General features: G+C 37.8%; 2 protein-coding genes across 4 annotated transcripts; both read left to right on the plus strand.

The window, feature by feature from the left end:
• The first annotated feature begins 1,983 nt into the window (after nucleotides 1–1,983).
• On the plus strand, nucleotides 1,984–10,248 carry ZBTB14 (zinc finger and BTB domain containing 14). 2 transcript variants are annotated; one of them, XM_026671887.2, is made up of 3 exons: nucleotides 1,984–2,194; nucleotides 5,853–5,928; nucleotides 6,432–10,248. In XM_026671887.2, exons 2-3 carry the CDS (start codon nucleotides 5,926–5,928, stop codon nucleotides 7,773–7,775), a joined length of 1,347 nt encoding a protein of 448 aa, XP_026527672.1. In that variant the 5' UTR covers nucleotides 1,984–2,194; nucleotides 5,853–5,925; the 3' UTR covers nucleotides 7,776–10,248. The 2 variants fall into 2 exon arrangements, with proteins under 2 accessions (XP_026527672.1, XP_087817723.1); XM_087961597.1 differs by lacking the exon at nucleotides 1,984–2,194 and adding an exon at nucleotides 2,249–2,479.
• A 3,728-nt stretch (nucleotides 10,249–13,976) lies between these two features.
• Nucleotides 13,977–80,598, plus strand: AKAIN1 (A-kinase anchor inhibitor 1). 2 transcript variants are annotated; one of them, XR_015748867.1, is made up of 4 exons: nucleotides 13,977–14,746; nucleotides 23,262–23,896; nucleotides 71,202–71,294; nucleotides 79,371–80,598. XR_015748867.1 is itself a non-coding variant. In XM_026671858.2 (2 exons), exons 1-2 carry the CDS (start codon nucleotides 14,731–14,733, stop codon nucleotides 23,450–23,452), a joined length of 207 nt encoding a protein of 68 aa, XP_026527643.2. In that variant the 5' UTR covers nucleotides 13,977–14,730; the 3' UTR covers nucleotides 23,453–24,425. The 2 variants fall into 2 exon arrangements, 1 of the variants encoding a protein (XP_026527643.2); XM_026671858.2 differs by lacking the exons at nucleotides 71,202–71,294; nucleotides 79,371–80,598 and having other exon boundaries at nucleotides 23,262–24,425.
• The last annotated feature ends 63,581 nt before the right edge of the window (nucleotides 80,599–144,179 follow it).

Below are 144,179 nucleotides of genomic sequence, written 5' to 3' on the forward strand. Positions count from 1 at the left end.
CTTCACCTTGCAATGAAGGAGAACACACATTCAATTTTGCAGCTATTAAAATTGTTGGACGAGCAGGCACAAAAACAGCCAGAGAAATTACTAAAGTCTGGGAAACAAATGCTTCATCAGTCAACAGGAGTGCTGATTTACCATCAGCCTATCAAGTACTTAATAGGGGAGGGATGGGCAGCACAAGCAAACAACAGCTAACGACTTAAAAGCCAGCCATCAACACATCCCAATCAACATCTAAAAAGCCACTTACAATTGGCACTATAAATACCACATAGAAAACAGCACACACTCTGCTAGAGAGAAGTTCCCAGAAGATGGGCTCCAGCACGAGACCGGAAGCTTGGAAGACAAAACCTCTGGTTCCGGTGACCGACCCAGATTGGATCCTGCAACAATATCGTGGGACACTTATATTTCCCTTCATTTGTCAATTCATTATCTTTATTTATTTATAATCACCTGTAGGATGACAATTTTCCTGAAGTGGCTTAAAGTAAACTATGTGACTAACCATGGGTATAATCAATCAATATAAACAATTGTAAATAAAAAATACAGCAAATAGATGTTTAAAAAAATAATGTATAAAGACCTCAAACATCTGTGAGCCAGGGCAGAAGTGACAAAGGGTGTTTGAGAAGGGACCCAGTTCTTCGTTTTCTTTCCTTTAATCAGAAAAAAAACCATCTTTTCCCCAAAATCGGTTAATGATTCAGTGTGTCACGGGGAACTAGAACCCTGGATAGTACAGTTAGCAGTAAGCAAACCTGTTGTTCGCACATGGCGCTTTTCCCTAGAAAGCCTGTGTTCTAGCACTGTTTATTTTATTTATTTATTTGATTTGCCAATTGTTTACAAGATAATAAGTATAAATGTATACATAGTTGTGAATACATGAAATGGGTACATATAAGAAAAATAAAAGAATAAGAGAAACAATAGGACAGGGACGGTAGGCACGTTGGTGCGCTTATGTACGCCCCCTACAGACCTCTTAGGAAAGGGGTGAGGTCAATAGTAGACAGTCTAAGGTTAAAGTTTTTGGGGTTTGGGGAAGAAACTACAGAGTCGGGTAGAGTATTCCAGACATTGACCACTCTATTGCTGAAGTCGTATTTCCTGCAATCAAGTTTGGTGCGGTTTACTTTGAGTTTGTATCTATTGTGTGCTCTTGTGTTGTTATGGTTGAAGCTGAAGTATTCATTGACAGGTAGGACATTGCAATGTATGATTTTATATACCATGCTTAAGTCAGAAGACGGCGTAATTCAAGGTTTTCTAGTTCTAGAATTTCAAGTCTGGTGGCATAAGGTATTCTACAACGAGTAGTTGTCTCCTCAGCGCCGGCCCCATCTTCGCCGGAGAATCTCTTACCTCAGTCGGGACGGGGGCTCAGTTGCTGCGGGGCGGGGGGTGGGATATCATGGGCAGGACAATCACTATTTCAGTCTCAGAATTTACTATTATTATTATTATTTTCTCAGCGTGGAAACGGAATTTTCTGGTCCCTCAACCCTCAAATGAGCAATGGCATGAAACGCAGCTTGAAGGAAGGTTGAAAGTGTCGTTTATCATTGTTTTTATTATTGGTAAAATGAAACTGATATGTACTGGGACAGGCGTACGTCAGAGACAAATTACTGCTCGGCAAGTAACAATGTGTGGAAAGAGGAGCCAAGGAGATGCATGCATGCTTCCTTCCGCCGCAGAAGCAGAACCAAAGCGGCTAATCCGGGATCCATAGCCCCGCCAACCGGTTCCATCTCGCGCGGCCCCGACCACATCGACCAAGAGTCAGAAGCGGCTGAGGCGAGGGCGCGCGAGCCCGGGAAGAGCGGCACAGCAACGCAGGCGCGCCTTCCTCCTCCTCCTCCCCCTTCAAAACAGCCGCTAAGCTCCTTCGCCTCTTTAGACAGATCCCCGCAGTGCCCGCCCTTTCCCCGCGGGGGGCGCGCCCTGCTCGCAACGCGCATGCACGTTCCCGCCTCCGGCGCGCCTCGCGCGTGCGCGCGCGGGGCAGGGAATGCTCGTGCAGGAAGCGGCGGTAACGGCCAGAGACGCGCGCCATTCCCCCTACAATTCCCCCAAATCCCCAAATCTTTGCTTGGACCAAACACTCCCGCCACCGTAACCCAACCTTTCCCCCTCCCCCATTCCCGGAATCTCCGCGCGAAGCGCAGCACGGCAGGTAAGTTTGACGAGCATCTGCGCGCGCACTCGAGGCTCGGCGGCTCCTGCTGCTGCAGTAGCAGCAGAACCGGAGGGAGGCGGGGAAGGTGCGCTGGAGAGATTCCGTCGCGCGCCGCCCCCTTTGCTGCTCCTTCCTGCGCGCGCCGTTGGTCCCCTCGGCCTGGAAAAGCTGCCTCGCGCTAACTGGAGCCGCCGCCGCCGCCGCCTCCTTGACCGGAGCAGCAGGATGCCGGAGATGGCGCAGTCCCGTGCAACGCGGCGGCAGGCGAAGGCTCGCTCCGGGGTAAATGAATAGCTTGTACTAGAGTCCGGCAGCGCCGCCCATTCGTTAGTGCTGGGGAGCGCGAGCGAGGGAGCGAGCTCTGCCGCGAGATTTAGTGGCGGCGGGGGGAGGGGGGGAGGGGTTGGAACGGAAGGCTGTTTTCTACGCTCCCGCGCGCGCGGGCCTTTCCTGGGCTCCGCCTCCTTGGTGGAGGGAAGGGAAGGGATGAGGGGAAGTCGCGCGTGAGGGGATCTGTGCACTTCGTTTAGCTGCAGCCCCGTCTCAGCGGGGCACAGTCGTGAGGCCTGCACGGGCACTAGCACGCATGCACCGAGTATGCACCGTGCACGTTTCTTACATGGTTACTCGCACGGAGCCGGCATTGCATTTTTTTTTTGTTTTTGTTTGGCCTACAAAACGTGCACGTTAGAATCGCATGCTCTTTCCTACGTTTGGCGAAAGATCGCCATAAACTCAAGTGTGTGAAAAAAGAAAAAAAAACCGGCTTGGAAATTGGCGTCGTTCTCCTGGTAGTCATTTAGATCTCCCCGATAAGCATACTTAACGCTTCAGATCATTTCAATGTCAAGGGATTTTGTTTGTTCAGTTTATTGGTGCTTATACCGGTTGTTACAAGAAAAGCTTCTTAAAAACATATCACTGTTACTTAGATCGGGAGGGTTCGATGCCTACTTCCGAAAGCTCATTAGCAAATTTCAGGAGTCAGCCATAAAGTCAAATATTTAATGTGTCTGAAAAGGTAATTTTTGGGATTCGGTTTGGAACCATAATTCCAGTTTTACCTTACAGTAAGCTGCTCTTGAACCTTGCTTTTGATTTATATAAATATACATAGAATTATTCTCTTATTCTTGGTTTAGTTCCTTTGGCTTTACAATTTTTTTTAAAAAAAAATCTGGACTGTCTGTTACCTTGGTGAGTTTGTGATCAGGAAAGATAGTTTAGAAAATAATTGAGGTAATCACGATGTACCCGCTAGTTAGCTAAAAGGATGATGGAGTTCATATATCTCCTAAAATTGAAAGAGCACTTGAGAACATTTTATGCATGGCATTCTCTGTTTCCAGGCAATGTAATGGTAATATTCTGTCTAGGACTCTAGGCATTCAGAATGCATGAGAAAAGGATCTGCATATTGTACAGTATTCATGAATTCTTGAGAGACTAGAGCAGTGATGGCTAACCTTTTCGTCATCGCGTGCCGAAAGTGTGTGCATGGGTGCGCGTGTATGCGCATGCATGCCTGCACCCCATAATGCAACGCACACGCATGCTTCCCCCCGCCCACATGAACATGCTCTCCCGCCCCCCTGCATATGCACACGTGACCCCCATGCTTCCCCGCCCCCTGTGCATGCGCGGAAGATACCTGACAATCGGCTGGTGGGAGACACATGCGCAGTGGAACTGAACTGTGGTGACGGCTCACATGCCGGCAGAGATGGCTCTGCGTGCCACTTCTGTCATGCGTGCCATAGGTTCACCATCACGGGACTAGAGGCCCAATCAAGATTTTATCTTTCATGATCAATCTTTGTGAGCATAGAATCCTTTTTATATAAAGGCATGAGAAAATTATATGACTCACACTCCAGTAAAGAAAAACAGCATATTGTATGTTCTTCTATGTTCATCAGTTGTTTTGCATATTCTGGAGCTTTTTTACTGATCCAAGCAAAAGTGAAATCAGAGAACCCCACCCCCCAAAAAAGTACAGCAGTAGTTGGTTTCTAATCCACTATTATAGTCCAGATTTATTTATAGGGTAAACTGCATGATTGTACATGAATTCTAGTCACTTCTTATCTCATATACAACCATTATTTTGTACTAGATATATGAATAGGAAACTTGTATATGTGAACAAACCACAGGAGTGGTTCTTGATTTACAAATTCTAATTTAGAATAATGGTAATTGGATCATCAGATAAGCTAGAATCAACGGTTTTAAATGATAGAAACTCTGGACATGTGGGAAAGAGCAAAAATGTGAATATGAAAGGTGCCAACAAACAGCTTTCTGTCAATAACCAGGATCCTACTTTATGACTTGTGTAGGCCTGGCTATTGATTAACTACTGTGCTAATACGAATAGACCAATCCTAAACTTGTAAAGGAAAAAAAGCTTTGGAGGTAGTTAAATTCAGTGAAGACAAGTCTTTGGTAAAAAAAATGTTGAAAAACTGATGAATTTTCAGTCCCTTTGTGAGATCAGACTGTTAATCAGTTTCTTGCTTTAGACCAGCGGTGTCAAACTCGGGTGTCATGGCGGCGTCATGTGACGTATGGGGACTTTTTTCCCCTTTGCTGCAGCGGGTGGGGATGGGGCCAGCACATGATGCATCCAACCCGTGGGCCATGAGTTTGACACCCCTGCTTTGGACAAATGTGTGCATGATTGCAAGCAGCTGTATCTGTTAGTAAGCAAATTCTCATATTTTTTTTAATCCAAAGGGTATTCCCAATTGCTGACAGTTCTCTACATCAGATTAAAATGCTACTTTTGCTGTGGATAACATCACCTGGAGCAGTAAGGCAGCTGTTTATTTTGCATTTTGTTACGGAAAATACCTGCCCAGGATGACCCCTGTGCTAATGACATGAGTAGCAATAGCACAGAGAAATAAATTACTTGCTTTGAAATTATGAAACATAAATAGAATCTAAGATTTTAGCTTTAGCAAAAGTGTTGTAATTAATTTTTTATTTCCTAACTGCAAAAAATCAACTTTGTTAGGTGGCTATCAATTAAATTAGGATAAAAGTGTTATACATTAATAGAAGGAATATTGACTTAGCATAAGATAATTTCTGGTGCATTTTCTACCAGTTTGCCATATCCACTAAATAAATCACTACTGAATCACTAAAAGATGGTGTTAAATTTGAGGAAGCCAAAAGAAATTTGGAGTGGTTCCATTCATAAAACAATCATGAGCACCATAACCAGCAACAAAAGTTGCAAATCCTTCAAGTTCCCTTTCTTGCTACACCTTTGTTCTTTTCCTGGGTTGGTTATTGTGTTTCCAGACAATGTGTAGGACTGTAATTGCCCATTATTTTGTTTTTGTAAAAAAAATTCCAAAACAGGTCTCAGGCACATCCTTCTGAAGAATAAAACTTACTCTTTTTACAGTTAAAATGCTTTTTGAAAAATGTACAGTGTCAATGGTACAAAGAATTTGGTGTGAGCATTTCCACCATTTGGGATACCTTCAGTTTGGGAAATCGCCTCTGGAGTTTAACCCCTGCCCAGTCTTGCCAGTCATAAGCTTGTTATGTGACCCTGAGCTAGTGATCTAACATAACTCACAGGATTGTTATGGGGGATGATTTTTTTTCATAGATTTGTTATTGTTTTCTTTTTCAGGTGCAGGGAGCCCAGGATAAGAATCTGCTTCCAAAACATTGCTCAGATACTAAGAAAAGATCTTTCCTTGTTCATGGTATATTTCTTTGCTTACATTTCCTTTTTTGTCTCAGTAAACCATTTTATTATTTATTTATTATAAATAACTATGAGGAATAAAGGCAGAATCTTGATCTTGTTTATATGCTTTCCCCTTTACTTAATGTTTTCTGCTTTATCTCCTGGTTGAAATATAGCTTGTCTCTCTGTATTAGTTCTTTCTCAAATACATTTTGTTTTGGTTTGGTTTTTTTGCTTTAGTTCAGATAAAAGAAGGAATAATATATTCTGGCAGGTTGAATCTGGTAAAAGATATAACAAGCTGTTATATTTATATTATTTATAAGATCTGTAGCTCATTAGTGAACTTTTTCTCGTGAAATGTATAAAATAATAGGTAATCAACTTTGCGTCCATAGCTCATTTGAAGGTTACTCATTTACTTTAAAATGTACATCAGCTGAATAAACGTTCAAATGTGGAACTTTTAACAATATCTTGATTTTCTTAAAGTAACTTAAATAAATTTGTTTTTTCTAGGAGTTTTTCATCAGTATGTCTGAAACCATTAAATATAATGACGACGATCACAAAACTGTGTTTCTGAAAACATTAAATGAGCAACGATTGGAAGGAGAATTTTGTGATATAGCTATTGTTGTAGAAGATGTAAAATTCAGGGCACACAGGTGTGTTCTAGCTGCTTGTAGTACCTATTTTAAAAAACTTTTCAAAAAACTGGAAGTTGACAGCTCATCTGTAATTGAAATAGATTTCCTTCGATCTGATATATTTGAGGAAGTGCTCAATTACATGTACACAGCCAAGATTTCAGTTAAGAAAGAAGACGTCAATTTAATGATGTCATCTGGTCAGATTCTTGGTATTAGATTTTTGGATAAACTTTGTTCTCAAAAACGGGACGTATCAAGTCCAGAAGACAATTCACAGTCAAAGAATAAGTATTGTCTTAAAATTAATAGACCGATTGGGGAGTCTAATGATAATCAAGATGATGAGGTTGAAGAAATTGGCGATCACGATGATAGCCCTTCAGATATGACAATGGAAGGGACTCCTCCTAGTCAAGAAGATGGTAAATCGCCAACTGCTACTTTGAGAGTTCAGGAAGCAATTCTGAAGGAGCTGGGGAGTGAAGAGGTTCGAAAAGTGAACTGCTATGGTCAAGAAGTAGAATCTATAGAGTCTGCTGAAACTAAAGAATTGGGATCACAAACTCCTCAGGCTCTAGCATTTAATGATGGCATAAGTGAAGTAAAGGATGAACAGACACCAGCATGGACAACAGCAGCTGGAGACATGAAGTTTGAGTATTTGCTTTATGGTCACAGGGAACAAATCGCATGTCCAGCATGTGGCAAAACATTTTCTGATGAAGCACGGTTGAGAAAACATGAAAAACTCCATACTGCAGATAGGCCCTTTGTTTGTGAAATGTGCACTAAAGGCTTCACTACTCAAGCCCACTTGAAAGAGCATCTAAAGATCCACACAGGCTACAAGCCATATAGCTGTGAAGTATGTGGAAAGTCTTTTATTCGTGCACCAGACCTAAAAAAGCACGAGAGGGTTCACAGTAATGAAAGACCATTTGCATGTCACATGTGTGACAAAGCTTTTAAACATAAGTCCCACCTGAAAGATCATGAAAGAAGACATAGAGGGGAGAAACCTTTTGTCTGCAGCTCTTGTACTAAAGCATTTGCCAAAGCATCTGATTTAAAGAGACATGAGAACAATATGCACAGTGAAAGGAAGCAAGTAACCACAGCCAGTGCCCTCCAAAGTGAAACTGAACAATTACAGGCAGCGGCCATGGCCGCTGAGGCAGAACAACAACTTGAAACTATAGCTTGTAGCTAAAAAGAGGAGTGGCCATATGTTGGAAAATGTTCGGACTGAAAAACTCACTTCTGAGTATTTTAGTGTGATTTAAAAAGTAGAAATATAGTTGCACTTTGCAGCAAAAAAAAACCCCTCTCATATCAAGCATGGATAAGACGTTAATCAAGGCATCCGTCCAATTGGATATAATTTTTTTAGAAGTCGGACTCTAGCTGTGTTATATTCCTCTCTTTAAAGTACTGGGTTTCAATGCATGCCTTACCCCATTGGAATAAACTGCATGTGAAATGGAAGATGTTACACTCCGATCTCAGTGAAATTAAGTCTAAGTATTTGGATTTAAGCTACTTTTGTTTCATTGGATCCAGTTGCTTGGCACCTAAATATGTTTTTTTATGATTTAGGAAGAGCCTAAAATAGAGATTGTGAGCAATGGTGGGAAATTATAGGATGAGTTGCCAAGTCAAAAATAAATACTTGTTAGAGATTCATTGCACTGCAAGTGCTACGTAGCTGAGTCTCATGGATTTCAGTAGAAAGTACTACCATGTGAGTAAAGCAAGATTAGATTAATTCAAAATGTGTTGACTTATTGGCCTACAAATTGTGCTGTTAGCAAACAGTTTAATAAATTATGTCTACTATAACAGGTATTTTTTTAAAAAAATTATGGGAAATTATGAGTTTTACTGAGTGCAAGTATTAATTTGTAGGGGGTGAATGTATTAATTTCCAATGTTCTAATCAAAAGTAATGAAAATGTGTTTAGATTTCATATTTTATTTATTTTGCAGTTGTTTAGCTCCAGTTTCATCTACTGTAATTGTTGATACAAGGTGTATGAGCAGTAGAAACTATCGTGGGTTTCCCCCCCCACCCTAAATTGGGCGGCAATGAAGTTGCATGGAGCTCCTTGTTAAGTGACATTATGATTTCAGTTTTCAGAAGCAAAATGGCCAACATTTAAATAGTGTGAACTTTTTTCCTCTCCCCCTCTACCAGAGATATAGAAATAGGAGGTCTCGGGCCTGAAATTACACCATGAAATTTAGGCCAGTTTGTTATTATAAATTTTATTTTTAAAAACCACAAGAAATAATAATAAAAATGATCATGCCGCTTCCATGTCATTGCACCATCTGGTAGCCTCTGGAAGCCCTCCTTATGAAGGACATGAGTCTTAAACCATTGCCCGTCTCTAATTAGATAATGATTAAAAAAACATCCTGATGCTTCTCTCGTCTTTTCGGATCTTTATTAACACATATCTTACATTAAGCTTCATTATACCTATTGAACTTGCTCATTGCAAGCATACACAGCATTGTATATGATATGATGCCTTTTTACTTGAAGGCATGGAACCAAGTGTGTATTCATTACGAACCATGGACAAAAGTTTTCAGGAATGCTTTAATATTGTGCATGATCCACTGGGAGATGTTGGCTAAGTTAGAAAGAAGGATTTCCTCTAAGATTCATACACTGCAACCAAAACCATTCATTCCTACTCTCTTCCTTCTCAGCTTTTAAGTTTAGCAAATCTCTAAGCCCCATTTGATAACTGTCTGATAGTGGCTTTTTGCTTTCTCTGCTCTGACAAGGAAATATTGCTAGCTGAATCATCTGCAATTTCCCTTAATAATACTTAAGATTTTTCCCCTGTATCCTAAGAAATAAAAAAGGACAATTGGGAGTAATGTAGAATTCAAGTGCAAATCCTTGCTAATATAATATTCCAGGATTTGGTGATATTTAACAAGAATTACAATTGTCACTATCGAGGCAGCATAATTATCAAAGGTTCATATTCTAGTGCAGATAGCACAATGGAGTTCAGGCAGTAAGTGTAATGAGGAAAAAATACAGAGAAGAAGCAACCATTTGAAAATAGTTGAAAGAAAATCCATTTCAGTCGCTTCCAATTAATGAGTAAATTGTTAAGACTTATTTTTGCTGCTCCTGAACACTAGATAAAAAATAATTATGGTGCTCCTGATTGTTTCGGAGAGTCAAAAGAGTTGAACTTAAGTTTTAATTATGGCATTGTTCCAGGAGAAATCAAGTTTAAAGATTCCAGCTTTGATTGTATGACATTTTTCTCAGTATGGAGTAGAATTCCTGACCCCCAAATACAACTTGAAATAGCAAAGTGTCAAATGTAGGCATCTCAGACCATTAGTAACTTTTCCATGAAACTTGGAAAAATTGGAATAATGGGTTATAGTTTGGAAAAAAACAACCTAGAACAATATAGTTATCACATTTGAGTGGAAGAATTTAGAATTAGACAATTGAGTATACTTTGTATCCCATTAGTGAACATAGCTCAGTTCTGTATGTGTTTATTCAGATGTCCCACAAAATTCAACTTTATTACTCCCAACATAATGTTACAGAATTGCAACAAAGATGATTCCATTGAGTGGTTTTGGGATTTATATTTTAATTCAAAAGTATCTTATATGAAAGTAAATCTTACTGACCTAGACTATACTGCTTACTAATGAGTATGCTTGAGCTTGCAGCTTAATGCCTGTGCTTCATAAGTAATTATCCTGCTTATCTTCACAAAATTACACCCAGCTTTTGGGGACAGGTTTCGTATTCATCTTTGATTTTCTTTCAGTGAATGAAGTATTTGAAGTATTTATCCTAGGAATTAATAGAAGATGATGGGATCTTTTCCACAGAAGAAAATGGTTAGCTGTGAAGTTGGTTCAAATTTCACTTAGCCTACCAACTCAAATTAATTTACTAGTTAATTTAAAATAAAAGTAATTTTATTATTTCAGTTACAGGTTTCATTTGTAACAAACTAGAATGGGTTTTCTATGAAGTAAGAGGAAATGTGATCATTTATAAATCTTGAAAAACATTTCTCCACTTATTTATACATAATTGTTTTACATGTATTAATACAACTCATTTTAAATGAATATAGATATGTTCTGACAGGGGTCAGATAAGTATTTATAAATCAAACATCTCTTACATTTCTATATGAAGCTAATGTTTTAAATAACAATGTTGCATATAGCTATGGTCTTTGTTACAATGTCATTGTGAAATATTCATTGAATAGGCAACTTAAAGTTATATTTAAAATGCCAAAAGTTTGAAATGTATCTTGTAAATAAAACTTGAATATTTTAGAATATATAAAGATTGTGTGCCTATACATTTTCCAAGAACATCACATCATTTTCTGTTTTGTATGTATGTTTGAATATATTTTGTAATAATGCCTGTTAATTTTAGTAGATACAAATCCTTGCCTTACAATATTTTGATTTTTTTCTAAATTGCTAGTTCTGATCTAAAGATACATGAGAACAATGTGCACAGTGCACATTAGTAAAAAAAAATAACACTGACAATAATAATTTATATCTAATTATTTTTGAAATAGGTCTTGCAAAATAGAAGTATGTGGGCAAGTTGAAAGTTCACCATTTTAAGTAGATAATATGACTTGTGCAAAATGTTCTTTCATGGATCATTCTAGCTTTGGAACAGCCAATTTTGGAATTAGAACATTTTGTGCTGGAATGTTGGTATGCAACTTGCATAGATAAGCAAAAATGTTGAAACTTAATGGGTTGGATCTATAATAGCCATTTTGTAAGCAGATAGCACTGGGTGATGAAGAGATGCTCTACACTGGAGAAATGGAAAGAGGCAATCAGGTTTTTTTGCAGCTCTCCGTGGATCTCTTCTGCTACTTCAGAAACATACCCAACTTTCCATGATATTTTTCAAGAAGGAAAGGCAACTGCAGGAAAAGGAAGGACACAGGAAGAGCTCTGCCAATTCCTCTCCTTTCGTATGAATTGAACTCCACACAGAAGAATTGTTGAACTGACGTGATGATTAGTTCACAACAGGAAACTTTGATCCTCGGAATCGCCTATTCATATTTACTTTGAAGAAAAGCTCACTAAATTTAACTCTGCTTGTTTTTAAGTAACTTCAGATGTTATTCAGTTGAATTTCAGTTGTTGAGTGAAACTGTAATTAATTGAGACACACATGACTGCTTTGCTCAACGGCCACAATTCCAAGCATTTCCAGTTATGATCATTAGGCAATTCTCCTGTGTCGTTAAGCTTCTGGGGCAAGAGGTGCCTGCCAAGTTCAGTTCTCCTCCATGCACAGAACAAATTTCCAGCAGGTTGCAGGAATAAAACTGGTCAGGATCTGAGCTCTGTTTCTCCACTCCGCTGGATGAGTTCATCTCCTCTCTGTGCATAGAAGACAACTGCTCTGGTAGGCTGCAGGAGTGGAGCTCTTTTTACAGGCTTTGTCACTGTACTGTTATGGCTTTAATCAGTTGTAAGTTGAGGACTACTTGTGTAGCGTATTCTAATGGTTGAAAAAATAGTGTTAGCCTGTATCAGACTCTCTTACAAGAAAGCAATTAGAAATGCCCACACCCCACCTTTTCATGGACCATGAAAACCTGATTCATGGCTAATTTAGACGATGATTTTCAGTTGTTGCTCATCATTCAAAATTTCACTATGCAAATATTCAGTCGAAAACATGATCTTAGTATGAGTTTGATTTCTTTTATCAGAAAGTTTGTTTTCCTTAAAAGTAAGAAGAGGAAATTCAAATTTCCTGGCTCAGATCAAAATGCACTCCCTTCAGTAGTAGCTGCCTCTACTCCTGGGTAAGATACACAGAATGAAATCTGCCCCAAACAATTTATCTACGGTAATTAAGATGGGTTGAGGAGAAAATATGCTAATCCAGCCATTTTTATTTAAAATGAACCTTGTTAATCATTTTTTTAATCATTCAGAAATAATTTCCAATCAAGTGAAGTGTTTTTTGTGATAATGTGATAGAGCATTAAATCATAATAGTACTAGACAAGGAACAAGACAGCAGTGGTAATAGGCATAGAGTGACGGCAACTTTAGGGAGAAGCAGTATGAGAAGCTGGAAAATATCAAGGCCGGAAGGAAGAACTGGAGAGGCTGTGCGAAGTAAAGGCCAAAGTGGTACCGGTGATGGTAGCAGCATTTAGGGCTGTCACTCCTAAGCTCCAACAGATCCTTAGGCATAATATCAGAGCTCTCAGTACAGCTAATTTTTTGCACAGAAGGCATACTACCATAGAGGTGAAAAGGGAATATGAATACACACAAACATGCACACATATATGTACATACCACTACACTGTGTGTGTACATGCACTGTATGTATGTGTATGTGAGTGTGTAATCCATAAAATATCCTTGTTAATCTTGCAGCAAAAAACAAATGGTATTTCAGCCCACATATTTTCTATGTGAAGTTTTGCATAAAATGGACTGATAATACTTTTATTCATTTGTGAGATGCCATAGATTTGATTTCTCTACAAAAGGGGTTCATTTGAAATGTAATGACAATGTTTTTCTATGTTTATGATAATAATGTCCAAAGAAATAGTACAGAATTCAGTACAGTATACGTGCAAAATACATGGGCATATTTATTTTACTATTCTTTTCCTATATTACATCAAATATGCAGGAAGGTTTATTTGCACATTTCTTGTGCACTTAAGCAGTTCTCAAAATGGCTGAATTTGTCTTCAGATATATTAAAGTAAACTACTTCTATCTCTGGATACTGGCTGGAGTAGCTGCTGTTATTGTGTTATATCTTAATCTTCTAAATCCTAAACTTTTTATGATTTGGGCTTTTGAAGATATTTTAAATTTGGGGAATAGATGGCAAAACTATCAGAGACATAAACTGTAATACAACTTACATATTAAGCAACCAACCAAACATGCAACTCACTTTATGTATATTTTTATTCTGTGTTTCTACTCAGATACACAGTTGATTTTAGTGAGTGAATTAAGAACACTTTTAAGCCTTTGCATTTAGTTTCCTGAGCACAGTTCTGTCATTACTTTGACAGAAAGTAAAAATGGACTTGCAAAAGTAAATATGATCGGTTTAAAATAGCCACTTAAGGGCTGTTACTATTTAACAATAAGAATGACTTTTTAAAATTAGTATTTGTAGGGATGGTTTTGATTTTAAGGGGGCAGGTTTCTGTTTTCAGGGCAAACACTTGAAAATGGCATTTTTGGCTTATAACCCTAGCAATAACCTAGGATATTTTTTAAAACCCTCCTTCCACCCCAGCTATTAGTTTCTGAAAAATCAATGGAAGGATTCACAAAGATTGTTAATGATTATTGTTAATGAATCTTTCCATTGATTGTTAAATCAGTGGAAAGATTCACAAAGATTGTTACTAAAAGATATCAAGAGCCACACTTTTCATACTACCCTTTTTCTCCCCTGTAGCTGCAGTTAAAACAGTCCCAGGTAATAGACTGCAAACAAGAAAACAGCAAAGTATACAGAAATTTCAAGAGCCCCTGGCAAAACTTATAGGTTATGGATTGCTTTTGAGGAAAAAAAGATTAATTAATCTAAAGAAGCCCGAACAATAACACGTAGCAGTGCTTCAGAACAGCCAGTTTACAAGAGGCTTTTAACTTAGCCTTGAAGAACCACCTTGCTCATTTCACCTTGGCTGCATCTGGTGCAGAAGACGACGAGAGATAATTAGGAGCAATTACTTTATTCTCCTGCCGAGAGCGTTTGCTATTACCTTTCCTCTTTCCCCTTTCCTGCTGTTGCTGCGGAATTCAGCCTAGCTGTGTATGCAGTGAGCGAAGACATGGGATATGTGCTGATCAGTGAGCTCCTTCCTCCTTCTCTTCCCCCCCACACCGCCCCAGAGCGGTGCATTTTGGAGGTAACTGGCAAGGAAGCATTTCAGGACTGGCTGCTTTGTTCTGTGAGTGTAGCTGTCCAAGGTGCTACCACTCCTGGATGTCACTGCAAAACTCGCCCTTATAATTTGCTTGTTTGCTTTGCCCTTCCGCTCGCTTCCTGCTTCTGACACACGACTTTGTTGTGTTTTATTACACTGTTATCTTGGCAGGAAGGAACCATGGTGTTTGCTCCAGGTAAAGTATTCAATCTTTTTTTCCCCCCCTCTCAGATTGTTGTAGACGGGGCATATTTTATTCTCTGTAAGAAACAAAATGCTCACTGTAATCCTATTCTACAAAAATGCAGACTTGTTTTTCAGGAAAGAAACACTGCAAACTACATCTAGAACTGAATTTGCTTTGATTCAGATGAAATACAGAGCAATGTTTGGATTGATGGAGTGTAGAATGAGGAAAAGATTGAAAATGGGAAATACTATTTTATAGCAATTAATTTGCTCTCGGTCTCTCCCTCCCTCCCTCCCTCTCTCCCCCCCCCCTTGTATTTTGAGCAACAGTATCATTTTCATTTAATATGTGTGACTTATAAGGTCATATTTCTGCAGAAAAGGGTCATGCTGTCTAGACATAAGCCCCTTTTCTGTCTGAACATTCTCTAAATCATATTAGAAGATAAACCTTTATTTACAGCAACATCCTTAAGCAAATACTTTAGGCTGCAATCCTATACCTGCTCTTCCCTAGGACTACAATTAATTGGGTTTAATAATCACTTTTAAATGGAAACAAAAAAAACTTGTCTGCTCTTTCTTTCTTTGAATCATCATAGGAGGAGAGCTGTTTTAGTCTATGCTGCAAAAAAATAAATAAAAAAAAATCAATAATCTGGTAGCACCTTTTTCAATTAACAAACGGTTATTAAAAGATTAGTTTTTGTGAGCTGCAGCTTATACCTTTTAATAAAAGTCATTAGTTGGAAAAGGTGTTAACAGACTCCTTCTGAGCCTTGAACCGCTAATTCGGAAGTGAGTTCATTAGCCTCAGGAGTAGTAACAATAAGGTAAACTGCAAATAGGATAAGAAGAAAAAGGTTATTTTAAATTAAAAATCAGCTCCCATACATTTACCAAGCCATGAGCCTCTCTTAAATCAGCATACTTCAAATAAGTTTGCGTAGGATGATAAATCTGCAACACAATTCTCTACTTGGCTTGCTAGAAATATCTTCGGAGTTATCATAAGATTACAACCTTAGTTTTACTTTCTTGGATTGTCAGTTTTCTTACTATATTATTAGCATGTATGCCACTGTGAGGCATTTGATGAACAGCTGTATATAAATAATTATAAATAAGTAATATTATTGGGAATTGGCTCACGTTCATAGAGGATGGATAAGGCTCCCCTAATTTTTCAAATGTTGGCAAAAAAAAAATTATGTCTTCTAGCTGCAACAGCTCTTTGATAGCAGATAAGAAGTTTGTATCCAAAGATTGGTTTGGAATATCTATTGCAAGTGCAGTTTTAAATACTTTTTGAGTATCTGAGATGGTGATGGTTGTGCAAAACCTCAGAATATAATATTTGCATAAGAGCTCCTATGAATTATAACCCTTAGCTTGCTACGGTCTATTTCAATGAAATATCTTTCTTGTGTGTGCTGTTTGTGATCCTTTATGCAGAAATGCAATAAAAGTGGATTAAGTAATAGTTCCTCTTACACATGCTAACTATTTTAATGAGACAGAAATGTGTGTTTCGGTGGTGCAAGATATGGGATTCTGTCGGAAATTTAGTGTTCTGATTGAAAAAACTAACAATTAAAATCCAGACAAACGCTGATAATTCATCATTAAAGCACTGCACGATGCTGTATTATGATTCATTCCCTGAAATGCTATGATAGCATTTACAGGCCCGTTCTAATACTGTTTAAATGGGAGGAAGTTTGGATATAATAAATTTCAGCTCTCAACCATTTTTTCTCCCCCTGTTCCCAAAACTCTAATTCCACCACAGAATTTAGCCAGCTTTTTCCATTGCTACTGATCTTGTTCATTCCTTGCAGCAGTTCGTCCCTCTGTTAGGAGTTAGGGAAATTAGATATATGAATCTCTTGCTATCTTCCACTTATGTGTTCTCTGTATGTCCATTCTCGCTGGAAAATTAATCCCAGAGAGAAGGAATTCTCAACTAACATTGTCAACGATAAATAAAAAAATAAAGTCAAACAATTAGGGAAGATTTCATTGTAGTTTAGGTGATAACCATTATATTTTCAGAAAAATAAGGATGTGATTAAAGAATTCAAGTTGGAGAGGAATATTATAAAAGTCAATAGAATTTACTTTCAAGTGAGTTAATTCCAATCGAACCCGATCCAGTTTTTAAAGTGATAAATTCCAAAGTGGCACATAGTAGACCTGATCGTTATGGGAAAGTTTTATTTTATCAGAGGAATTGTTTATTTTCTATAGCAATCTAGAGTCATTCCATTTTTTTCTTACCTTCTATCTGGCAGAGCAGATGGTTCACATCATTGTTCACAACTGGCTTATTAAGGCAAACACATGAGATTAGAAAACTGCAGCAAGAGATTATAACCACTATAAAGGAACAAACAATGACCCCTTGATAATAAATGTGCCTTTTCCAACTGCCTTAGTAAACAGGGTTTTCACATTCATACTCTCAAGTTATTGTAAAATATTTGCTTAATGTAATCATTTTTGTTCAGGTTGTCTTTGCAGAAAGATCTTTAAACATGCATTCTTTTATTCCAACATCATTTCAGAATTACTTAATGAATTGAGATGATATCCCCTGAAATTAGACATCAGCTATGAATATTAGCTAGCATCGTATGGGCATCACACAGACAAGAATTATTTAAACAATGTTCAAGCTCATTTGAATTAATGGAATGTAAAACTGGATAAAATGAACAAAATCATACCATATTTTCCAATCACAATATTACCTGTGTTTGTAATATTAGCTGTGAGCTAAATTACAGGTTCTATTTTCCTTTTGTACTTCGTAACAAAATCAAACACAAATGTTTGTACAAAATGGGAAGGGGGGGGAAACGAACTCTTTTATGAGCACTAATTATGATTTAGCAAGCATGTTAATTTAAGTTTACACAGGAAACGGAGTGGTCTTGTGTGTATTCACTTCATTATCATGAATAGCCAAATCTAGATTTTTTTCCCATTAATTTTCTATTAGTTCAAAAATAATGTCAAAAAGGGAGAAACCACAAAGATGAAAAACACATACATTTGACCTTTTTTTTAAAAAAAAAATCACATATTTTTTGTTGATAGACAAACTAAGACATAAATTTGGCCAGAAAAATTTTTACGAACTCTAATGGGAATTCATAACAAGCAGATCAAGACATACAAATGTTTAGAGCAGGGGTCGCCAACCTTTTGGACCTCAAGGACCACCAAACTCATAATTTTAGATCCCAGGGACCACTAACCGGTTCTGTGGGTGTGGCCTAATTTGTGGGTGTGGCTTGGTGGTCATGTGACTGGCTGGGCATGACTTGTACGTAAATATTATAAATATTTATATAAATATTGATTTTTTTATAAAAAAGAGCAACTTTTACCCAAAACCAGGCAAAGCAGGCAGATTGAGTTGCTCACAGAATCACAGATTCATTCAGAGATCTATCTATCTGCCATCGGCTAGCTAGTCTGTCACATAAAATTCATAAAATTTGTTAGTAAGCAAACTCACAAAATTAACTCACAACCAGGCATGATATTTTTCCGATTAAAATCGAATTCGATTTTTCGAATCACCCGGCGGTGCGAGCGGAGCCCGGGCGAGGGCGGGCGGGCGGGCGGTGCGAGCGGCGGGCGGTGCGAGGCGGCGGCCGGCGGCGGCAGGCGTGCGCGGTGGTCGGTCTGCGAGCGGCGGTCGGGCGGGCGGTGCGAGCGGGCGGTGCAGGGGCGGGCGAGCAGCGGGCGCGTGTGGCGGGCAGTCGAGAGGCGGGCGGGCGTGTGCGGCGGTCGGCGAGCGGCGGCGGCGCGAGGGGCGGGTGGCCGAGCGCGGGCGTCGCGGCGGTCGGTGCGAGCAGCGGTGGGGCGGTCGGTGCGAGCGGCGGGCGGTGCGAGGGGCGGGCGAGCAGCGGGCACGTGGCGGGCAGTGCGAGGTGGGCGGGGCGCGCGGGCGGGCGGGCGATTTCTTGGTGCGCGGTGGGGGTCTCTTTTGGCCGGCCCGATTTTTTTTTTTCAGAGGGGAATATCATGCCTGCTCACAACACACCATGCATGTAAATATTGAATTTTTTTATTTTAAAAAAGAGCAACTTTTACCCAAAATCAGGCAAAGCAGGCAGATTGAGTTGCTCACAGAATCATTCAGTGATCTATCTATCTGCCATCAGCTAGCTCAGTCTCTCAAATTTGTTTGCCATGAGTCTGCACTGAATTTGCTTGCAAACAAACCTTCAGTCCTAAGGGAGGTTCGGCTGTGCTGAACCGAAGATCTAAAGACTAGCTAGAAAGCAAGAAATCCAACCATTTCCTGCTTCCTAGCTAATCTAAACTCCCAGCACAGCAGAACAGATGATGGTCGGAAAAAGGAAAAATAACAATTTAGCAGGCAAGTTTATCAGGTAAGGAGCGAGTGGGCGGGGAGGGTTCCCGCAGGTCATGTGGGCAGCGCAGCCTTGTGTTTCTGCGCAGCCTGGATTAATTGCTTTGTGGGGGTGTTCTGGGGGTGAGATTTCTCTGCAGCCCACCAAAATTTTCTCGCGGCCCACTGGTGGGCGACCGCTTGTTTAGAGCATTCAGCCATTTAGCAAAGTTCATAAGCATCTGTGCAGGAGCAGGCAAAGCATGTGGTGAAACATCATGACATCACAACACAAGCCTCTTAGCATACACACTTGGATCTGACATCAGGACATAAGAACAAACAACCAAGTCTTGTGTCATGCTGTTGCAATGATTTGTTTTTCCATCACCCTGATTTGTAAGTTGACACCTACGTGAAAATTATTAGAAGCATCTGCCCAATTCATTGTACAAGTTTATCTTTAGTCAAAGAATAACAATAGCAAGGAGTAAAACCTGTAGAAGCAATTAAATTCAATGAGTGCTCTAAATAGTATAAAATCCTTTGCAGGTCATAAGCAATCAATATTGCTAATAAAAGAATCCCATTTTTAGAAATTTAGATGAATCATCACAGACCTTTCTGCACACTTAATTGTTAATTGTACTAAAAATGCAATATAGCTTTCTTTGCAGGGCCTTTGCACACAACTTCAATATCTGTAACAATAAATATATTTCCCCAATTTTCCTTTTTTTAATGCATTCAGAAATAGAGACTCAAAACAGAAAAACAGTAAATACAGTAAATCTGCCAAAAACATTTTGGTTTATTTCTCAAGGGTCTACACTAAACTATTACTTTAGAAATGCATATACCTCCCTCCCCACTTCAAAATCAGATTTTCACAATATGACATATTTAAAATACTGGTTTTGAGTGGTAATTAGAATTGCTCTGAAAAAAAGATATCAAGATTAAAGTCCAGTCTTAAATATAAGTTCATTGAATACTCAAAGGCTACCACTGTTGCCAACTCTTTAAGCAGTGGAGCCTTCTAATCTAAATGGCTTCTGGAAACTCTCAACCGATGCTATGACACAACCAGATAGGCTGGGCTGTATTCTTTAAGCCTACTTTCCCCCCAAGTTGGGACTGTTAGGTTAGAAATGAAAGGCCATGAAAGACATTGCTCTCACTTCTACCCTAAAACAATTCAGTCCTCAGAATAATCCCTAAAGTCTTCCTACCAACATTTACCATTCTGTTAGTTACATTTTGACAGTGCAATCTGAAAATGAGGTGAAGTTGGGCTGCTGGATCTCCTAAAGCCGTGATGGTGAACCTATGGCACGCGTGCTGAAAGTTACACGCAGAGCCTTTACTGCTGGCACACAAGCCCTCGCCCAGAGCAGGTCTATTGCGCAAGTGCGTGCGCTGGCCACCCGACAGGTAATTGTCGGGTATCTGGCACACATGCATGGGGGGCAGGGACACGGGAGATGCGCACTCATGCGCAGAGATACATGGTGCACAGGTGTCATGCACATGTGGAGAGACATGCACATGCACACAAGTGCAGGGGGCGTGGGGGGCCCACGTGCATTGCCTTCTGGGTGCTGGCAGGGGAGTACATGTGCGTAAGCATGCACATAATTTTCGTCACAGGAGCCCAAAAAGGTTAGCCACCACTGTCCTAAAGGCAGTTTCCCCAAAGACAAAATATGCAAATGATTCTTGGGAAATTGCAAAATACAATTGAAATTGGGGTAATTAACAAATTCAAAATACAAAGTGCAGGCAGCAAGTCTTTTAGTTAGAATTTGACTGGCATATTTCAGTGCTGACTCAGGCTCTCAATTACTTTAGTCTCTCTGAGACAATAATGGAGAACCATATGAAAAAAGGTAGTCAAACAGGGGTGGGATTCTACAGGTTCGCACCTATTCACTGGAACCGGTTGTTAACATTCTAAGCACTTCGGAGAACCGGTTGTTAGAAGAAATTACTGGCCTAATCCTGTAAGGAAGGCAGGAAGGAAACATTCTGGTGTTGCTTACAGAAACTGCCTCTCCGCTAACCCTTATTACATTCTTGGCAGGACTAGACTTCCTATCTCAGGAACTTCTCTGGAGTTTTTCCCCCCTCCTTTGCTGGTACTTTGCTTGTGTGGAGTGACCATTCAAAGTTACAATGGCACTGAAAAAAGTGACTTATGACCATTTTTCGCACTTACGACTGTTGCAGCATCCCCACAGTCATGAGAGGCCAGGCAAGGAGATGCGTGCCTCAATGTGAGTGATGTTGAGTTGGCTACACCCAGCCAGTCACATGACCTGGTGGTCACACCCACCAACTAAGCCATGCCCACAGAACTTGAATTTGAATCGCAGCCCTGTAGTCAAACCTTTTTGGTAGTTAAAAGATATTGAAAAAAATGATTCAGCCCTCAAAGACTATAAGAAAGAAAGAGAGGCTTTGAAGAGTCTGAAAACTTACCTCTTTTCCTTAAGCAGGATTTCATGGAACAGTAGTAAGTTCAAAGAAATAGAAAGGTGGCAGTGATAGTTGGAAGAAAAAAAGAGTAACCATAGCTCAAGTAGATCTATTGCATAAAGCTTTTTTGAACATACTATACTGTCAAAAGTGTATTGAATTTGGGAGGAGAGTGATATGAAATACCCATGAAATAAGAGATGCCAAATAGTTGTGCTACTAAAACGTCAGAAGGTTACATTTTCTTAGCATTTAGTCCATAGGCTTATATACTGCTTCATAGGGCTTATACAGCCCTGTATAAGAAGTTTACGGAGTCAGCATATTACCCCCAACAATCTGGTTCCTCATTTTACCGACTCTGGAAGTATGGGAGGCTGAATCAACCTTGAGTCGATCAGGTTCAAATTCCAGGCAGTGGGAAGAGTTAGTCTGCAATACTACATTCCAACCACTGTGCACCCTGGCTCCTTTCTGTCTTGGTCTTCTCTGTATAAAAGAAAGGAGGAAAAAATGGAGACTCGCTTCCAGTTCAAGGAGACTAGAATGAAAAAGTGAGCAGCTCAAATCTGAAAACAGACTTCTCCTGAAAGACTGGAGAAGGTGAAGGGCATCTGTTTTAAAGTTGGACTGATGTAGAGGATGAATGGTGAGCTTAATGGTAAGACATGCTCTGAGCCACCAAACAATACAAAAAGAGTATTAAAAATGGAATAACTATGACACAAATCAAAGATTCTTTCTAGTCTGATACCTTAACTGCTAGACCAAACTGATTGAGAAACACTTGTTTAGGGTACTCTAATAAAAGTTCTATAGCCTGTCAGTGATGATGGACTAAGAAAATCCAGTGTCATGCTCTTGGTAGAGTCGGACTCTGAGAGAGAGGAGGAACAGCCAACAGGGAATGGAGGTGTGGATCCGGAGTTTGTGGAGGAGGCTGGGGAAGGGCAGAGGCCCATCCCAGAACTAGGCCCATCCCCTCTGCATCCTAGGACACGCAGGGAGGAACGGAGAAGGCAACAACTTTGCTTGCGAGAGAGGAAGCAGCAATGATCCTCCTAATTGGTTGCAGCTGGGGGCAGGGTGAGACGGTTAAAACCGTAAGATTGCCAGAAACAAAGCGTGTTTTATTTTGGTCTGAAGTTATCTTGGTTGGCGTCCTTCCAACAGACTGGGCCTTGTTATCTCCTTGAATTTGGTAAATACTTCTCCTGTTCCGTAGTGGAAATTTTGTCATTGTAGTTTGTTTGGTTTTTTTTATTTCACCTCTTTCTGCTCATTAAATGCTTTCTTTTGAAGGCTATTTTTGAGTACGTTGTATCTCCAACTGAGTATTATTGAACAATGGGGCCAAGTTGGAGGCATTAAAGGACATTTATTTACGTTTGTTACGTTTGTGTTACACTCTGGGTCATCACATCCAGTACTAGCCATAACCAAGACATGCAATTGCATTTCCAGATAAAAGATCACAAATAGCAGGCATGAGAAGGAAAGCATTAATTCTTGGTGAATGGTAAACAGCTGGACCAATAATCAATGACTATGTCTGTAAGTTTCCAGCCAATGAAAACTTTAGAGTGGCACTTATCCCTCATTGATAATTTAAAGTAATATATATTGATATATTTATATATAATTTCTAGTTAAAGTAATCTTTTTTTTCTGACAGGGGATAAATCTGGAACCGGACAGGAAGAAACAAAACTGCAGAATGCCAGCAAATTGATTGTGCATATGGCCATTCAGCAGGCAGTCCAGCAGTTCTCTCAGGAGAGCCACCCAAAGGAAAAAGGCACAGACAACCATGTGAGCCTGCAGTTTGAAAGAGGGCAATTAACCAAGAAGCACAAGAAGAAGTAAAAACCCATATTGTTGCTCTTGGATCATCCAAATGGCAGCCCTTCCAGCTTCTTAGAATCAGCTTGTGTTGTCACACTACAGACAAGCAATAAACAGTATAGTCAGCCACTAGTGATAGAAATAAGCAGTTGCAGTCCTTCCTCAGAAACAGGGGTTTAAGAGCACCAACTAACATAGTTAACATTGATGCTATGCCTCTAACAATCATTACTCAACAACACAATGACGGGTGTAGTAGTGTCAACCCAAAACCCTCCTAAATTAAAGTTCTGTGTTCAAGATGTCCTTAGACTGTATCTATATCTATATTATCAGTATACACTCAACTGGAAGACAGCTGTATGGTTCCATTTTCTCAAGAATCTACTCTATTGAAACATTGAAGAGTATGTTTGCAGTTGTGTCCCTGAAGTACCAACTCATACATAGGCTTAAGAAAGGAAGGTAAGATACAGAAGTGTTGCAATAAAAGGGGACAAATCTATAAGAGACCTTCTATAAATGAACAAAATAGGCTTAAATATGGTTCAGCCCACTGTTTTAGCTTTTTTTCTTAGTTATTTGTTTAAATTCTACATGACTAATGTGTATTTAAAAATGTCATTGACCATTGGACAAAATCTAGAGAAAGTTTAGTATTACTATATTATCTTATGTATGTCTCTTTAGAAATAAGCTTATTTTAATTCAATGTGATTTATTCCCACATAAGCATCCAACAAATAGGCTTATGCCTTATTATCAATTATAGTTGAAAGCTTTATCTCTGTTTACCTCTTATTGTTCTCCATTTGCATTATCTTCTATTTGTTCTTATTTACAAAGCTTATTACCATTAACTGCAATCAACTTGCCTTAAATCAATCTTCCTTCACGATCCCTGGAAAATACCAATGAGAAACTGGTGCATGGATGGACTTTTCAATTGTATTCAATTATATTCCTTGTGTACAAGAAAATAAAGAAAGGGAAAGGAATTTTTTTCCGGCTGGCCTTTACATACCTTTTACATACTGGCCTTTTAATCTAAAGAGTTTTCCAGGCTTTTACACTTGCCCTTAAACATGGCTTCTGTTGAAAATGTGGTCTCTTTGTTAGCAGTTCTAGCTTGCGTGGAATAGCACGAATTTATTGGGCATGCTTTGGGTAAAACTGGGTGTTAGTTGTCCGCTTGGCATGTTAGCCAGATAGTACTGTCTTACTTAGCACAGAACATTGCATACAACATAGCTGTGACTAAGGCTAATAACCAAGTTTATAACTTCTTCCTGAAAGCAACTGTTTTAAAGTCATATTAATAATCCTGAGAATTTCATAATGAGATATAAAACATCATTATCCAAACTTCCAAGCTACGCATACAACAATATAAATTAAGTGCTATCAAAAATATAAAATATTTTTTTTTAATTTGTTGGGCAGGTGTTCGATTAATGGTATATTCATTACTTACTGGCTACAAGAAGGGATACAGGGAAGGAGAAAGCAAGAGTGATTAAGAATAACAATGATGCAATCTGTAAAGCTCACAAATAACTTCTTTTCAATGCATATGTGGAGAAATGCAGACATTGTTTCAGCTGTCTAAATAATCCATTTTGAACAGGAATTTTTTGTATATAAAAAGGCTTAAAGGCTCACATCACTAACTCCTTGCTGATCTTCCACAGTTCTAGTTCAGAATATTAAATGATTGCGATAGGCATTTAACTATTTCACTTGACCTTATCTGTTTATTTGCATGACTTTTTCCTGTTAACATCCCTGATCTGAAAGGTCATGAAGATTTTTACTGTTACAATATTCTTCTGTCTTGGCAAGCAAGCAAGACCAGCACCATTTTGCAAAAGATAAAAGACAATTCTTTTCTCATTGCTATTTTGCCCTCTCTGAGCATTCTGTTTCTCTGTTTAGATAGGGAAATGGTAGCACAGGTTGTCTAATAAATACTAGACTCTTATACACACCTATTTGGAAATAAATCTCCTCAAATTGAACAGAGGACATAGTTCTCTAGATATAAGAAATTGTCAGCCTATTCACTGGGGCTTTGTTTCTAATAAATTGGGGTAGGATTGTTGTCTTTTAAGGAACATATGCTTTAAAAATACTGAGAAATATCCATACAAAGTTCCAATGGTTTGATTAAGGAAAAGAATTCATTTATTCATGGCTTGTTATGTATATGTATGTGCATGTATGCCATATGTCTGTGCTATCTTTCAGTGAGACAGAGAGGGAGGGAGGGAGGAAGGGAAGGAGGGAGGATAAACAGAACCACTATGCCCCCCCAGTGTTGAATTTGATATTGATGTTTTTATGGCCGGTATGTAGAATAATTTGAACCCTAACACTTTGAAATTTAAGTTTTCCCTAATTAGAAAATATATTGTTGAGTGAGAATTACCGAAGCACTTTTCATCTTTTGCTTTTAGTGAATGGTAAAGGTACTATTTTAAAAACAATATTTTATTTGTACCAAAGTGTATAGGACTGATGTGGTGTGGGAGCGTTTATTTTTGTGCATATAAAAATCTCACTGTAGTTATCACATACAAAAACAAAGCTCCATGAAAAAGATTTTTCTTCAACTATTTGTCTGTTTGTCCCAAAAGAACTGGTCTCAATTGCACATTAATTTTTAAAATCCTGTGAATTGGTGTATGTATTTAAAACCAACATTTTCTATCTTCCAAGCATGATTAAATTTCCATTCTTGTTGCTCATGTTTCCAACTGTATTTGAAGAACCTTTATGCACAAAATGATGTACTACATGTTACATCTCTAGTAACATGTATACATCATCTTGTAAAAAATTATCTTTAAGATTATAACAATGTAAATTTCAGTCCTTTCATCCACATATATTCCCATTGTTCCATCAGTATATTATAACCAACATTTTAGCTGACTTTCACATTTTTCTGTTTCAAATTTCAACAGAGGTTTATACATTTTAGCAGTTGCATATTCATCATTTGTACATAATTACATTTCAAATTCAGGTTTACAATATTCAACTCACAAAGAAGAGGCAAGCCATTATTTTGGATGAGATAAAGAGAAAAAGAATTTTAAAAATTTCAAGAGAAGTATTTCTCAAATTGTTTTTACAATGATAGTTCACTACAAATCAAAGAAATTGAAATAAAAATAAAAATGAACTACATAAGGAAAAAACTTTGAATCTGAAAAAAGATCAGGAAAATAGTTGGCATATAAATTATGAAAATAATAATAATATTGAAACTACAAGAGAGAGTATATTAATTGATAGTGTGACCATACAAAAAGCATTTCACCGATATTATTCCAACTTGTATAAAGTGAATTATTTCTACATGGAGAAAATAATTGGATACCTAAAGAACAAAATTTGCAGAGGATTACAGAGGAACACAAACATTATGAATGGACCGATAACAATAAGGGAAGTTTCTGAAGCAATAAAAAGATTAAATCAGAAAAATGTTTCTAGATCAGATGGATTAAAGGTTCTTATAAATATCTCAAAAATGAACCTTTACAATCTTTACAAAATACAATGCACTCTATCTGGGAGGTTGGGGGTTCTGCACAGTATCCTAGCTATTCCTAGCCCTGCACATTTCTAGACAGATAATTCATTTCTGGGATATGTTGGAGCCATTTTCCAGCTTAGGAGTCACAGCCCTAAGTGCTCCTATCACCAGTGTGCCTACTTTGGTCTTTACTTTCCATAACCTCTCTAGTTCCTCTTTCAGGCCCCGGTACTTTTCCGGCTTCTCATATTCCTTTTTCTTGATGTTGTTGTCACTTGGCACCATGACATCTAGTACCACGGCTGCTCCTTGTTTAATACCATGATGTCTGGTTGATTGGCCAATACCTGACTGCCTGTCTGGATTTGGAAGTCCCACGGGATCTTAGCTCTGTTATTGTTCACAACCTTCTATGAAATCTCCCATCTGGATTTGCGAGGATCTGGTCCATGCATTGTGCGAATATTTTGGTACACAATGCCAGCTACTTAATTGTGCTGCTCATTGTATTCTGTTCCTATCTGCATCTTACACACTGCCACTATCTCTGGACTATCTCTGAGGTCTCTCTACAAAGTGAGCACCTTGGGTCCGATCTATTCAGATAAAGTCTTGCGCCAATGAGATCTGGTGCTTAGTGCCTGTTTTTGTGCTACTATAATCAGTGCTTCGCTGCTCTCTTTTAGTCTAGCTCTAGCCTATGGGTGCCCAATGTTTTGGCTTGCCTGCATTGACCGAAGATGAATTGTTCTGGGACAACCATAAAATATATGATACAGTTAATGTATATGTAGTAAATCACATAATGTTAAAAGTTTATGATCTTGTGGGGTTACATTACTAGTCACATGTGGCCCATAGGCAGTAGGTTGGACACATCTGGTCTAGCCTTTTCCACTAGTAATTCCTAATAGAATTTCTCAGAGTCTGCCACTTCAGCTATCTGATGGTAGTACATTCCATGAGGATCATGTCTTGTCATGGAATTTCTTGTGTTTGATCTTCTTTTCATATTTGCTGCTGCCTAGGCATTCTTTCAGCAGCTCACTTTTGGAGGCCATCTTACTGATGTACTCTGAGTTTCTTACAGGACAATGACTTTGACACTCACTGGATGTTGTCCACCCTCTTTCTAGCTGGTCTACAGTCTCTGGATGTTGGACTTGAGTTGGAAATCTCAATACGTTGCAGCTTCCATTTCCTCCTTTGGCCAGCTCACTATATAAGCAAGATATCCAATAACTTGCAGGGCATATGTGCTAATGGCATATCTTATTCTTATTCTTTCCTTCAGGACCTGTTTTATCCTTTGGTAGTACTTAAATGTTGCTTTCTTCCTTGCCTCCTCTTCAGGGTTTCCATGTGACTGTGAGATACAAGATATTGTAATTTGTCATATGTCTGCTACATGTCCCACTAGTTGTTCTACCACATCAATCTTAACTATCTTCCCTCTCTTGACAACCTTCCAGCCTCATCTCTGCAGTCTGAATGATACCCCAATGTCCTCACTGGAGATCATTTCAGATGGATCAGCAAGTTGATATCTCATATAATCTTAGCGTATAGCTTGATGTCATCCATGTAGAGGAGGTGTTCGATGGTGATTCCATCTTGAACTTTTATCTATATACAGCATGACTTGTGACTATCTGACTGAGAGGGTTCAACCCTATGTAGAATAGTAGTGGGGACAGTGTTTCACTTTGGTATATGCTGCACATCATGGCCACATGTGAGCTACCTTAAGTTGACTTCCAGTGTTGTCTTCCACAGTTTATTCAACCAGTTCCTGCGTATTTGATCATCCAGCTTCTTAAAAGAGGCTTTACATCCTCATACTAAAATTATCATAGTCCTGCATGCTAACCTATTTAAGTTTTTTTTTAAAAAAAATGTATTTATTCATGCTGGCTGCTCTTCTAAAGACTGTTAAAATGGGATCTAAAACATATTCTGAGAATGAGGCTTCTACAGGCTTGGGAGTGTCACGATAGATGGCTTATTTCATATGCTAGATAATAAGCCTCAGGAAATGAGGGCATCTTCAAAAGAGATGTTCTTGCAGATCATAATTGCTGAATGGGTTTATAACAGGATGATGTTCCCTTGGGCTATAAAGCTGTTTAGGCTTTAAAATTCAATGCTAACCCCTTAAATTGTGTCTGCTAAACAACTGGCAGCTAGTGCAACTTTTTTTGGAATAGACATCATATGATTTCATGCCTCACAATAGTTAGCTGTTGCATTTCATACCAAAGGTAAATTCACTGCAGCATTTTTCAATAATCAAGATGGGATGTAACTAAGGTATGGTAATCAAATTATCCATAATTAAGATAAGATAATTCTGCTTATTCTGATCGGCTCGGGAAGCTAATACTATGAATTCAGTTACAGCTGAATATCAAGGAGAACTTCAGAGGATTTCTTCTTTCTGAGGTACTGTAACTCCATTTCAAACAAGTTGAACCCCAACTCTGCTCTACCATTGCCCATCAGCACTTCTATTCAATGTGGGTTTAATTTCAATATTAATAATTAAATAATATTTTCAAATGTATGTTTTGTTAAACAATTCTGATTGCTTCATTGGGGTTAGATGGCTGTTATAACCATACAAATGGAATGCCACTCCAAATCTTCAAAAGACCCAGTAGTTTGCTGTGGTTGTTGAATAGTACGAGAGGCAAGCTTCATTCCTTTGGGACATCATTGGGACATCAGACGCTGCTTCTCTATCTTTCAAAATTCCTCTTTTTAAATATAGAACAAACAAAGGCATCCAAAGCCCTGTTCTGTTCGAGTCCATAAGGGTGCCACGGTCAATGATATTTCCAACCCTGTCTTTCAGTCATCAGTAGAGAATTTCATCCTGCCAAAAGTTAAATCTTTTTTCAAAGAGAAAAAAATTGGTTGGTGCATATATTTTGAGAATTAAGAGATGGATGATATAAAGTTCCCCCCTCAAATTTCATGCAATTGCTATTCATAATAGCAACTCATTCACTATACAGTGCATTTCTTTGATCAAAAGCAAAATGAAGAAGACCATATATACTGTATATCCAAGTGGTGGGATGATTTTCTATATTAGACCACAGCTGAGCACAAAACATTCCAGGCTTCCAAGCTACCATGACCTCTACATGAAGAATTATCCTTGCTGATGCACACTCCAGGAAAATTTCAGGCTGCTTGCTTGGGCTTTCAATGTTTAGGACTGATATAAACAACTTTCGTCAATGCAAGACTTTTATTTTGTTTATATTAAATGTATATATGGTGCTGTCATCTTTTACGGCAACTCAGCTGCTCCTTTAGAATGTAATGTGATTAGTTTCAGGGATTCCTGGCTATCCATTCCTAGCCACCATCTCCTCCTTCATGACCACCAACTGCTGTCCTAAATCTATGGCAGGTTAGGCTTTAGCATTTGAACATTGTCATCCACAATTTTTTCAGATGGTGAAATGCTAGAATTAGGTCATTAATACTATTGCTGGTGATTTTCACAGTGCTCATTTACTGTAAAATGGAATCTGTCAATTTCTTGTCCTCTCTCTCTCCTTCATATATTTCTCCATCAAAACTGATTCCCTTTAAACATACACACACACACACACACACACACACACACACACACACACACACGCCCAGGCTCCTTTGTAAGTCATCAGTAGTTTGTTTATTCAGTGGATTTGGAATATTTCAGACATTCCAGTCCCTTTATACACCATCCTTATGATCTAGGCCAGGGGTCTGCAACCTGTGGCTCTGGAGCCACATGCAGCTCTTTCGGCCCTCTGCTGCAGCTCCCTGTTGGCTGATCCCACCACTGGCTGGCCCCTCTCCATCACTTCTCACCTGGCTTGAGAAGTTGATGGCGGGGGATGGAGACTCACTCCATATTCCAGAACAGGAAGTGACTCGGCGGGAGTTAGTGATGTTAAGTTGGCCCAGTCACACCAGTTGTTAAATTATAGGCTCCCAGTGTTTTCTTTTCTGTGGGAAATGGGTCCAAATAGCTCTTTGAGTGTTTAAGGTTGAAGACCCCTCATCTAGGCAGCAGCTGTAGCATTTTTTTTCAATGGGGATATGTCAGGATTGATAACTTGGTATGCATGTCTATTTCTGCCACTACCCCTGCCCTGGTGCTCTGCTGTTTCTGTTCTGAGGCCCTCTGGAGTTGCTATTTTTGTGTGCGTGAACCTGGACATTTGGCCTCTCAAATCTTTTAGCCAACGGATGAAAATCAGATCAGAATGCTTTGAAGTTCTAGCCAAAGTAGTACTGGCCTCTTGATATTCCTATGGGAAGAACAGTATTTTTTAAAAAAAAAATCATTTGATTTCTAGGTGTGGAAGAAATGCAGTGCCATAATAGAAATCAGCACTTGTGCATGGTAGGGAGAAAGGTAAAGGTAAAGGTTTTCCCTTGTTCAGTTGTGTTCAAGTCTAGGGGGTGGTGTCCATCTATGTTTCTTAACTGACGGAAACAGTGTTGTCTGAAGATATTTCTGTGCTGATGTTGCTGAAGTGCATGGGACGCTGTTACCTTTCCACCAAAGTGGTACTTATTTATCTATGCACATTTGCATGCTTTTGAACTGCTGAGTGGACAGCAGCTATGGCAAGTAACGAGCTCAGCCTGTTATGCAGTGCTCAAGTCTCAAACTCGGGCTGTCAGTTTTCCAGCTGACAAATTCAACATCTTTAACTGCTGAACCATCACTCTGCTTATGTGGTAGGGAAAGAGGCACCAAACAAATTATGTGAATACTCTTTTTCTTTTAAAGATCTGTAATTCCTTGCATAGAAGTGGGGTGAGGGTGACGGGAGCTTGAGTGTTTACTGGCCGGATGTCCTTCCTGATGCCTATACGAGTGTGGAGCAAACAATTGCACCCAGAGAGAGAAATATCTGCCGCTACCCAGGATTGAACTCATGGCCTCCTGATTGTGAGGCGAGAGCTCACCCTGTAGGCCACTGCACCACTCAAAGACTTTCTTTTTTGTATACTCATAGGAATATTGATCTCCTGGAAAAGTCACCTTCCATGATGTCATTATTGCAAGTCCATATCAGAATAAAATAGAAATGGGGTTAAGTCTTCTGCAGCAACAAAAGTCCTGTGGCTCCATGGTGGATTTCCAATGAAATAAAAGCTAAATTGTGAAGACATGAGTGAGCAAAATGTCTTGACCTGTTTATCTCTAACCACTTCAAAACCACTTCCATACACTAATTCAAGAGTATTAAATTTCCAGACAACTTCTCCAGAGATTAGAGGGTGGCACTGTAGATGTTTAGAAGTACTTTTCTGATGCTGTTGCCTCCTATGTCTTCTGCCTCACAGCAAAATAAACTATCTTCAGCCAGCTAAAGGCAGAGATCACAATGCTAATACTTCCAGCTCACAGGAAGACATGTTTCTCCACTAGCATTAGGGCAAAACTGTCAGTGAGAATTATCCTTTGCCATTGAATGTTGCTATCTTTCAGTCCTGATAACTCCTTTGAAATCTGTTCTGAAATCTTTCTAAAACATTTTCACCTTTATAATTTTTCCAAATAATTCAAGACGGCATATCCAGCACACCTACCTCTTCTTAGTTTCCCCGTAACAACCTTGTGAGGTGAGGTGAGGTGAGTTGAGCTGTAAGAGAATAACTGGTCCAAGGCCACACAGATAGTTTTGATGGGTTTCTGGCTGTGTTTTCCTGTACACTTACACAGCTACAAGTTCTCCCTGGTCAATTCTTAGCTACTTCTTCTTTTTTTTAAACAAGTTTTATTAATTTTTTAAAGACAAACAAAACATAGGACATAAAAGTATAAAACCTCCTTTCTAAAAATTACTTATAAGTTTTAACAAGGCAAATAAAACATTATTTTTTAAGGCATAGTTCCACATTATCACATTTCCATTTAAGCACATATATATCTTTTCCAAATTTCTCATTGTTTCTCCCTTCACTTTTATTCAATTATGTTTCTTTCTTTCAAGGTTTTATTGATTCTCAATCAAACATAAACACACAAAATACAAAACATAAAACAAGACATAAAAAGATAAAACCTCCTTAATTATCATTTATACATGTCTTTTCCAAATTTCTCTCCCTTTAGTTTTATTCCTCCAAGGTTTTATTAATTCACAATCAAACATAGCTAACCAAAACACAAAACATAAAACATAAAACTTCTTTTGAAAAGTGGCTTAGCCCCGGGTTACATCTTTTTTTACAGACCTAAATCAAATTCATGCTCACCTTATATACCATTCATATCTTATTAACCATTCTATATTTTCTATATAACTTCTCCCTTCTTTTCACTCTCTTAATTATATTTTGTTTATTTCATCTTATTTCAAAATCATTATGTTTGTATCTTTTGTCTGTTCTTTTCCAATCGTCTATTTATCTCTTCTCTTTAGCAAAGAATTTCCCCTGTAAGCACTTTTAAAGTATGACGCCTTTCTATCTTTCCCCTAAAGTAACACTTAAAATAATACATAATTTCCATCCTGATTCTGCTTAGTACATTCTACATGTTGCATTTTAAAATAAAATAAAAAATAAACTTATAATATAGTTAAGTATATAATTTCCATTCTAGTTCTAATTCTAATTAATACATTATTTTAGAATAAGAAAATGAAATAGTAAGTTTATAATAACATTAAGACAATAACGAATTAAACTATAACTAAGCATTAATCATTTTACACATTAATATTTTATTAAATATTGAGATCTATCATTATTAAACATTTTGATATTTTAATATTTTGTTAAATCTTATAATATTCCAATAGACTATTTCAAATACAAATACTACAATACTATCTTATGTACTCTTGCAGAATCTTTCTTTAATCCTTTATCTCTGAAAAAAATCTGCTTTTTGGCATCTTGTTTTAGACCTTTGTGGCTTTTTTTCCCTTTTCCCCTCCCTTTCTTCTCCAGTCTGGTCTTTTTGCCTCCCCCTTCTCCTAACCTCCACCTTTTTGACTTCCCCTCTCTGTTGTAATTCTCTTTTCAATTGCTTTCTAACATTGTACCTTTTCTTCACCTTATTTTTCTTTTTCTTGGTTGTTTTATTAAATCTTAAATTCTCATTTTCCCTTCCTCTCTTCCTATTTTCTTTCTTAACCGAGCTTTTTGGTCCATTAAAAATGGCTTCTTCCTTTTCTTCTTCTTTTTCTCCTTCTCCTTCCTCAAGTATTTGCTGGTACGTAGAAACCGCCATTTCTAAAAAGTGGAAGACAGCCCCCAAAGAATCCTTGCCATTTTGTTCTCTTTCTTTTAATTTTTCATATTCCATTTTTAATTCATCCACAGATGGTGCCATTGTAAATTTTAAAGAACAACCCAGATGTTTTTAATCTTAAAGTAATTTCCAAATGTCAAAGTTATCAAACAGTCCAAACAGACAGAAATTATTTCCTCTTCTTCTCTTTGCAATTTTTCCTCCTGGGGCAAAATCCCAAATATATTTTAAAGCCGTATTACAGTTAGTTGCTGGTCTTATAATCTTCAAGGCGTCTCCTCCAACAAATTTTTAAAGATTTTTTTTAGTCCTCTCCTTCCCACTTATAACAAAGAGCTTGTTTTTACCTTAAAGAAGCAGGTTTTTCTGTGCTCATTTGCTTTCTCCATAAGGAAGGGGAGTGAACTTTCCTTCAGCACTTTCGCCGCTGTAGCAAACTTCTTTTGGAAACAAATGTATCAATCCGAAAATCAGGTTTCCAGGGTGTTTTAAAAGTAACTTAATGTCCCGGTTCAGCCAAGAAAACTTCTCCTTCTGGTTCTTCCTCCTGCACAGTCTTATCCGGTTGAAGATTCCTTTATGGCTGCCATTTCTGACAGCCGCTCCACCGCCTCAGGAAAAAAGAGTCTAGCCAGCTGGGGAAAGGGGGTGCGATATCCCCAGACCCCTGCCCGGATCTCCTCTGTCTTCCGCTGCCCCTTTGGGGTAGCGACAACCCCCAAATCCAATTGGATCGGGGGTACCTCAGCAGCGAGCGCAGCAGGGACCCGCAGAGAAGTGGATTCCTGCCGCCGCCGAAGCCTTGCAACCGGAAGTTTTTCAATTCTTAGCTACTTCTATTATACACTGAATATCTCACCCAGAAGATATTTTATCATCATTCAGATTGGTACACCACCTATTACAAATATTATACTAGTCTTCTGCAAATTTGTATGTATTTCTGCTCAGATACTAAGGCAGAGTCAGTAATCCATGTATTTGTTTTTTGTTTTTTTTAAATAAAGTTTTATTTGGGTTTTCACACATACAAAATACAAGTAAAACATCTTTTTTGAAAATAGCATGGTCCCGGGTTGAACTTCTTTGTACAGAAACAAAACTCAATTTCATGCTCCTTTTTGTGTTCTATTCCATATCTTATACTATTCTACATTTTCTATATAGTTTTTCCCCTCTTTTAATTTTCTCAATTTTATTTTGATTATCTCATCTCAATTCAAATCATTATATTTATACTTTTGTCTGTTCTGTTTCAATTTCATGTTATCTTTTCTCATTAAACAAATTTTCTCCTGTAGTTACTAATTGGAGTATGACACCTTTATATCTTTTAATTACATCCATTCAACTCTTATTTAAACTTCAATATATACCTTAAGGTTATGACCTTCAATATAATACATAATACATAACTTCCAATCAAATTCTGCTTGGTACATTCTTATAATACACACTATATTCTTTAAAAGAAAAAAAAAGGTTATAAATATATATAATTATAAACCCTCATTCCATTCCAATTCAGTTCTATCATTAATAATCATTAAAATCTTAACATCTTTAACACTTCTTTTCAATTAAATATAATACTTCCTTAAAAACACATATAATCTCCATAATTAATTTTTCTCTTATTTTTCTTCACATATATGTTGTAAATCATTAAATATTCATTTTGTTACATTTATTTATTGACAAGCATTCCACTGAATTATGATAGCTATTTTATCAAACATTTTAATCATACATTGTTTCATATTTTCTAAAATTATTTCTGTTTCTAATATAACAATACTATCTTATGTACCTTTGCAGAATCTCCTTTTCCATTAAATTTTCACCCATTATCTCTAAATAGGACCTGTTTCTCTATATTTTGTTTCTGTCCTTTATAACTTCTTTTCCTTTTTTTCTTCCCTCTCATCTTCTCCCTCCCCTTTTTACCCCCTTGTCTCTCTATTTCTAATTCTCTCTTCTGCATTTCCCTCTTCTGTTGCTTTCTGATTTTATACTTATTTTTCACTCTATTTTTTTTGCAGTTGTTTATCCCAATCTTAAACTTTCCATTCTCTTTCCCCACTTTCCTTTTTTCCCCCCATCTAAGATTACTTGTTCATTAAAGATGGCTTCTTCTTTGTTGCAATCTTCTTGTTCTGCAGGCATTTCTTGTTGTTTCTCATAATTCCAAATCTCCATTTCTGAAAACTGAAATATGAAGCCAAAAGAACCTCTCCCTTCTTGTGCATCTTCTTTGTACTTTTTAAGTTCCATTTTCAGTTCTTCTAAAAGTGGAGCCATTTTAAACAGTTTTAAGCAACCACCCGATTGATTTTAGTCATTCAAATACAATAATCAAAAATCCAGAAATCTTCAAGTAATCCAAATAGTCCTGAGTTGTATCTTCTTATTTCTTTTTCCACTTTCCCTTCCTGGGGTTTTTGTTGCAATATTTCAGTTAGAATGTATCTTTTGGAAGTCTTGTTGAGATTTTGCTGTAAGTTCTTTTTAATTCCAGGCAGTCTCCTCCCTTTCAGATCCTGCCCTTTTATTCTTTTTCTCTCCTTTCCTGTTTTCAAAAGATTTTAATTATCCAGAAATCTTTATTATCCCTTTGACTTTTTATTTTCAGCATTTAATGCCTATTAATGTCAAAGTGGATTTTTTTCCAATTTCTTGTTTAAGTCTCTTAGCTGTCAGTATAGGAAAAGGAGGAAAAAAAACCCAAATCTTTTCCCTTTTCTCTCTCCTTCGCAGCTTAAAAATCTTCTTAGAGAACAATGTTATTGTTGTTTTTTTATAGTTTCAATTCCAGGGTACCTTATTTGTTGCTTTTGCTGTTTGACCCGGTCAACCAAAACTTTCTTTTCTTATCTTCCTCCTGCACATTCTTTTCTGGTCGAGTTCTTTGTGGTGGCCATTTCTGACCACCGCTACAACCGCCTTCGGGAAACGGAGTAATGGCCAGCTGGGGAGGAAAGATGCAGCTCTCTTCAACCCTGCAGGCAGTCTCCCCCCTCTTCACCACCTCTATGGGGTGGCTTAGCCCTGAAACCAGCCAGCTCTGCACGCTCCAGCGGCGAGCACGGATCGAAGTCTCACAGAAACGAGGATTCGGTCTGTCACTGAAGAAGCTCAAACCGGAAGTCCAGTAATCCATGTATTTGTTAAACTGGCCGTTGCACCACTTATGGTGTCTGACATTTATAAGCCCAATTATCAGAAATTTTAGGTATCTTTCTGAACTAAAAATTATCATCATAATTGTACAAACTACAAGACCTAACCTGGACAACCATTACAAAGATTGCAATGTTGCTTGCAATATGGCATGCAGAAGTCAACTGATATCCTCTTTTCATTATTAATGAATTTTTAAAATAATTTCCCCCTGTATTTTGTCCCCCCCACCCTGTATTTGTATTTGGTGTTTTATTTTTCTATGTATGCTTTATTGGTTTAGGACCATAAATAAATAAGTCAGGTTTGATAGCAACGTTAATCTGCAAGTCTTTCTTGAAGCCACTATAAATGGAATTTTCTCCATCATGCCTACTACCTCTGGTAAATATTTTAAAATATATAAAACACAACTATCCTTTTCTACAGTAAGCTAAAAGGCTTGGAGTGCATTTCCTGTTTGATTTATGGAAAAGGAAGCTTCTGTTTTCCATTGGTTCTGATCATTTCTTAATTTCAATGAATTGTATCTCCTGCAGCTTCTGTAAAAATCCAACAGAGGGTGCTCCTGTACTACACAATCCTTATTTTAAAATCTGGAAAACACCCCACCATACAGATAAGATATGCATAGTTATATCTATATTTCAAACATATTGGCACAAATTAATGATAAATCTGAAGTGATTAGTTGGCAGTTACATTTTTCCTAACTTCAATGAAAACCTATTTTATATTTCAAAACAAACCAACATACTGCAATAGTTCTCTACCATTCAGCCAGAACTGAAGAAGCTTCTTGGATGAGAAATGAAATGTTTTGAAGGAAAAGAAACCCAGTTGCCCTTTGGAAAAGCACTTTGGGACAACTATGACCTGGATGATTGAGAATCTCCATACACAAGAGGAGGAGCTTCTGCCAAGACAGCAGTCCACTAAAAGATATCTGAGTCCAGGGAAAAACTGGACTAGTTGGTCTACTTTCATAGGCTGACAATATGTTTTGAAAAATTGATATTGTATCACCTACTCAGTGAAGGAGGATCTCACTGATAAACAGATGAAATAGGGCACATATAAAATCTGAAGAAAAATGTGTATTACCAGCTCTTTCCTTCCATAACTATGTATACAGTTGTAGTTATATCTGAAGTTATAGCACTTAGATTTATATACCACTTCACAGTGCTTTATAGCCCTCTCTTTACAGAGTTTACAGAGTCAGTATATTGCCCCCAACAATCTGGGTCCTCATTATACTGATCTTAGAAGGGTGGAAGTCTGTGAGTCAACCTTGAGCCGGTGAGAACTTCCGAATGCTGGCAGCTGGAAATCAACAGAAGTAGCCTTCAGGACCGGATTCTAACCACTTTGCCACCACATTATGTTTCCAGATGACATTTTCTTGACTTAGATTGTGTCCTGCATCAGCCAAGTGATTAACCTTCAGAGCACACAGAAGTATGAAACAGTTGAGGAGAAATAATTGTATGATCCAGGTTACCTACACAAGGAAGTTACCACCTTAGTCTCAGCTATATTAGAGCTGGAGATAAAATCTGGACCGTCCCTGAATCCCTTAGAATAGGGTTTCAAACTTGCGGTGTCATGTTGTCATCACTTGACATATCCCCCTTTGCTAAAATGGGGGTGGGCATGGCCAGCGCATGACACATCTGGCCCACAGGGCACGAGTTTGACACCCCTGCGTTTGAATGTTGACATTTGAATTCGGAAGATCAGTGTCAGGTTTCCAAGTGATAAAATCCATTTAAAAAGAAAAGAACAAAGTCCATCTTTCAAGAAAAGATATTTTATTTAAGAAAGCATCAAATTGGCCATGTCCATGGTAATTCCAGATCTGACACAACCCGGAATTACCCCACAATATTACAAGTTAGAAACAACCCCCAAAAGTCACATTCTCCAATAGAAATAATTCAATGTTACTTGATGTCATAAATCTCCATCTCAAGGGGCCCAAGCACGAACAGCTAGCTCGTTTCTCACGGGAAGGAAGATCACCTAGCCAAAACACTCTCTTTATCTCCCCTCCTCCCCCCTTAGGAATGTGCCAAGCCCAAAACCCTTCCCCCATGACTGCCACAGAGAAAGTAAGGAAAAGAATATATATTAAGCCTAACTAAAATGGCTACACATATGTCAATTTCAGGCTTGACAATCAGCTTCACAACTCCTGCTATCAACAAAAGATTAAAAACAGTTATCTTAATATTTATCTTCTCCAAGAAACAACTGTAATAAAGGAGTGGCCAAATAAGAACTTATTATAAAAAAATTCTAAGACTGAACATTTCTGAAAAGATTGTTAGAATATCTTCCAGATTTTGTGTCTTATGTTTGGTTCTGAGAATTTCAGAATATACTTTTGTTTAAGCTCATGGGTTTTGAGTCTGAAATGGATAGAAAGAGAAAAGACCAGATAGGAGCCAGAAGAACTTCCAACAGTCATAAAGAGCAGGCTACCAACCATAGCCGCAGTTGCAATTGCGACAACTGTTCTGCAGTAATATTTTGAGCATCTCTATCATGTCAGGTAAAGATTCCCTATCAGATTCACCCTCACCTTCAATCAAATCCCAGAGGTTCAATAGGCTGAACAATGTCCAATTTCAATACTGTTGTACACTGTACAGTACTTGACCTAGAGTATTCAGTAAAAATTATATAAGCCATGATCCCTCACCTATTACAACTTCTTCCCAACTACATCAGAGAAATGATAAATTATATTATGCCACTGAACTGACATTAACAGAGCTATTTTTAAAATGTTTCATACTGAGTAAGAACTGAGTTAGAAAGAGGAGGAACTCTTATTCTTTCCATCACCTCCTCCTCCTTTTCATAGCATGAAGGATATAATCCCAATTATATTGCAATACTGGATTCATCATTCGAGTCTGTGGGCAGTTCTCATTTCAATATATCTACTTGTTTTGAATCAGGACATAATCTTTCTACATTTTTTTGTATAGATAGCTTTATGGGAATATATTCCATCTTATTTTTCCAGGTTCTTCTAATATAGCTCACCTCCTTTTAAAATCCCTTTTCTTTCAGCACTTCCTATTGTCATAATTCAATGATAAGTGGGAGTATTTCATTTTGAATGGCTAATTGTTTTGCCATTAACTTTGTTCTTAAGACAATGTTGTATAAATGTTGTAATCCCTCTAAATTGGCTAATATATCTTTTGAGGGGGGCACAAATAGTATCTTTATTTAGACAAAACCTGTGAGCAGTGTTAATATATAGAGAGGGCAATTTCGTTTGTGGTATTGTAAAGAGAGTTAGTGAACCAAAACAGGCTTCCCTAAAGAAATCTTAAGTTTTCCCTAACTAATAAGCACTTGAACTGCAAATATTTCTAGAATTCTAATCAGAAAATTCTAATTCAGTTCACTTTTCTTTCTGCTCCTTAGTACCAAAATTCACCAATCGTGTTCCCACCGTCCAGCTTCCTAAGAGACAGATAAAGAAGATTAGACAAGAAGAAGAAGAAAAAGACACATCCAATCAGGACTTGTTTCAACTTTGTTACTGAGATGTCAGAACTCCAAGAAGCACTAGGCAGCTAAATCCAGCCTCGTTTTTAAGTTTCAGCATGCTCTCATGATATTTGATGGATGCCCTATAGAAATTTAAAGTATGGGCAGATCCCACTGACTGATGCCACTCTGTTCATAGGCATGGGCTCTGCATTAGAACTCTGCAGTTGCTTTAGGACTGCAAGCATAAGAAATTCTTATGCTTCAAAAGCTTCCACTTGTACTTAACACAATAGATACATGCTTCAGCATAACTACCTGCATATGAATAAACAGGAAAAGGGATGTAAATTGGGCTATAGACTTGTAATTTGGAGTTGCTGCCTTTATTATTCACTGGAAAAAACACCCCAGGAACTCCAAAGTAAATATGGAATAAACGATAACTAAATTGGATTATTTTTCTTCCGAATAATGTGACCATATCTTGAAACCAATTAACTGTCAACCTGATTATTTTACAAAGGGGGTTCTTGCAAATGCTCCACTTATGCCTGTCATAAGAATGTGATTATTTTCCTGTGCTTTATTATTTTCAGAGCACAGGTTTTGTTTCAGGTATATGGTGTCTCATGTAAGGTGTTACTTTCTATTTTTAGATATTAGTACTGTACGTAGAACCAGGCATGTAAACCTTCAAAGATGTTCTTTGATTTCACTGAGCTTCATTGATTCATGAATTCACAAATTGAAGCAAAGATCCACTTTGAACCAGAGAAACCTACTTGATGGTTATGAGATGCACAGCAACTTTTTGAGGTGGTTTTTGTTCTTACAGTGGCCTTTCCATTATTTTCAGGATTGTTCCAGACAATACTCAGTGTTGAATATTTTCCTAATGCTGAGGAGGCAAGTTGAGTTTAGCTTCCCGATGCCAACAAGTAGCTGCCCAACATGCTTTACTGTATCATTAAACTCTTTTTTCAATCAACTCTTTTGAACTGCCAGGCTAAAATTATTTTAGGTTTTATTCATTTTCTCCACTCTCAATTCCTACATTTATTTTCATTCTTTCTTATGCTAATATTTTATTTCTTTATTGTCTTGCCAACACAATTGGCATTTCATGTCAGCCATCAATACAGGCTTAAGGCTGACCAATCTGGTGCTCATCCTTGTATCAAATTAGTACATGCTTGGGTTATTCTTTTCATTTTGCAGAATTGGAAAAGATGTACTGTTCTGAATAACAAAGGCTAACATTGCAGGGTACTGACATAAATGTTTACTGTTTTAAAAATGAGGTTAACCTCTTTCTCTGAAACCTGCCTACCTCTAAAATTCTATCTTGCTGTGTTAGCCTATATCATCTGCCTCTGCTAGCATAGAATATTGTCAGAAACCAGCAACCCTGACATATTAGCTCCTAAACTTTTAAAAGAAGAACTCCTTTCAAGAATAGAACAAGCATATCAACCAGTGGTGGGATTCAATTTTTTTTACTACCAGTTCTGTAGGCGTGGCTTGGTGGGCGTGGCAGGAGAAGGATACTGTAAAATCTCCAGTCAGAGGTGGTATTTTTTGGTTGTCCAAACTACTCAAAATTTCCGCTACCGGTTCTCCAGAACTGGTCAGAAGCTGCTGAATACTACCTCTGATATCAACCAGCTATAAACCCCAGTAATAAGAGGCAACAAAATCTACCACCCCATAAAAGCAAGTAAGTGGTCATTGTTTAGTGCCAAGCCCAGTTCATGCAGAATCTAAGGCAACCTTTATAATGTACAGGAAAACCAATTAAATAATCCCTGAGAACAGGAGTGGGCTTCAAAAATTTTAGCTGCCTGGTTGTTGGGTGGGTGTGGCCATGGTGGATGTGGCCTAGTCAGCCTCCTACACCATGATGCGTGGGTGTTTTTGTCCTCCCCAGGCTCCGGATGCTTTTCTTGAGCCTCCGGGAGGACGAAAATGGCCTCCCAGGGCTCTGGAGGCTCTCTGGAAGCCAGAAACAGGCCCATTTCCAGCCTTCCTGAACTTCTGGGAGGCCCATTTTTTACCCTTCCTGAGTCTCCACACATGCCCTGAACTTACCTGCATCCAAAACGGGCCGTGTGTGGACTCCGGGGAGGGGCAGAGTGCAGTGGGTGGGGCCATCCAGGAATGGGATTTGGACAGAATCTTAGATAGGGGTCTTCCAAACCCTTGTGAAACCCTGCAAACCCCTCCCCCCGCCTGAGAAGCTATCAAGCTTCTTCTTAAAAGTGGGGAAGCTTACAATCTCCATAGTTAGACTATTCTGCTATTGTCAGCAGGAAGTTTTTTTAATATTTCAATTAAATTTGGTAGCTGTAAATTCCTCCAGTTCCATCAGCCTTCCTTCACAGTCTTTAAACATCACTATTGTCCATTCTTCTGAACCCTCAAGTGGAAAAAATATTATATATCAGTTTTTGAATGATTCCATATTTACATTAAAGTAGAAGTCATTTTGAATTGGTTTGCCACAATTTGGGTCAGTATTAGATCTATAGATTGTGTGCTGTGTTTTCCTCATTGATATCTTCACTGTCTTAAAAAGGGGTATGGAAAAATATTTAAAAAATGGGTTTGTTGATTATGGGAACTTTATTTTCAGTGGTTTGCTAGGCTAGGCTGAAACTGGGTATTTTTAATTTTGAGTAGCCTGCTGAGTAGTTGGTGATTTGCATTTCTAAAACATGTGGCAGGGCTGTGGGATTCAGAGAAAAAGAAGGCTTGAAATGATTTTGTTGTTTTTTTTTTACTGGAGAGCCTAAGGGAAACAGATAGCTTTAGAAAAATTAAGAGTTAAGTTAAAGAATCCAGATCTAAAAATTCTTCTAAAATTCTAATTGACGTCATGCAATTTGGCTAAGCTTCTTAATTAATTGATTGATTGATTTATTATTGTTATGCCATCCATCTTAAACAATTCTGAGCAGCTTACAAGATATTAAAATCAGTAAGTATAAAACATAATCATAAAACAATAAAACAGTAAAATGATCATACAAATGCATAAAACCTGTACCGTGATTAATCAGGGAAAGGGAGGATGCACTGTAGCAAGCTCCAATCACCCTAATTCCATTCTCTCTATTCCATTCTACACTATCCCAGTCCCTTGATAAAAAAAAAACAGATATCATAGGACACTGTCATCATATAATTTATGATATTTTATGTATTAAACCAATTTTTGTATGTAGTTCAGAAATCAAATCTTTATTGTGGTCCAAGACCACTCTACATACAAAAAAAAGACTACATTTAAGATTATGATAGTGATCTGCTTGGGCCAGATTTAGTCTAACAGGGTCTGCCATGTTCAATATTGCTGTGCAGAATATTGTAATGCTGTATGTAATACCAGGGTTGTCATCTAAAAAACATTTAGAGAGAAAACCTTCCTCATTAATTCTCTTCAAAGACAGCATTCTCTATTTCCTGCTGGGATTATCTAAATATAGCTAATAATATTGAAATGCCTGTCAGGTATTCAATTCATAATTCACATAGAAAATTCATTCTTGTCTAGGCACAATACATGTAGTTGAACATGTCTTCTGCTAAAAAACATGGACATAAGTTTTTAGAAAAGGGAGTGGTAGAATGAATAATGAGCACTGGGCTACCCTATAAAAGAGGTAGGCTGCTTTCCATCCCCATGAATTAAATGATATGAAATGAAATGTTGTAATGGGAACTCAATTATTTCTGAAATATTTCTAGATTAGATATTGAACAATCAATGTTCACGTTTTGAGGTTCAGAAAGAGCAAGATTCAGTTAAGATAAATGGAGTTTATTGGTATATAATGTATACTGTAAAATTATATTGAAAAACTGTGAATATCTCCACGATGGGACTTTTTCACCATGCCTTTTCTTTTGCAATCCATTATACCTGTCAAAAAGTCACTCCAAAGGTTAAAAGGCTTCCAGTCTGGCATAGATTAACCATTAACCTAAAGACAGATTGGCAGAAATCATCAATCCAGAAATCATCAATCTTTTCTGCCCAAACCATAAATAATGCAAATTGTCCAGATTCATACACCATATTCAGAATATAATGTAATTTATTTCATTTTCATTAAACATTATTACTAATATTTAGAAATTATGGTTTATGATTTGCAATTTATACATCATCCAATCTAGTTTTGTTTATCCCTCCATAAATTAGAAGAATGCATTTTTACTGGTTTTATGAAACATCCACTTCTCCTTTCTCAAAGGAGCCAATTCACTGCCCTTTTTCTTTATTAAGGTCTCTTTGGATGGCCGTGGGCTGTGAGCTGATGAATAAGTAGGAGTAATAAAAGCCATTTCTCTGACTACCTGCTTAGATCTTGGGGGTAAAATGATATAAAGGCCAGGAACACAAACAACAAATGCAAAACCACTCCCACTTCAGTCTGCATCATTTGTGGCCATATGAAGCATTAATCTTGTACATGCATGCTTCTGTCAATCTAGTTGTATATCCTCTCTGTATCATGCAATATCTCAAAGTTGCTTACCTAGCAACCATCATTTTTAACAAAGCGATTAGCCCATATATTTGCACATTGTGCTATCACTTTGCGATCAAAATTAAATGCAATTTGGGAAAAAACATTTCAAACTCCTCAAAGAATCACTACCTAAATTAACACTCTATAAGTGTGACTGGGCAATTCCTATTCTAGTGTTCAAGATTCTGTATTTACCATAACAAGCATTAAAATTACTTTACTGAGATATCTATTCTTGCTTTTCTTATCTTGGTCAATTTGTACTATGGTTGACAGCAATCTTGGAAATTGTGATACAAATTTCCCAAATTCATTTGCAGTAGGCTAATTAAGATCCCAGCCACAAATTCACATATATGCAAGTCTTGGCTCTTCCCTTCAAGCTCTGCACTTTTTGCTGTCATACAGATTCATTGTAGCTTTTTCCTCTAAATGAGTGGGATTTTTTTTCTCCTACAAGATATAGTTCTTTAAAGTACCACCTGTAGGAGATGACTAAGCTAAACCCAGTCATCAGTCATAAGTCACTTTGCGCCCTCAAGATATCAAAGTCCAGTTCACCTTCAATTTTTTTCTATTCTTAACTCCCACTAATTTTCTTTGACTATTAATGATTCAGGTTCTTGTAGAGAGCTTAAGCTTACAATATTTTTTTATATACATTTGAACTGCCTGGATTTCCTGATTTCTCTGGTGCTCGACACCAGCCTCACCATGTCATTCTCAAATATTTCTCCCATCCCTCTGTCTGTTCTCTTTTCAACCATCATGTCTCACTCCCACTTTCCTCTGTGGTCTTTATTAGGAAAGTCATTTCTCCTGGTTCTTTCACTCCAGCAGACCCTCTATAATCATGTCACTCAGGGCAACAAACATTATAGAGGTCTGAATAACAATTCTCACCAAAACGATTAAGAAGTATGGTTGAAGTTCAAGTTTTCCATTCATCTAACCAGGCTCTTCAACAGTATCTATAATAGCCGTTGTTGACCAATGCAATGCACTCTATATGGGGCTGCTTTTGAAGACCATATGGAAGCTTTAATGAAGCAGTGCGGACAATGATGAGTATGCTACATAAGCTGCACTGATTGCCACTTTTGGTTCTGACTGTGATTCAAGATGTTGATTGTTACCTACAAAACCCTTCATGAAATCAGGCCATATTACTTGAGAAATTGCCTAATTCGCATAGTATCCGCCCAGCAAATTCAATATAGCAGGATTGGTGCCTCCTGGTTCCTTCAGTTAAACAATGCCATCTACAGTATTGGGGGAAACCGGAAGTGGGCCTTCTCTTTAGCAGAGCCTGCCTTTTTAAACAAGATTCCTCTGAGATGTGGATGGCCCTCCAACCGTACTACTGCCTTGAAAAGGCTCTTCTCTCAGCCTTTAACAAAAGTGAACACGTCCCCTTGAATTCTTTGAGTTTGTTTCTTTTATCAGTTTGGTTTCTATCAACTTGACTATCTTTTATTTTTAGTTCTTTTTATTTTTAAGCAGCCTGAGCTGTTGAAAGTTGAGTAGCATGCAGATTTCATAAAACTAAAAACAAAACTAAATGAAACAAAACAAAAAGAGAAGAAAAGAAAAGAAAAGAAAAGAAAAGAAAAGAAAAGAAAAGAAAAGAAAAGAAAAGAAAAGAAAAGAAAAGAAAAGAAAAGAAAAGAAAAGAGAACTTTCATTGTGGTATCCTCAGGCGCTTCTTATTGATTGCTGACAGCCCAGGTTCAGCAGCCACATTTCCTGCTTGTCTTAGTCAGGGATGGGATTAAAAAATCCCAGCAACTGGTTTGCTGCCCAGTTGCTGAGTGGCATAATCATGGTGGGTGTGGCCTACTGGAACATCTGGGAGGGCTGTTTTTCACCCTCCCAGGGGTCCGGAGGCTTCTCCCAGGCCTCCGGGAAGGTGAAAACGGCTTCCCCCAGGCTCTGGAGATCCACGGGAATCTGGAAACAGGCCCATTTCTGGACTTCTGGTAATTCTGGGAGGGCCTTTTTTCACCCTTCCAAGGGTCCGGAACCCTCCACTGGGCCTCTGGGACGGTGAAAAAGGCCTCCCTGATCTCTGGAGGCCTACCAGAAGCTGTTTTCCCCCTCTCAGAGCCTCTGCACAGACCCTGCATTTACCTGCATCATGTGGAGACGCCTGGGAGGGGCAGGTAGGGCCAGCTGGTCGGTTGAAATATCAGTTCGGCAAACCAGATGAAAACTTAACATCCAGTTTGCCCGAACCAGTCTGAACCGGTAGAATCCCATCCCTGGTCTTAGTCCTTCAAAGGAGGCCAGGTTAGGAAATAAGACTCCACAAGATTTACCTTTACTTTATTGATATAGGCTATAGTAACAAAATCTTGGAAGCCTGCAGCATTTCCTCTGCACAAAGAAGGAAAAGCTAGTTTCTTTCTAATGTTGCTTTCTATTCCAGGATTAATTCAGGTTTTGCTAACTACTCTCACAACTATTGACCTTCTTCAAGGTCATATCTATAATTCTCTATACCTTCCATTCCTTTGGTTTCCATGCAGCTTTCTTCCTCTGGAAACTATTCATGTGCACAAATACAGGAGGTATTTGCAACTGCTGCCTCCTCTATTGGCCATACTCCCTGGCCTTTGCTTATTGCCTTGTGCTAGCTAGCTCATCTACCTAGTATCGTATTTGAACTACATCAATGTCTCATCCAATTAATTATCTTCCACTCATACACCAGCTTCCTGCTGCCATCTCACTTCTTTTAAATCCTTCACTCCTCCTTCTTTCTTTTTTTAGCTTCAACAAACTTTGGAATTTAAGGAGTGTATGTGTGTGTGAGAGAGAGGGGGGAGGAAGGAGGGAGGGAGGGAGAGAGAGAGAACAAACAGGGTATGGGATTGCAAATAAAGCCCCATGTCTTTGTATATGTGTACATTGTTGACACACGTAGAAAAAGTGCTGAGGTTTGATTCTGAAGTTGCAACCTCCATCATACCTGTTTAGAACTTGTGGATGATGCTGTTCCTGTCCTATCTTCCTTTTCTTCTTTCCTTTTTCTTCTTCTACCAGTTGCAAGACCATCAGCTTCTGTTAAGCCTAAGGTGCTTTCTTCAACTGCTAAACAATTCCAGAACCTGCTTTACTGCTAGACTAATCCATATCTTCCTCAAGGGGCCCCAGATTCAAAATTCCCCCTTTCTAAAATCACTAGCTCTCTTTCTTCAAAATCTAGTTTGGGGGCAGGATATTATCCAGGTGCCTTTGGGGAAAAAGTTGTTGTTGTTTGCTTTTGCTTGCTATTCAACTAAAAATCAACATTTCAAAGTTTGTTGAATGTGCTTATTTATCCTCCTTAAGGAAGAGCTTTTCTAGCAAAGAGATTAATGGAGGTTGTCCCATTACCTAAAGTTATTTCATTCACTTTATTTGAGTGCACCTAATTAGAGAAGTGTAAAACAAGATTCCGTTTCAATTAAGCAACAAAGCTATTATATAACATCCAATTTCTTTCAATTCCTCATCTTATCTCTTCAATTTAAAATGAGATCTTGAAAAGGTCACTAGCCTCTCTTCTCATCATTCCAATGCAAACCTCTTCGAAAATATCACTGCATTTAAATTGACCATGTTCATTTCTATTTGCACCCCCCTTTCCCTTCCCTTTTCATTAGATAAACGTATAAACATTTGAGATATTTACAAAGACCACGAATGACATAAATTCCCAAGCTTTAAAACAATTTTAAATACCCTTGTGTCAAAGAGCATGAGTGAAAGAAGCAACTGCCTACTCCACATATGATACTCACTTCCTTGAGAGGAGTGGGGTGAGGTTTGCAAATAGGTCAGTCTTATGAAACAACCATTGTGCAATTTGGGCACAAACCTTGTCTCTTTATCTCTACATCATATATATGCCCACAGGAACAGAGCTTACAATGTGGCCGTATTTTCATAATTGCCTGCAGATGCCCATGGGCGCTGCTGTTTCATAGACATCACCGTTTATTGTTTATTACAAATAGCTGACTTGAAATCTTTAGATCTCCCTGGGCAAGTAGGTTGGACTTCTCCAATAGTACAGCTGAGGGATAGGGGAACATACAAAAATATTGTTTTTAGTTTCAGCATTCCAAGCCAGTGATATTCAAGTCAATGACCCATTATATTTTTTTCAATCAGCAATGTCTCTCGCCACTTCCGTATTGCATCAAGTTATCTACTCCTTTTTCATTAGCCTTCTGCCACTGAGTATCCCCACCTATATTAGCTAGTTGAGAATTATGAAAGAATTATCTACATGTCTTAGACTAATTAAGGACATTGTAGTCCTACATTTCTAAAAGTGTCCCTAAGATATATGTTACATTTGGTATTCTTTGTTGAGAGTGTGAATTTTCTATAGGACAACACAATTAATACTATAATACTGCTATGTGTTACATCAGTGTGAAAAGGTCCGTTGCATTTCCTTTAAAGGTATACAAAATGGTTGCTACCATGGTTACAGTTTATCTACACCTTGACAATTACCAAGGAAATGAGGAACATGAAGCTATAAGCATAAACACCATTATTCATTTAAAAAAATCTCCACTGGCAATTTAGTAAAATAATAAAGGGGTAGAGAAATATATTTTATGCCTGTCTGCCACAGGAATAACTAATTATGCACAACGTGTAGTGGTAATTATGGAACGATTATGACTCAATACAATAGAATAAAATCTCACAGCTAGCTAGATTAGAAGGAAAATATATTAGAAGGGAAATTATTCTCTAGGGATATTATTGGAAGTGCAACCTTGCTGGAGACTTTCAGCCCAGTGTTGATATATGCAACTATCAGCCTGTTGCCCAAAGTTATTGTTTTCCCTATGCAGACTTTTAAATACTCTTTTAAATATGTAGGAATTTATGGATTTGGATGTGCCAATTCAGCATGCCATCAAATCCTAATATATATTTCATATCCTAAAATATGAAAGTTACATTTGAGGAAACCAGATATACATTAGTTAATATACCTTAATTCACATATCATGCAAAGAATAACCAAGAATTGCTTAGCATTCATATAACCCAGATTCCAGTCTACCTTTTCAACCTCATTTAGATTCAGAAGAAGAACTAAGAATCTTACTTCAAAGTTCTCTTTCTTTCCTGGACCGACCAAAGAAGTAATATAGACTTCAATCCACCCTATCTCTTTTGCTGTGACTGGAAAAGGAGAATTGCCAGGGAATGGAAGAATTTCATATGTGTATATAAAATCAGATGCTCAAATCAAGTTATATCATCACACCAGTGGTGGGATTCAATTTTTTTTTACTACCGGTTCTGTGGGCGTGGCTTGGTGGGCGTGGCAGGGGAAGGACTGTAAAATATCAGTCAGAGGTGGTATTTGCCAGTTTTCCGAAGTACTCAAAATTTCCACTACCGGTTCTCCAGAACCTGCTGAATACCACCTCTGCATCAAATTTAATAATCATAAGAGTCATAATAGAGGGAGAGCAAGTGGATACCTGATAAATCCATATGTCATATAATATTCATAGGATTATACTGGGATCTTGTAGATTAATTCCTGAACATTTGTCTGAAAAATAGTTCTGTATGTTTTGATTTCTAATATATTTAGATCTTTGATGTTTCATTGCTTTAGTGGAGTTTTCCAATGATTATAGAGAAAAATATGATAGTATATTGATAGGTTTTTCAACACCCAAGACTATAGAATTTTCCTATCCCTAAATACTCATGTAAGGCTGCTAATTATTTCATAACTAATTACCATACCTTGAACCAGAGTCCTGACATCTCAACAGTAATACTTTTTTTTTGAGAGAGATAGAGACAGAAAGGGAGGGAAGCAGTTTGCATCTAATTTCCATTCTTGGATTAGACAGATCAAAAGCGAACTTGAATTATTCATTTTCTTTTTGTCACTGTTTAATATTCACCACACATATTAATAGTTATACTTTTTCCTTTCATTTATGGTATTCAACATTCCTTGAAAGGCTGTTTTTGTTGTTTCAGAATTTGACAGTTAGCTTTCACATCCATGCTTTTAATGTTTTCAGATACATTTATGCTAGTTTTTCCAATAAGAGGAAACTGAGAATTTAAACAGACACCTTCATAGGTTAATCGGTTGGATTGGGTAATTGTACCGATGAAGAGAGTTGGACACAATATGAAGAAGCATTGTTCTGACCCAGCTGTCCAAAGATAACACACTCTCTGTAGTTGAAGCAATGATTCCTTTATTAGGACCACCAGCAGTCCTGCAAAAAGTTTCTCTTTCACCTCAGTCTGTCCAGTAGGGGGTATGAATAGTTGTCTACCACATCTGTCCATCTCCACTCCCTCCTTCTTATCCTCAGAGCTAGGGTGGGGCTTTGCTAACAGCAGTGGCTCTTCCGTTTCAAGGATAGGCCCACAGATTTCCACTGCTCTCCTCTCCTCTCCTCTGCCTTTTGCACATCCGTGCATCAGGCCCTGGACTCAGCTGTTCCTCCTCTTCCTCATCAATCACCTCCAGACCTGGGGGCTGTTGACAGCCCAGGCTCCATCTCTCTCTCTTTCTCTCTCTGACAGCTCCATTCCCTCTTCTCCCCTGGAGCTTTCAGGTTGCCTTGATGCTGACCCTGACTCCCACGCCTCCTCTTCAGAGGTGGTATTCAGCAGATTCTAACCAGTTCTGGAGAACCGGTAGCAGAAATTTTGAGTTGTTTGGAGAACTGGTAAATACCGCCTCTGACTGGCCCCGTCCCCATCTATTCTCTGCCTCCCAAGTCCCAGCTGATTGGTCTTCTTTGGTTGCCCTGCACAGGGGAGTGGAGCTGGAAAGCAGGTTAGTGGGGTGGGGAAGGAATGGGGATTTTGCAGTATCCTTCCCCTGCCACACCCACCAAGCCACACCCACAGAACTGGTCGTAAAATTTTTTGAATCCCACCACTGCTCCTCTTCATCTGGTTCAGCTGCTGGAGGGGCCAGTGGCCGACAGGCCACAACAAGCATACTGAAGACCAAACAAGATAAAGAGCGCTGAGCGCCAATAGCAAATAAATGCAGAAAGCATAACACAGATGTCAAGAGATGGTAGAAAAGAAGACTAAAGTCTGCTCGATTAGCAACTAGTCTGCTCGACTAGTTGCCAGATTATCTGAGATAAGGACTGCCATTTACATCTATAAGCCCTTCTTTAACTCTTGAATAAGGATAGAGATGGGGTTACAATTGTGTAATGTAATTGTATGTGCGGGTGTGTTTAGATGCTGACATTTTAAACTCAAAAAAACCCAACCCACTCTTGAGGCAAGTCAGATAGTTTTCCTGTCTTATCAGCTAAATCCAGGAAGGAAAAAAATAAATTAAGCAACCATAGTATGCTCTGCAATTAGCTATGCTTCAGGCTGAGAAAATGAAAGTGTTTTGCTGTTCCCTTGATTCTGCTTTATTTGGGGGTGGGGGATGGAATGCTGTTTTGCATTGAATTTAACTTATATCCCCAGAACTCACATGCACACACTGAGGGACATGGTAGATGTTGAAAAGTAATAAAATAAAACCGGAGGATAAAATGCCTATGCTAAAAGAAGTGTAGTTTAAGTCAGGAGTCTCCAACCTTTGAAACTCAGGGACCACCAAACTCATAATTTTAAATCCCGTGGACCACTAATATGAATTTTGATTGACGGTAGCTTGCTGACTAATACTATGTTTTCCCAGAAAGCAGCAGAGACCCTGGAAAAATCCCCAAAAAAGTCTGCAGGAAAATTCCCCACCCCATTTTCCTATTGATCAATCATTTATTTATTTATTTGAGATTGCAGGATAACATCTCCAGCTCCATTCTCAGGGAGAGAGAGAGAGAGTAAGAGTAAGAGTGAGAGTGAGAGTGAGAGTGAGTGAGTGAGAGAGAGAGAGAGAGAGAGACTTTTGGCTTCATGCAAGGAAAGCAGCAGAAGCAGCAGAAGTCTTTCTTTCTCTCCCCCAAACTCCTCCAAAAATGAGCCTTTGTGAGACTGGTTGCACTGGTGCAACCTCTTGGAGCAGGATGCCTTGCAGGGTCCCAAAGACTCATTTCTGGTGGAGTTTGGGGGAGAAAAAGAAACTCTTGTGCTGCTTTCCTTGTGTGCAGCCAAAAGCATAAGAAGAAAGAAGTGGAAAGAAGCAGCCCAGTGGCCAGGCAAGGCGTATGGGGCAAATGGGGCAAGTTCCCCCCTCCACCCTTTCCCCCTCTCCTCACTACCTCATGCTGTTTGCAATGCAAGTGACCCATGTCTTGTGTTCCTGCAGGCCATGTGGGTGGCGCAGCCTTGTGTTCCTGCGCAGCCTGGATTAATTGCTTTGGGAGGTACTTTGGAGGTGACATTTCTTTGCGGACCATCAAAATTTTCTCGTAGACCAGACCACTAGTGGTTCCCGGGCCACTGGTTTAAGTTATACCAGGGCAGGGATGTTCAACAATCACAAATTATCCCTTTCCTATCGTGTTGCAAGCCATTGGACCAGGAAACGGGGCAGTCTAGAGGGCATGGAAGTTGTTTGAGATTAAAAGTATCACTTTTGGATATCAGAGCAATAAACAGTAAGAGCATTTCCACCTAGGATTTTAACATGGATTAGTCATTTTGAAATAGATGGCTTGATCAGATAAAGTGAGACAAACTTTTAAAAGTGGGATCAAACAATTAAAAATTTCAGAGATTACTTTCAGGTATCTCCACTGTGCAAGCAAGTGAGCTGCAATGATTCATTGATGTTTTACAGTACATGTCAAATACATAATTTGAAGTGTTTGAAGTAGATGCATAAGACAATTTTTTTGAGGTCCGACTACCAAAATTCTTCTTTCCTTAAATGACAGTAAAGGTCTTGAGTTAATTTTTAGAACCTCCTTCTCCCGATTCACCTTGGAAGATACCAACTTTTAGGCTGAAGTGTTTCTTAAGTATGGTTCAAATTATTCATTGAGCCAAGTATCTATATCATTTAATATCTGACCCTATTCCTTTAGCAGAATTACATTTGAGGTATTGTATTGGATATGATGGTGATCAAAGCTTCTATTTATGGAATCTTTCCATAAATAGGAAAAAGGACACTTGATTAAGAGTTGGCACTCCTAAATCCCTCATCTTGTGATTGTTCCCTGCCAAATGAAGAATTGTATGCAGTTTGTTTAAAGGGTTCATAGTGTATGCCAATTGTGATGCAAATCTAACACTGCAACATACCCCAAATCATTTTACATTTACAGATTCTAGGGAATTATTTATTTTATATTATTTATAATTATGTATTTATTTATTTTATGTATTACTTTGTTTATTAAATTTTTATGCTGCCCACCTCCCATATGAAATGATTCTGGGCAGTCAATTTAAGGAATTAATTTCTCATATTCTTTCTTTGAATCTTGGCTTACTCCATATTCACTGACATGATGTCCCAGATATTGTATAAATCATTGCTTTTGTCCAGCTTGAGCCCTTTATCTGAATGATTGCTAAAAGTTTAAAAAGTCTCTGGTTAAAATGTTGTCTATAAATAATGAAACACCTTCAGATTGGAATGGACAACTCACCATAGCCAATTTGCTGTGGCCAACTTACCACGGCCAGCTCAACGCAGCCAACTCACCACAGGACAATTTAACAGTATTTAAAATATATATTTTTAATTTTTGTCATTCACATATCATTCTGTCCAGAGGTGGTATTCAGCAGGTTCTGACCAGTTCTGGAGAACCAGTAGCGGAAATTTTGATTAGTTCGGAGAACCAACAAATACCACCTGTGACTGGCCTCATCCCATCTATTCTCTGCCTCTCGAGCTGGGTCTTCTTTTGTTGCCCTGCACAGGAGAACGAAGCTGGAAAGCAGGTTATGGGGTGGGGAGGGAATATGATTTTGCAGTATCCTTCCCCTGCCACGCCACCAACCCATGCCATGCCCACCAAGCCACACCCACAGAACCGGTAGTAAAAATGTTTGAATCCCACCACCGATTCTGTCCCTCCTATTGCATCCTTTTTAAATGATTCTATTCTACCGATTCTTTGATATTGGTGTAACTCTTGTCCCCCAGACAGTTGTTCCTCAGAGAGTTGGCCCTGGGCAAATTGGCTATGGCATGTTGGCCACGGTGAATTGGCCATGGCGAATTGGTATGAGCCAGCATTTAATACCAGTTGTCATTGCATGGCCTCGATATAAACATACTTTTCCTGTACATATGCATATGCTTTCTGCAGCACAATAGTCTCGCCCATACAGAAATCACATACATTCAAATATTACTAGAACTAGAAGCAAACTCTACCAACTTCAGAGGTTGTGTGCAACAATAGACTGTGGTTGCCATGTAAGAGAATGTAACACCCTCTTTTTAACACTCTGTTGGTGACAATTTGTGTTTATTTTTTAAGGAGCATGTTAATTGCTTCTATGCTTTTAATATTTAATTACTTCTCTAGTTCTTTGTAATGCTGAACCTGCGCACCTCCCGCATTTATCAGATTTTAATCTATTTTGTTAGATTGTTCCAATTTCTTACTTTAGCTGAATTGTATTCTTAATCCTGTTTACGGATATTGAATACAAATTGCTTGCAAATGGAAGATTGGGTGTGGCTGTAAAGACTAAAGGTATCATTTTGTAAAACAGGCCTTTGTACTATGAAAGGAGCAGAATGGCAAGAAGGACTCTATTGGGGTCTAGTTGCTATGGTTATATAATGGCTTCTATTTTGTTCAATCCAAGCCTCTCCATGCTTTAGTAACAATGCTGGATGCATTTTTTATTTGTTGAAACTCTCACAACTTCAGCAACGGAAGAAAAATGCAGATGAAAATTGTAACATTTCCTCCCTTTTCTGCAAATCAACAATACCGCCCTTCTTATTTGTACAAATCTCAGATATTTCCCCATTTTGAAAGGCAAAAGGTAACAAGAGAAACTAAAACTGCTTATGGAAAGCTGACAGCTGGTAGAAGAAGATAATGATGATGATTAGAAAGGCTACGGTAAAAGCTACAGGAGGAGAGCAGTCTTACTGGTTCCTTTGTAAATGGAGTCAGAGTCTTCCTGGTTAACAGTTCAAAATTCTTAAGCTATTATTAATTAAATTTCAACACACACACACACACATATACGCACACATTTTTTTAAATAGTTGAATCAGACTATTAAACCCACCAGAACTAAATGAGCAGCAAGGCTGGAGCCTAGGGTCAGTAGAGTTGAATGGGTTGAATACCACTTTATAATGCCTTGGTAAGGCCACACTTGGAATACTGCATTCCAGTGGTGGGATTCAATATTTTTTTTTACTACCGGTTCTGTGGGCGTGGCGTGGCGGGCCTGGCAGGGGAAGGATACTGTAAAATCTCCAGTCAGAGGTGGTATTTGCCAGTTCTCCGAACAATTCAAAATTTTCGCTACTGATTCTCCAGAACTGGTCAGAACCTGCTGAATACCACCTCTGCTGCATTCAGTTTTGGTTGCCACGATGTAAAAAAGATGTTGAGACTCTAGAAAGAGTGCAGAGAAGAGCAACAAAGATGATTAGGGGACTCGAAGCTAAAAGATATGAAGAACGGTTGCAGGAACCGAGTATGTCTAGTCTAATGAAAAGAAGGACTAGGAGAGACATGATAGCAGTGTTCCAATATCTCAGGGGCTGTCACAAAGAAGAGGGAGTCAAGCTATTCTTCAAAGCACCTGAGGGCAGGACAAGAAGCAAGTGGAAACTAATTAAGGAGATAAGCAACTTAGAACTAAGGAGACACTGCCTGACAGAACAATTAATCAGTGGAACAACTTGCCTCTAGAAGTTGTGAATGCTCCAATACCGGAAGTTTTTAAAAAGATGCTCGATAACCATTTGTCTAAAGTGGTGTAGGGTTTCCTGCCTAAGCAGGGGTTTGGACTAGAAGACCTCCAAGGTCCCTTCCAACTCTGTTATTCTATTCTAGAATAGCAAGTTTGATGGTTTGATGGGTATTAGATTGGGTTCCTGGCATTTCTTCATTTTTTATAATTGTTTTTAAATCTCGCATTTTTATCATTATAGTTATATGCCACAAGATGGGTGGCCATATAAATCTTTTATATAAATAAATAATGATAGTATGCCTCCTTTCATCACTTTATAATAGTTGAAAATCAGTTGTATTGTCTGCCTTTGAGCCAGAGTCTCTATGAAGCCATGATTAGACATCATTGACAGTAAACTATCTTCAATCAATCTTTCACAATATTGTTACTTTTTAATTATACTTTGAGTTGCATAAATTTAATTGCTCACTATGCAAAGCTTGTCTACACTAAGACATTTGTCATTCAACTGACTGGGGCTTTAGGCAGAGGGAAACTGTCCCAGTTCTGAGTGGGAAAACTGCTTTGAATTAAATAACATTTTGGATATGTTAAATTTTTGCCCTAACATTAACAGTACACAATATACTATGGCATCCAAATTAAAACTAAGGCAATACATGAATCATGCTTTTTTAAAAAAATGTACACAGAAAATCTAGGTGAATATAAGATTTCTAAATAGATACTTCTACATCTGGGAGCAAGTAGTATTTTGCAAATTCATTACAATTTCAGTATTATTAGTTGTGTTACAAAAATGTGTCCCTAACATCATTTGTCCCCAACATGTGTTTTAAGAACACAATACTGTCTGTAAAACGGAATATTATAATATTATAACAACAGCTATAGCTTCAAAAACAGTTCCATTTTGAGAAATTGTTAAATAATAAAGAAGTATAATTGTGAGCTTTGGAAGCCATATTGAGACAGATGCTCCCATGCTGCCACATTTTGAGCCTGTGAAAATGGGAGAGGGGAATATCTCGGAGTGTATGTAGTTAGACATAATAACATTCTTTTTCTAATTCAAGGTCATGTTATTTTGTGCATAAGTGAGGGGAAGTCTCAAGTTGGGATGGATGGTGATTGAGGCATGTGATGTGATGATGGGTGCAGGGGATGGATTTGTAGTTTTGACTTATTGCAAGGAAACCTGGAACTTTCGGATTTGGGATTCCCCAGTTTGTGCCAGTTTACTGTCCAAATAAAAAGAACTTTTCAGAAGATGTCTGTCTCAGAGTTATTGGATGGAGTGGAGGTTTTCTGGAATGCTGACAATAATATTACTAAATGCTTGAAATAACAATTCTGGGATAATGTGAATGATAAATGAGTAATCAGACAATGTAGGGAAATATGACAACTCTCTATCTATCAAAATATAGAAGCTGAAAATATTAGAATGCACCAAAATGGACAAGTTAACAATGGAAATGAAAGACAAGGGAGAAACAGAGTATTACCTAATATAGGACCTATGGTACAATTGGCTAGACAATAGATGCAAAGGTTAGAAAATGGATTACGGAAGAGGATCAACAAGTTAGAAACAAATACAAGTATAAAGCTAAATAGAAGGATACGTATTGTAAGCAATATTGGTATTAGATTGTGCATAATTGCAAATCAAAATATATAGAGTGATAAATGAATGGAAAACTACGTTATAACCATGGATACAATAGATATAAGTATGTTATATAGCATCAAGTTTTTATTCCTTTTTCTATGGACTATACTGTATGAAAAAGAGAAAAATGGTCATAACTAGGATGTATAACATCATATATATTTTTAAAAGGTGTTGATACAACCAGCATATTGTTGTTGCAAAATTGAAATTGCGATGTAAAATGAAGGAAAATGCACTATAAAACTATTTTTAAAAACGATAACAAAATATAGAAGCTGAAGAAGCAATTACACTAAGTTCTGTTTGGGAAATTTAAGAAATTCCAACCTTTGTTTCTGTTTATCCTGAAATATACATAACTTTGAAATATGCACTTAGGCAAAAAAATATTAAAAGAAAGTGAAGAGTTAACAAGTCATGTATCCCTAATCTTTAAATATATTTTTTCATATAAAATATTATAAATAAATATTTAGTGGTGTTAATAATTTCAACCTACTAAGTTTCAGCTATAGATGCAACAGTAAAATGAAGGAAGAATAAATCCTCTTATTAGATTGGATCCATATTAGTTAGTCATATGCAAGCAGAAACCTGAACAGGTATGCAGTCAAAAGTATGCACAGTTTTTTTTATTCTGTTCCTGATATTAAACACATAGGGAAATAAAAGAAGATAATGTATAAGGATAATTAATGGGATCAAAAAATTACCCAGTCACATGATGATTCAAGTTACCACCACAATATAGTTATGGTGGAAATTCTGGTCCCAATTGTGATTGTAAATTGAGGATTAACTCTAGTTCATCATACTAGAATAGTCTCTATTATGATAGATTCAGACTACCATATACTAATTTTTACAGTTTCCTAAAGCCATCTAATTATCCTACCTTTTAGATTTTTTTTAGACCAGGTGTGTCAAACGTCATGGCAGTGTCATGTGACATATTGCGACTTTTTCCCCCTTCACTAAACCAGGCATGGGTGTGGCTAGTGTGGGATGCATCCAGCCTGCAGGCTGTGAGTTGGACAGTCCTGTTTTAGACTTTAACTTTCTGTTTTGTATCCTTTAGTTTTTTATAATTATGATTATTTTTTAAATTCCAATGTAATTATAATTTATTGTATGCCACCTGATGATCTTTGACCATAATAAAGATTTGATTTATATCTATCTACCTATCATCTATCTGTCTGTCTGTCTGTCTGTCTGTCTGTCTACCCTGTTTCTCCAACAATATGGCCTCCCCCAATAGGAAGTCCCAGCATGTTTTATAGGCATGAAATGAAATTAAGCCCCTCCCCCAAATTAAGGCCTATATTAAAACATGCGAAATGGGGGGGAATGGTGGGAGGGCTTGCCGTTAGGAAGTACTTTTGTTGCACACCCGGATATGGTGCTGCCTGCGTTAACCCCGATACGAAGTGCCCCACCAACGCCGAGGTCAACATCCAAGCCATCGCCGCCCGCCCGCCCGAAGATGCAAAGGGGGGGGAATTAAGTCACCCCCAAAAAAGACGGCCAAGCCATTTTTTCAGGGCTCAAAAAAAAAACAACCCGGCCTTATTATATGAGAAACACGGTATCTATCTATCTATCTATCTATCTATCTATCTATCTATCTATCTATCTATCTATCTATCTATCTATCTAATGATATAAATTACACAGGTTTGCATTTAACAGTAATTCAGATTTAACAAAAACTTCTTCTCTATAGATATCCTGGTAAATCATTCTTGGACTGACCATGACTGCAAATAGTTGCATCGGATAAATCTAAATATATATTTTGAATGTCTTCTTTCACTTTCTTTACAGTTTTGCTCACAACAGATGTAGATTGTTCTTCTCTAAACAACAAACACACATTTACCTGAAGTTTTAGTAAACATCCAGCTAAATCTTGCATGCCAAGTTTCTATTGAAATCTTCAGATTTTATTAGCATTGCAATGTTTTCTTCCAGTTTCCTAAAAAGAACTATCTGTACTATGGATTAAAATATATTTTCCTTGACAACTCAGTGATCTAAATCTACAAAAGATTTAGAGTTGTTGGGTTGTTTTTTTTAATTTCATTTTTGAAAAAAGACTTTGACAAATCATTTTGGCATAGAACCAAGAAAACAGCAAGGGTGTGGTTATGTAGCCACCGGGAGTCAAGTTTAATTCAAGGACCTGTGTAGCCTTTATTAATTATATTTCTGTTACCTGGGTAGATGATTTAAAATGCTACTAAATACAGCTATATATCAGGAAAGTAATGTAAGAGGTATCATCCAATTATGGAACACTTAATTTTAAAAGTCCTAATAGAGGAAAGGGTCAAAAAAGTCAAGATAGTGGCTGAATGACCCTGGCTGCCACCTTTTTTTTAACCACCCCTAACCCCTTGCTGAAACAAGACCAAATTAGAAAGGCGTCAAAAAGAAAGATTTATCGGTTCCAGGTAGGGATCCAGGAGGACACCATTTTACAACTGGATACTGCAAAACCCCATTCCCTCCCCACCCCACTAACCTGCTTTCCAGCTCTGTTCTTCTGTTCAGGACAACAAAAGAAGACCCAGCCGATCAGCTGAGACTCGGGAGGCAGAGAATAGATGGGGGTGCAGACAGTCAGAAGTGGTATTTGCCAGTTCTCCAAACTCAGAGGTGGTATTCAGCAGGTTCTGACCAGTTCTGGAGAAGCGGTAGCAGAAATTTTGAGTAGTTCGGAAAACTGGCAAATATCACCTCTGACTGGAGATTTTACAGTATCCTTCCCCTGCCATGCCCACCAAGCCATGCCCACAGAACCGGTAGTAAAATAATTTGAATCCCACCATTGTCCGAACCACTCAAAATTTCTGCTACCGGTTCTCCAGAACTGGACAGAACCTGCTGAATACCTCCACTGTTATACAGCCATCTTGTTTATTTCTGTTGTGTATCTGAAATAGATCAGTTACTGTTCATTTTGCATTAAGATACCCGGATTTTATGAGACACTAATACTAAGGTTATTTCAATTTCTTGCAAAAACTTGTTTTTTTAAAAAAAGTTATCAGTTTTCTGAAGAACTTTTAAAAAAATTAATTAGCATTCATTCCCAAAATGAGCTTTAAAAATTGATAGCTGTTCTTCAAACAAGCGATCTGATCAAGCGCAGGAAGCAGGTGGCTGAGACTTAGCTATTTTTTAAAAAACTGTTCCATAAATGCATTCATTTCCCCGCTTCCTCTAACAAACTGTTTCAAATACATTTCATTTTATCACTTGCATTTCCTCTGAGTCATTGCACAATCAGAGAACTTTTTGTTTTGTTTTGCGGGGCTTGGGGTACACCTTTCCACTTTAGAAAAATGTCTGATGCAAAGAACAGGATTAACAGTATTGTACGGGAACAATTATTTGTCAGTTCTTTATTCAACTATAGTTGGCTGCCTGCTTTACAAGAAAGAAGGACCTCAAATAGTAGAAAGACAGAAATTATTATAAGTCTGGGGGTGGGAAATCTAAGCAATCTGATTCATGAACAACTTTTGGGGGAATGAGATAAGTGTTAAACAAAAGAAAAAAATATTGTATTGTAAAAACAAAAGGCATGCTTTTGCAACCTAAGGGCTCCCTTGTTAAGGAGGATGGAATGGTAAGATAACCATGTGTGGAAGCTTGATTAGAGTAGAATGCCTCCAGTTCCTCACCTTGCTAACAAAGCTACCTAACTGAGGTTGCCTCGTGGACAAATCTTTTGGCAGGACAGATGTTGGCTTCCTCATTGTTTTTGCTGTGTTCAGATTAAAAGGGCTCTCTTGGAAGCAGAGACATGATTGTTCTTGAGTCATGCAGCATCCCAGGGCTGCTCCAATTTATATATGCAAGAGGGGGAATTGGACATAGCAGAGGGGTGGAGGGTTGCATCAATGGAGGTGAAGGTTAACAGCAAGGGAGAGGGGGAAAGAATTTGCAGCTTTATTTCATTATTTTTCCATCACAGCTGATACTCTTTTCCTATAGCCATATGAGTTGGGGTTCAACTTCTTACAACTGTTGGGCATCTTTCAGCTGGCAAATCAAATACTGTGAGAATACATTTGTGGAGACATGAAGCCCAAGTTAATTAATTATAGCACAACTATAAAGACATAGGAAACAATTCCAGCAATTGCTGTTTATTAAATATGGTTCTTGTTTATTCTGTAATCAGCATTCAATTTCCTGTGATTCTTTCTTCCAAATACTTTACATAAACAACCTAAAGTAGCCTTTTTTGGGGGGGACAGGAGATACAGTTTCCATCTGTTTGTTGTTTTAATAATGCCTTAATTTATCTCAGGTTATCTATGCAGAAACCAACTTTTATATCAACACATCACATTTCCCAACCTAGCTTTTGGTATTGTTGATGACAATGGGAAGTGAAATCCTAAACATGTCGAGCTCAAACACCTTAAGAAAAGTCATTTATAAATGTTCTACATAAACTACATTTGTTTTAAAATAAAATAAAATATTCCTACAAATAACATTTTGATTTTAGATTCATATCAGGCTGAGATAATTTCTCATTAAAGAGAAAGAGAGGAATGGAGGGGATGAGGGCAAAGAGGAGGAAGAATAGCAGCATTTTAACATGTAATTTGTCTAGATTAAATAAAAAATAAGATATCTAAACTACAACTAATACTAACAAACAATTGGGTTTCTTTTAGCCAAAATAATATAGTAATGACCAATTTAATTTCTAGCTAATCGTCAATGGAAAAAAATAGTATCTTAAATTGTGAGTATAAATTTATAATGAATAGTGCTGTTGATTAATGGAAGCAAGAACGTCATGGAATTGGAGAATGCATGAACATATACTATAACTATTTCTCTTTCTAATCTCTATAACATATTGCACAGATGTTTCTGTCTTAAACATGCTATATCTGGATTGCAGAAATATAAAGACCATTATTGGAGAATAAAAAAATAGATTTTCTGCATTTCTTTGTTTATAGATGATGGTTGCCCAGGTATATTTTATGCCATATGTACTTTTCTTTCTTTTATTGCTATTTTCTACCTTTTTAGGTATATATATTTAAACATACAGTAAATATTATTTTAAAAGGAATAGCACATATAAGGGTTAACCAAAGCACAGCTATAACTATGGTGGGATGAGGGGAAGCTTATTGCTGGATTCTATCCTGAAATCATTCCAAAGACTGGTCTTTTTTATTTATTTATTTATTTATTGTGGTTAGTATTTTAATCTTTACTACCACTTGCTTTGGAAGAAACTGTTGGTCTGTATTACTCCTATTTGAATCATCACCGGAACTTAAGAAAAGAAAAGGAGGAAGTGGATGCAGGATCTTAAGACTCAGAATGCACAGATTGTCTTCCTTAGTCTCATCTCAAAATATTTTATATGGAGGAGAGAGAAAAAGATTTAAATGTGCTGATCATTCAGAAAGCATGAAATGTCCTTGTGTGTGTGGAATGAATTGGAAATGCCTTTCTGATTTGATGTTAAAATGCAACACTATCCTTGATTTGACATTTACAAATGTAAGCAAGAGAAGAAAAGGCATTTCCTCCTTTATGGGTCACTTACAGGTCAGTTGTCATGATGGTCAGATGGTCATGAATACGATCAACCCTTAAATTTGCTAGTCCTTACCAGGATGCCATTATATTTTTCTTTGTAAAAAAAAAAACCTTCTGAAAAGTAATAATGTCTTCTACTATGAATGAACTAATCGGAAATCTCTTAATTAGAAGTGGAGAAATATTAACTAGAAATATAATTAAAGAAGTAATTACTGCTCGTATTACTCTGGTTCATGAAAATCTACTACGAAGTAATGGGCTAATTGGCTAGGGAATCTTAAAATTGCTAAGGTTGAGGGAAATGCCATATTTGGTAGTGGTAGAATACTATTCCATATCCAAATTTATGTCAGCATGCTGTTCTGTTTGACTCAGGAGCAAAAGATTCCACTAAGCCATCTGGATACAGCAAATCATTGTGTATGGTACTTTATTTTGTTAAGTTGTATTTGGTAAATTGGCACCCTATTGGAAAGTTCAAATAAATACTGTGGCAGCGGCAATAGTAATAGCAGAAAATTTTATTGCTGTAAGCAAAGGCTGTACCAAAGTTCAAATATATAAAACCAAAACCATAGCAGTTGAAATGCGTTGATGATCCAAGAACATGAAACAAACCAATAACTCGAGGGGGAAATAACAGAATGTTTCAAGCAGATCTACAATATTCACTATTCCTTTATTGTAATTAACCCCCAAATTAGCAAAGCCTGACATGGGCATAAAAATTGTCTGATTCTTAGATCTGAGCAGGAAGAACTGTAGTTTATGTTACATATGTCTATCCGTATTTACACTCTTATCTGTTCCCAGACAATTATTACTTGGTAGACATCTCTACCTGATTCCCAACTTAAACAATCTAAGACAGAAATTTGATTTGAAAGTGTCTGATAAAATAACATTAAATAATGTTACACAGGTACATGTAGTTACCCTTTGACCTAAAGCTGTAATGACTGAATTTCCATAGCAATAATTACCAAGGGCCAATAACTATACAAACTAATTTTGGTGATGAATTATGACAATTGTATCATCAGCATATAGTAATAAATATATTCTTTCACATTTTGTAACTAGCAAGAAGGACTATATTTTCTTTTCCGAAGCAATATCATTTACAAATGTAGCTGGCTAATTTATTTCTATCAACAGATTATATGTAGCATAAAAGTCAATGGTTTATTATTAAACAACTGAACCAATCAGAAATAATGAGCTAATGTTATAATACAATACTGAAATCAGCTTAAATTCTGAATCATATTTAAAAGTGTAACCCACTTTTTGCTTACCCTGAAAGATAAATACTCCAATTCATATTGGCACCATATCATAGCTAAATTTTGTATTGTACTGAATATTACTGAATTTTTATCTAAGGAGAAAGAGGAAATAGTTGGTCTCTTTTACATAATGGTATAAGCAGTTCAAGGAAGATACTAGTTTAGAAGTTATTCTGATTTATGATTTTATGGCATAACCACTGAATAAAAAATTAGAAATATTTCAGAAATATCTCACTCTAATATTCTGGATCCCTCATCAGAAAGTGAAAGCTACTGCCTTCAGACCATTCTAGGGATGCTATGTTGAAGTAGAAACATTACTGTCCACATCTGACTGATCATTTATTTCATTTGTAGTTCTGCATGTTTAATTATTGCCTTCTCTTCCTTTCATATTTGACCTTCAACAAAGAAAAGGAAATTTATCATTAATTTTTTTCCAAATATGCAGCATCCATTGTAATTAAGCAGTTCCCTATATTGTTAAGATGTTTCACAAGCTCTTATTTTCCATGTTTCTCAGCTGTAGGGCAGGAAAATATAAAGTGGTTTCCGTTTTGTAGAACTGAAAACAAGGCCCTTGTTTTTCTCAGCCTATAATCCTCTGGATATATTTTTCTAGGATCCTTATGGTCTCTAAATGAACAATTGTCCTGCTAAGCGGGGAATGATGAGAATTATTATCTACCAGTTCTGGAGGGCATTAGGTTCATCTGTCAATCATTACTTTTATTTGGGGTGAGGGAGAATCCTGGTAAACGAAAAGGCCACTTTAAACCTTCCCAGTCCCTCTAGAAAAACATGAACGTTGATAATTAATTTTATTTGGAAGAATTTTGTTTCTCTTCAAGCAGTCATTAACTCTTTCTCATAAAAGGTTAATTTACAAATAAGCAAACACAAAAATAATATTGAGTTGGCAGATGAAATATCCAGCCAACTATACAATCACTATAGCAACCATGCACTCTATTGACACTAGAAATATTTGACATCTTTGAGATATGGTATTTTTTTAAAATACATATGCACACAAATACAAATAGGGTTCTGTATTGTAAAAAAGGAGCCATTATAGAGGAGGCTCTATAAAAATAAGGCTTAGTTTTAAATGATCAAACCTGATTTTTCAAAACTGTTTTTCACAGCTCTGAACTATTCCATATGATTCAATCATCGAGAGAAAAAAGCCTTCAGGATGCTTATATCATCTTAATATCAGTTAAGACTTATATCCTAGTAATATCAGAGTTGTAGCTACATCTCACTGACTGGTGTGGAGAATAATGATTTTCCAAAGCCTGAACTTCAAAAGAAGTATGTAATCCACATTGTCCATTTTGAATGCAATGTCTAGTACAATATTGTGTCCGGTTGAATTATAAAGAGCAAATTACCCAATTATTATATATAAAATGAGCTGTTGATGTGAATGAAATTACCCTGTTTTCTATATTGCAAACAATATTATTGATTTTGGAGGTACATCTGTATTATTGTCGGAAGGAATTGCAGAAAGTCATCAGTCCTATACTATAGATAGTATTGTTTTTCTAACACCCAGTAAATTCTATGTATCTAGGGATTTGGGCTATAACAGCTGTAACTTATATTTCAACAGTGGGGCATTTAAAATATATTCTTTTTTCATTCATTTGTAAGAGTCTTTATTACAATATTTTCTTTTGTATTCTCTTCAGTCATGTTTGCTTCTTGGAGCCGACAAGGACAAGTTGCTGTAGTTTTCTTGGCAAGGTTTTTCAGAAGTGGTTTGTCGTTGCCTCCTTCCAAGGGCTGAGAGAAAGTGATTGGCCCAAAGTCACCAACCTGGCTTTGTGCCTAAGGTGGCACTAGAACTCATGGTCTTCTGGTTTCAGCTTAATGCTTTTAACTACCACGTCAAACTGGCTCCCAATTACAATATAACATTACCATATCGATCGATCTATCATCTATCTATCTATCTATCTATCTATCTATCTATCTATCTATCTATCTATCTATCCACACGTGTGTGTGTGTGTGTGTGTGTGTGTGTGTGTGTGTGTGCATGTTTGAGCATTCCCTTTAATACTATTCAATAGTGTCATTTGGTTAGACACGATTCCAAGATTGGCCACTTTTTCTTGCCTTATCTCTTCTAATCAGCTTGATTGAAGAAGAGCTTTAAATCATGCCAGCCTGCTTCATTGTAGGATTTTTGTTTTCCAGCATCTTTTAACGAACTGATTCAAATTTCTAAGATGTGTACCACGGAAAATGTTATCTCTTGTTTCACTGCATCTTTCTCCACAGGTCTTATTTCAAAAGAAGGTACAAAAATGAATAGAAAATTATATTTTAGTAAAAAATATATAAAACTTATGAAAAAGGTTAAAATATAATGTATTTTTTTTAAATTAAAAAATGTTGTGAAGTGGTATAGAAATAATATAGACAGAAGCATATTTAAGCTGATAAAGACAAGAAATAGACAGGCTCATTCAAACAACTTGGGCTCGATTAGTGATTGTGTAAAGAATTGTGACTCCAGAGAAAGGTTCTGATTTTACGCTGTCTCTACTGAGAAGAAAAAGCTATCTTTTTCTCTGTGCTTTGTCATCTAATTTAAAATGCCCAGTATCAAAACTGGCTGCCATTTGCCAACCTTGAAGAATTAATCAACTCTCTGTCTTTAAGTCCTTTTTTAAAATGCTCCCCTTTTAAAAATGAATACTGGAGATTAACAATGAGTTAATTTAAAACAATGTTCTCTTGTACAGAAGAGCTAAAACATTCTTGCGTGCAGTGTATGTCTGGGACTCTCCAAAGCATTGTTAGTGGAATTTGGAAGGATGCAGAGAAAACAATCCTGTCAGATGTAATCCCTCGAGCAGTGGCATTAAAGGCTTCCTTAGTACCAATGAGACTCTCTTAAAATACACAGGTTTGTGCACCCAGAAATCACACTGTGTTCAAAGCAACAAGAGAAATTCTGGGAAGCCTGATGATGGCAGATGAGATTCTGCCGAAACGTTGCTACAACTTTAAAAGCACAACTATAATGACGTGGGAAAATACCCAAACAAAGCTGAATACCATGTGTGTGTGTGTGTGTGTGTGTGTGTGTGTATGTATATGTACATGTACATGTACATGTATATGTGTATGTATGTATGTATGTATGTATGTATGTATGTATGTATGTATATATATAAAATATAAAAACCAGTTTTTTCAACTGAGGCCTTTTCCATACTAGTGATTTATACTGTCTCAAGCATCACCAGCTACTGCTGTGGCAATATATCAATCAAGAAGGAAATCTTAGGTTCCTACACAGGAGGCCTGGTGGAGCTACAAGACACTATAAATCACTAGTAGGAAAAAGGACAAAGAGTCATGTTTTAACAATGGGGTTCCAACTTAATCCTACCAATACAGGCCAGTAGCACTATCATGTCCCAAAGCTTGAAAATTTAAATCTGTACAGGTCATACACAAATATATTAATGTATCTAAAATATTAGGAATTGTAAGCAGAATTGATTTCATGAGTATCTTGAAATCAAAGACTTGTGTTTTACTTAAAGGTTTAGAAGCACATTGTATAACTAATAAAAAAATAGAATGTATATAGAACATATAGAAAAAGAGAAAAGGGTGAGTTTAGGAATAGATGTTAGTGTAGGCAGGCAATATTTTTTTTTCCTGTGCAAGACTGTAGTGGAGCTGGATGTGAAACTTTCTAGCACACAAGTGACTGGAAAAAGTGAATCAGGAACCATGATGATACAAGCATAGGACAGGAGCATTTTAAACAGTGATTTTGCCCTAAGACCTCTCAGAACAAAGTAGCATGAAAATTAGAATCAAATTATAACAAGGTTGAGATTCTCAGATCCTTTCTGAATGCAGTCCAGTTACTAACATATGGTAACTGCTGGCCTTTTGAAAACAGCAACCTTTGTTTGGTTTATTTTGGCCAATGTTTTAAGAACTATATTTGTATTGCTAGAGGAAAATTGGAGCAAGAAACAGTGTGAATCCAATATAAAATGCATAAGGACACTGGGGCACTAATTATAATTTTGCTAAAAGCAATTGTCAAAATTGTAAAACTCCCTGTCAGCCTGATAGTGGGCAGCATTCTGTCAGGCAGGCAGCTGGCAAAATCAGCAGATGATTGTTGCCCTGTAATATTTCTGTGTGCGAGAACTAAATAAAATGAGCTTAAGTAAATAAGAGTTCAGATCTCAGAGTTATAATGATGTGTCTAAAAACTGCCAAAAGAGATATCAGTTGGTCATAAACAAATCTGTGATTACTTTGGGAAATTATCTTTTCCTCCCTGATTTAGAAATCTGTGTCAGTTAAATTAGAGCCAACATATACATTCATAATATGCTGTTGCACAAGTTATATCTTCATTTCAGTCCTTATATATTAAGCACAATATATATGGTGGGCATTATGTTGATTATGTTAATGGAGGATGTATCAGGTTTTAATGATGCTTACAGAACAATAGAAGATATACTATGGTATTCAACTTTACTTTTGTGATAGCCTATTAACTAAGTAGGCTGAGAAACATGATTTGAACATAATTCAGGATGAAGTGATAGACTTGGAAATAATGATAGTATAGCAGGAGTAGAAAAAAAAATAAACAGTCTATTGATTTGATCCTACTAATCATTTTTGCCATATGTTTGTAGGATACTTGGTATTTTCTTCCAAAAAGGTGCATTAAAGCATGAAGATAATACCTGTCTATCACTCTTTAAAGTGACTTTTTCTAGGATTGCAGGGTTCCTAGAATGAAAAAAAAAAAAGATGCGACTGCTTGAAAGACAGGTTTTATTTTCACAACACTGTGTCCACTGAAGCCTGTTTTAAAAAATATAGCCAAAGCATTGCACATCCCTTGTAGTTTTGCTTTAAACTTTATGTTTGGAATGATGTTGTTTGTGATTTATAGAACAGTTCAGGAGAGGTTGTATTACAAATAATGTTGATCAATGGGGCAACAGCTATCAAATTGAGATATGCATGGAGAATCTCATAATGTATAATTCTCTGTACTTCTTCTGGGATCTTGAACGTATATCCATAAAGTCTGTTTATATGGGCAGATGGAGAGAGTAAATATGTCTGTATCCTGCTAACACAGCACTCATTTGCTTAAAAGTAAATAAAATTGAGTATGATTATAATAGAGTAAAAGATTGATTTGCAAATTTGCTGGGCAGTTCTCTTTTGAAACGTATTTATCATATGAATCCCAGATATTTGGATCCTCTGTAAATTAATAACATCTTGCATTTTTTTATTTTGTCCTATCAGAATTCAAGAGAGTTTGACAGCAAACACTGAATTTTGCAAATACCCAAAATGACTATGATCTTTATGCCTGCATAAAGAACAAGGCACTTCCTGGTAAGGAAAAAAGAAATTAAATCTCTTTATTTAGTGGAAAATGAAATGCATGAACAGTAGGACTTTTTTTTCCTCAAAAAGAGATGTTTTGTAGGTTGTATTCCTATAACATATTGTGTCTATAGTGAGATGGCTGAAGCTTCTGTCTGAAAATGTTGACTAAAAAGAAGTATACAGTAGGATATTATGACTAAGGGATTAAATGTGATGGTACAATTAAGTATCATTAAGCTTAACTTATGAAAACTAAGTAGCCATTTTACCAAGCTGGCGGAAAGTTGCCTTGCTTTTTTTTTTTTTTTAATTCTACCTTTCTAATCACATCCCATTTTTATTGATTACTTCTGGGAAGCCTACATCAGAGTTATTCTATTTAACATAATAAATGTGAATCTGAGATGAATAGGTGACCAACAACAGTCATGTCTCACAAATGAATGCAAATATACATGTCCCAAGATGATGTTGCAGGATTCAATCTGAGTCAGTCACTGGGACCAGAGGTTAATCTTATTAGAACTCCTGCTGGAGTCCATCCTGGGGGGACTTCTCTCTCACCAGAATGTGGTCCCAGTGATCCCAGTGACCAACTCAGATTGGGTCTGCAGTCCCAAGTCTGTTATTTTGTGGTTCCAAATCTAACTCAAGGCACATTCTCCTGAAGAGATATAGGCCATTTTAAAAATTGAAATTTTAAAAAAATGAAATTGAGCTAAAATTGTAGATAAAACACAATGTAAGACTTTACTGGCCTACGTTACAATTTTTTATTTTATTTTAGACATGCTGATCTCCAAATTAATTCTTGCTCTTTTTTTCTGTATTGTGAAAAGTTCATTTTAACCATTATAAAATAAAGTTGTCGTTCCTGTCTTTGGCTACAAGAGATATGGAGCATTAGGGGAGAAATTCAGTCTAAATTGCTTATCTTTTGATAAATTTTGCCTTAAAGTGGAAAAAAATTATGGCCTCTTAGCAATGTTATCAACCACCCAATAAATAAAGGGAAAATATATTATTTTACATCTTCTCAGATCTATCAGTGATCTACACTTTTACAACAGAACTTCCGATATAATTGCTTTTTTATTTATCTCACCTTTATTACTTTAAAACAACTCATCTAATACTCATTCTTCCTACAATAACCAGCTTATGAGGTGAGTTGGGCTCAGGCAGATTGCCTATCTAGCCCAAAGTCACCCAGTCAGCTTGCATGCCTAAGTGGGTGTAGAACTCGTGGCCTCCTGATTTCTAGGTCAGGACCTTAACCACTGCACCAAACTGGCTATTAAAGTCCTTTGCAATAGGAGGCACAGCATCAAATTTATGCTTCAAACAAGTAGTCCTTCCAAGCATGGTACTTCGCATTTGTGTAGGATTACAACTCCCAGTTTCCTTGCTAACATGACTAAGCCCTCCCTGCATCTTGTCCTCCCTCTTAGCTGGCTGGCCAGAGAGCTTCAGCAATACAATTAATTTTTATCCCTATCTTTATGCATATCTTCATTTCTAACAGGATTTTTTTCCATTTAAGAGAATTACAGAACTATGTATTTACATATGAACTTGCATATTTTTTTTCTATTTCTGCTAATATATAGGATATATGCTAATGTATGGGATGAATTTTATGAATTTAATAAGCAATAAATATATTTCTCCACCTGTTACTTGTAAACTTCTTTTCTAATAGGCTTTGACATTTTTCTTTTCAAACAACCGGCCTTTCAGTCATTTTGTACCTGAGTTATTATATAATGAATGGCTCCTGAAGAATGATGGCTAATTCTTGCAGTTTTTTTTCCACCTGAAGTCAATATATTTTCCCCCTACAGCCAATATATTGTACCTGCCAGTTAAAATGAAAAATTAACAATCTAGGCAGATTATTAAGTATCTTTGTAATTTTGTTACAGCTTTAACTTCGTTTGTAACATAAAGATAGTGCTCAGCATCAGAACTAATTGCTTCACTAAGGAGGAAGAAGAAAAGAATAGAAGCTTTCGATAAAAGATAGCGAGTTTTTTTTTTCCTCCCCACTTATTTTCGCTTCTCCCTGGGGTTGACCTACAAAGCACAGGATGTGATAGCATTTCAGAATGGCTGATAGCTGTGCATTTTAAAGTGATCACATCTTAGGCAGAGTGTTAAAAATTGCTGACAACATTAGAAGCTCGAGGTTTTTTTTCTCTTTGCCCTTTTCTCTTTCTCAAATTATTCATGTAAGGATTATAGCAAAAGAAATGTATCTTTCAGTGTTTTGTTTTGTTTTTTGCTGAAACACATGGAGGAAATGCATAGGGCTGTTTGGCAGGCAATCTTGTATGCAATCTTTAAAAATCCATGTCAGCTGTCTCTTCTTTTATTGCTGCTAGAATAGTCAAAATTTCTCAAAGCAAACTTTACATTCCTTCTCTCTAAGATATCAAAAATATCATGTTTTATTTCACTGATGCTGTATTGCCAACCCTTTTGTGCACAGCGATTAAGAGAATCAAATGATGTCATGACAGATAAAGAAGAAACAGGACTGAACAAGGTTAATTCTGAAAAGCTGGGAAGGAAATAGGCAGTAAAGGAATGGAAGCTGCACTAGAGATGAATGGGCTATGTAATCAGGGTTTTTAATGTTTCAATAGTGGATCAAGAGCTTAGAAATAATTATCTCTGCCTATGATGACATCCTTGAAATTTTGCACATGGTGATGACTGCTCAAATATTATTTGAAGAAATAAAGACCCACAGCTGTAAAATTACATTGGCCCTTTGGTTTAACACTGAGGCAGATTCAGGATAGTCACTGCAAAACCAGATGTTAGGCATAGATGCCATACCGTTAGTACCTTATTTTAAATCATATATAAATAAACTCAAAGATTGGCATGGCGAGAGTGGAGCAGCACCAGTCTCCCATGCCAGCTTAGGACATGTAAAGCATTTTTACAAAATTTCAGTAGTTGTCGTCTAGAATGGTGCATTAATGGTGGTAGTGGCACAATGGTTAGAATGCAGTATTGCAGGCTGATTCTTCCAACTGCCAACAGTTCAATTCTCACCAGCTCAAGGTTGATTCATCCTTCCATCCTTCTGAGGACATTATCATAAAATGGGGACAATATGCTAAGTCTGTAAACTGCTTAGAGAGAGCTGTAAAGCACTGTGAAGCAGTATATAAGTTTAAGTAGTTATTGCTATTAAGCAGTATATAAATTTAAATAGCTATTGTTATTACGTATGCCCATCAAAAAAGACCAAAGCAATCTGGGACATAGTGAAGAGTGTTCTCAGAGCTGGAACTCATGCAGGGAGAATCCTGAGAGTCTAATGGAAGTTGTAGAAACAATGGATGAAGTTTTTTCTGTAGAGCCACGTATTTTGAGTAGTTTTGTATCCATGTAACATTTTTGTTTAATTTTTTTTTAAAGAGAGATGAGGGAGGGATTATTTTACCATCATTGGCTGCTAGATTCCAAATACATTTATTTGAAACTGGTTGTCTTTCATTTCAATCAAATATATTTTCAAATTAATAGCTAGCATGAATTTATCCATCTGGAAAGGAATACCTGAAGTTTGATGGACCGAAACATGGACAAATTTGTGTTATTATAGTAAGGAAAAGAAGAAAGAAGAAAAGGAAATTAAAGCCCTTTGAGTAAAGACTCTCTTTCACCAGTTTGGAATAACTAAATATTGCTGTCTTCTACACAGATTTTCACTTGATTGCTCTCAATATATTATCAGTGCATTTTCAGCTCCAAAAGAAATGGACAATATCTCTTGAAAAAAAAATTAAAAGGATATCTTTATCTTCACCAAATTATTCAGAGGATTATCCATTTCATGTCTATGAAATTGAATAATGTTACTATGATTTCCATTTGGGGAAAAAATAAATTCATGTTACCTCCTGTACTGTTAAATCAATAAATTCTTGTACATTTCAGTCAAATTGAAAATTACAATTTGTTGGGAAATCTTAGAGGAGTTTGGGGACTGAGCCATAGTTTCAAATTCCAGAAGGAGTTTGCCTGTATCCAACTCCAATAAATCCCAAGATCAAGCTATTTTACAAGATTATTGTGGAACTTAAAATTCTAAGTTCTTGGATAATGAAAAAGTGTCAACAATTATAAATAAATAAACACTCTTTCTGGTAAAATGAAATTAAAGAGAATTTAGAGCAGTTGAGCAGAAAAAATGAAAAAAAAATATTAAAAAAGCAAGAGTCAAAGAAAACAAAATTATTAATAAATGCTCTGCATCTCTGGTTAAAATAGGATGAAGGATTGTATATACCAAACTGATATGTTTCCCATTAAAGTTTTTCATTCAATATATGTGTTCTCTCTTTTAAAACAAATGAGAATCTGTTAAAATTCCCTCTCTTTTGTTCCCAATTGGTAAGCTTTTAGACACTGGGGTTATTCATTCCTTAAACATCTCCAGCCTGACAAAGAAAATTCATAACCAAGATACCTTCCAAATTTATTCTATGAATAGAAAAATACAATACAATAATCTCTTGTATATGTCTATTATTTCCTACTCCAGACTGGGGCACAATTATTTAAGATTTCATAACAAAGCATTCTCATATGTACCTATGCCACTTTTGGGTTAACATTTTTTTTTTTTTTTTTTTTTTTTTTTTTTTTTTTTTTTCAAAAATTAAAAAAAAAAAAAAAAAAAAAAAAAAAAAATAAAAAAAAGAAAAAAAAAAAAAAAAAAAAAAAAAAAAAGAAAAAAAAAAAGAAAAGGCCACCCCCAGCCCCCCCCCCCCCCCCCCTCATTTTTCTAGTAATGATCACAGCCTATGCCACATCTGTGTTAAACAGATATGTATCTGTGTTAAGCAGGAATATATTTAAAATTTAAAAATTACATCTGTCTTCAGAGCAAAAGCTTCCAAGGCAACTAACAATAAAAGTCAAATTTCAATTAACATGAAATTTAGCAATAAACTTCATGAAACCAGAGGTATAATTATATACTACATTTTTTTATTTGACAAAAAATAAATAAAACAGAAATAAAACAGGTATGTAAGCCTTCATTTAGGCAAAACAGACATGGACAATGCAAACCAACCAGAAATTTAAGTCCTATCTACTTTGATGACTGTATTGCATCATAATCCTGCTTTTCACTACATCCTTGAGTACCCAAGTTTTTTTAATTATTTTTTTAAAAAGACAAAACATTCATCTACTGGCTACCAAAAGGATGATCTTGAGGAGTTGGCAGGTTGACAGCTAGTTCCACATGATATAATCAAATGGGAATATCATTTCTTCAATATTGACAAGTTGTGCTCCTGGACATCAGTAATGATCTTAAACATGGCAGCCATACTTTGCTGCCCTAAGATTTTTCTGTTTCCAACATCTATTTCACATGTTACTACAATGTGCTTAGCTATGACAAGCTATCTCTATAGGCAAGAAGAAAAACAGCTAGTGAATTAACTTAAATTGATAACCAGTTGTAAAGGAATTCTTTTGGTATTTGAGATCTTTTGCTACTTTATGTACATGATCCAAACTGTTTTGATCAACACGCTGTATAAAATCTAGGTAACCTTGTGGTTTTTGCTATTTGCTGGGATGCAAGAGATCAGTGATCCCTTGTATCTAACAGCTTGGATTAATTAAATTATAATTTGGACTCTCTTCACTTGTTGGCAATATGTTATTTTCCCCACAACACTCAAAATACCACTTAGGTAGCCAGTGTAATGGCTAAATCTAATAGCATTCCCTAAATTAATCCTTAATGTCTAACACTGTCCTAACACAATCCCACTTTGAACAATGTATAACTCCAATTGTTACATCTTGTGATGACTCTACTAGTATGGAGAATTTATTTAATTGGCATTTTAATGCCTTTTCCCAATCTAAAACTGAGAGAAAATTTGGGTTTGGGACCAAAGATATTTTTAAAAATAGTCTTACAATAAACTGTCAATGGTTCTAGAGCTGCAGGCTGTAAATTGGCAGACTGCTTTTCATAGCATGTAGCATTTCATACCCATGCATAAAACCTGAAAATGATTCATCGGATGAATTCATCATTCATATAAAGTGTTTGCCACTTTATAGAATTAATATAAACTGAAAATCTGTATGAAATCTTTAGAAGGGAAAACATAACTTTTCAGGAAAGAACATTAACTATTTCAAAAAAGAAGCAAATAAATGGTATGCTATTGTAATTCCAAAGGTAAATATGTAAAAAGGAGTAGTAGTAGAACAATTATAGCAGGAATTTTGGAAAAAAAATAAACCCCAAAGTTTAATTCTTTATAATAAGCATACCAAATTGTATAGGATTCTAGGAATCTTTTACTGACCTTAGACATAAGATCTTATCAAATACTTTCCTTCCTTTGACCATTTTGAATTTTGATGTTGGAGACAACTCCCAAAAATATCAGAAGAAGAAAGCAAACAAATGGCCATACAACAAATCAATCAGAAGTTTTCACTCAAAGCACAAAAGACAAAATATGTCTATCCAGTTGTTAGAGTCAATGCCAACTTGATGGTATATTATAAGTCAATCAATGAATCAAATTTATTTCTGAGAAATCCAGAAGCACCATTATTTTGCAATTTTCCAAACAACATTTTTTTAATAAATGGATAAGTGAAACATAGAAAATGTCATTATTTTGGTAAAACATGGAGATGTTTACTATCTTCCATACTATCAAGTAGAACAATGTCATCAATATCTGGTGTACATAAGAGGTGAAGAGAAAAATATTGTTATAGTATGACCAAAAACCTAATGGTTTAGGCCAAGTTTTTGCAAGAAGGTATGCACAAATATAACTGGATACCATTTATTTAGAAAAAAGAAATCTTTGCTTTTATCCTTAAATGTTCATTAGAACTGTTTGTCTAGTAATATTAAGTATGGGACCAGTTCTCCATGTGTATACTATAATTCTCTAAATAGAGATCTCTTGTTGTGGCCCGCCAGTGGGCAGCAGAACTGGCGCCAGATTCGGATAGTGAGGAGGTTGGGGAAGAACATGGGCCAGTCCTGGAATCCAGGGAAGGGTCTGATGAGTGCTTTGCATCAAAGGCAGAGATGGGGCCAGGGCCATCTGACAGTTATCAGCTGCCTTCAGAGTCGGAGATCAGTGGGACAGAAGAACAGCTGGCGCCTGTTCCCAATGTGCACATTTTCAGAGCTGCCAGGAGAAGAGAACAGTTGAGGAACAAGAGTCAACTCAGGAATAAAGGCATGTGTGGACGGTGAATGGCCCATCCCATAGGGAATAAAGAGGAGCGAAAGGGGAGTGGTATTTGCAGGAGACAATTAGTTCAATTAATTAGTGTGAAGATTTGTTCATGATTCTCAGAGACTTCTTGCCAAGTATTTTCTTGTATAGCGTTGTGCTTGGAAGCTATCAGCCTGGCAACTCTTCGAGCCTGATAGGTCTGTGGTTGTAATTCACTCTTGAAAGACTGTTTACTGGGACTTTGCTGGATGTGAATGATAGGAATTCACATTAGCCTAATAAAAAGAGGTTTTGTCAGGATAAGGAGTCTGTTTCGTGATTTTTATGAAGCCTAGGTCAGAACATCTCTAAATAGGTAGATTCTTATGGTGCAGATAACAAATTTGGAGATTGAGGTTCGGTGATACCTAAACAACCTTGGTTCCCCACATTTGCAAACAAAAGCAGAATATTACCCAGAATTGATACATCTATTAAGTTATTTAGGAACAACAAAGGCACTTTGATCAAAATTCCTAGTAGTCTTACTTGTGCAGTTAGCAAACCAGATCTTTTAAGTATGAGTTTCCTGGAACACATTTATTGCATCCACAGATTCTTAGAAGAATCAGAGGAAATAAACTATGTATATTATTGATATAGTGTAAATGTTTTAAATCTCCTTTTTGCCTTTTTTAAAACTAATTAACACTAAGAACCAATCTGTTTAGAAAAGGAAGGGAAAAGAAAAGCCATTGCTGATAGAATTGCAGAAAAATTTAGCTTATCCATAATTATATGTAAACTATATTTCATATTTTGTATTTTATACATACAGGTGGAAATGAACACATTACGTCTTGGACGCTTCTGGATTGAAAAGATTAGCCAGCTATAAACTGTTGCCCAGGAGACATTCAAATATGATAACAACACACATTCTTTGGGGAGGCTGGTTTCATGTCCCTCATATTCATTAATTCAATTCACCACATTATAAAAAGATGTTGAGACTCTAGAAAAAGTGCAGAGAAGAGCAACCAGGATGATTAGGGGACCGGAAACTAAAACATATGAAGAACGGTTACAGGAAGTGGGCAAAGCTAGTCTAGTGAAGAGAAGGACCAGGGGAGACATGATAGCAGTCTTCCAATATTTGAGGGGCTGCCACAGAGAGGAAGGGGTCAAACTATTTTTTAAAGCATCTGTAGGCCAGACAAGGAATAATGGATGGAAACTGAACAAAGAGAGATTTCATCTGGAAATAAGGAGAAACTTTCTGACAGAACAACCAACCAATGGAATAGCTTGCCCTCGGAAGTTGTGGGAGTGCCATCACTTGAGACTTTCAAGAAGAGATTGCACTGCCATTTGTCAGAAATGGTGTAGGGTCTCCCGCTTGGGCAGGGGGTTGGACTGGATGACCTATAAGATTCCTTCCAACCAGGGGTGGGATTCAAATTTTTAACAACTGGTTCTGTGGGTGTAGCTTAGGTAGTGGGCGTGGCTTAGTGATCATGTGACTAGGTGGACATGGCTTGGTGGTCATGTTATTGGCTGGGCGTGGCCAACTCAATATCACTCACATCGAGGCATGCATCTTCTCGCCTGGCTTCTCATGACTGTGGGGATGCTGCAACAGTTGTAAGTGTGAAAAATGGTCATAAGTCACTTTTTTCAGTGCCACTGTAACTTTGAATGGTCATTCCACACAAGCAAAGTACCAGCAAAGGAGGGGAAAAAACTCCAGAGACGTTCCTGAGACAGGAAATCTAGTCCTGCCAAGAACATAATAAGGGTTAACGGAGAGGCAGTTTCTGTAAGCAACACCAGAATGTTTCCTTCCTGCCTTCCTTACAGGATTAGGCCAGTAATTCCTTCTAACAACCGGTTCTCCGAACTGCTTAGAATGTTAACAACCGGTTCTAGCGAATAGGTGCAAACCTGTAGAATCCCACCCCTGCTTCCAACTCTGATTATCTGTTATTATGTACATATTTTAATCTTATACTTTATATTTTAAACTTTATGTTGTATAATATGCCTTATTTTAGTAGGGATGCTTTGACAGGAATAAACATTATATACATACTATGTTTTGTTGTATTATATCTATTTTTAAATTTAATCTTTTTAAATTTAACTTTTTCAAAAATTAGAAAATAATGAAATCAATGATTGAACCTAGTTAGATTTAAAATTGCCAGTCATTTAAATACTGTATATAGCATGATCATTCATTTTTCTTTCTTTATAGAATAGACCTAACACAGAAAAACACACTGTCAGTTGTTAAGTAATCTTTCCAACTAAAACAATTTGATGTATTTGATGTAAATTGGAAGATTACATGAATGTTAATAAATCCATTTGAAGTATTGGTCTAAATTATTAGCATATTTGCTTACTAATTTCCAAGAAAACTTGTGCAAAATGTCAACAAATATAACTACAACTACTGTATCTGTCATCTGTGCATACCATTTAGAAAAATACCATTGTGATTTGTGATTCATTCTGAGAAATTGTGATAAATCTGTATTTATACAAAATAGACTTTCTTTATAAGTGCCTAAGAATGTTACTTTTTTATTGACAAGCAAACTATCTCTTATAATTTCAGATTTCCTATAAAAAGAAATTGCATCCTTTGTCTTGCAGCCATTCAATAATTTCAGTGTAATTATTAGCAGACTGTTTTATACTAAGATAAATTCACCAGTTCTTTTCATTTTTGAAACTTGTACATAGAGAACTTACTGTTCAATAGTATGTCTATTATCCTCACCATTTAAGCTTTATGCACTAATTACAATGATATTCCTAACACTTTAAAAAAGTTCATGTAATCTTGTCTGACATAAATTATATTCTTTTTCCAACAAGATTAGCAATGTGTCAGTGAATATTCTTTGAAAAATAACATTTTTTGAAAAGAAATATTGGATGGAGAGAATTTTGATAATAAGAGGTTTTTTTTTTACTTTTAATGAAATTGGTCATGCCTTTATTGCAGTTTCAAGATATTTTGTATGGCTGAGATTATTTTCTAATCACTGTGCCTGCTAAATTATGTTTGAATGACAAAAACAAAGGCAAATGCTATTTTTAAAGATAAGCAGAATCCATTAGTGTGTGATCAGATCATAGACATCTCAGAGGTGTAGATTAATTACACTACTATGCAGTTCAAAGGAAATGCCCTTCACTTCAGTTTAATTAAATAGAGCATGGTTTAATACTTGCAAAAGCTAGACCATTGTACCTCATTGAATCATATTTACCTCTTTAAAAAGTGATATCTGAACTAATAAAATAATAATTATAATTTCTACCAGATTCTAACTGAGGTAGGTAAATTGTATGGCTGGAAGCTAAATGGTAATTAAAATGACTACCTTCAATAAATCTGCCTAAGCAACTGTGTTTGGAGAAGCAAGTTACCTAAAAGCTCATTTTAAAAACTTTTTCAGTATTTAATTCAAATATATGTATCTGTACACCACCTACCTCTATAATAGTTGTCATTCCAGATTTAATTTTTTATTGCCAACATTTTTTTCCATAGAACTGTACTCCATATTTGAATATTCTAGAAGCTGCATGGCCCCAGCTTAACTAATGCACTGAGAAAATGTGGTTAACTTTATTATTTTACAGCAGTGGTCCCTAACCTTTGCAGCTTGGCAGCTTGGCAGCTGGGCTGGGGTGGAGAAAGAGGAACTGGGCTGCATGAGCAGCAAGCATTATGCAAGTTGAGCTGCATACAGTTGTGTGTGTGTGTGCTGGTCCAACCCTCCTGCGAATCGAGTTGTGTGTGCACGCAGGCATACAGCCCCCATTCATGCGGCCCAGTTGCAAATAGGTCACAGCCTGGTAGTGGGCCAAGTCCTAAAAATTGGGGATCCCTCCTCTACAGTACCTGAAATTAGTATTCTGATTAATCACCTCAAACATAATGAATTTATAAACTATTATAATAATTCCATTTTGAAAAATTGATAGTACAATCTTATTTCCTGTATTTGATGTATTTGTACTATATTCAGTGATGTTTAGTTTCTAGAAAGTGATTTTAAGTTTGTGGTAAAAATGTCCTGCTAGTCTGAGTGATCTTACCATATAGAACAAGAGATTCTTGAAGTGAATAGCTGGTGGGGCTTAGCTGTCAGATATAAGATAGCTTTCTTCTATAAGCAGGAAGGGAGAGAAAAAGAATAAGGGCAGGATCTGGAAGAGGGAGAAGAGAGCCTGGACTTTAAAAGAATCTAAAGTAAAACTTCAATAAGACTTCTAAAAGATACATTTTAACTGAAACTTTGCAACTAAATAGTAACCCCAGGAAGAGAAAGTGAAAAAAAAAGAAAGAGCAAAAAAGAAACAGCTTGCGTGTATTTGGATTATTTGGTGACTTTTGGATTTTTGGTTATTATATTTGAATGACTAAAATCAATTGGGTGGTTGTTTAAAAATTTATACAATGGCATCACTTCTGGATGAATTGAAAATGGAACTTAAAAAGTACAAAGAAGATGCACAAGAAGGGAAGGGTTCTTTTGGCTTCGTTTTTCAATTCTTAGAAATGGAGATCTGGAACTATGAGAAACAACAAGAAAAGCCTGTAAAACAAGAAGACTGGGACAAAGAAGAAGCCATCTTTAATGAACAAGTAACTCTATGTGGGGAAGAAAAAGGAAAGGGGGGAAAGAGAATGGAGAATTTAAGACTTAAAAAAACAACCAAAGAAAAGAAAAATAATTCGAAAAATAAGTATAATACTGGAAAGCAACAGAAAAGGGGAATACAGAAGAGGGAAATAGAGCTAGAGAGACAAAGGGGTAAAAAGGGGAGAGAGAAGAAGAGAGGGAAGAAGGAAAGGAAAAGAAGTTACAAAGGTCCGGAGCAAGATATAAAGAAACAGGACCTATTTAGAGATAATGGGTGAAAATCTAACTGAAAAGGGGATTCTGTAAAGGTACATAAGATTGTATTGTTAGTGAAATGTTTGTGAATAAAATAAATGAAATAAAATACATGAGAAAATTGAATTAGGAAGGAACGGGAACATTTTAATTAGTCAATGTTTTATAAAATATAAGTGAAGAGGGGGGGAATTAACTATGGAAAGTTTATAATTGTTCCCATAGAAGTATGATATTTAATTGAAAAGTAAGTGAAAAATGTTAAGACTTTAATGAATATTAATATTAATGATAGAATTGAATTGGAATGGAATGTTGTTTTAATTATACACATTTATAAATTTTTTCTTTTTTTTTCAAGAATACAGTGTGTATTTTAAGAATGTACCAAGCAGAATCCGAATGGAAGTTATGTATTATATTGAGTGTTACAACTTTAGGAGAAAGATATAAAGGCGTCATACTCCAATCAGTAACTACAGGAGAAATTTTGTTTAATGAGAAAAGATAATAGACAATTGAAACAGGACAGACAAAAAAATATAAATATAATGATTTGAATTGAGATGAAATAAATAAAATAAAATTGAGAAAATTAAAAGAGGGGAGAAGCTATGTAGAAAATGTAAAATAGTAATAAGATATGGAATAGAATATAAAAATGAGCATGAACCTGAATTTGCGTCTGTACGAAGAAATGTAACCCGGGATTATGCTGCTTTCAAAAAAGATGTTTTATTTGTATTTCTTTTCTTTTTGTGAAAACTCAAATAAAATTTACAAAAAAAAAAAAAAAAAAGATAGCTTTCTACAGAGAAAGAATACACACAAAGACTAAAGTTAACAATATCATCATTATAAGATCGTATTCCTGAGGCTGGTGCTTTCATGAAAGAAAAATAAAGATACATTTTACAAGAAATAAAATGGAGATAGGCAAGCCTGTGCTATTGAAATCTGTCTGCAACTAAGAACATATTTTGTGGACTTCTTAATTATAAATAAATGTCTGAGCTGCACTGTCAAATCAGAAGAAAAGTATGATTGAAATGAGAAAGAAGGAAGTGATAAAACCCCTGACAATATTAGTATCAAATATAGAAACGTGCAAAGTCTCAGACAAAAAAGAAGATCAATGATCAACAGATTTATAGGTGCAAAAAGTTGGTGGAATTCCAACTTTACCAAGAGGTATTGATATTATTTCCCTGTCTTAACAAATTATTTCCTACTCTATCTATCCTTTGTAGCATTCTTGTAATATCTTATGATTTCACATGAAGCCTTTCGTTGCCACTCAGCTGGTAAGTAGTTCCTGGTGTTCCATTATTGCCTTCAACTTGGACATCTATGATTTCACCTAGTTTCACCTAGCATTTTGATGTTGTAGTATGATTGAAAAATCTTGTATACAATACTGTTACACCCGGCTTTAAAAGGATTTAGCATATTTGACAAAGATTACTGAAGAATAGTTGAGAGACTGCATTTAAGAATTATATTATAAAGATCAATTCACTGAATAGAAGGAAAATTCACATTTTTTTCCCTCACCCTGTTTTCCATCATATCTGCTCTTGCTTTTTGAAAGTAAGTGAAGGCTAGATTTTCTAACAGTGACATATTTTCTTCCAGTATGAATGGCTCATCAGAGATGATTATAGCATAAACAGGTGTAATGTCTAGATAAATTTCACTTTGTGAATTTTTGTGAAACAGTACTTGCACTGATGCAAAATATCTAGATTTAGGCCTTTGGTATCTCCAAAGATAACTAGGAAAATCTATTGTCTGAAATCCTACACAGCCACTGCTAATGTTACTGAATATCAATATTATTTAAAAACATATAAAGGCAATTTAATTTGCTTATTTATTTGTATACTTATTATCTAGATTTATATAGCCAGCCGGCCCACAATTTAACTCCAAGCAGTGAACATGATATTAAAACCAACAAAATAAAAAAGACTGTTAGTAATTAATAATAACATAATCATAAGAACATTAGGACACATTAGGACAACACAATTCGCACCATAGAAGCTTATAGCCCTGACAACCCTGTCTGCTTCTCGAAGGACTAACCAAATCAAATTCATGCCCAGCATAATTGGATGGGAATTGAAGTACTATTTTTACTGCATTTTATCCAACTCGGCAGAAACTATGCTACATTATCTGAAATACATTTAAACTCCTCTAATTTCTAAATTGCTTTGTTCGCTTGCTTTCATATTTTTTGGTTTTGTACAATGGTTCTTCTTGTGCAGCCACCGTTACAATTTCTTCCAGTAATCTTTTCAGTTAATAGCCCATAGCTTTCAGAATGTCTTCCTATAATGCTTATTGTATTATTCTTTTATAGCATTCCAAAGATGTTTCAATATTTACATTTTTCTTCCCAGTGCTGTCTTAGATTATTATTTATTCATTATTGCATTCTTTTTCTATCATAATCTCTATCCCTGGAAGCTGTGAGAAGCTGAAAAGAGATCTTGATGAAGGTCTTCAGGAAGAAGTCAGTCAATCCAGAAAGAATATAGATCTTATTTAGCTGTATAACAATACAATACAGATCGTCCTTGACTTATGACCATAACTGAGAAATGAATTTTGGTCATAAGTCATTCTGGACATTAGCTGAAGCACCCATAGTACCAAACCTGATTTTTAAACCATTTTTACAGTGACAGCTGAATCAAACACATCATCATTAAGTGAATCCCTGCTCTTGAATACCAAAACTGGCAAAAACATAGCAAATCATGGTCATGTGACTATGGGATGCTAAAATCAGTTTGTCAGGTTCCAAGTAATGCAACCATCCCTTGTGTCAAACTGAATTCATATGAATAACCCAGATATAAACCAATCCACCATCTAACCAAATACAGGCTTGAGACAGTTGTAATTCTGAGCTGGTTGCCAAGCTCTCAAAATGCAGTCATGCAAGCATAGTGTGTATGTGTGTCTGTGGGAGTGTGTGTATGTGTGTGCACATGCATGTGGTAGTATGGCATTTTATAACAGCCAGAAGTGTTTTCTGAAGCTGTTGTGACTCTCAACAGTTGTTCAATGATTGGTTGTAAGTCAAGGGCTACCTGTGCAGATAATGCTCACATATATAGAATTACAGTTAGTTTTAAAATTGTGTATATAGAATTTATTATCATTATCATTCAGCAAAGTGGCCAAAATAATTTAATAGAAGCTTTTCAAGGTCCATTTATGCTGTTTTTCTTGTACAACCATTTCTCACAGTGTCTAGGAATAAATGGATTGTAATTCTTAGTAATTTGAAGGCAATAAAAGATTGGAATATTGGCTTTAGCTTTTTGTCATATAGATTTCTGATTTCTTTTTCCTTGTCTCATTGTAGTTAGCCATACTCAGTAAGTTCAGCTTATTATAGGTTATATCTGAACATTCAACATTACTTTTAAATAAAAGTTTGTTAATGTAATTATTAATATAATTCAAAACTGTTCAAACTGTACTACCAAGAGGCACAAAGAAAGGTCCTAATCCTAGGAATTGCTAACAACATAGAACTAAATGTCTGAACTGATTGCAGAGGAGTTTTGAGATGAGGTTGGGGCCTATGTGATTTATTGAAGCTTTCCTACCATGTCCTATATCCCTAAAAAAAATCTTATAAGACCTTAGAAGATATGTAACCGACCCACAATCTTCCAATGATCAACTAAGATTTAAGAGACGACTACATGCTTTATTGATTGATTGATTGATTGATAGCAATAACAATAGCACTTAGACTTATATATTGCTTTATAGTGCTTTACAAATCTCTCAAAGTGGTTTACAGAATCAGCATATTGCCCCCAACAATCTGGGTCCTCATTTTACCCATCTCGGAAGGATGGAAGGCTGAGTCAACCTTGAGCGTGGTAGGATTCAATCTGCCAAATTGCAGTAGGAGTAGCTTGCAGTACTGCACTCTAACCACTGCACCACTGAGGCTACTTACATTCTCAATGCCTATCATCAAAAAACATTGTTTTGATAAAATTGCACAAATCTCACATGTTTCATTTCTATATTTTGAAATTCTTGTAATTTGGGTCACCTATGTGATGAGTGGTGTTTAGCTACAAGAAGAATTCAAACTCAATCTTATTACTTTGAGAATGGCAGATGAAGCACAGAAGACCCCGGAGAGAAACTTGGAAAAACATTTCTACATATTGTTCCTTAGGGTGCCCTTGTCAGTTCAGAAAATGCATTAATGGCCTCTAAAAACATTATTCTGCTTGAACACTCTTGCACTAATTTAAGATTATGTTCGGGCAGGCCTGAAATATACCTCCAATTTTCTCCATCTTCTGTGATTTAGCATTCAGTTGTAGACTTTCCAAATGCACTTGCAAAACTCTTACAGTGCTTTTTTTTTTTTTTTTGCACTGGATGATTCTGCTGAGTTGCTTGGGTCCATCAAGGCTGTTTCAAATTCCAACATTGGCCTTTGGTGTTTAAATTATGTATTGAAAACATGAAATCCACTGAAACATGAAAAACACTGGATTTAACATAGGTGGTCTGCACATGAAAATATTACTTTACATCAGGGGTCCCCAACCACCGGTCCGCGGACCGGGACCGGTCCGCGGAACAACTCCTACCGGGCCGCGGCTTGCTGGCGCCGCCATCTTTTTCATGAAAAAGTGCTTCCGGTGAGCTTTTCCGGGTAGAAAGCTCACCGGAAGCACGCTTTCATCAAAAAGATGGTGGCGCTAGCGCTCGTGAGCTTTTCCGGGTAGAAAGCCATTTCTACCCAGAAAAGCTCACCGAGGCGTGCCGCCATCTTTTTGATGAAACGTGCTTCCGTGAGGTCACCGGAAGCACTTTTTCATCAAAAAGATGGCGGCGCCAGCTGATGCCGGTACCGGGCCGCGGCGTCAAAAAGGTTGGGGATCACTGCTTTACATATCACCTGATTAATAATTATGTACAATCAAATTGTTGATTGTTAATCACAATAATCTATCCTTAACTTGGTTTTCCAATTTTGTCACTGTATTCATCACCAGTGCAACTGAATCTATCCGTTCTGCTGGTGGGTGTCTTCTTTTCTTCTCTTTTATTTTCCTCATCATTATAACCTTGTCTCACATGTTATGTGTTAGATCTTCATATAATGTGTCCAAAATAGGATAATTTGAGCCTTGTCATTCATACCTTGAGTTTGTTTGTTCTCTTGGCTGTCCACAATATTCTCAGGAACCTTCTCCAATACCAAAATTCAAAACTAACAATATTATTACTATACTGCTTCTTCAAAGTCCAACTTTCACATCTATAAAATATTATAGGGAGTACCATAGCTTGCCCTATTCTGATCATGTAGACCACAGCATTTGAATATCTTTTGCAAGGTCTTCCTGGCTGCCCTATTAAATGCTAGTTGCTGTGTACTTCTTGACTGATTGTTCCTTTATTGTTGATGGTTGATTTTAAAAGACAGCAGCTATCCACTACTTTGAAATCTTTATTGTAGGTGCTAAGGCTGGTTTTTTGGTCTTTATATTTAATTTTAGTTCCATTTTTTCCTCTATGCTCCTTGACATATGTTATTAGAATTTGTATATCTTTTTTGCATTTTCTGCTATTAGATATTGTAATTAGAATAAAGCAGATTATTGATTTTCTTCTTCCAGTTTTAAAACCATGCTCTTCTTTTTCCAGTCCAACTTTCCCTAATACATATTCATATATCACTTGAATATTCATGTATCACTTGGCTTATTAACCATGCTTTGAAAAAATACAATCATGTAGTCAAAGTTTATTGTACTATTTAAATACTAGGACGGGCCTTTTTGTGTTTCATCTTCAACTATTCTACACTTCTACAAAAAATACACTTAGGTATTTTTTGAGTCCATTTTAACTTTTATTCTTAATTTTTCAATAAAAGTGATCATAAATTGCATCAGTGTGCAAAAATATGACTTCCATGGAGGTTTATAATATTGATATAAAACATGTTTATGGACTGATTAATATAGCTAAGCATTCCCCTTGGTTCTTTGGCCATTCTGCTCATCCATCATTCACCATCTTTCCAGTCAGCCTATGCAGTTCAAAATACAAGTTGGAACACAGAAAAGAAGCAAGACAAAGGTAATCGTGTACACCAAGCTCCAGATCTGAATCCAAATTTGTTTACTGTTACCAGTTCAATCAGAAAACACCTCAAAGTAATTTGGACAGCTGGAAAGAGAGTCAGGCTGAGTCTTACACACAACATTTAAGCTGAAGCCAGGATGCCAGCGGCTGCCAGAGGCAGAGTTTCAGTCAGAAGCCTGCTTTGGTATATAAAATATTTTCCATCAGTAATCCACCCATGACTTCTGATATACAAAACAACTCTCACCACTGTAACAGCTGGCAAATTTATCTTCCCAAATGGACAGTGATTGAAAAATGCTGTCAACAGCTATAGAAGCTGCATCTCTTTTTAAGCTGGGCTCTTTCATTGGGCAAGATGTTGAATATCTGGTCCAGCTTTTATGTCACTCTGCAATACTTTTGAGCAGGTCTGCACTTTGTACAGTTTGTAGCACAGAATTAATAAAAGATGAAGTTCAGTCAAAAGCCAAGAGAATATGTGCAGTTTACTTGCTAGATTATGATATTTTAAAAAGATAAAATGCAATCATTGAGAATTTAAAACTCTATTTCCCTTTGTATGTTTAACTGAAAACATCTGTTTTAGATTTACTTTTATCAAAACTCAACAATATGAAAAAAGCAGTTGCCTCTTGTTGCTTTAAATATCTAAAAGAGTTGTATATGTTTAGAAATCCCTGCCCTCCACATTTGTTACAATAATTTTGGTTCCATAAATTGAACAGATTTAAGTGCAGTTATTTTCCAGTTTCAGTTATTACACACAGACACGCATCATTTATTAGCAAATGGCTTATGATATTAAATTATGTCTTCATCATGATGTAGTGCCTGCCTCCTTACATCCAAGGTTGCAGGGATAACCCGAGAATCAGACATACAGTGTACTAATTCTAGCATTGCACGGAATTACAAAAAACAATGTGGAAATTAGATGTGTGCTTTGATTTCAGTGTGAAGTTATGAGCCAGATTTAGTACTTAATAAAATCACCTACTTTAATTCAAAACCCAATCTGAGATAAGATTCATGATGCCATTAACTAGCACATTAAGTTGCTTTTTTCTGGTTCCTTATCTGGATGGGATGGCATTTGTATAAACACTTCTGTGGGAATAGATGCTTAATTTTAGAATAATAGGTGTGGTGCTTAGAACAAACTATTTAAAATTCTCATGGCTTTTTCTGTATTTTGACAGAAGTAGATTAAATTTATAGCGTAGAGGGTGTCAGCTCTACCACGTCATAGAAATCAGAAAGCCAGAGGATTTTCCAAAGACGTGTATTTTCCGACCAAATATTAAGATGCAAAATTATAGTAGAAAACCTCATAATTCTGTTCAGGTATTTTAGAAACTGACTGCAAGTTAATGAAAATAAATGTTTCATTTAGACCAACTTTCTGAAAATAACATATACATTCATTTTTTACATTTACTGCAGGAACAAACCTTCTTACCAAATTCCAGGTAACATTGATATGTAGCAACTACATCAAATCAACAGTACTTTGTTATAACATTTCTTGTAACAATCAACAATCAACCATAATAAGTATCAACAATCATTATAAAAGATCAGGCCATTGATATATACTTTTCTTCCTTTCCATAGTTGTAAAAGATATATACCCTGAAAAAAAAAGCAATGAACAGTTAAGTTGTTTGGCAAAGAGAAGACTAATATGCGCGTCCCACTGATTTGCCCTAGCTGTTTCTGCAAAGTGCCACTTTAATGTTTCACAATTTTCTTCCACTTTAATGCAAACTCTCATTATTCTGTAAGCCTATTTTATAAACATTCATTTGGGTATTTTTGTGCTTAAGATACAAGCATAATCAGATAAACCCATAAAGAACTAAATATTATTCATACCTGCTCTTATTGCATGGCAACAATAATTTCATATCTCCCTACTAGTTCTACTATGGTGTCTCATCACAGTGGACAATCTTCCTGAGACCAATGTATACAAATGCCAGTGGGATATTTGAAGACTTGAAGATAATGAAGCATAAAAAGTGAAGCAAAACAATAATTTATCAATTTCTGCCAATCTAATGATTTTTCTATTGCAAACAACAAAAACAAAGTGTATACAGCAGTGGTGGGATTCAATTTTTTTTACTACCAGTTCTGTGGGTGTGGCTTGGTGGGCGTGTCAGGGGAAGGATACTGTAAAATCTCCAATCAGAGGTGGTATTTGCCGGTTCTCCAAACCACTTAAAATTTGCACTACCAGTTCTCCAGAACTGCTGAATACCACCTCTGGTATTCATGGGGACATCATCAGATAGAATGCCTTGAAATCAAGATAAATATATCATTGGCACATGGAGGTAGAAGAGCTCAGTTATACAGCAATGATATGGCTAGGGACTGACTGTGAAACAGATGGTAAACTACTCAGAAGCAAGTTGCAAGTTAAACTAGAAAGAAGAAGAAAAATAACTGCTTTCCATATTATGGTTTTGAGTGTATCCTAATATTTTCAAGGAGAACATCAAGAATTAACTTTGAAGTCCTGAATCTCTTTGAAAGAATCAGAAGAACTGTTCAATGAAATCAAAGAAATTTTTGACTGTTAAAGAAAACCCTGCTAGACCAAGAACAGGAGAAAACAAGCTGGATATTAGAACAGATGGTAGAAATCAATCCAAAATCATATTAACCATCCTATTGATTTCAAGTCCAAATGTGACAAAAATAGAGCAAGTCCAAGACATTGATTTAATATCCCATTCCTGATTTTATTTCCAACAATAAAGCAATTGGAATCAAGCTTACTAAACTTTGTCTGAAGGAACCTATTGTCTGCTTCATCAAACTTGATAGGGACACTTGCTAAACCTCAGTTTTACTATACTTTATCCTGGATTTGAGCTATGCTGTATTTCAGACAGGATGATTTAGCAGCAAGCATTCAAGAGACAGTAACTTAAGTTTGTACTATTAATGCATGCCACAGAAAACAGGTAGCTTTCTATATATCTTCTTATTCTACCCTATTAACTGATCAATGAGATGTCTCTAAGAACATGCATGAAAATTAGTTCTGATTAATGTTTATTGTGCATCTTAATTTTGTACTCTAATTGCTTTTGTTGTGATAGGGTTTTTCTCCCCCCAAATAGCTCACTCTGCAACTGAGCAACAAAAAAAACCTGTAGTTCTATTATTTACAATCCCTCTTGTTTATGATTGGGAATTCTTTAACCATTTTTGTTTAGATCCATTCCTACTTAAAATTCAATTGAAGATATTATGAAATACAGTTTAAAAATAGACAGAAAATTAGAAAACATGCATTTTAATGTAGCAAATATTCTTCTGTACTAATATTCATGCATTTTTAATTTATAAATTTGTCAACCTAGACTCTGGAAACAAAGAAATGCAAGATTTTTTATTTTTTATTTTATTAACTTTATATGACCATCCATCTCATATATATGACTCTTGGGTGCCTGTTAGAAACAAAATAAAAACAGTAAAAAAATCTATAAATAAAATAAAAATTCAGAAAAGCAACCACACATAACAAACATCCCCAATCAATATAGCTAAGAAATGGACTCAATCCCATTGCCAGGGCCCTAGACTACATGGCAAAATGAGTCTTCAGGGCTTCACAAAAAGCCAGCAGTGTAGGAGTGAGTCTGATTTCTGGGAGAATGATGCATCAAAATCAAAGATCATATGTGGGTGCTATGACAGAGAAGTCTGTCTTCTTGGATCCTGCCAGATGGCACTCCCGTGAGAAGCAACCTGAGCATGCCTCTTAACCTTAATCTAACAGCATGGTTAAAAAAACACTGAAAAATAGATAGCAACGCTAGGAAAGGAATCAGGTACTCTCCGTACCTTTTGGTCTTCATAAACCATTTCTGCTTGCACCATGTCTACTATTACATACATTGTTATTTGTTGTTTAATTTTCCCACCTCTTTCTTTGAGAACCTCATCAATATAATCCAACTATGACTTTCTTGACCAACTTTTTCTTCTTGAACCTATTCTGATGTTGAATCATTTTTCTTTCATGTATTTACAGTGCAACTCAATTATCATTCATTTTTATGCCCAAACAGTCTCAATATCCTTCTTTCACAAAGATGAGTTACTTCATATTCAATATCTATTCATTATTGACTCTATATCTCCACATCCTCTTTCCTTATGACTATTGCCTATTCATTTTGTAGGAAGAATAATCTATTTTTTATGTAATACTCATACTATCAATTCATGGACTTTTATTCTTGTTTCTTTTACTTCTTCCTGTTCCATTTCTTTCTCCAAGACTCAGTTTTGAACAGCAACAAAATTCATATGTCCCTCATTCAGAACTTTTTGGTACTCTTGTATTCTTCCTTAATTGTTGTTTCAGACTGATATTCTTCCTTTGTCATGTTCATATATGACTTATGCTTAAACTACATATTTGAAAGAAGCATTTTTCTAAGGTAATGTTTGTTGATCATGATTCTCATTCATTTTCTATTCTTCAGAAGATCCAATAACTTTTTCATACTCTGCGTCTTATTTCATCATCTATTACTCCTCTTACTTTCCAAATTGCAATCTTGAATATGCCATGGTTGTCACCAGATTGCTCTGTAACTATTATTGATCACTAACCATTATGTCTTTAAACAATGGAAAATTTCATATATTGCTTTTTAGAAAAATGGATAAAGTATGAACTAGATTATCAGATTTAGGTTTACCAATGACACATGAAGCATTATCTGCTACAATTAGGTACAAATGCAGTCAAAGCCAGCTTTATTCTGAAGTACATTAAAAGTAGTCTATACAAGTTAGAATTTCTAATCTAGAAACTACAGATAATCCTCAAGTTCTGGAGGCAAGCCTTTATACTGCAGTATAGTGCAGTATAAAGCAGCACTATCAGTTCACGTGATCTTGATACTATGCCTCTGTTGATGCAATCTACTACTGCATTAGCGTTTTTTTTTTGTTTTTTTTTTTCCCCAATTGGAAGAAAATAGAAGAAAGGAAGAAACATTTTGTAGAATAAATAAGAATCTAATGAGACTTAGGGTACAAAAAATGATAAAGAAAATAGTATGTAAATAAATGTATGAGAAAATCTAAATTAACCACATGTATGTATATCTTTTAAAAAATATTCTTATCCTTCCCACTTTATACAAACTAGGGAAGACTTATGTTAAATAAGATCTAAAACCATATAAATACAGCTTAAATAGTGCTTCAAAAAGGAGATAAAAGTTCACCATATGTTACAATTATTCACGCTCCAGAAATTAGCTGAAAAAGCTTGGTTTGTATAACTCTCCTATCATTATCAGTGTTTGAACCCCAAAGTGTATTGAAAATATTGAAATAACCTCATTTTGGGAAGTAACAGGAAACACTAGAAAGATGTATGAGCACTAGAATGAGAAAGCTTTTAGGATTAACTGGGAATTATCTGGTGATGGATCCATCTTTCAACTTCTTAATTTCTTCCAAAATTACAAGTGATTATGGGATGGAGTTTAAGAATTGAAAACATTGGATTACAAGTGATTATTTATTTATTTATTGATTGATTGATTTGATTTGTCTATCGCTTACAAGATAATAGATACAAGTATAAACATAAGTAAGAATACAGGAAATAGGTATGAATAAATGGGGACAATAGGACAGGGATGGTAGGCACGATGGTGCACTTATGCACGCCCCTTACAGACCTCTTCGGAATGGGGTGAAGTCAATAGTGGTTAGTTTGAGGTTAAAGGAGTGGGGGTTAGAGGATGTAACAACAGAGTCAGGATTATAGGATGGAGTTTAATAATTGGGGGAGCTCTTACAATCTGCTGTACCTTGCATGAAGTGGTCATCAAGCATATTGTCTGTCCAATAGGAGAAGACATAAAGCAGACAATAAAACACAGGGACAATAACAATAATCTTTTTGGAAAGGAAAGGGGACTTTGGCTGGGCTCCATAGGGCAGAATTTCTTCATCTCTGATCTAGAGGCTACATCTATATTTATATCAATATTCATCTAGGAATTTAGCAGAATTCCCCTGACTGATAAAAATTATGGCTATATATTAATGAGATAATCCAATGCCTAAAATGCTATTGAAATGGTTTTATTTTCAATTTCAATTTTGTATGGTTGATTTATATGACGGTTGCTATTAGGGGAAATACATAAAGAAAGATATATGTTTTGTAATTGAAAAACAAAGAAATGGGAAATAGTAGATTACAAAGCTTGTTATTTTCACAGATAATGATCTTTACCTTATTTTACTGCTAAATTTACTGCCTTCTCATCTAAAAAGGATACTCATTTTGGCTACCAGATAAAATGTTGAACAGCAATCATCAATAATAATCAAGAACACAATTAAAGACATAATGAAAATGTAAATTTAAGACAATAAAACCCATATTTTTTTTAAAAAAATAACAAAAGCAATGAGATACATATTTTCATTCTTTTGCAAATGATAAAACACATTCCCTGTGCTTTTAATGTCTATCAACTGTGCCACAAACTGTCCTTCATAACATTTTTAATGCCATGTCCTCATCTCTTTCAACCTATAGTCCTGGATGGAATATGCCCAACTCATATTGGCTACTCTGGATTGCTGTAGATATGTTTCTGCCTTCTTGTTTCTGGAATTCCAGTTTAATAATGATGATATTTATCTCTTGCAGAAGGTGTGCCTATGACATGGTGCCCAGTATTTTCCAAAGCATTTGTCAAGTTTTATATGAGCATCTTATAAAGTTCTATTTAATACTATGATAAAAGAACAATATGCACCATTAATTATAGTCATTGTGAAACGTTGTAGAACATGTTTTCTTGAACATGCACACTTAAATACAGTAATATGCCAAAATTACCTGAGACTTTCAAATGAAGAAACAAAAGAGACATGCTAATCCATAATGTGACTAGGGTTTTTATTTTCAAGCCAAGATTTATAGCTTCACACAGTGAATTATTCCTTATTTAACCAATCACAATTAAACAAACTATTTTAATATAATATGTGAGCACCACACTCCAGTGGCCTTAATACTATTTTAGAAATAGCCAATGGAAGAGCTATTGTTTAGTCACTGTAATCTTTATAATATGGAGCATGAGAGGTTCATTTCTGTAATATGGGTTAGGTAGCAAATCTCACAGCTGAAATAGTGCTGAGGACATAATTTAACAAGAACTATGAAGACAGTTACACTTGAAAAAGAGATGATAATTAACTTACACCACTAAGAGTGTCAGTCAAGGATGTGAAAAATGTTATCTGAAGGCAGACCTACTTCTTTTTAAAAAAAAAAGTCAGCAAGGGGGCTTACATGATATTTAGGCATTTCCAAGAAAAATTGGATGGATTAATTCACAAATGTTTTGAAGATGTTCCCTGTCACAGAGCCTTCTTGAAACTGAAGTTCCAATGAGCAATGGGGCTTCCATTGATACTTGAGCAAATACAACCAGGAACAAGAAAGAATTTATACATAGTGGATAATTATCACACTTCTAAAAGAAAGTAGAGAATTGCCCTGAATGTTAGAATATTGAGAATGTGATGACCCGGGGCATGGCACAAAGGCAACACAATCAGATAATCAATAAGAGCCCCTTTATTATCTCCAACTTTGCTCCCAATGTCCAGGTTACCTTCTGGCTGGAGAAAAACTCTCCCAGGAATAGCCTTTGACTGCAGAAAATTAAGTCTAAAACATGATCAACACAAACTGTAACTTAAAGTCCAAACAAGCCTAACTGAAGTAATTAGTTTGGCAGGGCAGGAGCAAGAATTTCAGACTTGAAGGCATGGCAAAACTCACACAGTTGAGAAGACGCCAGGAACACAGATAAGCCACGACAACACAGGATAAAGTCATGTGTTACGTTTGAGGCATGGGTTAATGAACGGAGACCAGACTGTAAACCTTGAACTTCAGCTCTTTATTCTCAAGCATAACAGAGACAAAAACCCCTGGCTAGCAGTCACTCTTTTATAGAGTAAGCTGCTATCCGGATAACCAATGGATAGTGTTGTAGCGTTTGAATCTTGGCGCGGCCCGCCAACAGCCAGTCAGATTTCTCGGAATGAACCAATCATAACTTGCCATTATATGGGACAATCGGAAGTGCAGGATTACGATCCTGCTAGGCAAATGAATCTTTATTAATTACATTTCTATAGTTCACAATACCCCTCCCCCCTGGGTTCCGTTTGACGGCCGTGGTGACATAATCACGCAGGTATGCAGGTCGTTTTACCTGCCTATTTGATTTTTGCTGTTCCACCGGCTTTTGTTTAAAGTTCGGTTCCGGTGGAACGCAAGGCTCGTCTTCGCACGGGGTTGATTCCGTGGTGCTGTTTTCGGCACTATCAGGGTCCCTTAAGTCCATTCCTGGATCGGGCGGGCATGTTTCCACTACGGTGTTCCTCTGCGGGGACAATGCCCCCGAACCCGGACCTTCTTCAGGTGGCGCGAGTACTCGGTTTAGCGGCTGTCTGTCCTCGATCACGTCGTTGTCTATACGACCTTTGTCCCCCTCGGTATTCCCTCCCCCTTGAGTTTGGAAATCCGGGGGGTTGCGGGTATTGGGTTGTAAACAAGAGCGAAGTTGATCAATATGGCGTTTCCAGATCTTGCCGTCTGTCATCTTAAGGCGGTAAGATCTAGGGCCAGTGAGGTAGACTACGGTGGCTGGGACCCACAGCGGTTCGCCGGAAAGGTTTTTGGCATAGACCAAGTCGCCTACCTTGAATTGGCGATACGTTCCGCTGGATCCACAAGGTTTCTCTGGCGAATAAGACGGGTGTAATCGGTCGAGGTGGGAGTGAAGCTTCCGTCCCATTAAAAGTTCGGCTGGAGTCTTGTTGGTGACACTGTGGGGGGTAATGTGTTGTAGTAAGAGTATTTTGTTCAATCTAGCGTCGATGTCCCCCGGATCCATTTTTTGTAATGTCTTTTTAAGGAATTGGACCATCCGTTCTGCCCTACAGTTTGCCGCAGGGTGAGCCGGCGAAGTTAAGGCATGGCGGATGCCCCGGTCTGCCAAGTATTGTTTGAAGGTGAGAGCAGTAAACTGGGGTCCGTTGTCGGAAACCAGAACGTCCGGGAAACCGTGTGTTGCAAATACTCTATCTAGTTTTTTAATAACGGAGTCAGTAGTCGTGCTTTTCATCTTGTGGATTTCGAACCAGTTGGAGTAAGCATCCATGGTTAGGAGAAAGGTGTGTCCTTTAGTGGGTCCCGCGAAATCAATGTGGATGCGGGACCACGGGCCTCAAGGGGTCTCCCATTCGGTGGGGGTTGCTCTCGGTGGGGCGTTGCTGACTTCTTGGCAGTTTCTACACGTGGTTACCCAGGCTTCAATTTGTTTATCGATGCCTGGCCACCATGCGTAGCTTCGAGCGAGAGCCTTCATGCGGACGATGCCCGGATGTCCTTCGTGCAGGGTTTGCAACATGAGTTGCTGTAGTCTCTCTGGCACGACGACTCTATCTCCCCATAGGATGCAGCCCTTCTGGGAGAATAGTTCCGTTTGCCGGTGCTTGAATGGCGCAAAAATGGCGGGGGTTTCTTCGACTGGCCACCTGCGTTCGACCCAACTGAGAACTCTTGCGAGGGTAGCGTCCCGTTTTGTGTCGGCGGCGATATCCCTTGCCGTTAGTGGTGGCGAGTTGAGGGTTTCAATTTGCAGCGTAGTGAGGGTCGGAGCTGGGTCGCTGACGGTTTCCGGAAGTGGGGAACGGCTCAAAGCGTCAGCGTGGGGAATGGCTTTCCCCGGGCGATGCTGCAGTACGTAGTTGTAGGCTGCTAGGAATTCTGACCAGCGAGTCATTCTAGGCGATAATATATGTGGGGTTGGTTTATCACCTGCTAAAATGCCAAGTAAAGGCTTGTGGTCTGTAATTAGACTAAAGGGCCGCCCGTAAACATATTCGTGGAATCTCTTCACGGCCGATACAATAGCAAGAGCCTCTTTGTCAAGTTGGCTATAGTTCCATTCAGCCTTCGATAAAATCCGCGAAAAGTACGCAATGGGGGCTTCATGCCCGTTTGGTAACACGTGACTCAAAATGGCTCCAACCCCAAATGGTGATGCGTCGCACGTAATATTTATTGGCAAAGTCTCGTTGTACTGCATTAGAACAGCATCGGATGTTAATAAGTCTTTCACTTTTTGAAAAGAGCGTTCTTCTCGATGTCCCCAGACCCAGGTGGCTTTCTTGTCGAGAAGTCTATGTAGGGGCTCAGCTACGGTCGCCTTCTGGGACACGAAGATGTTGTAAAAGTTAATAAGTCCCAGGAAAGCCTGGAGATCAGTCTTATTTTTAGGTCTTGGGGTGTTCTTGATTGCCCTGAGTTTGTTTTCAGTAGGGTGAATACCGTGTTTATCGAGGAGGTATCCGAGAAACTCTACCCTTTCAGTGCATAGTTGACATTTATTTCTTTTAACCTTGAGACCGGCGTCCATAAATCTATGTAAAACCAATCTGAGGTGCCTTTCAAGCTCTTCTCTATTTGGGGCAGCAATTAATACGTCATCGAAGTACGGTACAACCCCTTTTATTCCCTGTAAAAGTCTCTCCATTAGACTCTGAAATATACCGGGGGCTACACTCACTCCGAACTGGAGTCTGTTGCATTTAAAGGCACCTCGGTGTGTAACGATAGTCTGTGCCTCTGCGGTTTCCGCATCAACGGGTAGTTGTTGATACGCTTGCACTAAGTCTAACTTTGCGAAGATCTTCCCGCCGCCCAGGGAGTGGAGGAGATATTGAACCACCGGCACCGGATAAGCGCTCTGTTGGAGTGCGTGGTTCAGAGTGGCGCGGTAGTCTCCACAAATTCTGATTGACCCATCCTGTTTGATGGGGGTTACGATTGGGGTTTCCCAACGGGCATGGTCAATAGGCTCCAACACCCCTTGGGCTATTAACTTATCAAGTTGCTCGTCAATCTTGGGTTTAAGGGCGAACGGCACCCGACGAGGCTTAAGGCGGATAGGGGCTACTTCTGGATTGAGGCTAAATGATATAGGGGTCCCCTTGTACTTGCCTAAGTTGTCCGAAAACACGATGTGGAATTCCTGGACGATGCTCTCTTCCCAGTCGTTGCTTCTGGTCCGGTGAATGCCGGCCACCTCGATCCCGAGTGGGGCGAACCATTGTAGGCCTAGTAAGCTGGGCCGGTCACCATCGACGATAGTTAATGGGAGTGACACGGCACGATTTTTAAAAGATTCTTGGACTTGACTCACTCCGACGACTGGGATCGTGTTCCCTTGGTAATCCCTGAGGATGATTTTCTGTGTCCTGAGGTCTTGACGACATATGGCAGGGATCAGCTGTTTAAGGGTCTTCCAGGAAACCATCGAGAGGGACGATCCAGAGTCGACTTCCATCAGGCAAGGTCGGTTTTCGATGGCCACTTTCACTCGGATCTTTTGTTTGTCTAATGACAAAGCGTGGCCGATAATAATAGTCTGGTGTGTCTCTTCTCGTCTTGCTGGAAGAGCAGATGTTTTGCTGCTGTAGGCATGGTTGTTCCATTGGTTATTCAAACGATCCCGATTTGCAGGGAGGTTCCCTGTGGTTTGGCGGAGGTTGTTTTCCTTTCTGTTTGTGTTGGATTCCCTCTTACTTCTGCAGACCCCTGCGATGTGGCCTCTCTTCCCACAGGAACGGCAGATTGCGTCGAGGAATTTGCAACCGGATCGTGGGTGGTTTCCCCCACAGCCCGCACATGGGTGCTGAAATTTTAGAGTTTGTTGATCTCATTCGGCCCGAAGTCTGTTAACCTCTTCTTCATCACTCTCAGACTGGGACTCGAGGTCCTCATGGTGCGCTGTTGCTGAGTGTCTTTCTAGTTGAAACGAGGCTTCACGGGCGAATTGACGGAGCGGTGCGTTGGTGCGGCGCATTCGAGCGGCCGACTTCTTGGTTGCCTCCGCTGCAGTAGCGTCTGCAATGGCACCTGCAAGATCGATGTCCCCTTTTGCCATGATCTTGCTCTGTACTGTGTGGTTATCTAATCCCAGAACTATGCGGTCTCGCATAGCTTCTTCTAGGTCTGAAAAACCACAGAGGCCTCCCAGGTTTCTAAGGTCAGCGATGAAGTCTGCAATACTTTCACCCTTCCGCTGATCCCGTTGATAAAATTCGTGTCTCCGGACCAACGTTGGTATGGCAGGGGCATAGTGAGCCCGTAGGATAGGTTCGAGGTTGTCTCAATCCATTGATTTCAACTCAGCCGGTTTCGCGAGCGCTTTCGCCATCCTAAACACGGCCGGTCCACAATGGGTCAAGAACACTGCCCGCTTCTTTCCGGGCGTGGCGTCTTTCAAATTGTTGGTTTCTAGAAACATTTGAAACCGATCCATATACGACTCCCAGTCTTCCTTTTCTGGGTCAAAAGGAGCGGGTGGTATAGCGCCACCTGACATCCTGTCGATGTAGATGCGCTCTTAGCCACGTGCTTCGGTTGGTGCTCTGTAGGATTTAGTCAGCTCTTTTGTCTCCGTATCCCATCCTCGTCGCCAGTGTTACGTTTGAGGCATGGGTTAATGAATGGAGACCAGACTGTAAACCTTGAACTTCAGCTCTTTATTCTCAAGCATAACAGAGACAAAAAACCCCGGCTAGCAGTCACTCTTTTATAGAGTAAGCTGCTATCCGGATAACCAATGGATAGTGTTGTAGCGTTTGAATCTTGGCACGGCCCGCCAACAGCCAGTCAGATTGCTCGGAATGAACCAATCATAACTTGCCATTATATGGGCCAATCGGAAGTGCAGGATTACGATCCTGCTAGGCAAATGAATCTTTATTAATTACATTTCTTTAGTTCACAACATCATGTTTGCTCCCAACAGCCTGCCGCACGCTACCTGCCTTTCTTATGAACTGTCTTCCCAGCTGTGGCTAATGAAGGGAATCAGGGACCTTCCTTACCCCGTAAGTCATGCAACCCATGTTGCTCTCTTCTGCATTCCTCCCTGCATGCCTCCCTACATGAAGAGGGAGTGGGCCTGGTTCTTCTTCTGAACCCCCTCTCCCTTGTTCTATTTCTCCCCTGCTCTGCCCAGCCGGACTTTGCCCCTCCCCAGGCTCTTCCACAGCCAATGGAGCCACACTCCCATTCCCTGTCAGCTGTCAGGCTTCCTCCTCGGATTCAGACTCTGACAGGAGCATGACAGAGAATGAAAAGAAGAAACTCATAAAACAAGCACAAAACAGCTGGTTCTATAATATTTTCAAGTTCATTATTTGGAAAATTGAATTCTAAAATTTACAAGATAACAAAGACACATCAGTTTTATGCTGCAGGGTATCTCAATGACTACCTAGGCATATCTCCATTTGTGTATGCATGTGCATATATGAGTGTTTGTGCAAAACATATATACACAAAGAGAAAATGAAAACCCTCCTTTTTTTCTTTTTACTCCAATGCATTCAAACTCAGTTTTAGTAAAAATCATTTAGTCTATCATGAACAGTTGAATTTTAATACCAGCTTATAACCTGCCTCTATATTTACATTTTGTGAACTTAATGAGATAAGTGTTTAATTAATCTTGTTCTAACTCTGCAAAAATTGATTTAATAACAAATTTACAAGCTCTGAAATCATTTATAATGGTGCGTGTGTGTGTGTGTGTCTTTGTATCCATCCAAACAGGCATGTTATGCAGAATAGGACGGTGAAAAGTATTTTAAGTAACACAACAAAAGTTAATGAAAGTTAGTAGACAAAGTGAAATTGTACTAATTTACAATGGAAATGTTAGCTATTGAATTCAGAAAGCTATTTAAATCGATGTGTATCAGTAATAAGAAGGTGGAGAGTGGGGAAGTTAAGAATACAGTTTGTTGAGAACCCCTGCACTGAGAATCATGTTCATGCAAGGCATGAAGCTATGATGGCTGGAGTTGTGTTGTTCTCCAAAGACTGGAGGGACTGTATTAGGCTTTGTCATTGTGAGAGCTGTTAAACCTGCAAAGTGGTAGGTGGCTGTGGTCAATATGTGAATTTGCTTGCTTAAAAGAAGATTGAGTCAAGTCAGAGTAGGAAAGTGAATGGGCTTCAGCTGGAGAATGGGGCCTACTGCAGCTGGCCAGGTTAAGCTGCTTTGCTTGTGGTTTCAGTTTAGGCAATAAAGGAAGGTTATGTTGTGCCTTCCATTTTTTTCACAAGCCCTGCAGCTCCCGTGACAAAATACACATAAAACACAAATACGAACTGCCAGCATTTTTTTGGGACACTCTGCTTTTATGTAAATCACTGCTGCATGAACTGCTTTCTTATAACATCAAGCAGGACTCTGCTTAGAAAAATCTGTAAAACCTAGATAGCCTACTCCAGATAGCCTACTCTAGCCTACTCTGGTATTCAGCAGGTTCTGGTAGTGGAAATTTTGAGTAGTTCAGAGAACCATCCAATACCAACTCTGACTAGAGATTTTATAGCCTCCTTCCCCTGCCATGCCCACCAAGCCACGCCCACAGAACCAGTAGTAAAAAAAATTGAATCCCACCACTGACCTACTCTTGTAAAATTTGATCTTTGCAAGAAATGTTGTGAATTAGTGACAGAGAAGACAGAAGTATTCTTGTTACTGTGGGTTCAGAAAAAAACTTTAAGAGTCCACACCACTAGGACAATGATGAGCTTTCCCCAAACCATCAAAGTCCATTCTCAAGAGGATATTTCAACACTGTCTCAAATGCAATATGATTTGAGAATGGAGCACATTAACCTGTTCTTTGTCCTAATCAGATCGCATTCTATACAGCTTACCAGCGCTAACAATCCTGCAGGGCTCATGGACCTATTCATTTGTTCTTAATATATCCTCTTGGTTTCCTGAATTTACTGGCCGATAGCTAGGGTACAAGCATGATTACAACTTCTGGAAAGTGAAACCGGCCTTTAGCAATCAGCAAAATGATTTTTCAAAACAAAAAAAAAACCCTTCTGATTGTGCTGAAAATTAGCTTACTTGTTCCTCATTTGGTTATAATGACTGCACAATATTGTCAAACATTGCTCATACCTGCAGATCTCTTTCTGATAGATATAAAGATAGATGTAAAGATAGATCCAAGGGCCATATACATTTTTCTACTGGAGACTGATAGGACAATTGCAAGATATATGAACATTGTTGACACTGCTGGTACACCTTCTCCCAAATATTCCACAATAAAATAGCAGTTCAGTGGGCACTTCTGGCCACAGTTGTCTCATCCTCACCTAGTTGTCCAACTCCCTTGCTTGAGGCCCATAGCTATAGCAATGCCTCATTTCCTTATGCATTTTCTCTGATAGGAAGTCATACCAAGTCATACCAATTTCAGTTCAAAATAAAAGAACAAAGCACATGTTGTGCATATATTCCCATGGAATATGTTTAGCCACCATTCTCTAGATCACGGGTGTCAAACTGGCTGCTTCATGTTGCCATCATGTGACGTATCACATTTTTTCCTTTCACGAAGCTGGGGTGGGCGTGGCCTGCATGTGACACATCTGGCCCGCGGACTGCCAGTTTGACACCCCTGCGTCTAGATGAATGATGTTTGTGGCCTGAGTTTTAAATTGGGTTGTTACCCATTTTTAAGGAAATAATAAATGCATGAGGTACAACAGTAAGAGAAAGCCGCAGTTCTTAGACAACAGAACAGCTGTGGGAAATAACTAGCCAGCTTTTATGAATGGAAATAAAAAAGACTGTAAAATTGTATCATGATTGTGTGGAGCTGTCGTGTACTTCACCAGTCAATTCAACAGGTCAAAGAAAAGGGATGAAAAAAAAAAAGATTTTGAAGAACTGATTCCCTCCCACAAGCAAATCCTGAGCAAGTAAATAAGTTAGTACTAGGTTGCTGGGCTAGAGAGTCAGATTCTGCAGAGATTTTCAGTCATCCAGGATATGGTTGACCCAAAGGAGGCAACTGAACTTTCTTGTTTTTTCTTTGAAGACATTTTGCTTCTCATCCAAGAAGCACTGACTGGATGGTGGGGAATGGAAGGATTTATATTCCTTACAGACAGCTGAAAAAACAAGAAAGCCCAGTTGCCTCCTGAAAAAAGTACCTCTGAGACAACCATGACCTGAATGACTGAGAATCTCTACAGACTTTTAGCTATACAATTTGGGATGAACACCTTTTGAATAATATGGCAGTAGGAATGGATCTCCCAAAATTGCAGATTACAGGAACCATTAGCACTACTCAGGTGACTCTGATGACATAGATAAACCTTCAAGTGCTTCAACGACCCTCTAAAAGGATGCAAGTGACCAGCTGTCTGCAAGAAATATAAATCCTTCCATTCCCCACCACCCAGTCAGAGATGAAGAAGCTTCTTGGATGAGAAGTGAAATATCTTCAAAGAAAAAAACAAGGAAGTCCAGTTGCCTCCTGAAAAAAGCACCTTTGGGACAAGGGAGTCAGGTGCAAAGCCCAGTTTTCTAGTCAGTCAGAGGTACCATCCCCATCCCATCACACAGAACAGTTGCCCAATGCAACCCAACTACTTGACCACAAGTTCTGGCATAAGGTACAGAAGATCCATCAGAAAACTCTGACAGCTTTCCTACAGTACCCCCAGGATGGTAAAATACGGGTGGGGGCTTGTGGCTACATCGTTTGGGACTAGTCGTCGGTATGTCCTTGCTCTGGTGAGTAAAGACAACCATCCTTTTGGAAAGGCAACGTCTAAACATCCATAAAGGCCACCACGGTGGCTGCGTTATTTGAAGGGGCTCCTGTATTTGCTCCAAGCGGCTGGGCTCCAAAAAGAAACGGCAGAACTCCGCCTCTCTTCCTTCGGTATTAACGCGGCACGCAGAGGGTTAGGAGGGTTGGCTGACAGCCTTTCTCTCTGCGCTTGCACACACGTGCCTACAAAGGCACGCACGTTAGAGCGCCTCAAACAGAGAAAGGCTCCGCTGGTACTCCGGGGTACGCATAACAGACCGCACGCTGCCGCTGTGGCGATTGAAGCGGTTTCCTCGCGGATGCGGATTAAACAGCATCCTCTGCCGACGCCGCCTCTTCTGCTGCTTCTCTCTCGCATCTCTTCCCCTCACCCCACCCCAGCCCCCCACCCCGCCTTTGGGCTTCTGCCTTGCGTGCTCCGCTTGACCGATCGCCCCGGGTGCATATCTCCCAGGGTAAGCGGGTGGGGAGAATCCGGGGGGACGGACGGACATGGGCTGCTCGGCTGACTACACTCCGAGGAGGAGAAGGCGAAGCTGCCAAGTGGCACGTCGCGCGCAGCCCCCCTCGGTACAAAGGGCCGCTGCCTGCTTTCCCTCGGCTTTCTGAGGCGGAGGCGGCCGCTGTTATCACCGCACCGCTGCGGTATTTGGCCGGTTCTAGATTTGCTGAGGGCGAGAAGAGAAGCTTGTTCCCCCACCCCTTCTCTCCGGTTCTTCAGCCCTTCGGTTCCTTTCCATATTCCTGATGGTATCCGGTTGGCGCTGGGTGGGGGAAAAAAGCCCAAGTCGCCGGGAAGGTGAATATCTTTTTCTTTCTCTTTTCTTTCTTTCTTTTTAAATAAATGAGACTGGGGAGGGGGTTCGGGGGGGGGTGAGGGGTGGGTGTGTACGGAAAGACCGAACGAGGGAGAGAGACCGGCGCGCGCTCTCTCGCTCTCTCTGGGCAGGGAAAGAGGCGCGCGCAAAGCTTTTTTTTTGGCGAGCCTTTCTTCTGCACTAATTTCCGCGGCGTCCTTTCGAAAGGTGGATGCTCCGTTGCCTCTCGCGGGCCTCGTTGAGAGTATAGCAATGGAGTTCTCACAAGTGTCCGTGCTGAGAAATATTGCACGGCCGAAAGCGGAGCAGCAGCAGCAGCAGCAGTAGCAACCAGCGTTTCCCATTCCCCTCGCTGGCTCTGCTCCCTGTGGTTGGCTAAGGGGCTCACATTTCTCCCAGAAACGTAACGGGCATCTAGGGCTAAGCGGCGTCCCTCTCTAGTCGTTGGGTGGCTGGCTGACTCTGCGCGCGCTTGCGCCAGGCTTTCCGAGCGGATTCAAACGCAGGGAGCCTCCCGGGAGCCTCGAACCTCGGTTAAGCGAGGGGGAGTCGGTAAACTCGGGCGCCTGTTCCGACGGTGGGGACATTGGCCTGTCATGCGGACGCTCCGTTTGTATCCGGGTAGCGGTTCCCCCTTTGTGGTGCGTGCGTCCCTTACCGCCTCTCCACCCCCAACCCCCGCATTGGATATGTCAAAGCCTGACAGGATTCATCCTGTGTTAAACGAATAGCGTTAAATAAGTAGCTTGAATGCGAGCAATGACCCCTGCGCAGGACTTGTGGGGGCGAGGACAATTGTACTTTCATCTAGCACAAATGCAGCCGCTGGAGAACCTTTTAGGAGACAGAAATGAGAGGCAAAGCTACTGGCCCCGGGGCAGCTGCATTGCTCTTTTTGACGACGACGCTGATAATGATGGGGCTCTGTTTTTGAACAAAGATGCTCAAGAGAACTGGGCAGGATGCTTCCCTATTTCTTTCTTTTCTCCTCCTTTTGCTTCTCACTCTATTCGCCCTGTTTAAGAACAGTATTAATGTTTAACCAACTATTTAAGTTTCTTAAAGTTATATTTAAAATGTAAAGTTATATGAAACAGGATAGGATTGAGTGTGCATATCAATGCCTTGTGTGATGTCTTCATCATCACTATCACCAATGGTCAACAGTATGCAATAGGGAGATCTTTCGTGGGGTGAAGTCAGATATTAAGTTGGCCAAGAGGTTCACTCTTGGAAATAAAGTACAATGCTGTCAAGATGCACAAAGGAAGGAAGAAGATTATGAATATGGCTTGGTGCTCTCTATGAGTACAATTATTGTCAGGTTCCAAGTTATTTCAAACAATAATACTTGTAATAACGAGGATCTGATGGTATGCTGGAACAACATACATGTTTGCTAATAGAACAAATTCAATTTTTGCTAATAGGTAATAAATGTTACTTATTTAATATTTTTAATCAGAAACAATATGCAGGTATATTTTTATATGAAAAATACCAATATACCACTTGTAGTTGATCTATTTATAGAACTGAATAGAATTAGAATGATGAATAGAATTAGAATGTTAGACGTGCATATTTTAATATTAGAATGAGACATAAGCAATCATTCTCATGTCTAAGTAAAATAAGTAAATAACTTTCTGGCCTGAAAAAATATAAAAATTCCATATGGTGATATATGCCATTATGACTGAGGACTTCAACCAAGGAGAGACAACAACAATATTTTATCACATTTTTCAGATAAGGATGATGTATACTATTGATGAACAGTAAACAATATTATCTTAATTCAAATATTATTTCCTTGGAATTGTTATCTTTATTAAACCTTATCACAAGATTATATAAATATTTGTTCTCTATGCCTGTAATAGATAGATCTAATAACAGAGGCTGGCCACAGTGTTATTTTAAACATTGCATAGGTATCATAAAATATTTAGGTATTCTTTATGATATTGAAATATGGCCAAATTGAGCAATCTTTATCATTATTATTATAGTATCATCATTTGGTAGAAAAAAATCAAATACTTTAAATACTTTCAAAAAGTACTATGTTTGATAAAAAAAAGTTGAATTTTAAAATATTGAAGATTATCTTTGCAACTAAAAGGCAAAATAAGATATATTAGATTTACCTGAAAGAGCATACCACTCTACCTATGAAATTCTCTTCATGTTCATTAACTAAGGCAAACATTGCTAAAATTAACAAAAACCTTATCCATAATTCTGCTTTCTCTAAAAAAGAAAGCAGAATCTGTTCATCTTGGTAATAAGTTCAGGTATCATTGAGATTATTTAAAAATTCTCTCAGAAGATCCTATTCCATAGAACAGATAATGAAGACAATCTTGATTGCACATTGCACTAATTCTTTTTAATAACAGTGCCCTGGAGAAAACATTTTCTCCATCATAGCTTTAACTATGGAAACTATACTATACTATAAAACAGTAAACTCATGTTATTGTTTGGAGCTATTTGGATATCTTTCAACAGAATGACTTATAAAAGGGAGCATTCGTCTAGTAATAAATAGGCAATTATCTCTTGATTATTGACTGGGTTCAAAGATAGTGTTGAGATATGAATTGGGTTGTTCTGTCATTTGCTGAATGGATCACAATGACCTGGATAACTATGATACTATAGTACATGATTTATAACCCATTTTGACATGTGATATTAAATAAATAAACTATTGTTTTATAGAATCTGGAAGAAGAAACTTGAAAGTTGTCTAGTACAAATCAGCCACTTCACAAATCGCTCTTCCTTTCTTTAGTGACTGGTTCAGAATAGCAGGATGTATGACAGAATGTGGTGGTTACAGTCAGGGGTGGGATTCAAATTTTTAACAACCAGTATTATGGGCATGGCTTAATTGGTGGGCGTGGCTTGGTGGTCATGTGACTGGATGGACATGACTTGGGGTTCATGTTATTGGCTGGGTATTGCCAACTCAATATCACTCACATTGAGGCACGCATTTCCTTGCCTGGCCTCCCATGACTGTGGGGATGCTGCAACAGTCATGAGTGTGAAAAATGGTCATAAGTCACTTTCTTCAGTGCCATTGTAACCTTGAATGGTCACTCCACACAAGCAAAGTACCAGCAAAGGAGGGGACAAAAACTCCAGAGACGTTCCTGAGACAGGAAGTCTAGTCCTGCCAAGATTGTAATAAGGGTTAACAGAGAGGCAGTTTCTGTAAGCAACACCAGAATGTTTCCTTCCTGCCTTCCTTACAGGATTAGGCCAGTAATTTCTTCTAACAACCGGTTCTCTGAACTGCTTAGAACGTTAACAACCAGTTCTAGCGAATAGGTGCGAACTGGTAGAATCCCACCCCGGTTACAATAGATCGCAGTAGCTCAAGAGGAAGATGATAAATATTGTGTGAGTTGTACTTTCAGTGTACAATTCTTAAGAATTCAAGAGATTTCTGGGTTATTCTGAGCATCATAAAATACTATTCTTATATTTTAACTAGCTATGTTTAACTGTCCTTCCAGCTGGAATTTCAAACAAAATTCTCCACACTGTAGAAGTGGGTTGAGTGGGAAGGAGTAAATTGTACATGTAGTGAAATACTTTATGTGTGAGACTTTGGGGTTATAATTCATATATATCCTAGTGAAACAACCCGTTGGCAAGGATTAAGCAGATTTAGTATTTTTCCTTTTTTATAATGATCAGGTAATGTATTTCTGTATATTCTTGTTACAGAGTTGTGGTTATGGCTCTGTAATGTGATTGGTAAAGGGGAATGTCAACAATGAACTTTCAAATTTTTGTTTCCCATTGCAGTTAGTCATTTTGTTATGCATGTGTAACAATACACACACACTTCTATTGTAGTTTTGGCTGATGATGAAGGAAATTGAATTAAAGTCTAATACATATGGAGGAACTTTCCTCCCATGTTTATAAACTATAAGCAGAATCACATTTAAACCAATGATATACAGGGAATCCTCAATGACAATAATTGGGATCAATATTTATCTTGCTAAGCAATGCAGTTGTAAAACCCAGTCGCATTGCTTAGAGGTGACAGTCTCTGCAGTTCCAGGTTGCTGTTGTTAAGTCATTAAGCAAGGTAAGTTCTTGCTAACTTTCCACAACTAAAGTCAGTGGGGAACCTAGCAGGAAGTTGCAAGTCACAGCCTGGCAGGCAGGTAAATGACTGCTCCTGGGTTAGGGAAAGAGAGTGGCTGCATGGGAATGCAGGGGAAGGTGTGCAAGGGTGTGGGAATGTGTGGGAGAGAGGGCTATAAGCTCGGGAGATGTGCAGTGGTATAGTGAATGTTGGGAAAGGTGTGGGGGGTACAGTGTTGGTGTGGAAGGAATGTGAGTATGTAGAAGGTGCTGTGTGTATTGGGAACAGTGCAAGGTGTGTACAAGTGTCAGGTGCAACTTGCTTGTACAATGTAGAATGGGAGTGTGATTGGATGAAGGAGACTTATCTAGCAACTTGCAGTCTTCCCTGCCAGCTTTTCCGTTGTCATTTGAAGAAACTGTCAGGAAAGGGTGAAAATGGCAATCACATGATTGCAAGGTGCTTGGAAATCAGTTGTAAATGCAAATAAGTTGCCAAGCACCCAGATCATGATCATGTGACCATAGGTTCTGAAATGGGGATCGTTCATAAAAGTCCTTTGACACTTGTGTAACTTTGAACAATCACTGAACAGATAGTTGTAAGTTGAGGACTACCTGTAAAAGTCTTCGAAGAGACAATAAACTCAGAAACTTTTTTTAGACCAGTGGTTGCCAACCAGTGAGCCGCGGCCAACTGGTGGTCCACGAGAAAGTTTTGGTGATCCACAGAGAAATGGCACCCCCAGAGCACCCCCCAAAGCAATTAATCCAGGCTGCGCGGGAACACAAGGCTACGCCACCCACATGGCCATGGGAATCCTCCCCACCCACTCACTCCTTACCTGCCAAACTTGCCTGCTAAGTTGCTATTTTTCCTTTTTCTGACCATCAGCTGTTCTGCTGTGCTGGGAGATTTAGATTAGCTAGAAAGCAGGAAACCGTTGAATTTCTTGCTTCCTAGCTAATTTTTAGATCTTCAGCTCTGCTTTTAAGCAATGCTGAACCTTCCTTAGGACTGAAGCTTCTATTTGTCACGGCAGACTGAGGTAGCCAAAGGCAGATAGATAGATCTCTGAATGAATCTGTGATTCTGTGAGCAACTCAATCTGCCTGCCTGCTTTGCTCCTTTTTAAATTAAAAAAACAATATTTACATAAATATTTATATATAAGCCATGCCCAGTCAGTCACATGACCACCAAACCGCACCCACAAATTAGGCCATGCCCACAGAACCTGTTGTTAAGAAATTTGAATCCCACTCCTGCCTCTGTGTGTGTGTGTGTGTGTGTGTGAGAGAGAGAGAGAGAGAGAGAGAGAGAGGTTAGATCACATCAGCAAGCCACCGTCAGTCAAAATTCATATTAGTGGTCCCTGGGATTTAAAATTATGAGTTTGGTGGTCCCTGAGGTCCAAAAGGTTGACGACCCCTGTTTTAGACCCTGCGCTATATACAAAATTGTGCTTCTCAGTAACAGACTCATATTACCCACATAATACTCTGAGACCAAAAGCACTACAAAGGTCTGTTCCTATATTTAAAAAAGAGCGAATGATATGTCCTTTTGTCAAGTGCAAGCTTCCCAAGACTTATGGATTTTCTATGTCTGTGAGCAATATTAGAAAATATGATGAATATTTAAATATAAAAAGTTCATTATTAGAAATTTTTAAAATGATACAATGAGGTAATTGGGAAATTTGGAAAACATTGATAAATTGGCCAAATAAAATTAATGGAAATTAATTAGTATTAATGTAAAGAGGCTATGAGAATCCAAGAAGCAACATTTATTTTTTAGCATATCTCAAATTGTTAAGGGTAGATATTTCTGATCTGCAGGAAGCCCATGTGATAAAACAGAGTAAATCTCTATTAATGAAGGATTAGGTGGCAGGTTTAGCTGACAACAACTACTCAACAACAACTAATTTGTCACTATTTTGGTTTAAAAAATATTTCCAATTGATGAACAGCAGGTTATTACTGATGGAAATGGGTGTTATTTAATTTGTGTGATAAAATAGTTGGAACTATAATAGCTATGGCTAATGTTTATGGATCGAAATTAAAATTTCTTTTTAAATTTTAGCAATGTTTTTGACACTTGAATGAATGCATTTATAATAAAGTAGTAATAATGAAATATTAGATCCTGAGCTTAATAGAAATACACCGATATTAAAAAAATAATGAGGGAAATAAAAGTCTGTTGTGTTGGAGTTTGTTACTTGGAATGCTGACACCTATATGAAAGAATTGGATTTATTAGATCCTTGGTTTTTGATGTAACCAACTAAAATAGAATTCATATTTTATTCAAATGTGCATCAGAATTTTTTTAGGCTAGCTTATTTTTTACTACCATTGACTTTATATCATTAAATTGAAGAGTGTAAAATTAATGTTTGTTTTATATTACAAAATAGTGAAATTATTTTGAATGGTTTGTTTCAGAAACCACTCAAGATATTGAAAAATTGCTATTTCAGTGTTTTCGTCTGGAATAATAAATAATTTGTCCAACAGATGTGGGTAAAGACTTTGCAATACTTTGATTTCAATTTAAAAACATTGTTCCCGCCTTTTTGAATGGGAAATATATAAATCTTATATCCAAGGATGAATTTGTTGCTTATGTATCATACAAAAATAAGATTAAAAAAAATCTTAAGAGCAGTGCTAGAAAATAGATTATAGCAAGTGATATAATTTGTTACTAAGAATAGTCAAATGGGGTTTATAAAAATTAGGCAAATAGCAGGCAACATAGATTTAATAGACTTGAATAAAATGAATAAAAATGAAGACCAGTTTGTAATCTTATGAAATGCTGAAAAAGCTTTTGACACAATATGCAGGCAGTACATATGTGTTATATTAAATAGGTTTGGATTTCTTTGAAATTCATAAAATGGATTAAGATACTATATGAGTTTCCCACTTCTAAAGTAAAGGTTAATGGTATGTATTCTGCTACTTTTCCACTACAGTATTTAGAGGAACTAGACAAAGATGTCCACTTTCACCTGACTTTTGATATTTGTTTGGAACACTTGGCTTGTGCTATTAGAGAATATAGGGAGATTTACAGAGTACTATGATATTCAGTTTATTAACATAAACTGGTTTTATTTGCAAATGATGTTTATTTCTAAAGCTAACATTACTACTCTAACATTAATACAAATGAAATATGCCTTTAGTAGAATAGTACAATACTTTATTAAGTGGTTCAGATTGGAGTTGATGCCAATAAGTGAAATTTTGGTTAGCCATACATTTAAGGAATATCTATTCTGTATATGTACTGAATCCATTAAATATTTAGGTATGTGTGTACAAAAAGAGATACTGTAACTCAGTGACCCATAATATAAATTATAGCCGAACCTCTAAGCATAATCTTTGAAAAATCTTTCAGGACCAGCTCCTTGCCAAACCAATAGTCAGAAGCCACAGTCATCCCCATCTTCAAAAAGGAAGACCCTAGCCTAGTTGAAAATTACAGACCAATCTCTTTATGCTGCATCACCTGTAAAGTCATGGAATCAATTATTAACCAATTCATTATCCTCCACTTAGAGACAAACAACCTGCTCTCTAAAAAACAATTTGGTTTCAGAAAAAAACTATCCTGTAATCTGCAACTCTTACTCGGCAAAAACATATGGACTACACAACTCGATCAGGGCAAAGCAATAGATGCAATTTACATAGACTTCTGTAAAGCCTTTGATTCAGTGGTACATGACAAACTACTCCTAAAACTAAAATTTTGTGGTATCTCTGGACACCTGCATAACTGGATAGAAACATTCCTGTCAAACAGACAACAAATGGTCAAAATTGGGAGCATCCTATCAAATTCTGTACCTGTCAACAGTGGTGTCCCCCAAAGCAGTGTTCTAGGACCAACTCTCTCCATACTCTACATAAATGACCTCTGTGATCACATTAAGAGCAACTGTGTTCTCTTCGCTGATGATGTAAAGCTATTCAACACCACTGACAATACCCTTCAAAAAAGACCTCGACTATGTATCAGAATGGTCAAACAAATGGCAACTTCAAATCTCAACAAATAAATGCTCTGTCTTACATATTTGCAAAAAAAATCAAAAAATAAAATACAAGCTGAATTTTAGACCTAGACAACCTAGAACTACGCCGCCTTTGGTCTGATCTAAGTATAGTACATAAAATTATATATTGCAATGTCCTACCTGTCAATGAATGCTTCAGCTTCAACCATAACAATACAAGAGCACACAATAGATACAAACTCAAGGTAAACCACACCAAACTTGATTGCATGAAATATGACTTCAGCAACAGAGTGGTCAATGTCTGGAATACTCTACCTGACTGTGGTTTCTTCCCCAAATCCAAAAACTCCAACTTTAGACTGTCTACTATCGACCTCACCCCTTTCCTAAGAGGTCTTTAGGGGGCGTGCATAAGTGCACCAATGTGCCTACCGTCCCTGTCCTATTGTTTCTTTTTATTTTTCTTATATGTATCAATTTCATGTATTCATAACTATGTTTACACTTACACCTGTTATGTTATAATTGCTTGACAAAATAAAATAAATAAATAAATAAAATATATGAGAAAATTTCTGGAGAAAAGTGAATACTCCCAAAAAGAATATTCTGTATTTTTCAAGTTTTGGGAGAAAGTTGCAGATTTTATAAGTGTGACTATGCCACAAAAGCTAACATTTTCAGAAGTTACTATTTTCTTGAATTACACACCTAGTACATGGAATTTTACTATTGGGCAATATAAATGGATTCTCTGTGCCTTTATTGTAGCTAAAAGTCTGGAATTGTAAGCTGGCTGAGTGTCTTTGTTCCAGTCACTCTCTCTTAGTCCAACACACCTCACAGGGTTGTTATAGGGAAAATAAGAGGAGGAAGGAGTATTAGGTATGCTTACCATGTTATTTATAAAAATAATAAAAGAGGAATAAAAATAAATAAATAAAAATATTGCAACCTTGGAAAGAGAAAAATATGGCCACATTCCAAATACTCTGAAGACTTGATTATACTACTTTCTTGCTACTTATGAACCGATTGCCCAAAGAAATAAACTTTGTATGATAAGTATAATGAAATGAGGGACTCATACAGTAGGTTAAATATGTTATTTTTTCTGTTGTATTTTTCTTTGCTTATTTTTTAATCACTTGTTTTATATTTTTTGATATTTTTTTCTGTTTTTTTCATTATAAAGATAATGATGTCTAGCTTGACTCTTATTCCATGGATGTGTCCATTAGCTTCCTTGGAAATAATAATGGAAGTGATTTGCTGCTGTACATGTTTGGGATGCTACTTCCGTTTTACAGTTTGACATTTTCTGCTTAACTTCTGAAATTAAATTGATGTGAAATTTTGTACTATAGAATGTTTATACTTTTAGATTATTAATATATGTATTAAATGTATTAATGTATTAAATTCCCATGTATTACAGCAGGGATCTTCAAATTTGACAGCTTTAAGACTTGTGGACTTCAACTCCCAGAATTCTTCCTCCAGTCATGTTAGCTCAGGAATTCTGGGAGTTGAAGTCCACAAGCTGTCGAGTTTGAAGACCCTTGATTTACAGGGAGGCATTGTCAGATTTAACTCACAATCTGTTAAAGAAATCTTGGGTACAGGGCAGTATTAATGATGATAATTGAATCCAGACAATTAATTTACAAGATTAAACTATAGAAGTGTGAATGTATCTGTTGGGCTTTCAGTATGTTAAAAAGTAAAGCTATAAAATAGAAACAAAAATATAAAACCACAATTTGTTTTTATTTGTTATATGATCTGAAAAGGACAGTTAGTTCAGTATCTCACTTGCTCATCTCTGAGCTATTTAAATCTTAAGCCAATAAATCCATTGATCAGAAATGCCTACGAGCATGATATATAGTCCCAGAAGTATGCATTAAAAACTTTTATAATGCTTTTGAGTAGTAGCATTTGTCTTTGAAACTTCAGCTGATGTACTACTATCTATAGAGATATGATATAAAAAGAATTACATGTGATTTACTAACTTTAGAGAACATTTTCCCTAATCAGAGGTAAATTAATCAAATTGAATGCCTGCTTCTCTAGAAAAGAAAAACTGCTGAAGCATAATAGACACCATACAATGGAGTCGGGCAAATGTAAATGAAGACATGTATAGAACATATACCTACAATTATAATAAAAGAGAATTAATTCATAGTGATCTGCTTAAACAGAAGAATAATAGAAGAGATTGGAGTGATTTATTATGACGAACTTGGGTGGCAAAGAAACAAATCAAATAAATTGGGGAAAATCTTGATTACATCTATTATTTTGGTAAAATTAATACGAAGAACTCTAGGTTCATAGAGTAGAATGATGTGCTGTCTTTGTTGCTTTTTAGTTTCTTTAGAAAAGGAATAACTGTTCGACAAAGCTAGGATTTTTAATATAACTAGAGCTGTTGTCAAGTGTTGAACAATATTGATTTGAAAAAAAATGTATAGACACCTTTTTCATACCTGTAAATAATATTTTATTATTTTTCAGGATATACTATTAGCAGCTTTAACAAGATTTTTTACTATAAATTAATTGAAGATAAATAAAATAAATCCTACTCCACTATCAAGAGAGCCTAATAATTTAAAAATAAAATTCAGAACGAATGTGGATGGGATTCATTGTTTCTTTCAAGATGCAGATTGGCTTCTATTTGTAGGAAAAATTACTATGCAGTAACATGCTTGAATGTATAATTTCCTTTAATACCAACACACTTATTGAATAGACAGAGGAAATGTATTTTTAGGTAGTAAGATAATATAGATCAGGGGTGTCAAATTCAAAGCCCGTGGGTGATCTGGCTTTCCCCTCTTGTGGTGGATGCCTTTTACCTGCTGGACCTGGGTGTGCTGTACCACCTCTTCTAGGTATTCTAGCTGGCTGCTTCACCTCCTTCATCCTGGGTGGGTCTGGTGCTCTGGGTAGTGACAGCAATGGCCTAAAGCAGGGGTCGCCAACCTTTTGGACCTCAGGGACCACCAAACATATAATTTTAAATCTCGCGGACCACCAATATGAATTTTGACTGACGGTGGCTTGCTGATGTTGGTGGGAAAGTCAGTCCCATATTCCAGAGGTGCAATAGTCACAGGACTGGCCCTTTGGTCATCCCGGAGCAGCTGCTCTTTTATCCGGGTGCACCAGCCTGCCATGGACTGGAGGAGCTGCTCCAGGATGACCAAAGGGCCAGTCTTGTGACTATTGCAGCTCTGGAATATGGGACCGACTTTCCCACCAATGCCAGCAAGCCACCCTGGGGCGATTTCCCTCCCCCACCATTGGTCTTACCTTCCAGTTTCAGCTCATGAGGCTCTACTCAAGGTAATGTTTGCGCTCGGCCGAAGGGTGGGGGCCAGTGGGTGGGTGGGCCATGTGGGCAACACAGCCTTGTGTTCCTGTGCAGCCTGGATTAATTGCTTTGGGGGGAGTGCTTTGGGGGGGATATTTCTCTGCGGACCACCAAAAAATTTTTGCGGACCACCAGTGGTCCCCGGCCCACTGGTTGGTGACCACTGGCCTAAAGGACCTGCACAAGCAGCTGGAAGCCTCAGTGGTGACAGCGGCCCACGGCAGTGCTGAGGTGCATCAGGTGCATGAAGGGAACACGTTCCATGTGCGGGCCAAGGTCAAAATCTGCGAGGGGGCCAAGGAGATGGCCAGTGGTGACCTGCTCTCCAAATGCAAGAAAAATGGAGTAGGTGGGTCAATGATGTCTGGCAGCAGCACCTCACTCCCTGCCTCACCTTGTCTCAGCCCGTGATGGCAGAAATAGCTGGAGGCAGAGGCACAGGGGAGAGGCATGTGGTCCATCCTGCTGGATGTACCGTGCAGCCGCCTGCCCCCCTCGCTGTCACATGGGATGGAGCAGGTACGTCGGGTGGTCCGCATCATGTGCCTCCCCTTGACTCTCCTGCTGCTAGTGCTGCCACCACCATGCCAGCTTCTTGGAGGGCCAACCCATGGTTCAGCAGGTTGTGGAGTGCCTGCTGCTAGACAATTTCTCTCCCCCCCCCCATGCACACACATATACACATGAAAAGCCGGTGAGCGGGGCATGGAGACGGTGTGGGTGTGGCACTGATCTGCAACCTGGTGGCAGCCATCTGGGCTGGACCACAGACAACCTTAGATGTGTGGTGCAGAGGCCCCTCAGGTGCAGAGGGAATGACAGAGCTGCTAGAGGCTCTGGACAGGGTTCCCATTTTGACCCTTCTCCCATCATTCCCTCTGCACCTGATGGGCCTCACTTCTCTCACTTTCACTCTCATTCACTCGCTGGCTTTAAGCCACCTCTTCCTCAAATGCTCTCCTTCACCCACATATACTGCACACCCACAAAAACAACACTGCACAAATAATATCCCACTCACACCAAACCCACAGATCCAGACACACACACTCACACCTCAAACATTCGCCCCTTTCCAAGCTGTGTCTCCCTTCTCCCCACCCTGCCTTTCCAAACATAAATCTGTTGTGTCTGTCCCTCTCCTGCCTCACTCCCTTGTACAAGGGGTAGCTGGAAAAAGCAAGGCCATCCACGTAGTAGCAACACACTACTTCCACTGACTTGAAGAAGTCCTTGCCCTGCATTGCCAAAACCCCTTGTCCCTCTTTGGAGAGGAGCCATAGCATGCAGCCTTCACTGGCAGTCACCACTTCAACCTCCCACCGCACTCTTCCATCAATTAATTACCTTTGAACAGGGCCTGGATCTCTAACGAATGGGGGTAGGAGGGTGGAGGCTGCTCACCCCTGTGCTAGAATTCACAAAGCCTTGAAAATTTTTCTCCCCCCTCCAGCCTTAGATCCGCAGTGCCACCTTGACCCCACCCTCTGGGCATGTGCATAGGAGGCGGTGAGCATGCAAGGGCTGGTATCCTGGGTGAAAGGAAGTATTCAGAATGCAGTTTCCAGGGATGCCAGGTCCTGCACGCTTGCTGCATATGCCCAGGGGGTAGGACCAAGGCACCACCACAGCTCTAAGGCTGGCTGCGGTCTGGCCCAGATGGCTGCCATTATGTTGCAGATCAGCCCCCTTTGGGCCGGTCCTTCTCTGTTTCTTGGGCGGCTCTGCGGGCCGAATCTAACCTCCTTGCAGGCCAGATCTGTCCTGCAGGCCTTGAATGTGACACCCCTGATATAGACAGTTCAAAGTTTCATCATTTTTTTCTCAATTAATACATGCTGCTATACAACTAATCAAACACACCTAATAGGTGTTTTCATTGTTTTTTCAAAAATTATTATAAATTTCCTACCATGGAAGTAAAAATATACATTTATAGATAAGATGTTGAATATTGGATAAGCTCTCCTGTAAAACTAGCTTGGGAATTTGAACGTGATGCATTTTGAGCTTCTGTTTATGCTGTTTTATATTGTAACAATGTTCTTTTTATTTATCATTTATACTGATTTATTTTTAATTTTCTGTCAGCGATGAAGAATCATATTTTTACTTTGGACAACCAAACAAACCATTTAAATAAATTAAATTTGTAAGGAAATGACAACAATGTAAAAATGATGACTAAGCTGATACGAACATTGGTTGTTTTTAAGTATGTACATAGAATGTGTACTTTGTACATAGTTTGCTGTTTCCTAATTGTTTTAAGCATATTCAAAACATATTATGAAATTACATAGACACAATATCACACACACACACACATACACACACACGAAGTATATTCTATGCCAATAAACTTGAAATCAATACACTTCTTTAGAATGACCAATTTTTCTAGCTGAACGACAGCTGCTTTCTTAATAGGGAGGATATACAGCTTTGGTTTTCTTGTCTCCATCTGCTCCATTTCTGTCAGGTGGATGATAAACAGGTGACAGGTGAACAGTTATTATTTTACAAATATTTTTTAGGATTTCAAAATAACTTTTAACACTTGACATATACCAGTGGAATGGCTCTTAGCATCTCTCTTTAAGTTTTTAATGATACATCGAATCAATGCTCATAATGGTCATAGACCAGTATGTTAATGAAATATTGATTCTTTGGGACATTGTTTATTGTGCTGGTGTAACCGAAAATTTACTTAAAAGAGCTTATTTCAAAGAGCTTTTAAGAAACAATAATTGTTTTTTTTTTTCTAGAGTTTTGAACCTTGTACAAAATACTACAGAATTGTCTTTGTGGCTTATACCACATTGGTATAGTTAGTCAACAATATACAGTTTAATGGCAAGAAGCATGAATTTCTCCATTTAGGTAGGAAAAACCAGATTCATAGGAACAATGTAGATGATATATGAGAGAAGGACCAGTGCATCGTTAGAGACCACAGATTAATCATGAGTCAGCAATGTGCTGTCAAAAAAGTCAATGCAATTTTGGGTGACACCAGCAGAGGCATTGCACTGAGGTCGTGAGAAATGATAGTTTTGCTCTTTGCTGCACTGGTCAGACTACACCTGCAACAGTTAGTTATGGTTATGGTTGCCACATTTTAAAAAGGATGCTGACAAAGTGTAAATAGTTCAGAAAGGAAAGATTAAGATGGTAAGGTGCCTGAGAGGATAAATCTATAACGGATAGATAAAAGAAGTAGGTATACTTAGCATAAAGAAGATAAGATTAAGAATAGTCAGAATTGCAGAGGGTGAGGATTTATTCTCTATAGCACTGAAGGATAGGGCAAGGACAGACGGTCATCCACATTTGAAATAAGTAGAAATTTCCTGACTCTAAGAGTTTTTAAGTGGTAGAACAGCCTACAGTTTACAATTATGAAATGATCCATGATGTTAAAGATTTTTTAAATGACAGCCATTTGGGATGATATGAGATTTCCTGTTTAGGGCAGAAAATTGGAATAGTAGGGCCTCCAAAGTTAATATTTCACTTCTATTGTTTTCAAATTTTGAGAAGCTAATAATAATTCACTGTTACGTGGTTTAGAATGCCATTTATGTCATTTTAATTACAATGCACAATCAAAGCAATGTCTTTTTTTAAAACGTGTTGTACATGTGCAACACATTAAAAAGGAGAATTTCAGTCAAACTATTCATTGTGGCAGTATTTTGGTATTTTGACCCTCTAGCAGGCCCATCTGGTTAAGCAAAAATAGTAAAGGACGTAAAACAATCAGTAAAACTGACAAGAAAAGAATCAGAAATGAATCAGAAATCAGAAAGAATCAGAAATATATAACAGCTAAAATACTTTACATTTTATGAAGATTTTTTTCCATATTAATCTGTGGTATGCTTAGCATTGTTAGCATTCCTGAAAATTTTACTTACTCAAGACAGGACAGATAATTCAATGTTTTAGTGAATTAGAGGGGAGGGAGTGGGGGAGGACAGAAAATGCATGTTCCTTAGTGGAGTTCTATGCATTTTTATAAACATCCTCTTTTGAACAGTGTTTCAGGAAATGTTCATTTATCACAAATTCATTATGCTCTTGACAGAAATCTTTCTCTTGAAGACAGCTGCATCTAATTCTGACATTCAACATCCATTGTAGCAAAATGTAAAATTCAGTAAAAACCAAAAGATTTTTGGTTATAAAAAATGTAGAGATGTTAAGAAAATGTAGTCTTGAATATGGTGATTAAAGATAATTTCATATGTCTTTGTTGCCTATCCTCTATAAATGGTGTAAAATAAATATAATTGTAGAAATAAAAATCAGTGCAATTGAATCCAACTTAGTTTTTTATTAATTATAGTATGTGTCAAATAGCATAAGCATTTAGTTGAGCAGCTAAAGTAGGCATATGTGTAAGATATGACCAAATTTGGTAAAATTATTATAAACCTCAGTATTGTTGATCTCTTGAACATATGTGTGACATAAATCAACTTTCATATGGTTCTACTCAATAAGTTTTAAGTAAATGATTTTCTCTTTCTATTTCCACAGTAGCACTTAGCCTGGATTTCAACTGAAAGAAAAATGTGTGTTCATCTATTGTGTATGCCCACAATATGTGATAAGGACATTAAATACTTTTGTAGGTGGCTTTCAAGTGAAGTAAATGCATTGTGGGGGTGGTGAGAAGGGGAAAAGGTCAAGCTGAGGTTTTAAATTCTTAAAATATTGTCCCAGTTGTGTCAAATGACTAATGTTTTCCATTGCTATATTTTTTCATAGTCTTTTCCCGCAGACTCCACTTAGCTCTCATTCTAAGAGCATATTACCTTGTCTGAAAATTCATTATGTCTGTGGGTGGAAGAAAAAAGTACAAATTATTCTTACAACAGAATTCATATTTTTAATACCTATCTTGTCTTAAGGGGTTGTTTTCTAAGATAATATTGAGTTTGAACCCAGATTCCAATATAAAAACATTTTTATCCTTCTAAATTCACAATATGTAAATATAGTGTTTGAATAATATAATTTTAAAAATTCAAAGTCTTAAGTTATTACATATTTGATAATTTTGATTAAAACACTTCCTATTTGAATTCATATTGTGTATTGTTGCCAGAGAAAGTTGATGAAATGCTACATTTGGGATCAGATGATTTGGATGAAATGGAAACTTGAAGTTTGCAACAAAGTACAATAATTTTCCTTTATTGATGAAGTAGTATAGATACAGAGGATGAAACATATGCCTAAATATTTGTATTTCTTCATTTCCACAATGATGGCCATGTTCCAAAGGTGCATTTCAAAAGACAACTGGACTTTCAAAAGTCCAGTTATTTTTTGAAAAACACCTTTGAGACAACCATAACCTAGGTGATTGAGAGTCTCCATAGATAATGATAGCCATGATCTGTTTCTAAATCTGATCAGTGGCTTGCAACACATTTTATTAAATGTGCGTATTTTATATTCAGATGCAGAGGCCTATAGTGCATACTTCTGGTTTTTCCATGTATAATTGATTATTTCTATAATTGATATTTTTGTAATATTAACATGTTCCTGCAGAAAAATGAGCTCTTGTATTTCAGTTTTATGTAGCAGACATATAAATTGTTTCTGACCATAATACAGAAACTTGTGCATATTAGGGACGATTAACAGCTCAATGTCTTCAGCTCAAAGTATTTGAGATAGATGATAGAGATAGATAGACAGACAGACAGACAGACATAGAAGTTGTGCTATATATCTTTTGGAGTAGATATGAGTGTCGTTATTCTGAGTGCTTTAAAAATGAATATCCAGGCATCTGCAACAAAAATATTGTCCCAACATCTTAGTAAGATATATTTATGGAGTCATTATGATGTGTTCTATTACTGTTAATTTTTATTAAATACATTTACTGTATTAAATGAATACATACTGTTATTCAATATACAACAGGTTCTTTTGTCAAGTTTAGTAGCTGTTACTCTCAATGAAATATAAATAAATTATAGTAACTTACAATATAGCTGTATTTTTAATTACAATTCAAGTGAGATCAGCAAAATGTGAAGCATTTTCTCACCCCCTTCCATCACACAAATGTGGACTCATTAAGGGTTATATTCAAAGAGTTATAAAAATGAGATTACAGCTTGTGTATAATTTAAAATGCTACAAATAACAAATATAACATCCCTTCGTCCAAATGTTAAACATGCAATTGTTCTGTTAAAATTAATATTTCATATTTATAATCAGTCTATTTTTCTATTTACCAAGTACTATATAAACCATTGACATTCATTCATACCCTTTCAAGATACTATGCATATTTTGTGATTTCATAAAAATATTGAACAAGGCAGGTCATTGTGTGAGGAAGAGGGTAAGGCATTTTTAAAAAAGACATGATTTTCAGTCTATTGTTCTTGATTGATTGGCTTTCTTTCCCAGTGGAATTACAGATTGGCAATTTCTTATTTGAACTGCTTCACTTTGTGCTTGCTCTATTTAGATGAAAGGTACTAAATATAAATGAAAAGCACTAGGATTAATCAAAGTGCTATTTTAATTAAGGTATACATCTTTGAGAAGCTGCGAGATGGTTTTTAAAATAGCCACATAGCCTAGAGTGCCTTGGCCCCAAGCCTTTTTTTTCCCAGTCCCCAAAGTCTCTCCCCAAAATATTGCTATCAAAGTCAGTTAACCAAAGCAAATAAGCAAGCAAAACCCATACTGTGCTTTAAACAGAACTTCCAATCTGCAGCTGCCCTAAGTTAAAAGAAAAGTTCCTGTCCATTTGCATGATATAATCATGACATTACTCTGCAATAGTATTCCCCTGCAACTGAATAAATACAGATAGTCCTCGACTTACAGTAGTTCATTTAGTGACCATTCAAAGTTACCACACCACTGAAAAAAGTGACTGATGACCATTTTTCACAGTTACGGCCTTTGCATTATCCCTCTAATCATGTGATCAAAATTCAGATGCTTGGCAATTGGCTCAAAGTTATGACCATTGCTGTGTCCCAAGGTCATGTGATCACCTTTTGCAACCTTCTGACAAGCGAAGTCACTTAACCGGGTAACTAATTTATCAATTCCAGTGATTCACTTTACAACTGTTGTAAAATGGGGCAAAACTCAGTTAACAACAGAAATTTTGTGCTCAATTATAGTTATAAGTCTAGGCTTAACTGTATTACATAGATCTCTCTCTCTGTGTGTGTGTGTGTGTGTGTCTGTGTGTGTGTATGCTGTGAGTATGTGTGTTTTCCACAGTTGCATATTCTTTTTCTCACCCCACCACTTTAATTCTTAAGGCTCTAAAATATTTAACAACTTACTCCTTTTTGAGATTTATATATTGTATTCTCAGGATTATCTTACTGAGCAAACGCATCATCTATTCTTCAGTTCTTGGTTAACTATATGATATATGAAAAGCTGTCTGATAGGTTTTTATCCTCTATTTTTAATTAGATTTATATTATTTTCAAATAAGGATACTATTATGTGTTGCACTTATTTCAAACTAATTATAGAGCTATTTTTTTTTACAATGTGGATACTAAAAATTTAACAGCTTTAACCCATATATTTGAGCAAGTCTTCCCACATTGAGCATCCAGCCTAGTCTAAATTTATACAAGCTTCTAACAGTTCTAATTAAATTACATAGTTTCTGATTTATGACCATTCATTCAAATAACCATTCAAAATAACAGCGGCACTGAACGAAGAGGCTTATGACATGCTGAAAATTACAGTTTTGTAGTGCCCCCTTGTGATGAAAATTCAGGTGCTTGGCAGCCAGCCTGCACATGCAATCTCAGGGGTGCTTCCACTTGCCTTACCCATCTATCTCCCCCTCATCTATGTTCTTGTGTGACCAGCAGTTGTCTTGCAAAGGGTCAGAGCGGGCATGCCTTATCAGCAGTGAGAATGAGCAGAGTTGGCACAGGTCAGGGCACTTTCTTGGATGCTATCGCTTTGGGCTGCAGGCTTGAGCCTGGCTGGCATGAGAGTCTTGCAAAGGTAGCTACAGATTTGCACTGGCCTGCAGTTTCAAGGGCTTCCTGCAGTCCCAGAGTCACGACATGCCAAGAAGCCCCTAAACTGCACCATGGCAAGATGCAGCATGGCAAGTGGCCAAAAGGGCAGAGATGGGTGGGACAGGCAATTGGGAGAAATTAAAGGGAAAGCAGTTCTTTACTTGGAAGAAGCAAGGCTGTGGAATGGAAGGGAGCAAGCCCCAAATGGCTTAGATTGGGATGGTTATTCATGATAGAATTTGCTTAATGACAAGAGTAGTGAGTGCTAGGATTGCTGTTGCTAAGCAATGTAGTCATATAATGGCAATCTTTACCACCACATTGCATGGAGACAGGAATTCTGGTTCCAATTATGTTGTAAGTTGAGGGCTACCTGTATCTTTAGAGCTGTGCAACAGTTTGGACCACACCTGTGAGAGAATTTCACCCAAAATCACTTGGTGAACTTGTATGGCTGAAAGTAGACATGAATCTGAATCTTCCTGATTCCAGCTCTATACTTTAAGTAGGGAAATGAATTGTAATTTCTTTAGTATGTAATTTGAATTTTCCATTCTTAACTTAGATGTTTTTCATAAGTAATTATTTGACATAACTACCCTGGCAGATAGATAGGGATTTACCAGAATGTATTGCTATAATTTCCAGTGATAACTTTTGAAGTGATAAATATTGATAGAAGTAGTATTTAAATGTTTAGTAGCTGTATCCCACTCCCAGGACCAAGAAAAAATATGGCAAAACTTCCCAACGACCAGAAGAAGCCAGAGGGAAAAGCCTATAATTGTGGAGCAAATAGATAGATCGAGATAGAGATACAGTTTGATTACTGAATTCACTGATAAACAGCTCATATGCATATTTGGTTTTTATTTTATATGCCAGGGGTAGTCAACCTTTTTATACCTACCACCCACTTTTGTATCTCTGTTAGTAGTAAAATTTTCTCTAACCACCCACCGGTTCCACAGTAATGGTGATTTATAAAGTAGGGGACAAAACCCCTACCGCCCACCATGAAAGCTGGAATGCCCACTAGTGGGTGGTAGGGACCAGGTTGACTACCACTGTTAAATGCAATAAGGGAATTTATTTATTTATTTTATTTTTATTTTATTTATTTTGATTTGCCAATTGTTTACAAGATAATAAGTATAAGTGTATACATAGTTGTGAATACATGAAATGGGTACATATAAGAAAAATAAAAGAATAAGAGAAACAATAGGACAGGGACGGTAGGCACGTTGGTGCGCTTTATGCACGCCCCTACAGACCTCTTAGGAAAGGGGTGAGGTCAATAGTAGACAGTCTAAGGTTAAAGTTTTGGGGTTTGGGGAAGAGACTACAGAGTCGGGTAGAGTATTCCAGACATTGACCACTCTATTACTGAAGTCGTATTTCCTGCAATCAAGTTTGGTGCGGTTTACTTTGAGTTATATATATAGCTGTGCTATATCTATAAGAAAGTACTGCAATGTGGGTTTAACATCTAGATATTTGAGATTTATTGCCATGCCTGGCATGGTAGGATAAACTAGAGTCCTTTGCCATCTTTATCTCATTTGTTATCAGAACATTTTAGCAACAAACAGATCTAGAAACAAACAACCAAGGAAACAATGTTAGCAATGATAAGTAAGATTAATCATTTATATTTACATTGATATTATTATTTAAAAAGCTAATTCTAACAGTACAAGAATTCTAACAAGTACTTTTGTTTTCCAATGTGACCCGTTACATATATTTCATATTTTCAACTGCTTTTTTTTTTTTAAAAAAAAATCTCCTTCTTAATACTTTCCTTGGAGGGGAAATGAACCTTCTGGGAATGAGTGTGTTGCCCTGTACCTAGATGGAATTTATATGATCACCATATTAGTGTGGGAATATACTCTGCCTCTGCTTTCTCTTACTTGTTTTACTCTTAAAGAATGTCTCAGTTTCTGGTGTATGGAGAAATATCTGCAGAGAGTTTCTTCATGAGATGACCTTTCTTTCATTATTTATGGTCCCAGACATATACATTACATGATCAAATGTTGACATAACAGTTCTTTAAAAATCTGGTCATTTTGTTTATCTCTAAATGATGCCCCACCCCCTGCCTCTCAGGTCACCAATGCCATGAGTCAAACTGGGACTACCCAAGGTCCAGGTATGACCTGCAGGCTATAAAATGCTCAGGTCTGCATGAAGTTGTAATTTATGAGGAAATTTCTAGTCTTGACCTCCCTCTTATAGTCAAATATCCCATTACAGTCAAGCAGGGACTTGCCATGTCTCTTCTTCACTCTGTTCCAGAGCTTTCCAAGGGAACCCAGCTATCCGGACGATCAAAGAGGTTGATTCTGAAGATTTCCCCTTCGCTAGGAAAGTTCCTTCAAACTTAAAAAAACAGCTGTAAATATGAAAACCGATCTGCTCTCCCCAAATAGGTGGAGATTCCTTCTGGGGGCCATGTCCTACTAGAAGCCTATTCTTCCTTATTTCAACACTTGTTGTCATAAAATCTTCAGCTGAAGGAAATCATCATAAGCTAGACCATGGGTGTCAAATGACAGTGATGGGTTTCAAAAAAAATTCCTACTGGTTTGGTGTGAAAGTGCACTTTGTGCACACGTAGCGTTTGCAACTCATCTTCTGCTACAAGCCCTGTGTGTAAAACAGATGACGCACGGCAATTGACTGTGCCACGTGAAGCAGCTGAGGTTGAAAAGCAGGAAATGAAGGTCAGTACAGAGCCAGGGTAGGTGGGAGGGCCCAACAGCTGATCGTCAGAGTGAACTGGTTTGCTCACAGATGATCCTCAGAGCTATTGGTGGTAGAATACCACCACGTGTCAAACTGGATTTCCTTGAGGGCCAATTCAACATTGTAGTTCCCTGCAGGTTGGCCAGGTGGGGAGTTGGGATGGACACCTCCTCCAGTACCCTGTTGGCCCCTACGCACCCCTTTTTGACCTGGGGAACTATGAAAGGATTATAGAGACACTAAGGAGGCCATGAACCAGGAACATTTGGGAACTGATAGCTTAATGTCTTGTTTGAATGTTCACGCTCCATATGAGAGATAGTTTTGTTTCTTCCTCAGATTTTGGCACCAAATGATGTAGAATTCATTAAGTCTTCCCATACAGATAATATCCTTATAGTAGGCTAAATCTATCTCTTTACTGGTACAGAACATAAAAAAATTAAGTCGGGGATGAACTCATATTGTTGTGGTTAACTGGCAGCAGGTGCAGATGGCTGAGGAGAACGATGACTCTTATGAGGAGTCAGAACCATCAGGAAGTGGACTGCTGCCATCAGAGATTGTGGGGGCTGGCAGCAGTGATGAGGAGGTTCCTGAGGAGCCTGTGCCAAGTGCATGTGCATAAAGGATTACTCGGAGGAAAGAACAATTATAGCAGCACAGGCAACTCGGGAGTAAGGCTGCAAGGTAATGGTCCCTCCCTCAAGAGGAATAAAAGCCAGGTTTGGAAAAGAGTTCTTTGCAGACAGCAAAGAAGCTCTGAAACTCAACTGGTGGATATCTTAGTTCGTCTTTGGAGAATTTTGTAAATTAGTTCTTATCTCTGGGTTTTTGGCAGCCTTGGCAAGGCTCTTTCTTGTTGGAGATAATTAGTGGAAAGAAGCCTTCAGAATAGAATCCATTATTAAACCTTAAAAGGTTGTCTGTGTTTGTTCTTTGGGAACCTGGTTGGGTCAGAACACATATTTACTGAATATAAATTGTACAGGTATATGCAAAAAAGAGGCTATTACTTTTCCAGAAGACTTTTTAAAAATCTCATAAGCATCTTCAATCTTATTTATTTTTTTATCATCAGATTTTTATCTTTCATTCTAATTTAAGGCATTTATGATGAAAGATACAAAGTCTAAAGACACACTATCTTAGCTAATCATATAAAGCTCACATTTGCAATATTTAAGGACAGGAATGGCAGTGAAGCGAAAGAATTGAAAAGCATTCTCTGTTTTCTGTGCTGTTAAGCAGAAACATGCCAATCTGATTTGCTGTGGATTCCTTTAATAAAGAGCCAGGGTAAAGGATGGAACTCTTTTTTTTTTTTTTTTGTTCTGATACAGAGCTCAAATAATAGCTTATACACAATATAAAATAGGCAGGCAATACAATTGTTGAACATGGTTTTTGGCTCTGAAACCTACCCTGAGAGAATATGCAAATTTGTTGAAGGTGATGACAACACAAGGAACATATGAGATAACAGAGCAAGTAACTGAAGCAAGCTGGCAAAGTATATGTCTAGTTGATGAGAGGCAATAATGTGAGGATGGGGGAAGAAGGACAAGATATTGGCTAATTAGATCCTACTGAATAACTGCCTTTATTAAGCCTCAGTGGTGCAGTGGTTAGAGTGTACTACTACAAGGTGACACATAGCTATTCAAAATTACTTTGGGTAAAATATATGAGAGCCAATGACTTAGTGTCATGGCTCCACGGTTTGATTACCTTCAAAAACGCAAAACAAAAATGTTGATCTAAATAATGCCTCTCATCTCTGCTTTAATTTTAAATTTCTAGTTGCATTTGCATTAGAAAGCAACTGTATCCAAATATATTTGGCAAACATTCTTTTTAAGCTTTTCATGATTTTTCACAAACAGGAAACAGTGCTGTTATAATGACATGAAATCTATAAAGCATGAACAATGATATTAATCTGTTTCACCTAGAATGTTGTACAAGTATGATAGCAAAGCATCATTTGCTATAGTTAGTAGTGAAATGGCCATAAATAAAAGAGATTTATCAGCAGCCATCAATATCTGATTGAATTCAGATATTTCCTGCCCAAAAGTATATCCCACAAAAAATTCAAGCCATTGGGAACCTGAATGTGAATCTTGCTTTCCCTGTCCATAGCAAAGTTCTGGTTCTTCCTTCTTCCACTTCTTCATTTTTTAAGGTAAATCAAATTAATTAACTAATACCAGATATTTAAAAAGATATATTGTGGGCATTTTGTTCTCAGACTGTAATGATTCTGTCAAATAGCTTAAGAGTCTGTGAGTCTGAAAATACCATTAGCCCAAATCATTATATGCCCACATCAATAACTATTATAAATACAAATAATGCCAATGGGTGGCAGGTGACAAATTGGGGTTATATTTTAGCACAGAATCCACTTATTATCCACTTTTAATCTAATGTAAAGATCCCAGTATCAATCCAGATTTCCCATAAAATCACTTTTTAAAAACAATTTTCAGATCTGGATTACCGCATAGTGTAAATTTAATGTGATAAAATTATCAAATTGGTTATTTGTTAGAAATAATATGTTACAGTTTCCAAATCAATATGATAGCAAGCAACTCAATCTGCCTACCTACTTTGACTCATTTTGGGTAAAAGTTGCTCTTTTTTAATAAAAAATTCAATATTTACATCAATATTTACAATATTTGCATACAAGCCATGCCCAGCCAGTCACGTGACCACCAACCACACCTACCAATTAGGGCACGCCCACAGAACCGGTTGTTAAGAAATTTGAATCCCACCCCGGTGGGATGAATTAACAAAACACAGCAAATCTATTAATTTTGATCCCAAATGATTCAATTAACTTAATATTCCAATAATTGGTGTTATGAGAAATCTAACAATTTAAAGCCAATTTTAGCTTTAAAAGCTTCTTCAGCAAGTAATTTTTATTATGTAAATCTGAGTAAAATTTTAAAGATTGAAAATTTTAATAGACACCTGTATAGTCTGTCATTCATATTTCTAATGACTGAAAAATTTTCTAATGTGTATGTGTGTGCGCACACACTCATGTGCAGTTGAGTGCACACTTCAGACAGATCTTTCAACATTTCCCCAGTAATTTTACATATATATGTTGGCCTAAATTAGGTTTGTTGTGATAAAATATTATTCAACTCATACTTAGTTGTCCAACCTGCCTGTGCAGGATGGTGGTGGGACATATGGTCATCTAATCTCCAAGGAATTTTTACTTTGTCTTTCAAATTAATCTTATATAAGTCTTACACACCTCCTATTCTAAAATTAAGAAACTGGCATTAAATTCAAGGTATCACAATCTCTCAGAATTTACCTGCTTTATAAATTCACTATCATTGAAATACCAGCTCTAAGATATTTTAGTAAAATTATTATACTCAATATAAAATAAACAAAAAAGCAAAAAAAAAAAGTAGGTGAAGGGGAAAGAGTAGGATGCAGAGGTGGGATTCTACTGGTTCAGACCAGTTCTATAGAACCGGTTACGATTCGGCACAGTTCAGAGAACCAGAAAATCACACTACTGGCCTGAGAACAGAGCTGAACCTTCCTTAGGATTGAAGCTTCTATTTTTCAGTGCAGACTCAGGCAGTAGATTGCAGAAAGGTAGATATGTGAATGACTTTATGATTCTGCAAGCAACTCAATCTGCCTGCCTACTTTGACTCATTTTGGGTAAAAGTTGCTCTTTTTTAATAAAAAATTCAATATTTACATCAATATTTACAATATTTGCATACAAGCCATGCCCAGCCAGTCACGTGACCACCAACCACACCTACCAATTAGGGCACGCCCACAGAACCGGTTGTTAAGAAATTTGAATCCCACCCCGGTGGGATGAATTAAAAAAACAACATAACTTGACCTTACACTTAGATATTAGGTAAGATATAGGAATAAGCCAAAAGTTCACGCACAATGGAAACAGAAATTCAAAAAAGAAAAAGGTTTAAAGGTTTCTGCTTTAAATACTGTTAGAAAGTTCTTTATGAAAGAAGCTATTTATAACAGGGAAACGTATAAAATGAAAGGCTTATTTTCTTGTCTGCAACTTCCTTAGTAAAATATGGATTAAATATATATTTTATTTTTTATTTAGGACCTCACTCTTACTAGGATCTTACTGATGCTGATATAGAATTACAAAAGTTCCATCTCTAACATACAAAGATAGAACAATAATAATATTTGAACTAGTTCCTGCCCCTGATTTTTACTTAAGGAAAATTTTAATCACAGGCAATACTTCAAATAAAAAATCACAAAGGACAAAAGGATATCTAAAAAATCCACCATTTCTGTCAAGTAAGTTTCAATACCAGTCTCACAAGAGGTTTTTTTTTTTAATGACATGGTGATTTCAGAAGACTACCATGTTTCCTCGAAAATTAGATCCTATCTTATATTTATTTTTGGTGCCAAAATATACATTAGGACTTATTTTCAGGGAAACACAGTAATATCATTATTAAAAATAGGGTGGGTACCCTTATTAACATTTTTTGGACTTTCATTTTGGATTTGTTGAAGAAAGTTATTGTAGTCTCTGTTTTTTTAAAAAAAGAGATGGACTCTTGGAATGGTTTCAAAACTTTTCATTGACCAAGAATTTATTTTAATAAGTTGCCCAGGAGATCATCTTCTCCTACACTTAAAAGCACAGATGGAGATAATAAGCTAAAGTCGGAAAGCTAAAGCTTCAGAGGGAGGTTTCTTGGCTCTAATTCACATGTTTAGGACAAAATAACCAGCCACATTGATAAATCACAATGTAAATACTCTTAATTTACCATTTTGATAACCTATTATCAAATCCTGAGCACAGGATTTCATGTAATTCAAGAAGAAGATAACCAAACAAGAAAAAGAGAAAATATCAAATCATATGACCATTACCATTAAGAAGTTTGAGCTGAAAACCATTTAAATAGAAAACAGAAAATAGTTAAAACTATAGACTATACCATGAATCATTTAGCATTGTATGAGTTTAACAAATGTGTGAATATTAATTCATCACTCTATGTTGCTAAAAGACTATTCTTGTAAGAAAAAAGCCTTACAGAAAATAGTGGCATATTTTCCATCTTGGCAATCAGATGAACCAGAAGTTGGCCTGTATCTAACTGATACTGACAGATTTATTTTTTTAATCATTTTATTTTTGCTCTGTCTTTTAGCATGCAATTTATGTCGTTCTGAAATTTGTCTTATGGATTTTTTCTTTTTTTGGTGAGTCTTCTACAAATCTCACTCTTGAACACTTCATTACCATACTTCTCCAAGAATAAACTTTTAGCAGTCCAAAAAAACCCCTGTCCAATCTATTTTAGGAATACTAGCTACCCTTTTTTTCTGAATTAAAACAAACATCTTGCAGTCATTAGAGGTGTCTAATTCCATGCTAGCCATGTTTAACTGCTTGTCATCATTTCAGTTACGAAGTTCTCCCTATATTTTATTTTTTCTGATATTAATACATCATTCTGGCTGTTGTAATTTTTTCTCCTTTGTCCATTTGGACTCCTTCTCCCTACTCCAATAGCACATGTGAAAATGTAAATAATCTTCTACTCAGCTTTTATTAGCAACACATACCCTAGAAAGTTAGTACATAGCCAGGGGTGGGATTCTATCAGTTCGGCCCAGTTTGGGCAAACCAGTATCTACAAGGATCTACTTAGAGCAAACCCATTCACTCCAACAATCATCTGTTGGGCCCACTTGCCAGCTGTAGGGCCCACTTTAGTCTGTGCTTTATATCCTGGTTTCCAAGCTCACCTGATTCACACATCACAGTGGATTGCCACATGTCAGCTTTTTGACAAATAGAGATTGCTGAAAAAGTTCAGTAGCAAATGCTCTGCATGCGCGTGAAGCACGTGTTTGGCACGCATACGCACAAAGTGTGCATGCGCACATGAAACACACACTCACCAAACCAGTTGTTACACTGGTTGAATCGCACCCCTGTACATAACTTGTTTGGATGTCTGCATAGATACAGCAATATGTGAAGAGCCAGCAAGACCAAGTGGCAGAGAGCAGACTCAAAGATAAGAATTTTCATTGTTTGGTTAAAACCAAAGAATAAATTGACTTCAGTTCACAAGTTCCAAAAAGTGGTTTCTTTAATTTAGGATGATAATTTTCACAAAGTTCTAACCCACTTGTTTCATATGTAGTCTCTGGATAGAATAAAGGTATTTTTATATTTCCGTTTTGGTAATAAGGTCATAGCTACACATTGCATGAACTGATCAGAACATCCCAAACCAATAATAAAACCATGAACTGGAGCTTAATATAGATAGTTCTCCACTTAAAACCATAATTGAGCACACAATTTTTGTTGCTAAGTGAGGCAGTGGTTAAGTTAGTTTTGTCTCATTTAATGACTTTTCTTTCCATGGTTGCTAAGTAGATCACTGCAGTTATTAAATTAGTAACAGGTTGTTAAGTGAATCTGGCTTCCCCATTTACTTTGCTTGTCAGAAGGTCGCAAAAGATGATCATGACCCCTGAACGCTGCAACCATCATAAATATGAGCCAGTTGCCAAGCATGCTAATTTTGATCATGTGACCCTGGAGATGCTGCAACAGTCATAAGTGTGAAAAATGGTCATAACTCACTTTTTCAGTGCCATTGTAACTTCAAATGGTCACTGAACAAACTGTTGTACAGTAAGTTGAAGATTATCTGTAATCACCCAGTGTTTAATAACAAAATATATTAACATTTAAATTAGGAATTCCAGGAGGCCAGTCAAATTAAACAAGTTATACAAATAGTTCTAAAGACACTTTAATTCAAAGGATAACAGATAACAGATAATCAGAGTTGGAAGAGACCTTGTAGGTCATCTAGTCCAATGCCCCCTGAAAGTCTCAAGTGATGGTGCTCCCAAAACTTCCGAGAGCAAGCTGTTCCATTGGTTGATTGTTCTCACTGTCAGAAAGTTTCTCCTCATTTCCAGGTTAAATCTCTCCTTGTTCAGTTTCCATCCATTATTCCTTGTCTGGTCTACAGGTGCTTTAAAAAATGGCTTGACCCCTTCCTCCCTGTGGCAGACCCTCAAATATTGGAAGACCGCTATCATGTCTCCCATGGTCCTTCTCTTCACTAGACTAGCCAAGCCCAGTTCCTGCAACCGTTCATTGTATGTTTTAGCCTCCAGTCCCCTAATCATCCTGGTTGTTCTTCTCTGTACTTTTTCTAGAGTCTCAACATCTTTTTTTATAATGTGGTGAACAAAACTAGATGCAGTACTCTAGGTGTGGTCTTACTAAGGCTTTATAGAGTGGTATTAGTACTTCCCTTGATCTTGATTGTATCCCTCTGTTAATACAATTTAGGATTGCATTAGCTTTTTTGGCTGCTGCTGCACACTGCTGGCTCATATTTAGCTGGTTGTCCACTAAGACTCCAAGATCCCTGTTGTGAATGAATAAAAGTAACTAAGCCTAAATGCAAAGCAGGTTTTGGAAGCCTGCACACTTGATTGGTCCTTAAACAACGATCAAGGATTGGTCCATAACAAGCCCCTGATTGGTCAAATTTAGGACACTTCTTATTGGTTATTAGTTGAACTTGATGCACTTATCATTGGTTAATAGGGTAGCAGCTAACCCTATAAAAGGGTTACTGCTGCCCATAGCCTTGCTCTGTTCTGTACTATTTACTGTTATTAAAGAGTTGAAGTCACTGGTCAGATGTCTGGTCTCCATTATTTCCCAAACGTAACACTGACGACGAGGATGGGATGCGGAGACCGAAGAACTGACTGATCTACAGAGCAACCAACAGAGCACGTGGTCGAACACGCACTATCAACGGCAACATGACCAGCAGTGCCGTACCACCCGCTCCATTCGACCCAGAAACCGAAGACTGGGAGTCGATATGGATAGGTTCCAGATGTTTCTAGAGACCAACAATTTGAAAGACGCAACAACCAGCAAAAAAGAGCTATATTTCTAACCCACTGCGGGCCTACTGTGTTTAAAATGGCAAAATCACTTGCCAAGCCAGCCGAAGTAAAAGCGATGGACTGGGACGTCCTCGAGCCTTTGCTACGGGCCCACTCACGCGCCCACTGTGCCAACCTTAGTCAGAAGACACGAATATTACCAGAGGGACCAGCGGAAAGGCGAAAGCCTTGCCAACTACATTGCAGACCTCCGCAACCTTGGAGGCCTCTGCGGATTCTCTGATTTAGAAGAAGCCTCAGAGACCGCCTGGTTCTGGGCCTAGAAGACGGCACGATCCAGAGCAAAATCATGGCTAAGGGGACATCAGCCTCACCGATGCCCTTAAAGAAGCCACTGCAGCGGAGGCGACCAAAAGTCGGCAGCCCGAATGCGCCGCACCAGCGCACCGCTACGTCAACTCGCCAAAGATACCTCGCCTCGCTCAGAGAGACACCCAGTATCGACTCACCACGAAGACCTAGAATCCCCATCAAAAGCGATGAGGAAGAGGTCAACCGACTCCGAACGGCGAGACCAGTTCACACAACCCTCATCTCGACCTTGTGCAGGATGTGGGGCGAATCACCATGATCCAGCTGCAAATTCCTCGCGCACTCTGCCGCGTTTGCGGAAAAGAGGTCACATCGCAAAGGTTTGCAGAAGCAAACAAAACTCCAACTCCAAACCCCGACAGGCCGAATGCCAGTCTTCAGAATTCTTCGGCACACCCGAAACAAACTGAATCACCAATGGGGAAGCCACTCCTACAGAAACAAACCGTCCATCACTTCCACCAGGCGGGAAGAAACCAGGCGGGAAGAGACCCACCAGACAATTACCATAGGCCACGCTACATCCCTTGATGCCGGGAAAATCAGAGTAAAGGTCGCTATCGAAAACAAACCTTGTGTAATGGAGGTGGACTCAGGATCATCTCTCTCGATGGTGTCCTGGAAGGCGCTTCAACAGCTCATCCCGACGATTTGCCGCCAAGACCTAAACCCTCAAAGGGTTATACTCAAGAGATTACCAGGGTAACCGAATTCCCGTTGTCGGGTCCCGCCGATTCAGGTCTCTTTCAAGGACCGCACCGTCGCACTGCCACTGACTGTCGTGGACCGTGACCGCCTAGTCTTTTGGCCTTCAATGGTTCAGACCGCTTGGAATCACTGTAGCCGAGTCCACCGTGCCGAGAGCAACGATTGGGAGGAAGCCCTCGTGCAAAAATTCCAAGACATTTTCGCGAACGGACTAGGCAAGTACAAGGGACCCCGATCTCATTTAATTTGAACCCTGAGGTAGCACCCATCCGCCTTAAGCCGCGTCGGGTGCCGTTCGCCCTGAAACCTAAAATCGATGAACAACTCGATAAGCTAATAGAACAGGGCGTGCTGGAACCCACCGACCATGCCCGGTGGGAACCCCAATAGTGACGCCTATCAAGCCTGATGGGTCACTGAGAATTTGCGGAGACTACCGGGCCACCTAAACCACGCACTTCAGCAAAGTGCGTATCCAGTGCCAGTAGTGCAACACCTGCTCCATTCCTGGGCGGCGGGAAAGTTTTCACTAAATTAGACCTAGCGCAGGCGTATCAACAATTGCCTGTAGATCCGGCCACCGCGGAGCGCAAACTATCATCACGCATAGGGGTGCATTTAAATGCAACCGGCTCCAGTTCGGGGTGAGCGTCGCTCCAGGAATTTTTCAGAGCTTAATGGAAAGGCTGTTACAAGGAATAAGAGGGGTCGTACCGTATTTCGACGATGTACTCATCGCCGCCTAACAGAGACATTCTAGAAAAAGCGACTCCGAGTGGTTTTACAAAGGTTCCAAAACGCAGGCCTCAAAGTTAAAAAAATAAATGCCAGTTATGTACCGAAAGGGTGGAGTTTTGGGATACCTCCTGGACAGTCAAGGAATCCATCCCACTGAGGACAAATTAAAGGCAATTAAGAAGGCCCCCACTCCAAGGAACAAGACAGATCTACAGGCGTTCCTTGGACTTATCAATTTTTATAACGTCTTTTTACCCAATAAAGCAACGGTAGCTGAACCATTACATAGACTCTTAGACAAAAAAGCAACGTGGGTTTGGGGACAACGTGAACAATACGCTTTCCAACAAGTAAAGAAATTGCTAACTTCTGATTCTGTACTTATGCAGTACAATGAGACTCTGCCGTTAACTATTACTTGTGACGCCTCACCTTTTGGGGTTGGAGCAATCCTGGCCCACATATTACCGAGCGGAGCAGAAGCTCCCGTCGCGTTTTTTCACGAACTTTAGCTAAAGCTGAAAGAAATTATAGTCAGCTGGATAAAGAAGCTTTAGCTATTGTGGCTGCAGTTAAAAGATTTCATGAATATGTGTATGGGCGTGCGTTTACAATAATTACTGATCATAAACCACTACTGGGGATTATTGCGGGTAATAAACCAACCCTGTATATATTGTCCCCCAGAATGACCCGCTGGTCTGAATTCTTGGCGGCGTACAACTACACCTTGCAACACCGCTCGGGAAATCAATTCTCCACGCTGATGCATTGAGCAGAACACCGCTTCCAGAATCGGTTGAAGATCCAGCCCCAACCATCACAACGTTGCAAATTGAGACTCTACACGCGCCGCCATTGACGGCGAGAGACATGCCCTCGAGACAAAAGCGAGATCCGGTCCTGCAACACATCCTATGCTGGGTTGAGCGTGGTTGGCCAACAGAACAACTATCACCTGAATGGGCGCCTTTTAAAGCCCGCCAAACCGAACTGTTTTCTCAAAAGGGCTGCATCTTGTGGGGCGATAGAGTCGTAATCCCGGGCAAACTGCAACGAACTGTTTTAGCGGTATTGCACGACGGACATCCGGGCATCGTGCGGATGAAAGCACTCGCATGGAGCTACGCCTGGTGGCCGGGAATCGACAAAAGAATCGAGGCCTGGGTCGCTACTTGTCAACGTTGCCAAGGCGTCAGCAACGCCCCACCTAAAGCAAGCCCAACCGAATGGGAAACTCCGAGGGGACCATGGTCCCGTATTCATATTGACTTTGCGGGGCCTACAAAGGGCACACTTTCCTTATTACAGTCGACGCCTATTCAAATTGGCTCGAGATCCATCGAATGAACACAACTACAACGGACTCAGTTATCAACAAATTAAACAGGTTATTTGCCACACATGGGTTTCCGGATGTTCTCGTCTCGGATAACGGCCCACAGTTCACAGCATTACCATTTGAACAATATCTTGCTGACCGGGGCATCCGCCATGCGCTAACCTCGCCCGTGCACCCTGCGGCGAACAGACGTGCAGAGCGCATGGTACAGTTTGTAAAAAGACCCTCCACAAAATGGAATTCGGAAACATCGATGAGAAAATCAATCGAATTTTATTGTTGCAGCACATCACGCCCTGCAGCGTTACCAACAAAACGCCACCGAACTTCTAATGGGGCAGAAACTACTATCGCACCTCGACCGGCTCCACCCGCATACGCACCCGAAAAGCCTTTCGGCTCCAGCAGCAAATGCCGGGAATTTCAGGTAGGCGATTTAATCTTTGCCAAAAATTTCTCCGCCGACCCTTTATGGATACCCGCAACCGTTACCCACCTCACAGGGCCTAAATCTTACCGCCTGCTAACAGACGATGGGAGGGTGTGGAAACGCCACATAGACCAACTCCGTTCGAGATTACCACCCAGCGCCCATGGCTCCCGGGTTCACCAACTGAGGGGAGGAAATATCGAGGAAATTGACTTCGATATGACGGATAGCAGGCCAACGGAAACCCTACGGCCCAGCGAAGTACCGGGAATTGAAGCGGGGAGGGAGTTGACTTTTCCAGGGGACTTGAACACGGGGAAACCGAACTACGAAACCCGAAGAAACACTGATTGACGGAGACAACCACAACGAAAGCAGCACGGAATCACCATGCAGCGGAACGGAACTTAATAGAGATCATCCAAACGCTCCACGGAACCGGACTTTAGGACAAACCGGTGGAGCCACGGAAATCATCCAGACAGACCAAACGGCCTGTCTATCTTGAAGATTTTGTTACAGCTCCTCAAACGGAACCCAAGGGGAGGGGTGTTGTGAATGAATAAAAGTAACTAAGCCTAAATGCAAAGCAGGTCTTGGAAGCCTGCACACTTGATTGGTCCTTAAACAACGATCAAGGATTGGTCCATAACAAGCCCCTGATTGGTCAAATTTAGGACACTTCTTATTGGTTATTAGTTGAACTTGATGCACTTATCATTGGTTAATAGGGTAGCAGCTAACCCTATAAAAGGGTTACTGCTGCCCATAGCCTTGCTCTGTTCTGTACTATTTACTGTTATTAAAGAGTTGAAGTCACTGGTCAGATGTCTGGTCTCCATTATTTCCCAAACGTAACAATCCCTCTCACAGTTACTGCTATTGAGCCTGGTTTCACCCAGTCTATATGCGTACTTTTGATTTTTCTTGCCTAAGTGTAGGACTTTACTTTTTTCTACACTGAATTTCATTTTGTTAGATACGGCCCAGTGTTCTAGACTGTCAAGATCCATCTGGATCTTGACCCTATCTTCTTGGGTATTAGCTATTCCTGCCAGCTTAGTATCATCTGCAAATTTGGTAAGTTCCCTTTCTATTCCTCTTCTAAGTCATTAATGAAGATATTGAAGAGTCCTGGGCCTAAGACGGAACCTTGTGGCACCCCACTGCTTACTTCCCTCCATGTAGACTTAGACCCATTAGGAACATATGACAGTCTGCTAAGTATAACTAGCAGGTAAAATTAAACAGAATGTGAGATAATATTAAACAGCAGACACGCTCTTTCTCTCTTTCTCTTAAACACAAACCAAGATAAATGTGAAACACACACATAAATTGATTTTGATTTTCTGATTGTCAGCCTAGATTTTTGTCATACAATGTTTCTACAATGGACCTGACTCTCATATAATTCTAATATATAATGAATCTTACCATAATGTGAGAACCTATCAAATACAGCTTTATTTTGTGTTGAAACAGGCTGCTCTGGTTCACTAGGGTTATTATATTTTGTGGCTTCCTCCCATTTCAAAATGTTAGTTCCTTCTTCCTGCATCCTTTGGACATCTAAACATCTACAGTGGCTATGATATTCACAAATAACAGATAGCTACAAAACTAAGCCAAAAAAGGCATTATACAGTGAAACAAAAAAGCACGTGAATTGTCTGACTGTATAATATTCATTTCAATATTTAATATGAGAATATTTTTTTGCATAAAGTCAAAAGCCAAATAACATATTTTGAGAGTGTAGAACAGTCATACAAGGAAATAGTCACGTACTTTGTTTCTTTTCTCAGATTGCAAAATGTAAACTCAAATAAATCTTAAAAATAAATTAGTTAATAATCACAGAAAAGTAATAGAAAGTGACAGCCTCATTTAGTTTGCTCTATAATGAGCATGCTGGAATGTAATCCATCATGAACATATTCAGATTAAAGAATTTAATTGATGTGAATCTTTAAGAGATGGTATATGGTTAAACTAAAACTATATTTCAAGGTTATTGACAGGACACTGAAAGTTCTGTGTAATGCTTAGGAAAATATGTGTCGGAAGCTCCTATTTACTTTATGTGTGTAACCAGAAGGTAGAAATCATCAATCCAGGAAGTTGTAAATTGGATTCTTGTTTTAAGCAGAGTTTTCATGGTATAAATGGCCCATACCAACTCTCTTATTCTTTGCCTTAATAATGGCCAGAATCAAAAGAACCATTGGTCTGATGCACCTGTTTCTGGAATATTGAACTTAACATTGCTAGTAGTGAATGATCAAATGTTAACTTCCAAATATTTAACAACTAAAGAAATTAACTTCTTAACCAAGCAACCAACCAATCAAAAGAATACCACTATTGGTTTAATTTTATATGTGATCAACACAATAAATTTACAATTCTTGAAAAGTAGTTAACTTATTGTCATATTGATTACAGATTAGTGGTGCGAACATATCACTATGCTGCCTATCTATCCTGGCCTGATTAATAAAGGGATCTCTGTAATTGTTACATTCTTTCTGTAAACTATTGAGTTTAGCCAAAGTGAGGATTCTCCCACTTTGGAGAGGATGACTGCTGCCTTTTTCTTTCTTTCTGTTCTGCTCTGGGTTTATTTTTTTCTGCTGTTTTTCTTTTATGTTGTGCTGCTTTTGTTTTGTTTTGTTTTTGCATTCTTTGTTTTTAAATGTTTTAACAGTACTGCTGGGAGATGAACAGTATATAAATGTAAAAAAATTATGAGTGGGCACACCGTCAGGCAGATATTTAGACTGGAGTTGACATTTTTATCTATCTAGTAAGTTCTCCCCAAGAACCTGGGATAGACAGATGTTGTTTAAAGGTATTTATTTATTTTATTTATTTATTTGATTTGCCAATTGTTTACAAGATAATAAGTATAAGTGTATACATAGTTGTGAATACATGAAATGGGTACATATAAGAAAAATAAAAGAATAAGAGAAACAATAGGACAGGGACGGTAGGCACGATGGTGCGCTTATGCACGCCCCTACAGACCTCTTAGGAAAGGGGTGAGG

Source organism: Notechis scutatus, chromosome 3 (genome assembly GCF_049901735.1).
Source record: "Notechis scutatus isolate UNSWTSFEM ecotype Mainland chromosome 3, rNotScu1.2, whole genome shotgun sequence".
NCBI lineage: Eukaryota > Metazoa > Chordata > Lepidosauria > Squamata > Elapidae > Notechis > Notechis scutatus.